This window comes from Danio aesculapii, chromosome 23, assembly GCF_903798145.1.
Source record: "Danio aesculapii chromosome 23, fDanAes4.1, whole genome shotgun sequence".
Lineage (NCBI taxonomy): Eukaryota > Metazoa > Chordata > Actinopteri > Cypriniformes > Danionidae > Danio > Danio aesculapii.
Window position 1 is genome coordinate 37930390 of NC_079457.1, and position 144179 is coordinate 38074568.

A 144179-nucleotide genomic window follows, 5' to 3' on the forward strand; every position below is an offset into this window, starting at 1 on the left:
TTAAATTATAGGGATAATTATTATATTGATACACATAAATATTTCTTCTAAAAAATGATGCACAAGTTATAAGGATTAATTGTTAATTGCATTACCCTTTTCTGGAACTTGTCAGTGATGGAAATCATTAAACTACTTTTTTTCTCCATATGAGAAAACAAAAATGGTTTGGACCATAAGGCAGAGTAAAAGATAACAGAATGCTGATTTTGGGTGAACCATCCCTTTTATTAATAGAGAAAAATGCAAATCTATTGGCAGGAGAGACTGATAGACGGCTGCATGCAGCACATTGCACAGGATATGACTAGGTAATGAGCAACAGGGGAAATATGACTTCAGACATGACATTTTGAGATTGCGTACGTGTGTGTGGCATGCATATTTAATACTGTAATCCAAATCACACTTCATTAAAACTCAATATTCAGACTAAACAGGTACAGAAAAATACCAAAACACTGAAATTGCATAGCAACGGTGCTGGTAAATATCAGCGCTCTCATTTCTCACTACTGCAGGCAGCCTGATGTGAAAGTGGCCATATCATATCTATGCTTACGATAACCTAGCAGTCCAACGGGATATGCAAGGAGGCGTATTATCATGCTCTAATGCGCAGAGAGCGTATTTGTATGGCACGTGAGTGTAATGTTTCTCACTGCGGCAAGGGTTTGATGTTGATGTCTGTGGGCGTTACAAATGTAACCCTAGGGGAACGATCTGCACATGATCAAAATGCATCATGGAGATGAAGCGATAGCAGTAGAGATAGAGAGAGATTGATAATAGCCATAAACAGATTTGGAGAGGCTTACATAAAATAAAATGTGCTCTAACATAGCCCCAGGTAAACACACACACACACTTGCAACTACATTATTTAATTACTCAGTAAAGTGAGGCAGGTGGCCAGATTCAAGCTCCTAATTGAAGCATTAGTGAAGGTTGCTTGTTACCATCATAATGATTTGGTGAGATCAAGAGAGTGTGAACAGGTCATAAAAAGGGTCCATAAATAAGCTTGTGTGTAATTGAGTCTCATAGCCTGCATTTGAAAGCTAATGATTTGATTACTGTTTTTTTGTCCTCTGGTGGTTTTGAAGTAGGAATGTAATATTTACATTGGATGTTTCTCAATTCCAAGAATGCAAAGAATGGACTTGCGTTCTTGTGAAGACCAGTCTTGCCAGGTCACCTTGAAAGAACGAACTCAGGAGACCATGAGAACACAGCTCGTCCTGTGAGAAATGAGATGCTGCTTTCTTCCTGATGGTCACATGACCCTCAAGCATTTTTAACCAAAAATTATTTAAACATTAGCATTCATACAACGATTTATTGTTTTTTTTTTCCTTTTCAATATATATAGAATGCACAAAAACCTTACAAATATACTTTGGACAATATAAATAAAACATTTTAGTACGAAATTCAGCAAATAAACACCTTTAATGTGTTTATGCATTTATTAAGATTTTCATGTTAACGTTTACTTTCACCTTGTCATTTAGGGAAACTCCTAAATAAGTTCTATCTCTTTAACTATAACTTTAATAATAAATCTATATAAAATGCTGCGCTTCCCACCTCCTTTATTCAGTCGCAATGACTTCTGGGACTTCTAGAGCAACTTTAGTGCTGAAGTCTGCATCGGTGCATCCTCGATATCAAGAACACATGCGGGAACTTTCACGTGTCTTTCATTTTTGCGGTCTTAAGTTTTGAAACTAAACTTTGATGGTTGATTATGACGTTACTTGAGAGCGCAAAAACCACTGAAGGATGCATATCGAGAAACAGCGAATCACTAAAAGGTCACATGCATAGCAAAAAATCTGAGTGTAAAGCCCTGAATTAACAAATCTTTTGGTAAATGACAAGTCGGTCCCAAACTGTCAAACATAAAAACCGTGATACACAAAGGAAATCAAGGAACAGACTGAGGTGATGTAGTTTCAGCCAAAATAAGGAAACAGCTTTCCAAAACAAACTTTACAGAAGCATTCACCTCAAGCCAGACTCGCACTAAATTTAAGTTCGTATAAAATTGTAGCATGAACAATTTCCATCTCAATCTGGAAGATCTCTGTTGTCAACGTTTGACAGACAGTGGGCTCTATTTTAACGATGTAGGAGCAAAGTCTAAAGCGCATTGAACAAAAGTATTAAGGCCATGTCCGAATCCACTTTTGCTATTTTAAGGACAGAAAAATATGCTTTGTACTGTGGCACATGGTCTAACAGCATTGTGCCTATTCTCTTAAAGATTTATGGGTGTGTTTTGAGCATAATGCGCATTAAAACAATCAGAGTCTCATCTCCCATTTCTCTTAATAGTCAGTTGTGTCATGCCATGACACATTTCCTATTTATAAAGGCTGACTTTGTTAGTGGAAAAACTAAATGCTTTACTAGTGAGAAAACAGTTAAACAGACCATCTGCACAAGGATAAGGAATGAGCCTCCTTCATTCGGCCTCTTTACTTTTACTCATTTACTTTTGTGGATAGGGAAACGGTTCTAAATTCAGTTCTAATTTCCAGCAAACTAATAAATGAACAATAATAACGAAGTGTGGTCCAAAACACACATCCTATTCTGATGTCCCATATGGTGATGCATGCGTTGCCAAATCCCGACAGGTGGACAAATCTAAAATTGTTTTAATTAAAGCAAATATAAAAATGCATATAAAAAGTAATACTCATAATAATAATAATAATAATAATAATAATAATAATAATAATAATAATAATAATAATACAATGCAAATAGTCATGAATAAACTGAAAAAAGCCCCCCGAGGTGAAGGCAGGCACGTAGTGGTTTTTATATTTATGTAGAAAAAAATAATTTATGTAACATTTTAATCCTTTATTTTTATTTTGTTTATATAAAAAAAACACGTGTGTTGTTGTACATCCTGTGTTTATTAAGCAATGTGTAAGCATTTGGACCAGCTTTCAGTTGGTCAATGACTCAATCTATTTTAGTTCCTCAAAGTCTACAAAGTGATACAAATTGATTTGCTATTTAAACAATGAAATTAGGATGAAAACAATGAAAACAAGAAAATTAGGGCTGCACTGGTCTGAAAATAGCAAGAAATCATGCCAAACAAGTCTTGTGCCTTATTGGGCTGGGTGTATAATTGGGCCCAATGATTAAAGGACAATCAAGACATGGATACGCAAGAAAACCCATACAGAGTTTAATGTCGTGACACATTAAATAACAGCGTCTGAAATAATATCTCGCAGTAAACAAACAATCAGTTATGTAAATTTTGCTCACAACATGCCTTAATACAAATACCTGAAAAATAATCTGCTTTGACATTTCCTCACACTGTTTTGAAGTAGTCACGCTAATTGAGTGATCAGATTCGCTCCTATTAGTTCATTATTTGGAGCTTGTCATAGTTGAAGTCTCAATGCAGGAAAGTGTGTGAACTCTTTTCTGCCTGAACTTGAGAGAAAATTTCACAATGACCATTAATCAGCTATCAGTGACCATGTCAAACCAACAATCAAAGCCCACAGATTGTAGCCCAAATTTGTCTCATATGACCAAACTGTGGTAGGAATGTCAGTGTGGTCAGGACTTTGCAAATTCCATTGGTTTAATAGGTGAGTTTTAAAATATACACCCAAAAATTCTGAGAGGCATTATATTTCATATTCCAACTCAATGATAAAAATAGCTTATTCAGCTATTTAAACATGCTTAAGTATACCAATAGACATACGAGCAGTTCCATGCAAATGTCAACCTTGCTATGAAAAAAGTCAAGTTTGCACCAAAATAGCGAAACCAATTCTACATTTTTGGTGTAAGCAAGTATTTTAAAAATAATCTAAAATTTCTGTCCTCGTGAATACAAAAATCATGTAAAAAAAAATCAAGTAAAATCAATTATGTTTGATCTACAATGATTCAACACTTATCCTTTTTGATTAGCATTCTTTCTTTTGGGTTGTGCAGTTTAATTCACAGAATTTCTACAAAGTATGTTGCATACTGTAAACTTACAGACTTTTTTTAAATTGATTTTTTTTCTGATGTCATAACTCTGTGGTTAGTTGTTTAGGAAAATATAAACAGATGTTTAAATATAATGTTAACATAATTTCTATGTGAATTTATGTTTTGAGTTTTAACTGCAAACATCACATCCATGATGCTGGAATTGCTCATATACAACATTGTGAGGAGAAAGCATGTAAATCATAAATCATCTCTATACTAAAGCTCACAATGTTCCGATTCAACCCACTGCAAATGTTCTGCTAGTAATCAGAAACAGTCAAGAGCTTTATCTCATTTCAGAGGCATCATCGAAAGCCATCTATGTGAAGGATACAACAAATATGCTGAATTCCAATTTGCATACTCTCTCATTTTCCTTCCGCTTAGTCCCTGCTTTTTAAGGGGACAAGTGTCTGTAATCGGCGGTTAATTCCACTGTGCTACTCAAGATCAACACACACTTTCAGAAATAAAAGGTACAAGAGCTTTCATTGAGGCGGTACCTTTTTCAAGAAGTATACATTTGTACTTTGGAATCTTAAAGATACATACAGTATTAGTTCCAATGTGGACCATTTTGGGAAAAAAAAAAAAATATTACCCCAAAATTGATCGTTCTCATGCCTTTATTTCTGAGAGTGCAAAAAACAACGTTCAATTATTTGTGGACTTTGAAGGATACAGCCTCTGAAGTTAGATACATGTAAGAAAAGGAGGAGGAAAGTTAGCGAGGGATAAACAAAGTAAGACAAAGATCTTTCCTCAGTGGGTAAGTTTATGTAGGCGTCACAATCTTTGGTACATGGCCTTAGTGCAATAACCATAGCCACATTTAGTGTCTCTCAGCTTTGAACATGAGATGCTGACATTTACTCACTGGTACTTTTTATTAAAGTTGTATCAGCGACAGAAGACACATTATGTACTGCCTGCAAACCACCACTCAGGGAGATGTTCTGTTTTGTTTATGAGTGCACTCTCTCATGTTTCAATATGAATGGCTGGAGTGAGAAACTACAGTAGAGAGAGAAATTACCACAAAAAAAAAAAAAAAAAAAAACTGCCTTGTCTTCTGTTATTTCCTAAAGGAAGCCAAATATATCAAAATGACAGCTCTGTTCAACATATGGAATCTAATTTGTGTGGCCAATAAAACCACACACAGAATGATACAATTGCACAATGGCAGTTAATTTATTGACTCCCAGTGTTTATAGCTTAATTTCAGCAAGTTTTATTAGAAATAATACTGGTATTTACCAAATAAAACCATCTTTCAAGTCTCAGATGTATTATTGTACCTCAGCCTAGTGTTTGAATATGTGTACTTCCATTTTATACAGTTTGACGTAAAAAAAAGCAGTATATATAAATTTATAGTATTCATGTTGGCAAAAGCACCTGAATGACTCTTGTGAGATTCTAAACTGTGCATCTACATGAAGCTGAGAGAAGAGCTGTACATATCATGAACATCAAATGCTTGAAATCTGTGAAAATGCTATTCCCGATTTAGATCACACATGCATACTTCCAGCATCCAGAATAACCAAATGTACTATTTTTATGAACAACACAGCGCACTTGTCCTCACTCTCCATTGTAAACAAACATATTCAGCTTACATGTATGCAAGTTTATATCCAGTGATTTCACTATGCAGCAGGAAGCTCTCAACACACTGTTGTGAATGTGCTCGGGACTTTTAATTTTCTACAAATTAGGCTTTTTGTTTAAAAACTATCCATTTACTATTTTAAAATGGCAGCAGATAAATAAAACAACTATGAAGGTCTACCAGAAGTAAGCCACCAATTCACCAAAGTATTAAATGGATGAATTGCAATTGTGCTTGTTTTTGCCAGACCCGTTCACACAACTTTGCAGATGCTCTCCTACATAAAGCCTGGCTTATACTTCTGCGTTGAGCAATCGATGTGACCCATGGCACTTGCCTTTTGCGTAGCTGTGCATTTATTATTCTGCATGCGGTTTGTGTTGTTCTGCAATAACACTTCCGAAACACTAGCTGACTTTAGGTTATGTTATGTTCATCTATATCAAGTTTCTTCATGCGTATTTTTTTTTTTTTTTTTCGGAATGCTAAGTAGCTAAAACTCACTCATTCAGAGGCGGGACCCAGAGGACGTGCAAGAACTTTAATCATAAGGCAAACACAAAACATCTGGAGCTCCTTCACAGGACCAAGCCAGCCAATCACAATGCTTGCGCTACGCATCGTTGCAACATTTCATTATATTTTTTGAGAAGTGTGTGTCAGCATCACCGAAAGCCATGGTGAGGGCTATGCGATCGCGCAAAATCTGAAAGAGTCCAGCAGTGTAGTTTGGTGAAGGTAACACCCTGGTCAGGGGCCTCATGTATCATTCATCAACCAGATTTCACGCTCCCATTTGGATTTTCTAACGATGAAATTAACGTGAAAATGTGCGTTGGTCCACGAATAATATGTGATGCTCAAATGCGCTTAACAAATATTGTGGCAAGGTGGCCTTGGTCAACCCATGATTAATTCATCCTCACAAACAGCATGGTTGGGATAAGGCTCCAAGGTGGCAGGGTGGGCAATGGGTGGCTTTTTGGTGAGTGACGTATTTAAAGATATTATTCCAGCTAAGTTTTTTATTTTATTTTATTAGGCATAATTATTTAACTGCATATCAGGAGGCCGCGGTTATCCATTAAAGACGTGGCCCCCCTCAAGAACCCACAAACTGACCAAGAGCACTGATACAATGATGCCTATTCTCACTCTCGGTCAGTTGTAGAGCGGGCGATTGTGCAGCTGAATTGCCAGTGGCGCTGCCTTGATAAGAGTGGAGGGGTGCTGCTATACCACCCTAACAAAGTGTTCCTCTGATACATCTGTGTCTTCCACAAACACCGATACTACTCCAGACAGTAAAGTGTCACCCACAATTGAGGCAACTCTCTTTTCAAAGGGTGTTAGTTCAGCATCCTGTGTTTTCCAACCTGTTCGGTCCACACTTTGACGGTGCACCGCTGTTCTCCTCTTAACCTGCACCTTTACATCGGACCATTTCTTTTTAATTCACTCACAGTGCGATGTTCAGACCCCACTGCGTTAACTGCGTAAGCTAAACACTTCCTCTCTATTTTCTTTTATTATTAATTTCGGAGGACAAACTTGGAAATAACACAGTTTCTCTCCGGTCAGCTTCCGATAGGAGCACCTCCAATTCACATTCTGTGAAGTTTCTCTTCTTCCTTTCTTGCTTTTTAGTTTGGTTTTGCCAAAATGGAGTCATTACCATGTTTATAAGGGGGGAGGGAGGGGTTTTGCGCTCGTGCATGTGCACTCAGTTTCATGTTAATTCAAATGTACAAAGAGAATATGCATGGGATTCAGCGTACGCAGTGTTTCATCCATCTGATTTTTTTTACTGCATACACACATTTACAGGTTTGTCTGTATGCAATGTTTTAATATTAATTCAATGCACATAAGGTACCCAACGTACATAAGTACATTAATAAGTACGTAATTCAACGTACATAAGGCCCCAGGTCTCCTGACCTGGGCGTTGTCCAAGTGTAGTGGCAGTGGAAGTGTGCAGCATACCGACTGTCCAGCAAAACCACCAGCCTGACCTCATCATAGATTTTATGAAGCACTGCTCCGGAGGGCTCTGAGACATGGGGGCCAATCAAGGCCACAAGTTTTCTCGATGTGTTGCACCAGACGATAGGAGTGCGCTTGACACAGAAGTACATATCAGCCTTAAGTGAGATCAAGCCCCATAAATAATATCTACACACTTCAATAAATAATATCAACTTAACTTCATAAGTAATTTTATTTTACATTAAAATGAAGTCCACTATAAATGAAAATTGTTATTGTTTATTTTGCCTGCGCAGTCTTAAGGTGAACAATTAATCTGTACAATTTAATCAACCAAGAATGAACCAATTGCTTTCACTTTGTTTTCCTCCTGATGGCACAGTTTGATGGCTTATGCTGCTGTCACACTAGAGTTTGAGCATGCGAAAGGGGGTGGGATTAAACCAGATGATTCGACATTTAAAAAAAGCGAGCAATTGATTCATACTTTACATTTCTATCCAGAGAGGTCATGTTTTGATCTTCAGTTGGTCTCATGCAGTCACGTCATGCAATTTCACAGGTCAGAGTTCAACAAGGTTGAACTTCGCAACGCATCTAACTGTGAAACTTGTCGCACAAGCTTGCGTTTGTGGGGGATCACATTCTGGTGCGTAGGAATAGAAGTCTATTGGGCGTAAAGTGCAGTGTGACCACAGCTTTAGGAGAAATATGCTTAGCCATGCCCCTCAAGCATTAGTTTGCTGTGTGTGAAAGATAAGAAGTGCAAAAATAAAACCCTGTCCCATTCATTTGGAAATCATCATACTGAAATAAAAATCTGCAGCAACTTTTAGTTAACACCGACTTTGACTAAAGGCTTGGATATACTTCAAATGAAGTTCTTTATCGCTCTTTGTTTGAGGGAAAAATTATTTTGAAAAGGCTGAGTGACAGTACACTGTTTTTGAACACTCTGAAACCACCACACTGCAGAATGCAGGGCTTTAATTGTGTTGTGCTAGTTGAGTGTACAACTAAACACAACAAAAATGATGGCTGAGGGAGAAGAAAAGTTTCCACAGCACGTCACATTGCTTCATATTTTCCAAGGACAGACACTGAATGGAACAAAGTTTAGAACTTTATCAGATGTGATGCGATGAGGTTATGCTTTTCAACTGGTGTGTGAAACCCTCAGAGTCTTTCCGCGAGTGATAGTAAAGGTGTGGATACATATGTACCTGACTGCTACTCCACCCTTCAGGGTATTCATGTTGCTATCTTGGTGTTGTTGTGGTGGACATTTTTCTCCTGTCTGATTCTGAACTCCATGGATATGAAGCACAGGGATCCAGAACACACCCACCGATTGTGTAGTCGTCACAGACCAATGGCAGCTCAAAGATGTTTAGGACCAAAATAAACTGCCCAAAAATGTTCACTTAGGTGGGCTATTTCGAACTGCTGAAAGAAACTCAAAATTAACAGCCGGATTTGGTTGTTTTTTCAATTTTGTTTGAAGTATACAAGAGCCTTAACATGTTGAAACATGGTTAAGTTATCTTTATCTATAAGTGAAGTTTATTTATAAACTAATTTCGAGAGGATCACATGCTTATGATTGTTCATGGCTGGTCCCTCATTAGTGAACACTTGATTCACCAATCAGATGATTCCAAAATCACCATAAATAACCAGTTTCTTATCTCAGTATCTTCGTCTTGAAGAGACCCCCCTACCCACCCTTACTCTCCCTCCTTTCTAGATGGGCGACATGGCAGCCCAGTGATTAGCACTGTTGCCTCACAGCAAGAATGTCTCTGGTTAAAGTCCCTACTAAACCAGTCGACATATCTGTGCTGAGTTTGCTCATTCTCCTCATGCTCGCGTGGGTTTTCCCCGGGTTCTCCGGTTTCCTCCCACAGTCCAAAAAACATGCAACCTAAATAAATTGAACATACCAAACTGGCATCATAGTCAAGCTCTAGCAAGTCGTATATCTCCTTAGACATCCTATATCTGCCATTTGCCAGAAATAAGTCAGGGGAGTTCTCGAGATCTACCTGAACTCAAACTCTCCTCTCACCCTGCTAATGGCCAGGGCTCAAGGATCTTATAAACTCAGGGCTCTCTCTCCCAGGACAGCATGCTAAACAAGCTTATTACCAATCATCAGCTAAGTGTGAACTCTTGAAAGCTTTACTAATTGATCCAAAACTGCTGTGCAATCAGAAAAGAACAAGCAGGTATAGCAGTGAAAGCAAGTCACTGGCATAAAAATACATAAAAGGACACAGAACAGCCATCAAAATAAAACACAGATATCATTGACTAGGGCCATGTGGCCTTATTCTAGAACCTTGAAGATCTATTTGGTTTATAAACAGAAATCCTTCGGCAAGATATGATGGTGTTAGGTTATGTAATGACCTAAAAAAACAAGATTACATAAGCAAAATCACGAGTAGCAGTGCGATATGCGATATACAGCCATAATCGCACTGCTATGAGTGTGATATTGCATTTATACAACAGTTCGACAATCTAAAATCCTTTAGTATGAGGAACTACCATCTTACTCCATTCATTCAAATCTGCAGCTGACCGCCAGAACAGCAGAATCTGTTGCCAGTTCACCAACGTCACTTTAGAGCTAGTATTTGAATGATTCTCTAGCATAATGTCTAAAGTGATGACAAAATAGGTGATTTTGATCACATTTCAAGATTTTAAGGCTGAATGGCATGAAGTGCCATCAATATACAGAGATTTCTGTAGCAACCAGAATTTCACAAATAAACCCGAAAGAGCCAATGCAAAGCAAGCACAACCAGTTTCTGTGGTATAAATACAGCAATACAAAATACAAAAGAGAGAGATCGACTCAGAATGTCATTCACCTGATTTATAATGATTTGTTTAGCAGTAGTTTGAAGCTTACGTTGCTAAAACGCTGAGTTTTTCTCTCTAAGGACTTACGTGATTTCTGTCACCATCTTGTGGCGGAACGTCAACAGTCACTTTCTTGGTCTGCTCAGAGAGGCTGATGGCGGCCAATGCACTGAATCCGATGTTTCGAAATTATAAATATTTTAAATAGAAATTATCCTTATAAATAAACTGCATAGTTGTAATCTAAACAACTATTTTCAACAACAAAAAAGCCTCAAAAATACATTATGTTGTCCAACAGCGTTAATATTTGTCAAGCTGTAGAGTGTCCTCTGCTTGTCGCAGTATGGGGGCGGAGTAATACACAAGGGTGAAGAGGCTGTATGAGTGCTGTTACTTGCAGAATATCGTGCGGCTATCAGCCAATCAGATTTAAGAACCAGACAGAAATGTTGTATAAAATTTCATAAATAATTCCGGATTTTACTGGGAGCCACTTAGAGAATGGATGAAATGTAAAACAAATATTAAGTTAAAGTAACATTAAAAACACATCATAATTAAATAGGGCTGGTTAAGAGGCCTATTTATAATAAGATTATACCAAGTTCAAGTAGGACATTATTATTTTTTTATATTGGATTTTTTTTATATACAAATGTACCATTTGCACCTTAAAACAAAGCAAAGACACTGATATATTTTAAGATCACTCAGTGGAAGTTTTTTTTTTTCAGATGCAACTCCTCAAACATACATTTTAGACTAGGGCCTAAGCCTTTTTACAGTATAGTGGAAACTCTTTCCAGAAGAGTGGGGGCTGTAATGCAGGACAAACTTATTATCAGTGCGTATGATTTTAAACTAAATATTCAAAGTATTCAGATTTACTTATATACTGTACTGACCATGAAGTGCAGCTTCAGTGGTTCATCTAACCAAATCAGCATGAGCTTGAGATAAACAGCGGAGTCCTAATTCTTATTTAATCTCTTATATCACAGACATCTATATTTTCAAAACATTTCCCCTAGTCCACATGACACTGAAGTAGGAAATAAGATTGGGCAGAGAAATCAGGTAGTCATGGCAACAGAAATGAAAACATCAAATATTGATGAAATGCAACAGAAAATGGGGCTTCCCAGAGTTGGGCATGTCTCACTTTGAGTGTGTGATTGTTTGATTTTGTAGTTAGCGCTTGAATAAATGAAGTACATGTGGGCCGCAACCCACCTACAGCTGTCTATAATGTCCAAAAATAAAAGAATATAGTATTGCTTCATTAATTAGAAATCAAGCTAGGTTCTGTTGTAAACAAAAAAACTTGGCTACAGCTGAGTATAAAGCACCAAACATGAAGATGAAACTGACAGAGCGCAAAGCAACAGTGAGAAACTGAGGCAACCTTGTATGAATAATGTAAGAATTACACCCCAAAACAGGTCCTGTCTACTGAAGCTGCATTCCTGATGAAACTGCAAACACTGAGAGCGTGAAACTTTAAAAGGTTGAAAATCTGCAATGCCAAGCTGAAAGTTGATACATTTGCTATTAAAAAATATCTGTATCAAATTTGTAAATTGTCATTAAAATTCAGAAACGGGCACTGCTGAAAGTTTTACCTACAAAATGAGAAGTTCATTAAAAAAAAAAAGTTAATTGTTTCCTTCATTGTTTTTATTTTGCACATAGAGATCAACTCATAAAATTATTATGTTATTATTATAATTATACATTTTCCTCATATATTTTAATGAAAACATCAAATTAAAATGTTAAATAACTCTGCATAGAATTGGCCACAGCTTTGTTCACTGAGGGTTTTAAACTAAAATTAAAAGATAGCATTGCAAAATAGGAGAATAAAAACTTTAGTTTGATAGGGAGGCACACTTCTGATCTGAGAAATGGACATGGGAACAATCTAGTGCCTAATTGAAACCTATTAAGAATATTCTCATTATAATTTATATCTTTATTTATATCAATCTCTCTCGCTCTCTTTTTCAAGGAACATTGTTTCAGATTAGGCCTACATAAATTGCAGTCACAAATGAATTACAACCCATGATGATATGGTATACGCATATCTATACTATATCTTTTTACATCATTCTACATGCATTGTGTAGTTTAATTTATTTTTAAAAAGTAAGATTCCAAAATACTATTTGATTTGTATAATAGTATTTGAAACATATTTGATAAGTTTATGCAAGGTCTGGGTGCTGTTTTAGGGATGCTTTTTTAATGATTATTTATTATTTTACAATATTATATTTTAAGTTACAGTGAGCTAAACCCAACCTCGAAATAACAAAGCTTACAGAGACATGTGCTATAACTTAAACATAAACATATGGTCCATTAGTAGTAGGCTTGTATTAAACTGTCTATGTTACGTGTTGTAGATTATTCACGTTGAAAAGTGAGAATAGGGGCAGTTTTGATTTGCTTCCATTTTACACTCATTATTGTGCCGAGATACTAAAGATTTATGTAATAATTATTATGTAAAATTTGTGTAGACTCACCTGTTATGCAGCAATCACGAAGTGAGACAATATCTGCTGAATAGTTTTTCCCCTTCCTTTAATGTTTGTATGAATGCATCATTCGTTTTGAGTCGTGTTCGGCTTTAATCACTAGCTCCAGAGAATATTTAAAGCGGTATGAAAAGACGAATTATTTTGAACAAATACAGGTTAGAATGAACCGAGTTCATTTCCAGTCCTCGAACCAGTTTCTCGTTGTCAAAACGAATTTTCTGTAAAGGCTAATACTTGGGAAACACGTTTGAACTTGGCGTGGACCAGTTCAAGCGCTGCTTTCATTGACAGGAATTTTCCAAGTTAATTTTTTTCTGTTTGTCAAGGAATCACAACACGTGATAAGAGAGGGATTGATAGTAAAACTGATTTTATGAAAATTTGTAATTATAAGTGAAATCTAAACTGACGCTGCATTTCCATGCTTTTCAAAGCTTTGAATCAGTTGAATTAATTGCTTGGCAAAACGATTCATTGCTTCAAAGAGTTCGAAACACCTGCTGGCATGCAGCAAACACTATGCAAAACATGCATAAAAAAGGTTGTGCAAACCAATTGCAAAGGGTTTTATTGAAAGTGTAATCTATCAAATGGTTAATCATTTAATGAAATGGTTAATCATAAAAACAGGTTGTGCAAACCAATTGCAAAGGGTTTTATTGAAAGTGTAATCTATCAAATGGTTAATCATCACAGTGTCTGCATTAAAAATGCTTTTATAAATTCTCATTTAAATAATGAGGGGCAAGCAGTCCAGTTAGAGACTACTATTTTTTTTTGTAAGTATACAAATGTCTCATAAAATAAGAAAATAAAAAGATGAGAGATTACTACAGTATCAGATAGCAGGAAAAATAAATTGTGTATGCTCTCTTTAAACTTGTATGATTCAACTCAAATATCACTGTTTTGATATTTAAAAAATTTTTTTAGCAATAAGTGAAAAAGAAATGCTGACAATATTCTTTAAGAAGCACAAATCTTTTCTTTAACAAGCACAAATCAACCTGTGAAATGAAGCCCTATGGCAGACGTGCATGCTGTGCAGCGATTGAGGTGCCATTCCCTATGAATTCATCTCATTTTCACATTTTTAGATGAGAAATACAATTGCAAGACAATGCATGTTAACTCCTTTGTCATACATTTTTCAAAGCAATAGGCAAATATACAGTTCTCATACCACTAAAACAAAACCAATTATAGATTTTCAAATTTACTGAACCCAGCTTGTGAACCTTCAAAGTGCAGAGTGGAAAGAGAATGTGAATCAATGAGTTTGAGATTGATTTGTTGTTTGGACAGCTTGTTATCTCTGATATATTAAAAAAAAGTGAATTCCTATGTTGTTTTGGATATTTAGCAGGAGACCATGAGCCCATCTGCACTTCTTTTGAAACTTGAAATCTTGGGTTATGTAAAAGGACAACACAACAACACACAAGCAAATCAACAAGCTTAACAGCTTCAAACGAAAAAAAAGAAAAGAAAAAAACAGCCCTGACCTCAATATGATTGAGATATTTTGGTCAGACCTCAAGAGAGCCACCAGAAATCCCAATAATATTTCTCATCTGAAAAGTTTTGTTAAAAAAAAAAGAAATGGTGCAAACATGAAGACTGCTCTGCAGGTTTGATCCCCAAATGAAAACATTTGGTGGAGGCTATTCTCACCAAAGGTGGGTCAAACTGTTCTTAAATCCACTCTACAAAGAGAAAGTTTCAGATTGTGAGTAAAGAAATAATAAAATTTGTTGTTTGATTTTTATAGGGGGTGGGGGATTACACCCAGGATATGTACATCGTATGAAGTTAAACTCGCTGCTTGCCTGTTATGACCCATATATACTGTAAGAACCAATGTATGCATAAATCCAAGTGTCATATACTTTTTTCCTGCATCTTAAATGCTTGATAAACTCAGTGTCTTACAGCCATAGAAGTGCCTTTTAATAACTGCTCTTTAATAAGTATGCAGAGAAGAAAAACGATTTCCCACGAAGGCTGTGTAAACGTTCATAGCCCTAGCTGGCATTTGATTTCAGTCCACTAGAATATGGTCCCACCAGTCAATAAATATGCAAGTAGATGTTCAGCCAGTCAATGCAGCAAGTAAACAAACAATCACAATATCAAGGTAATGTTCACAGGAATAAGCTTTAAGTGTACAATATCTTCATAGTTCACTGACACTTTCAATATATATATGTATATATATTTCTTTAATTTGGTGTTTAATAGTCTTTTTTTTCACATTCAGTGGTCTGTGATGTAAACCCATGACAGTGCTGGCTCTTTGTTGTCTGTCTCGTCGAGAAGAATCCATATGTAGTAAAGCAAGATACAGAGCGGTGCAGAAAACATTCAAGAAATATTGGAGGTAATGCTGACGGACGTCTTCAACACTGCAAAGCCTCGAAAGTGATTAACTTCATCTTATGCACATATATAATAGAACACGACTGTTATGCGATACATTTTCTTTACAAGTATTTTTGTTTTTAAGCTTGAATCTGTGCTACCAAACATACATGAATATAAAATATTTCTGCTTATTGTACAGTCAAACCAAGAAAAATATCAACTTTTTTTTTTTTTAAACAACAATCAGGCTTAAAAAGTCTCTGTAGTTTACTGTATATAGTCATATAGTAGTTCATACACTCTATAGTGTATACAGTAGTCCAACACTTGGCAATACCACAAAATGAATCAATACACTTAATCCATAGGTTCATATGTACTGTATGTTTAAGGCCATGAAATCCTAAAGTCTTAAATTTCAAGAGAAACATTGATTGTTGTAAAGAAACACATACAAAGCTTCTGTACAAGGCTGCGACACTGAACGGCAAAGTGTATTCGTTTTGGAATAAGAACAAAACTGTAGACAAGAACATCCAAATCCAATTAAGACACTGTAAAGTGAGCCCCTTTGTCCCTAAAAGGACGTGTCATTTAACTTGACTCCGCCCTCACTCCTAGCCCAACCCCTTCCCCCGCCCACTTGGCGGAGGTATCTGTGGTGCTAGAGTGTTGTGATCTGAGTCAACTCAGAACTTGAGCTTCCGGTCCCTGGATTGGGTTGCGGCTCTGGGCTGACCAGGGGCAGCTCCACGCCTAGTCATGCGGGATTACTGTTCCCGTCTGTAGTCTTGCAGTTGAAGGCCACCTCGCGTGTGATATGGTGCATTCGACCTGACTGCTGTGCATCGATGCCAAAACGAGAGGGGTGGCAGAACTCACGGAAGCATCGCTTGAAGTTTTCATCAAGGAATGCATACAGGACGGGGTTCAAACTGCTGTTGACGTAGCCCAAAGCGATGCAGAAATGCATGAACACCACCGTCTGCACGCTAGCCAAGTTGAAGCCCAGCGACTGTGCCAAGGCCATGATCTGGATGGGTGTCCAGCACACGACGAAAGCTGCGACTACCACTAGCACCATACGCGTGATGCGGCGGAGGTTGCGATCTTTTTCCTTGGATCCTGATAGGATGCGGACACTGCGGAGGCGCTTCACCATGAGGCTGTAGCACACACTGATGATCGCCACAGGGATTAGGAAGGAGAGCAGGAAAACACACGTCCCGAACACTGGGTCCCAGTAACTGCGGGGATCTGGGAGAACCAAGATGCACTCGATGCCTGTGGGGAGGGAAAAATCTAAGTTAAAATGCAATTTTTGAATTGAAATGTCAGTTGAATTAAGGGACTGAGAAAGGTAAAGAATGAGTTTGAAGGTAAGGATATCGATCATAAAATTTGTGCATACAAAGTGTTTCTAAATTTACACTACCCAACACCATTATGCAGCTTGGAAGCCAGGATAAAATGAAAAACTGCGTTTCCCTATCAACGACATAACTCGTGGCTGAACTATCATAGTACGATGCATCGTTTGGGAAACGCAGAACACAGCCAGAAATTATGCTTCTAACTACAGCTCTAGAGGTGTAGTTGCAAGCATACAAGTTTGCGATGCAGTTTGCGAATGTTTGTTGGAACGATGGATTTGGGAAACACCAAATCTACAAACTATGTTTGTAACGATGCAACTTGCGACCTTAGTTGGCTAACGATGGTTTTCGGAAACCCTCCAGGTGCTTCGGTTTCCCCCACAAGTCCAAAGACATGCGCTATAGATGAATTGGGTAAGCTAAACTGTTCGTTGTGTACGTGTGTATGTCCTGGTCCTCCAGGTTGTGGGTTGAGCTTTGGGCTAGCGACTCACCTCGTAAAAAGTAGATGTTTTGAAACACCAACATGGTGCGGCTAATTATCAACTTTGATATAAACGGGGTAAGTAAATAAGCATTCCTTTAAGTTTCAGATAGACATATACATAGACAGACAAACAGACAGATTTATTAAACTAATATGCTAATACCTTCCAGAGTTTGCTTCAATATTATTGAGTTTTTATAGGCTCAACATGCCCTTTTCAGAAAATGTTGTTTTTCGCAGTTAATCATTTTCTCCCTGCCACTCCTCTTGACATTTTTGACAGTCTACATCTGAGAGCATTAAAAGCCTCTCCGTTCCTGAGACATGTGAATCTGGACTTCCTGCATGCTACATCAACTCTCACATGAAACGGCTGTCAATCGCAAGTGTCAAGAGGTGTCTTCTTGCCTGTAAAGCTGCCATTAGTCTTCGAGATGTTACCTGGAGTCAGGTCTTACAGAGGCAGAATTTTGACAATCACCTTGTCCAAATAATTCTGGCCCTGACTTGTCCACTTAGACAGGAATAAAACACAAGTCTGACATGTGAAATGCCCAACCAAAATACACACAGCGTAGAGTGTTTTGATTAAAGTTCTGTTTACTTAAGGGTGAATCTAAAATAGACCCGTCCATAATAACAGAGTGAAGTGGAAGGAGAAAAAAAACCTTTACAAGACTGTTTCCAGGAATTGTTGTACAGACATCTGAAATCTTAAAAGGTTCCCTTAAGTGCCTCGAAACTTAAGGAAACTCTTATTCCCTGTGTCGCTGTAATTTCAACTCAAACAGGAGAAAAGGCAGGACATATCAAGCAGCTCTTGTCTTTGTTTTTTCTTTTCTTTTTCTGTTATTTCAAAATAGCCTATATCATCTGTTTGGCCACAACCATTCAGATTGAAATGATTAAGGTGAGGAAGTAATTAAAGGAAAATGAAAAAGTTTTGTATAGTTCTTTGTCAAACTGCGAACCTTATTACACTATTATGCTTTTAGCCTTGACTACCATTTATGAGGAACAATAGCTTGGATTTTCAAAGATTCCAAGGACAAACAGATGAACGAATACTTGAGAACAACAGTCACACAATTCTAACGAATACAATACCTTTAAATGCATAGCTTTCCGTACACGTCCAGCTTTTCAGATTTTGCCATCTCTTATGTTAATAAACATTTGTTATGTCACATTAAAACACACGCACACCAAGTACAAGTGCTCAAGTGCAATGGTTATAATTAACCCAAAGACACTGAAGGCATTTAAAGTGTTATATTTATATTGTGTTAAATGGACCATTTTACTTGTTTTAACAAGTAGTTTACAAAATGTTTATATAACTGTTCTATCACAACATTTGTTGCAGAACATATACAGTTGAAGTCCCCTGAATTATTAGCCCCCCCTGTTTATTTTTTTCCTCAATTTCTGTTTAACAGAAAGATTTTTTTAACACATTTCTAAACATAATAGTTTTAATATCTCATCTCAAATAATTGATTTATTTTATCTTTGTCATGATGACAGTAAATATTATTTGACTATATATTTTTCAAGACACTTCTATACAGCTTAAAGTGACATTTAAAGGCTTAACTAGGTTAATTAGGTTAACTAGGCAGGGTAGGGTAATTAGGCAAGTTATTGTATAATGATGGTTTGTTCTGTTGACTATCGAAACAAAATATAACTGTCGTGTTCGGGTCAAATCTGACTGATTTACAACTTAAATCACTCATAAATATTGTGTTTTACATCTAATTGCCTCAAGGCCTTATGGTACCCTCCACATTATGCACTTGAACATAAAAGTGATGATCACCTCTTTCATTGATTTTTTTTTGTGTTTTAATCAACCTTGTTATACCTGTGGTGTTCCCGGTCAAAAGTGACCGCCATAGGAAATGAATGGGTATCCAGGCTATACTCATCCATCAGACAGAAAACATCCCCATACACACTACCCCAACTCACTCACTCACACACACATTCCAGACTGAACAATGTCTTTTGCAGGTACACATCTATTTTCCCCGCTTATCTACAGTACCAATCCTTTTCTCAGTTTAGTGGCTAATTCATACAAGTTCTTTCTTTCTTTCTTTCTTTCTTTCTTTCTTTCTTTCTTTCTTTCTTTCTTTCTTTCTTTCTTTCTTTCTTTCTCTCTTTTTCTTTCTTTCTTTCTTTCTTTCTTTCTTTCTTTCTTCAGGCTAATTTTTAATTCTTCATGCTTAATTCTTCAAGCAGGAGCACTTTTAGCTTAGCTTGGCATCAATTATTGTATTGGATTAGACCATTAGCATCTCACTCAAAAATGACCAAGTATAACGAGTGCTAGTTCTGTGTCCAATGTCACCATCTATACCCTCAGTCACTAGCCAACACTCCCATTTTTCCCAGGAGTCCCGTATATCAGACCTCGTTTTGTTCTGTCCTCAACATTTTGGGACAGTACATAACACCCCCAGAACGCCATTGGTGTGAGGTCCGTGTAATGCGTCCGATCACTGAATAATGAGTAATAATTGAATAATTGAATTTATCTGCTCTCCACACAGTCGTCTATCTTGCTAGCAAAACAACATTCTTGTGTGAGTTATAGGGCCAGATGGAATCTGCGGACATTCTTTGCTATTTCTGCGGAGAATTTAAGTAAAAATCTGCGGATTTCTGCGGAATGATTTTAGGAGTATCATAACTAAAACCTTATATGTGAAAGAACAATGTATATCTTTTTAACTTTTATTTAATGTTTAAAATGCAAATCCAATTAGATTCACTTTATTTGGTAAACAAAGCAAGTCTCTCATATAATATATCTACTAAAAGACAGAAAATATTACTGTACAAACTGCATTGTACATAAATCATATTCATATTAATCAATAATATTACATTAATCAATTTAAAAACTGAATAAATAAAGATTTACACACATGTTCTCAAGTAAATAAACAGAATTAATGATGGGCTAAAAATCTGCAGAAAATCTGCGCTATTCTGCACCCGCAGATTCTGTATGGGCTTAGATGAGCAGATTTCCATCACACAACTATACACATGCTGAATCCTGACTAGAAATTCTGTCTTGAGAACAGCTCCTTCCATACATAACCTTATTTTTCTTTCCCTATGAAAATCAATCATATTCCTGGATCCTTTCTAAAATATCTCAGAATGGCTCTGTATTCTTTTCATCCTAATTCAGTCATTTAAATCCCACCAGCAGGATTTTGACAAGCACAAATCTCAACGCGTCTTCAAAGACCGGAAGAAACTGAAAAAAAAAAAAAAAAAACAGACTTGCAATCACTTATCATCAGTAAAAATACATGCAAACAAAACAATTTGTGGTGTTTGCGCATTTAAATAGTTTCACCAATAAATAATACATCATTCGACCAACCTGAGTGCTTTTTTATGGGGATTTGCAAATCACTGTTGCAGGTTGGCTTGTTTACTTGAAGGCTATTTTAAGAGGGAAAGACTGTGCTGAGAAGTTAAACACAGACTTAACAGCTCCACTGCTGGACATTTGTTTACAGACATTCACCCACCCCTGAATCTCCATCTTTTTCTCTTGCTCTGCTTCTGTCAGTCTTTTCTTGCAGTGTCAAAGGCAGTATGCAACTTGAATAAAGTGATGAATAAATAAATATGTTGCAGTCTGGCAGTAGGGAACTGAGTGTTATGAAAGAAAGCTGTCTGAGATGCTGCTGGGAGGATTGCTGATCGTCAGAACTGTTCTGCGGGTCCAGAGACTTCGAGTTATGGCAAACAGTGTAGGGAGTAACGCATTATAAAAGTAATGTAATTACAATAGCATATTCCTTTTTTTTGCTGTAACGCAGTAGCATAACACATTATTTATATTTTTTATTTAGTAATTTATTACATGTTGCAATCTCCATAACGCAAGTTACAATAACTAAAATGTACTAGAATGTTTTTTTTTAAAGAATGTACTAACACCACTAGACATTTACTCTGCATGTGCCAGAGGAAAAAGAAAAAGGTTCCTATTTACTGTTGCTGTGTTTTGATGTATCACCAGATTTTAGAAAGCTTTATGAATTATATACAGTTGAAGTCAGAATTATTAGCCCCCCTGAATTATTAGCCCACCTGTCCCCCCCCCCCCCCCCCCCCCAATTTCTGTTTAACAGAGAAAATATTTTTTTAACCTATTTCTAAACATAATAGTTTTAATTACTCATTTCTAATAACTGATTTATTTTATATTTGCCATGATGACAGTAAATAATATTTGACTAGATATTTTTCAAGATACCAGTATCCAGCTTAAAGTGACATTTAAAGGCTTAACTAGGTTAATAAGGTTAACTAGGCAGGCTGGGCTAATTAGACAAGTTATAGTTTAACGATGTTTTTTTCTGTAGACTATTGAAGAAAAAGGGGCTTAAAGGGGCTAATAATTTTGACCTTAAAATAGATTTAATAAAATTAAAAACTGCTTTTATTCTAGTCGAAATAAAACAAATAAGACTTTCTAAAGGATGAAAAAATATATCATCAGACATACTGTGAAAATGTCCTTGCTCTGTTACACAACATTTGGGAAATATTTAAAAAGGAAAAAAAAATTCTAAGGGGGGGCTATTAACTCTGACTTCAACTGTATATATGTACAGTATTATAGATTAAGCTATGCCTGTGATATTTAAGGCATAGTTTTCCACTTTTTGTCTTTTTTGTCATTTAATATATTCATGTAACAGAATATGCTTGTGTTTGTTCAATAAGTACACACAAGACGTGCTAATTATACAAAGCTTCTAGCGCTCAGTGAATTGGGGGGTTGTTTTTTAGAGAGAGAAGAGTGTTCCTAGGGCATACCTGTCAACATTGGGATGTGAAAATAAGGGATATGCTATAAAAAAATAAGGGACATGCCACCATAATATTGGATACCCCCCCCCCCCCCCTCATTTAAAAAATCCCCAAATTACTAAATCTGTTCATTTGGAGCTGTTTCATTGTAAATAAACCGTTAAAGGGTCAGTAATATGTTTTATTATTATTATTTACAAAAGAAAAATTAAATGGTATACATTAGCAGCAAATGCATTAGCAAACAGTTCAGCTTATTAAAATTAAAAGCTATTACAATGAATAACTTACACATTCTGATTAAAGAGCAATGAATGAATCTCTTATTTATTTAGATTTGTTTCTTTTCATTACATTAAATAACAGGTGTCACTTTAAAAATGCACAGGTCTAACGTTATAATGAAAGCTTGATTTCCTAACTTTTTATGCTCATTTAGGATGAAATTAGTTGTGTTTGAAAAACCTACCAAGATCGACATCTTTAGATATTAATATTATTAATTATGTGTATATGTCTGGTTTAAACATGCACCCAAAACCCAGACTTTCACTCCACTTCAAATCGCGTGTATAGGATCCGTTTGGGAAACAGCATCTATTCATTACTATGGACCGCGTCAGCTGACAGTCTTGCACCACTATATGACTGTTTTGAGGATTGCCTATGAAGGGGAGACTTGTAATGAAAAGGAAAGGGAATCCCGCCATAAACAAAGTGAAAGCACAGACCAGACTCACATTTAAGAGCAAGGGGCGGCCCCTGGTGGTTCGACGGTATGGGTTGCTTATAGGGAGGCTCTGTTCTTTAATGTTTATTTGCCACCCTTCAGAGAAAGACTGTAAAATACGGGAGAATCCCGGTAAAAACGGGAAGGTTGACAGGTATGTCCTAGGGTAGTTTGTCAAGCCCACTCACCTGTGTAATGCACACAGTGTTTTTTTGTGTGCCGATTTAAAAACATGTCTGGTGCAAATGTACATGGAAAGCATGAGGTGTGTTGATTTCTTCACCATTTTCAATGAGATTTGCACTAGCGCCTCCATGGCATCTGTCTTGAGTGACCATCAACCACTTTCTCAGAGGATGACACTGACAAACCCTTGCTGCAGTTCTGATATAAGTATTACTTATGAAGAAAATTAAAAAGCACGGCAGTGTTTGGGTGCTTGTTTTTGTTTGAGGTATTTAGTCTGGCGTTATTACTGAAATGTGTATGTTCCAAAAAGTATCAAGCTGATTGGTTAATTCAGGTCACATAACTCATGGTCCAGTTGTGGAATTCTGAAAAGTTGATGTTTTCAACTAGGTGCACATTGCTCCCTCTTTGCGTATACAAGCAGTGTCTCCATTGTGAATAACAAACTTGCATGTACCAAATATGTGATATGTGAAGGGCCCTTAATGAAATATTACACCGATAGAAATATAAAGTCTTCTTCTTCAATATTACTTCTGTAAAACTACTACATTTTTAATTTACTTGAGTTACTCACTGAAGAATGTTTATTTTGGGAAAAAGTCTTAATGAATCATCTGAATCAGTGAGTTGTTTATTTGGAGTCTAACTCGGAACAGATCATCTAAACAGTGTGTTTTTTTTTTAAGAGTCTAACTCTGAACAGATCATCTGAATCAGTGAGTTGTTTATTAAGAGTCTAACTCTGAACAGATCATCTGAATCAGTGAGTTGTTTATTAAGAGTCTAACTCTGAACAGATCATCTGAATCAGTGAGTTGTTTATTAAGAGTCTAACTCTGAACAGATCATCTGAATCAGTGAGTTGTTTATTAAGAGTCTAACTCTGAACAGATCATCTGAATCAGTGAGTTGTTTATTAAGAGTCTAACTCTGAACAGATCATCTGAATCAGTGAATTGTTTATTTGGAGTCTAACTCTGAACAGATCATCTAAATCAGTGAGTTGTTTATTAAGAGTCTAACTCTGAACAGATCATCTGAATCAGTGAGTTGTTTATTAAGAGTCTAACTCTGAACAGATCATTTGAATCAGTGAGTTGTTTATTAAGAGTCTAACTCTGAACAGATCATCTGAATGAGTGAGTTGTCTATTTGGAGTCTAACTCTGAACAGATCATCTGAATCAGTGAGTTGTTTATTTGGAGTCTACTCTGAACAGATCATCTGAATCAATAAGTTGCTTATTAAGAGTCTAACTCTGAACAGATCATCTGAATCAGTGAGTTGTTTATTTGGAGTCTAACTTTGAACAGATCATCTGAATCTGTGAGTTCTTTATTTGGAGTCTAAATCTGAACAGATCATCTGAATCAGTGAGTTGTTTATTTGGAGTCTAATTATGAACAGATCATCTGAATCAGTGAGTTGTTTATTTGGAGTCTAACTCTGAACCAATCATCTGAATCAGTGAGCTTGTTATTTGGAGTCTAACTCTGAACAGATAATCTGAATCAGTGAGTTGTTTATTTGGAGTCTAACTTTGAACAGATCATCTGAATCAGTGAGTTGTTTATTTGGAGTCTAACTCTGAACAGATCATCTGAATCAATGAGTATTTTATTTGGAGTCTAACTCTGAACAGATCATCTGAATCAGTAAGTTGTGTATTTGGAGTCTAACTCTGAACAGATCGTCTGAATCAGTGAGTTGTTTATTAAGAGTCTAACTCTGAACAGATCATCTGAATCAGTGAGTAGTTTATTTGGAGTCTAATTCTGAACAGATCATCTGAATCAGTGAGTTGTTTATTTGGAGTCTAACTCTGAACAGATCATCTGAATCAGTGAGTAGTTTATTTGGAGTCTAATTCTGAACACATCATCTGAATCAGTGAGTTGTTTATTTGGAGTCTAACTCTGAACAGATCATTTGAGTCATTGAGTTGTTACGTGTGTTTAGCCTGAAGCACAGCTTCAGCCGACAATCAACGAGATTAGCCGAGTCCAGGCGGAGGCGGAGTTGAATATGGAGCCATCAAGCGGGACATTTTGGGGCTGAAAGTTGCTGAATCGTTTGTTGGAGTCTATCTCTGAACAGATCATTTGAAACAATGAGTTGTTTGTTGGAGTCTAACTCTGAACAGATCATTTGAATCAATAAGTTGTTTGTTGGAGTCTAACTCTGAACAGATCATTTGAATCAATGAGTTGTTTGTTGGAGTCTAACTCTGAACAGATCATTTGAATCAATGAGTTGTTTGTTGGAGTCTAACTCTGAACAGATCATTTGAATCAGTAAGCTTTTTTTTTTTGAGTCTAAAAATGAACAGATCACTTGAATCAGCCAGTTGTTTATTTGAGTGTAACTTTGAACAGATCATTTGAATCAATGAGTTGTTTTGCGGGGTCGCATGGTGGCTCAGTGGTAAGCACAGTCACCTCACAGCAAAAAGATCTCTGGTTTGAGTCCGGGCTGGACCAGTTCGCGTTTCTGTGTGGAGTTTGCATTTTCTCCTCGTTTGGCTTGGGTTTCCAACGGTTGCTCCGGTTACTCCCACAAGTCCAAAGACATGCGCTATAGGTGAATTGGTGAACCAAATTGCCCATTGTGTATGAGTGTGAATGTGAACATGTATGGATGTTTCCCAGTACTGGGTTGTGACTTAAAGGACATAACATATGGAAGGGTATAACATGTATAAAACATATGCTGGATAAGTTGGCGGTTCATTCCGCTGTGTTGACCCCAGATAAATAAGAGACAAAGTTGAAGGAAAACTAATGAATAAACGAATGAATGAATGACCTTTTGCACTGACTGAGGGATTTCAAGAGATGCGAGATGTTTATTTGGTGCTATAACTATTAGTAAAAATAAAGAAGTAATGCTGTTCATTCTTTGAAATGAGCTTTTATAAAGAGATTTGTTAATCAAATAACCTAAAGTTAAACCTGTAAAATCTAAAATGTTGTTACCGTATTGTTTTGTTGTCCTGCCTTCCTTTTTTGTTGTAAATTTTATTGATTTTACATTTGTTACATTTGTGTATGTACCGAAAGACCTGAACTTAGTAATTTTATATTATTTACAGTACAGTACATTACTGTACAGTACAGTACATTACAGTACAGTACTGGTACAAACAAAAATGTAGAGCACTCTTTTTTTTATTCTTAACAGGACAAACAAGCTCTAAAGGGTTAAAACTACACACACCTTCGCTGATGGACTCAATTACCTAAATATATCACACCAGACTCATACTAATACTAATATTCAAATGTATTTTTTTCTTTATTTATTAAGAAATCACAACTTTTGCAAAGCAAGAATAGATTAAACAGATCAAAAGTGACAGTAAAAATTCTAAATTACAAAAAAAATGTTTAAAAAAAGATATTACTGATCCCTAATTGTAAAATGCTTTGAAAACCCCATTTATATAAAAAACATAAACAGTAAACTGTTATAATATTTAATAAATTTACTCTTTTTATTATTATTATCATTATTATCATTATCATTATTATTGTTATTATTATTATTATTATTATTATTAATATTTTAAAATCAAATTGAAACAGTTTTGGTGAATGCAGAATTTGCGCAGTACATACTATTCAAAAAGTTTGGTGCATTTAAAATGTTTTTAACTCTACTTTATATAAAGCAACTACTATTACATAAATTACCATCTAATTGGCACAAATATATGAACAGTCTGTGCACAGCATGATGTTTAGGCTTCATTTGCATGTAAATACTGTGTCCTATTTGTAATGTGTTGGTTTAGTGGTAATTACTAGAGATCCGAGAAGGTTTTTTTTTTTTTAATTCAGCTGAATGGGTTTCTCCATTATTCTCCAGGACCTGTTAGGTTCATGAATAATGGATTCTGAAAGAGAAGAGTGTGCTGAGATGTCACTGAGAGAGCGTAGAGATACAGGACTTTATACATACAGACACACACATACACACACGCCTTCACTGATTGACATAATTGCAATATATCACACTAGGTTTATACTTTGGATTATCATCATAGCATTTGCAGACATTTTTAAGTTAATTAAAATGATGAAATCACAGAAATCTCAAACACACATGCAACAAAACTACAAACATTTTCTAACTGAAATTAAAAAAAGGAATATACAAATTTAAAAACTAATTCAGAACATTAATAAAATGCCTCTCAATGATGTAAATTAATACTGTTACATTTATTTACTGTTATTATTATTATTATCATACTTATTAAAATGAAGCACAGTAATTTCTAATAATGTTAAAACAAATCAAATAACAGTGTAACAGTGACTTCAAGTCATACTTTTAATTAATTTAATTAGTTAATAAAAAAAAAGAAAAGAAAAGTCCCTTTTTACCCCTAAATTTCTTGTATTAAATTCAATAAAAATATGACCTGAAGTCACTGGTACAAACAAAAATGTAGAGCACTCTTTTTTTATTCTTAACAGGACAGACAAGCTCTAAAGGGTTAAAACTACACACACCTTCGCTGATGGACACAATTACCTATATCACACCAGACTCATAGTTTTGATTATCATTAGCATTTGCAGACATATTTAAGTTAATTAAAATATTTAAATCTAATAAATAATTTACACATCCTATCATACACCCTTCGCAATAAGGCGCAAGATCTGTTTGGCGCGATTTGTTGCTATTTTCAGACCAGCACAACCCTAATTTTCCTGTTTTGCTCCACGTTGTTAAAATAGCAAATCTATTTATGAAACTTTGTGGACTCATGGGTGTGCCGGTCTATAAAGGAGGTGGGTTAAGGTGCATTGTTGGTGCATTGCTATTTTGAGAAACTGAAATAGACCACACCATTGACCAACTAAAAGCTTGTCTAAAATCCAACGCACAGCGTGTTTTTATGTGCCTATGCAGGTTTAAATTATTAACACACGTATGGTGTACATCAATACACAAATATCTTTAGATATGAGAAAAAAAAAATTTAAGGATTAAAATGTTACAAAATGTACTATATAGACATAAAAACACTGCATCCATGCGTTCTACATGTCCGGGGGGCTTTATTCAGTTTATTCATGACAATTTGCATTTTTATTATCATGTTATTATTAGTAGTAGTATTATTTATTATATTCATATTTATATTTGTTTTAATAAAAACAAGTTTAGATTTGTTCATCTCTCGGGTTCTGGAGACGGATACATCACCATATGTGGCATAAAAATAAGACGTGTGTTTGGATATAACTCTCGTGTGTTTTTTGACCACACTTCGTTATTATTGTTCATTTATTTGTTTGCTGGAAATTAGAACCAAATTTAGAAATAGTTTTGAAACAAATCTTTGTGCTTAACAAACAAAATTAAATATGTAGGCTAATGTCTTCAGTGGAGTGCATTCAACACCTTATCCACAAAAGTAAAGGAGTAAAGTAATGGGGGCCGAATGGGGGAGGCTAATTCTTTATCCTCAAACAGATGGACTGTTAAACAGTTTTCTAGTTAGTGAAGCTTTTATTTTTTCCATGTACAAAGTCCGCCATGTAAATAGCAAATGCACCATGGTGCGACGCAACTGACTCTTAAAGGGAACGTGAGATGAGACTCTGATTGGTTTAATGATTGTTATGCTCAAAACACACTCATAACTCATTAAGAGAATAAGCACAACCCTGTTAGACCATGCGCAAACTGTATTTTTCTTTTTTTCACTTATTTTTATTTGACAAACTAACATAAAATATTTTAAAACAAGAATTTAAAAAAATGACAAACACACATGCAACAAAACTACAAACATTTTCTAACTAAAATAAAAAAAAGTGTACAAATGTTAAAAAAAAACTAATTCAGAACATTAAAAAAATCTCAACGATGCAAATTAATAGTGGGTATTTTTGTTTTCAATGCGTTAATAAATAAAACAAGAGTGTAACAGTGACTTGAGTCATATTTTTAATTAATTTAATGCAAGAAAAAAATAAAAGTCCTTTTTCACTTTTTTTCTGGTATTAAATTCATTTAAAATATGACCTGAAGTCACTGTTACGCTAAAAATGCAGAGCACTCTCTTTTTATTCTTAAGAAGAAAGACGAGCTCTGTGTGGGGTTAAAATCGTTTCGAGCTAATACAATTAATGTGGCAAGGTATTTCCATGCTTCTTTGACTAAAAATAAATCTCATTCAATTAGCAAATGTTATAATTATCAAGAGCTTAAATCCACAGGGAGGAAAGAAGCTCCTCTTCAGTGGATCCTGAAACTGCTGAACATTTAACATTCAAATGATCGGGATGTGCTTTTTAAAGCTTCTTAATGGTGCATAAATTACTGACAAATAAACTGCACATATTCAATCATATTACCATTCTCTTGCAGGTCTCAGGTGTTGCGGGTTGTTATTTGTATATTATCTGATAGTAATACGGCTGTTCTTGACTGAATGTTGCATCGATGTTTAATATTAACTAACTGCTCTGTGAGCTGCTGGAATTATTTACACATTTTCTACAGCGGACTCTTTGACAGGAAACAGCTGTTACAATCTGACCAGTCGGTCAAACATACAGACGTCGCTTCTACTCACCAGGTCAGAATGTATTTGATTAAAAATGCAGCAAAAACAGTATAATTATATTTCTATTGCACTAAACATATTATTTTTCCTTTGGTGGTAAAGATTGATTTTCAGCATCATTACTCCTCTGTTACAAACAATCAGGTAATAAATCATAAATGGTGATTTGCAGCTCTAAAAATATGTATTAATAATTATGTGGATCACAGTTTGCGACAGTTTTTTTTTTTTGTATTGTGATGCAGTTCTTAGAGAAACTAAATATTAATGACGGATGATAAAAAAGTGGGTGTGGCTAGTTTTTTCTACTGCGAACTGAATGCATGTAATAAAGTAGTCATTTCATTCAGAAAGATTGGGAAAAGAGTTTTAGAAGAGTTATTACAGCCTATGAGACACCTCTTCCTTACCGTTGTCAAAACTGACAGGTGGAGGAGCGTAGCTAAGTATGTTAACCACACAAAATTCCTCAAAGTCATGTAATCAGAGAATTTAACATGAAGTGCATTTTCAGATTTAAAATTTTAATTTTATATTAAGAGGGGGATTTTTTTTTTTTTTTTGCTTAATGACATAATTGTTCATAACAAAACTGGCAATGGAATATATGCCAATGTAATATATATATATTTATATATATATATATATATATATATATATATATATATATATATATATATATATATATATATATATATATATATATACATATTTCATTTGAACTTTAATACTGATACCATTTAAAAGACCAGGTTTATTGTAAATAAACGGAATGTACAGTAATTTAGAATTTGAATTCAAATGAATTAAGCATTAACTTGAACTGTAAATTAAAATCTATTTAGAAATTTCCAATATTATAAAATAAGCTAGTTGCAATTAAAATATTGAAATAAGGAAAATATTATTTTATATTATATTTTTATATTAAAAATGTATATTTTATTAATTATATTAAAAATCAACACTTTGCAAAAAACTTGCTAAAATGCAGACAGTAATGATATTTAATAAAATAATGTTAGCATATAATTATATTTATATATATAATATATATATTTTTATTTATATGTGTGTGTGTGTGCGTGTGTGCGTGCGTGCGTGTGTGTGTGTGATTATTTATAATTTATTATATAATTAATAATGCTATTTTTACATATAACATGTATATTATCATATAAATAATCATGTCATAATTTCAATGTGACGACAATGTGTATTTTTTATTTGAATGAATATTTATTATTATTATTATTTATTTATTATATATTTTTTTCAAATAAAATTTAAACTCATTTGAAACATTTGTTGCATTATTTACTGACAAACAACGAAAACAACAATAGTATTTATAATAATAAAAAAACTAATTTGCATAAATAATACATTAATTAATTAATTAATGCATGAATGAATACTAGTTAAAATATTAAATAAAAACTACAAAATTATACTTAATTATTCTAAAAGAACACAGCAGTTGACATATTTGTAATGGTACACAATTTTCTTTCAAATAAATGCTGTTGTTTTGAGCTGACAAAAATGTCCAGCAGCATAACAGTTGTTAACTAGAATAATCTCTGAAGGTTAAAGTCATACTGAAGATTAGAAAAACGATGCTGAAAATTCAGGAAATAGGCCCTTTACTGTAAAATGTAATAATATTCGACAGTAGCATATTAACTGATAATAGTTAATTAGTTAATAGTTAGTAACTAGTAAAGTTATGGTAACTAATAACCTTACGTTTCTGATTTTGATAGTAATGCAAAAATGTGCACCTTTTGTAAAACTGCTTTGAAATATTAATCATTGTGAAAAGCGCTATACAAATAAACTTGAGTTGAATCTTCAGCTATTTCAATTTTTACTATATACAGTACTGTGTCTCGCCATTTAATTAAAATTATGATATGAAACGTTCAGTATTTACTCTTTTTTTTCAGCTAGAATAATGTGTGCTTATGCTTAAAAATCTTAAAAAACTAAAAACTAGATTGCTAAATTGCAAACGGTGAGTAAAACAATAAATAAACTTACTCTCACCGTTGTCCTGCTCCACATCTCCAAGCACCATCGCCGGAACACCAATAGCCGAAGCCAAAACCCACACGCAGATATTGACCACCTTGGCCTTGTGTGGGGTCCGCATGTCTAGAGCCTTCACCGGGTGACAGACGGCCACGTATCGATCCATGCTCATCACCGTCAGGGTGAACACACTGGTGAACATGTTATAGTAGTCGATGGACACCACCACCTTGCACAGGGCATTACCGAACGGCCAGAAGCCCAGAAACACATCGGTGCCCTGAAAGGGAAGCGTAGCCAAAACCAACGCGTCGGCCAGAGCCAGATTGAAGATGTAGATGTTGGTCGCCGTCTTCATTTTGGTATATCTGACAGAGAAAGAGACAATAAAACAAGAGAATGAAAAATACATCAGATAAACACATTTATTCCTGACAAAACCTCAGAAAACAGATGAGCTGTGCTTCCCCTGGGCCATTAAAATGACATTTTTTGCATCAAATCTGCTTTGCTCTCTGATGTTTTGTCTGCAATCTGTTGTTTCATTTTGAAGGCTAGAAACCTGTGATTCCCACTGCGGAAAAGAAGCAGAAACAATTTAAGCAATGTGAGCAAAACACTGCCGTGTCAATAAGTTATTTGTTTGACAGCTGTTTTATGAAGTTTCAGGAAAGGTTGATGATACTTAATGTGCAAATCACATTTTTCATGTTCTGAGGAAAACTGACAGACAATATTATATTATTTCTGGCAAGGTAAATGTAAATTAAATCAGGGCTGTTTTTGCCAACTACACCTAAAGGTGCAATATGTAAGTTTGACACACAGGGGTTGAATTAGGTATTGCACTTCTGGATCAAAACAAACGCAAGTGCAGGTTGCCCAGATTGAAGACAGTAGCGAGTGATTTAAATCGTGTTCTAAATAAAAGCAACAGCACCCGATAGAAGGAATATTTTCCATATTAAAGGGAGTTTTTGTCCTGACCAACACAAATTGATATAAGAAACAGCTTCTATTGGTGAACAACAGAAAACTGACAATGATCATCTCAGGTTCACCTCATGAGCTTTATTTAGTGTTAAATGCTAACAATGTGAGTTTGGATGTCATTTTACATGACATTTATTGCCATACTACTGAAAGCAGCAACAAATAGTTCACCTCAGATCTTGAAATTGAACTTTAGAACTAAACACATATTGGTGATTCAGCATGTACACTTAATAATGTTAAAGAGCGTTAATATGTATTAATTTGATTATAATCCTTACCATTTCGCGGGTGAGTGTATATTCTGTGCTTCTGAATGGCTGTATTTAAATTTCTGTCATGTTTTTCGTCTGGTGCAGCCAGCCAAATTTATTATTACTGCAACTCTCGTCATGTATGCGTGTTGTTTGGACACTCGGTTACAATGTAACCTGCTCACCTAATGTTCACGTTCATAATATTTATATCATTATCTAATTAATTACCTCTTGTGCAACTGAATCTGCGTCTCATTTCAGAGTCTGCTACTGTCCACCAGAGGTCGCATGTCAGTCACAGACTCATGCTTTCAGAAACTTTCTGAATGAATAAATGAATGAAATACGCATTTTTATACCAAGGCAACCTAGGGTGCTGGACCATAATTGGCTAAACTTGCATTGGGCAGCTTAAAATTACCAAAACAAAGACAGCGTTCTTGCACGGAAAACACAAATTTTCAAAGTAGAATATCTGACTTCAGTTTTTCAGATAAACAAGAATGTTCACTTGGCATGTTTTTTAAATATCTGCAAACATATTATGGTATTTTTATGCTAGTAAACATTAATTCATTCTATTTTCTATAATCACAACAGTCTGCAGAAAATTTTTGATTGACATTCTCCCTTTGTACATGTCATCGGAGGGGGAAAGTCCCACCCATTAGTAATGATCCCTCCCTCATTAGCATAAACAGCCCTAAGTTAGAAGTAGGTGTCCACCATTAGAGTACCTGCTGAAGATAATAGCAAAGATGCAAACTAAATGTATGCGCAAAATCAGAATATAGCATAACAGACGTACGGATAAAGCAGTGTTTCCATCCAATGAGTGAAAGAGAACAAAATAATCACTTCCTGATTAACTGGTGCCAAATTTCAACAGTAAAAATGGAATTTGCTGTGGTAGGAGAAGCTGCGGGAATCTTTTCTTTATTTAATAAATTACTTGCACCCTTAGAAGATAATACAGACATGCAATGAATGCATGGTGGCGATTCAATTTTGAGACGCGGAGCACAGATGCTCTGGACAATTCTTGAGGCAATTAATAATATAATAGCACTAATACAGAAATGGTTATGCGTTTTAGAATGACCGAAACAACATTTCAGATGTTTTACAATGTGCTCAACCTGCTGGTTTGTCCATTCACACACATTTTTATCATCACATGATCTCATGTAAAAGTGTTTCCATCATAGTTTATGCACATTTATTTCTTATGGAATAAAAAGTTTATCCCACTTAGTTATGTGCATATGTTTTTCATGGCAATTTTCAAAATTTATGCGCATCATGGCATTTTCATCAACCGATTTCTTATGCACATACCCAAAATGCGTGTAAAATAGGTGCATGGAAACACAGCTACTCTCAGCAACTAAATGTTGAGTTTTAAGGTGCGTAAACGAACATTGTAATCTTCATAGACTGCCTTCTTCTGAGCAACTTTTTTGACATGTTTAAAGAGATAACCCTGTCCTGTTTTGAATCTGTTATAGGTGACATAGGTGTTTGTAGCTCCGCCTTCTTTTGAAAAGAGGCCTGGGAACACAAACTCATTTGAATTTAATGTGGCATCTTTTGGATTTGAATCAAATCAGTTTTTAAGAGTTATTAAAAATGATCTGTGGGGTATTTTGAGCTAAAACTTCACATACACACTCCAGGCACATCAGAGACGTATTTTACATCTTATAAGATTCCCCTTTAATGAATAATTAATAAAATTATATAGTTCAACATTATCTTACATTCTGGTTCGCAACAAACTTAAAACACTTATACAGTTAATTTACAGATAACTACAAAGATCAAAGTCTTATTTCTTTAAGTGTTGCTGAAAAAAAATATGTATTTATTTATTTACTTATTTATCTATATTTTCATTTAAACTGAATAGTCATATCTTGCAAAATAACTAAATTATGCAAAAATATTTTGTAGAAATAAGATTATTAGGTATTAGAAAATCATTATGTTTAAAATGTTTTGGAAAAAATCTTCTCTACATTAAACAGTACTCTCAAAAAACTGTAATTGTGTAATTAACTGTAATCATACTTTAAATTGAAATATTTTGAGCCACTTTTTTCCAATTTGAAGTAATCCTTAAAATCACCATTGAGTCTAATCCATTGTTTTGTTCCTCTGTAATCAAATTGACATTTAACAATAATGACAGTTAAATGTCATATTCAGACTGGTTGAAGATCTCCTTCATATAATTTGTTAAGCTGTGACTTACAGACTCCTGTTTTTCTGTTTTAATAGCTTTATATGACCAGTGTTTAGCTATATCACACACAAATTAAATTTATAGTCCACCCAAAAATTAACATTTACTCACTATTTACTCACCCTGAAGTGGTTATAAACCTTTCTCAATTTTTTTTAGCAGCTGAACACAAAAGAAGATAATTTGAAAAAAAAAAAACTGAAAACCTGTAACCATTGACTTCCACAGTAAAAAAAAAAATACTCTTGAAGTCAATGGTCACAGGTTTCCAACATTTGAGAAAAACTTACTTTGCATAAGAAAACAAAAACAACAGAAAAATAAATAAACAAAAACAAAACTCAAACAGATTTGAGACAAGTGAAGGGTGAGTCAACCATGACAGAATTTTCAGTTTTAGGTGAACTATCCCTTTTAAAAATACATTGTTGAAAATCATGGTGCAGCTACTGTGTATATGTACTTGCTGCATTGCAGATGCCAATATTTTAACCATTTATAAAAGATGAATCACTGCCTGAACATCTGAGCTAGTATTAGACGTGGATTTGAACATCATGATCATGATTTTCAATGGTTTTACAGCACATTCTGAGTGTATGTTAGTGCCATTTGTTGTTTGCTTTTGGCATCTGTGTTTAGAGCCAGAATCGGTGATGTCAGACTTAACAAGCAGATAATATTTACATAATAAGAACATTATACTTATAAAGCAGTCTCTTTCTCAACTGTAAATGTAAATGCAATTTACACAGCAAGTAACCCTGCACAAGACCAAAAAATACAGTCAATAACAATAATAAAACAAAGTCAATCTGCAAGTGCTATATTATTCTTTAATGAAAATGTGTTTATTGTCAGCTCATTAGTAACTTGTTTCTGAAGCCTGTGAACATGATTAAGGTTTAGAGCCATTATAAAATCAAAAAGACTGTATTGGTTTTTTTTAGAAATATGTATATATGCAATGTGAACACTGTGATCTGCCATGAGCAGCTCATGACAACAGTGTTTACAGTGTCCATGATTGACAGTTACAGCATTTAAAAATGCAACATATGCCAAACATTTTCTTATAGCAAGAATGCCAGAATTTCACCTTAAATTAGGGCTGGGTAATATTGCAAATTGTGTTAAAGAGACTCTTAAACTTGATAAATAAAACATTACAAAATTTGTGCAAGTCTGAATAACAATAATAATACAGTAAACCTCAAACTCTGTAAACATAACTAATTATGATAATCAAATCTGAGCTTTCAAGTAAAGAAACTAACACTCATAATTCAAATACATACTTCAACATTACAAATTGTGAAGTTGTATGACTACATTACACCTATGCAAAAAAATCTTTCAGATAGGGTGCTAGTGGCTGGGATGCAAAAGAAAAGAAACCAAAAAGCCACTCTGACAACAACCTTACATCCTTTTTATTTACAATCTCCTCACTGCTGCTAGTCACTGCACTCATTTTCACATTTGTTGTTATTCTGACCTGAAGTGACAATGACGCAACCCTAAACTCACACTTGAAAAGTGCCAGCATGTGATTTCCTTCACCATTTTCAGTGTGCTTTGCAATGCGCGTAGTTGTACATTCATACTTCTGCGTGCTGTTTCTGTTGTTCTGCAACAACACTTCCAAAACGCTAGTTGGCAGTGAGGTGTTTATGTTTCTCTGTGTCAAGTTTCTTCGCTGGTGTTTTGTTTTTTCTGAATGCTTCCTTAATGCATAAGTGGTTCAAACTCGCTCATTTTGAGGCAGGAACCGGCGGACGTGCAACAACTTTCCATCCGAAGCTCCTTCACGGGACTCCACACCTGTAAACAATCGCTCCATTGGGCTCGTGCGGCTCTCAGACCCGTCCACACTTGTCAGCGCTACCAAGCCGACCAATCACAGAGCTTGCACTACATGTCGTTGCGACATGTAGTTACATTTTTTGAGAGGTGCGCGTCAGCGTCGCAGACGGCCATATCGCATATGCGTGCGCTTGCACGAGTAAGTATAAATCAGCCTTTACTAGTACCAGGTTGGAGCTCCTTTTGCCTTCAGAATTGCCTTAATCCTTCATGACATAGGTTCAACAAGGTGCTGGAAATATCCTCAGATTTTGGTCCATAATGACATGATAGCATCACGCAGTAGCTAAAGATTTGTTGGCTGCACATCCATGATGCGAATCTCCCATTGGACCACATCCCAAAGGTGTTGTATTGGATTGATTTCTGGTGACTGTGGAGGCCATTTGAGTACAGTGAATTCATTTTCACGTTTAAGATGATTCTCGCTTTATGACATGGCGCAATATGCTGCTGGAAGTAGCCAACAGAAAATGGGTACACTTTGGTCATAAAGGGATGGACATGATTAGCAACAATACTCAGGTAGGCTGTGCCAAGTGTGCCAAGGAAATATCCCACACACAATTACACCACCACCAGCGTATTGATACAAGGGAGGATGGATCCATGCTTTCATGTTGTTGACACTAAATACTGATCCTACCATCCAAATGTCGCAGCAGAAATGGAAACTCATTAGACCAGTCAATGTTTTCCAATCTACTATTGTCCAATTTTGGTGAGCCTGTGCGAATTGTAGCTTCAGTTTCTTGTTCTTAGCTGACAAGAGAGGCACCAGGTGTGGTCTTCTGCTTCTTTAGCCCATCTGCCTCAAGGTTGGACGTGTTGAGCATTCAGAGATGTTCTTCTGCATACCTCGGTTGTAACAAGTGGTTATTTGAGTTACTGTTGCCTTTCTATCAGCTCAAACCAGTCTGGCCATTCTCCTCATTCTCCGCTCACTAGATATTTTCTCTTTTTCACACTATTCTCTGTAAACCCTAGAGATGGTTGTGCGTGAAAATCCCAGTAGATCAGCAGTTTCTGAAATACTTCTGAAATATCGTCTGGCACCAACAAACATTCCACGTTCAAAGTCACTTAAATCACCTTTCTTTCCCCATTCTGAAGCTTGATTTGAATTGTCAACATACCTAAATGCATTAAATTACTGCCATGTGATTGGCTGATTAGAAATTTGCATTGATGAGCAGTTGGACAAGTATACCTACTGTAATAAAGTGTATACTTAAATGCATACTTTAACATTACTTCATAAAATGAGCCTAAAGTTTACTTTTACATTAACAAATAAAACTATCAAATATTGCTGAGGAATATGTGCAAAGTAAAGTAAAGCAAAATCACAGCAGTTCCGTTAAACTTTCTTTGTTATGCAACAGCGAGAGCCAGACAAAGAAGGGTATAGTGAAAAAGAAATGAAACAGAAACACATCCTCCTCCAGTCCTGAGTCACACAGGTGTAAAGCCATTTTAATCATCCAACACCAAAAACACAACCATGGAGAAAAATAATCACCATGTTGAACCTCCCAGGAAGTGAAACATAAGATCTGAATTGTATTCTCATTCAGACACGTTTTCACATTTCCTCAGTACAAACACCGACAGCTGCTTCTGTCAAATGACACCAGTGTGATTGTTGTTTCATTGGACTTCATGAGCATAATTATAAGTCAGTATGAGTTTTGTCAGTGTGTGTAAGAGCTCCAGCAAGAAAATTTGCATTCTTATGAGCCCCTGTGGGTTTACAGTGTCACGCTGAACCGGGAAATGAAAACAACACCCTGTTTCCACTGATATATCGCAGTTAATAAGCAGTGAACACACTTCTTCGTTATAAGTTAACAGGAATTATATTATAACTGCCTCATCACTAAGTATGCCTTAACTGGTGTAATCACAACAATGCACTGCTTAAATTACAGTTCACCATGTTAATGAATCTCAGGACAAAGTTCGGTATCTTGCAAACTAAACAAACAAATAAAGAAGCATATATCACTGAATATGTTAATTAAGTAATACTGAGCATTAAGAATTATTCAGAAATGATTTGAGCTAGGTTTACAATGAGGCCATCTGATATTAATAAAAGCTTGCTCTCAGAAATTGAGTTAAAAATCACCAGACACAAACTATATAAAAAATATAAAAAGCATCATAAATAAAAGCATTATAAATAAACGCATCAACAAACACACACACACACACACACACACACACACACACACACACACGCACGCACGCACGCACGCACACACGCACACACACACGCACACACACACACACACACACACGCACACACACACATGCACACACACACATGCACACACAAGCAGTAACTTCCATAGATATTTTAAAAACTTTTTTAGATATTTAATATCTGTACAAGTTGAATTTGTGTCATATGGCTTTCAGAAAAGTTTATGTAATGGCATTAAAGGATCTTGGACTGACATGATTGAGATGTATTCGCCTACGCTTCAGTTCTGCTTCTTCCATTTTCTCACAAATCCGTCTGTAAGAAAATGAAATGTGTGTTTTTATTACTCAGTGTGTGTCTGCACCGTCATGTCAAATATTAAGTATTTTGACAAATCTGTTTAAACCTAAGCGAATCTACCTCAGCGGAGCCTGTGTGACTTTAATAAACTCACTGCAGGTGGAATATGAAAAGAGGACCTCGATGAAGATTGACTTTTGCCATTGCTTGATTTCATAAATATCTGATGGTGTTGACAAGAGGGACACAGCTCTGAAATCTAATAAAGACTTACATTTCTGAAATTACATCAGGGTTTAATTTGGGCCGGGGCTGTCTGGGGTTGACCGCAGATGCCACAGACTCCAGGGTTTGACATTTACACTTCATTAACGCGAGACAAGTAACCTGATATAAACACCAAAATAACTAGGCTAAATCTCAACTATTATTCTAATTGTATTACATTAAGAGTAAGTGGGAAATAATAGACAGCTATTATATATAATGCATAAACTGACGGTATAAGGTTACAATGCTGAGATAAGGCTTGCGCATCCTTTTAAGTAGAACCAGGCAACACCATAAAACTTGGCATACTGTGATAAATATTCAAACTGGAAAGTTTTTAAATTTAAAATACTGTTAGTTATGCAACATCTGACAATATTTTTACCATTTTCACCATTGCTGTTGAATGCTTCAGAATAAAAAAGCTCTTTACTCTTCATATTTTGTATATTCTCTTATGAAACTCTACCGACCCAGATTGGTAGGTATTGATGGTACATATTGATACGTACCCCTATATACATTTCTGGAGATCACGAAGTACGTCACATAAGGTACATTTTATGCAGTTTTTCTTTTCGCGAATCCACCAGAGGCCGATGTGTATGCTTTTCCAGATCTCAAATTTGTCCCACGAGTGTCATTCGTGCCTGCAGTTCTCGCGTAAAATCCACCAGATATCACTGTTGACTGACTGACCGACCAATCAATCCCGCACCCACCACCTTCCCTAAACCCCACCGATAGTGAATATAAAAGAAACAAAAGCCGGCAGTGGCATCATACTGCCCCGTAGCGTTCGTTTTAAAGATGAAATGCTGTTATACGTAGCTTTTGCTACATAATTCGCCCTTTCCCGAAATTTATACGGGAGTACATTTTCACGATGAGCCTGTGTTGGAATTTATTCACTATTTACTTTTCCTCAACCTTTATATATTTTTTTCTTTCTGTAAAACCCCAAATAAAGTATTTTGGAGAATGTTAGAAACCAGTAACCACTGACATCAAAGTCAAAGGTTATAGGCTTCCAAAATGTTTTCTAAATATCTTCATTTTTGCTCAACAGAAGAAAGACACAGGTTTTGAACAAGTGGAGGGTATGTTAATGATGACCGAATTTTCAGTTTTGGGTGAACTATGCCACACGAACTGGAAGTCGATTTTATTTAAGTGGATTAACTTGCACAGATGAATTGTTTAGCTAAATAATAACAATGTGCGATCGCAAAATAAACTTAACTGATAAACAAAAACATAAACAAAATGATTTTTTTTCAGTGTGCTACATCTATAAATCTATCTATTAGGGGTGTAACCTATAGGGATGTAGATATATGTATTCGCCACCCAAACCATTACGGTATGCAACACAGGCTCATTCTGAAAACATAGTCCAATATGCATCCCAAGAGACAGCAAATTATGTAGCCATAGGTACGTATGGCTGCATTTAATTTTTTAAACAACCGCTACGGGGCGGTATGACGCCATTCCTTTTCGCGCTTACCAGCTGACCGTTTACCTCCTTATGGACGACTTTCCCGCTGTAACCAGTTTGTCCCGTTAGCTTGCTATGTATGTCGGTGGACTTCAGACGCAGAGAGGAGTTGACCATGACGACAGGGTTCGAGAAAGCAGGTAAGACAAAAACAGAATCCAAAAAATAAAATAAACAAGTAAATAACAGGTTGAGAATGTGGAAAAATCTGAAAACGTGGTAAAAATCAAATGAGGGATTTTCTTTTTCTGGTTTGCTTTTGAAAATTGTTGGTTGGGTTTAGGGAAGTGGATGGGCCGTTCAATCAATACAATTGGTTGGGTTCAGGGAAGGAGGAGGGTGGGTCAGTCGATTGGTCAGTCGGTCAGTCAGTCAGTCAGTCAGTCATCCAGTCAGTCAACAGCAGCCTTTGGATTTATGCAAGAACAACAGGAGCGAATGGCACTCCTGAAAGAAATTTGCGATCTCAAAAAGTGTACACAGTGGCCTCTCGCGGAATACGTAGACGTATTTTGCGGCCTCCAGAAATGTATATAGAGGTAAGTTTTCAGAATGAGCCTGGGTTCGTGTGTCACAATTCGGTTTATGCACTTTCACAGTGGACACAGTCAGTAGTCACTGGAGTTAGGCAGGAAAGACCAGCAGTGCAACAACTGAACGTGTCTTTGCTTCTGAAAAACGCAAAAAGTGGTTCTGCCTTGTTGCTATTCTCATGCCTGTTTCGTACACAAATCCTTTCAAAACTTGCCCCACCCTCAAGTTTTTTGATTGTTCCACTGCTGTTGAACTGACATTACTGAGCACTGCAGCGGGTGAAAGTTGAAAGTTGTTTGTTTTAGCTTGACATGCCGTCTAAAACAATGCGGTGCTCATTATGTTTGAGGTACTGCAGAAGATCTATCTATCTATCTATCTATCTATCTATCTATCTATCTATCTATCTATCTATCTATCTATCTATCTATCTATCTTTCTATCTATCTATCTATCTATCTATCTATCTATCTATCTATCTATCTATCTATCTATCTATCTATCTATCTATCTATCTATCTCCTAATATCATTAAATAATAATGTAATATTCTAATGACTATATTGGACTTATTGTATATTGTCCTTGAAAAGCTTGGTGAATAAAGTTGTGCTCATGTTGCGCCTCGTGTGTTTGTCAACTGCTGTGCTGATCTGGGTTGCCTTTTCCAATGGGTTGCCAAGTCAAACTGAAAAAATAGAGAGATTAAACCGTTCACAGCAGGCCTAGTTGTAGCAAGAAAATCTAAAGTTGGACGAGCATAAGAAAATCTCACTGGACGGCGAGCGTTTGCTTTGAAATGCGAAGACTGAAGGCTGAGATTCAGCCTCTGTTAGTCTGGGATGGAAGGAGGAAGGGGCTCGTGAGAATTGTGGTTGATCTTGCACTGACAGCATTTCAACTCCTTGAAAACCAGACTGGGATCAGACAGCAGTGAAACTAGACCCAGGGCCTGAGAGTGCAGAAGCGAGAGATCAATGAAGTGGAGGGATGGTGGGAGAGAAAGAGAGAGAGAGAGTAATCAAGGTTGAGACATCAGGGAGGGAGAACAGCGTTCAGATCTACAGAGATGGTGATGAGGCTGCAGTGCAAACCAGTGGGAATATATTCATACCCGACCGCTTCTCTTTCCGCCTCTATAATCACATCTCATTTACACAGTCTTGGCCTCAATGTCTACAGACAGTTTTGGGTTTGGGCCAGACTCGGCCCATTAACTAAGGCTAAAACAGGAAGTATAAGACAAAATAAAAGAGTTCTCTGGTTTGTTTTTCCAATTTAATTTGGATTGTAATTGAGTGCTGTTGTATTAGTGTACTTAAAATCCACTTTAGACAATGCCTAATCTGTTAAAGCTAAATGAACATGTAGATGGATTATATTGACTTATAAAATGCAGATTGGTCATTGCAGAGTTTGCTGAAGTGCAGACTGGCTTCACTAACCCCAATTTACTTACTGTACATGTATCTAATAGACTATAAAATATGCAAGCACTTTTATTACATTTTGTAGATGCATGGACATGTATGTATGTATGTATGTATCTGTCTGTCTGTCTGTCTGTCTGTCTGTCTGTCTGTCTGTCTATCTATCTATCTAATCTATTTGTCTATCTGTCTATCCCTCTATCCATCCATCCCTCCATCCATCCATCCATCCATCTAAATAATAATGTAATATTCTAATGACTATTTTATATATATATATTTTTCAATTTGTCCTTGAAAAGCTTTTAAAAGGAAGGTGAATAAAGTTGTGCTTCTGTTGTGCTTTGTGTGTTTGTCAACTGCTGAGCTGATCTGCATCGCGCCTTTTCTTTTCCATTCAAGAGTTTTGTTTGGTAAATTCTGATTACAAATTTGCATATAAGATTGAATATTCTATTTGCATATTATTAGAGTTCATATGCTGATATTTATAAGCTGGTAAACTGCCAAAAACAAAAATTATTTGCATAACAGTACAACAAATACTTTGGTCCCACTTCATATTACAGTTTTTCTCCATTGGTTTAGCGCATTTCTTGAAACAGGAATTATATTCTCAAAACAACATGGACAAACCTCCAAACCACTTGGCAATTGTTCACAACAGACTTTATTTTCTCATTCATTTAATCAAATTGCAAATGTCTAAGTACATTTTGCAAATGATTAAGTACAGGTAGCCGACATTTAGCACGATTTCCAAGTAAATAGATCAAGTTGATCTAAACTGATTCTCAGTTCAATGGTTGTTCGCTCCAAAATATGCCAGCATCATTTCATTGTATAAGTCATCACATGCACAATTGTCTGTTCAATTGTCAAAATTAGTCAAGAACATAATATCATGAATACCATATATGAATCAGTGGAACATTTGATACATTTATTACAGCAATTGACAGTCAGGTGAAACTAGAACCTGACTAACAAAGGAAGAATTTCACACATCTCAGATAACCAATCAAGCACTGTAGGCTGGATATAATTTTCATTGTTTTTTGTTTGTGTGTTTACATTACAGTATGTTTTTTTTTATTCTGATGTATGGAAATTACTTTATGTGTGTGATTGATAATGGTTAAAATTTCCTTGGCAATATGAGTGCAGTGTGTGATGTCAAAACTTGGAGGCTACTCTTAAACTAAAATCTTTTTTTATAAATTTTATAAATCTTATACATTTATTTTATTTAGTTTTAAACACAATTGCATTCTGTCAAAAGACAAAAAACAGTAGAGTAACCATTTTCAAAAACTGGGCTAAGACTGAAAGGTGGACATGAGGGATATTTCAATGGTCCTCTGTGATAATGACAAAACAACTAAACATTTTGACTTGCTGTGCTTACGCAATGCCAAAAGGACAATGGATTTTGGGTGCACTGACTGTTTAAATGAGAAGGAAATTTAGTTTTGACACACGGGTGAACAGTTTCGGGAAATATATGAGCTTTTGCAAGTAAGCTATAGTGTTGTGCTAAACTTAAGACAATCTTACAAAACAATCTTATAGTGTTAAAAATGTAATTCCCGTTTCAAGAAATGAGCCAAACCAAGTGAGAAAAAAGTGGCTTTAACTATGTATCTGCATCAAAAAATAAATACAATCTACTTTCTGTGCTCCTAATGTATTGCAGAACACTTGAAGTGGAATACAGGTAGGTTAGGGACAGGTTTGGTGGTATGGGTAGGTTTAAGGGTTGGTTAAGGTGTAAGAGATGGTCAACAGTGTAATTAAAGATGTAATTGCAGAAATGAATTACAGATGTAATTACATGCATGCATTTAATCAATCATAAATACAATGTAAAACATATTTACACAATATATACATTGTAACAAATGATTAATTTCAGTGTAAGTACATATTAGTTAAAGCCAATTAATATAAATTGGGATGACTTTTAATTGTATTTTAATTCACTATACTATTTATCAATATTTCCATTTGTATTGTGTTAAATACATGCTATGTTGGTGTTAAACTTTTAAGTTATCATATTTAAGTAATCTGTAAACAATTGAAATGATAGTACTGACATTATTCCCTTAGTTTGAGATCATTTCTAATTTTGGTTCATGAAGTAGTCTCTCTATATATTATGAATCCATGGAAAAAAAGTGAATAATCACTTGATCTCTGGTATAAATATTATATGACCTGCCAAGTTAGATGATATATTCACGCTAATTGTGCAATTTTTTTCATGTCACTGAAGTCACAGGGGAAGGGTTGAGGCTGATGAAATTTAATTTCATTTCTGCAGAGTAATTTCTCAAATGTTAATAAAGCAGAAGAGTGAGTGTGGGAGAGGAAAGAGTGTTTCTGTAGACTCTCACTCCAACACCTCATCTGACAAAGACATTCACCAGCTTTACAGAAGACCCCCTGAGCGATGACTGTTCACAGAGGGGAAATGAAATAGGATTTCAGAAACTAAGAATATGTGGAGAGTTACATAAAATTGTGTGCTCATATACAGGAGAGGCCAAAAGTGATGTCTATTTGCACAGTATTTGCTTTCAATGGCCATACAAGTTTAATTAAGCCATCAAAATGAGTCTGAAAATTACATAATACGAAGAGAAATGTCAGGGCTTGATGAGGAAGAGGTGAGGACTGAAACACAGAATGGAGTATGGGCTTTACTGAGAATATTATACTCAAAAATATTTACTAAAACTACGCTTAGGAAAAACTTTAACTAATAAACAAAACTAGCAACACAGGCTCACTGGAAATATGTTTCAGCTAATACATTTTGTGAAATGACAAAAAAACATACATTTGATAGCAGTTTCTCTGTAAAATTAATGTTATGGGGCAGTATGAGGCCAACAATTTTTTTTTTTTTTTCACACTAATGACATTTACTGGACATATTATTGACAATTAAAGCATTTATTTCATGCAGTACTTTGCACAACACCAAATAATTACCACAAACTTAATGGTGTCTATGATATGTAATGAAATGCATTTGCCTCAACTATCTACTGTATCTGCATATGGATAACTGTTGTACTGTTGTACTTGTGATGGGTTTAGGTCAGTGCCTTGGTTGGGTTTAGGTCAATGGTACGCTATTTGACAAGCCCCACCTTCTCGCTGATGTGTAGAATAAGGACATGTATATGAAAAGTTCAATTAAACATCCTCTAAAGCAGTGTTTCCCAACCACAATTCTGGAAGACCATAAACTTTACACATTTCCATGTTTCCTTAACCAAAAACACCTGATTCAGATCATCCGCTCATTAGCAGAGACTGAAAGACCTGTAATGGGTGTGACAGGGAAAGGACACATCCAAAGCATGCAGTGTTGGTGGTCCTCCAGGGACGTGGTTGAGAAACACTGCTCTAAAGCCACAGTCCCACTAGAATTTGAACATTAGAAATTCTTTTTTATGGCAGTTTGAAAAGGGGTGGGATAAAACAAAATGATTAGACATTAGCCCCTTTCACACAGTAATACCGATAAATATCCGGAAAATTTTTGTAATGACTTTACCAGTAAATTCAAAAAAGTGCTGTTCACAGACGCTAGGACGTTCTGGAAATTTTCAGGAAAAGTCTATTCACATATCCATTCCAAAATACCGGTAAAGTCTGACATCAATAAACAGAAATGACCTCTAAATGGCTGTGCTTGTATTTCTAAACATAGATGGGGTTGTGCTTTTAATGATGGCTTCACTTTTATTTAAAGCTTTAGCCTTCATGCAGCTGCTTTTGTCCTAGAGACACCCAAAGGCAGAAGCCTGAACCGCAGCTAAATGTTTACACATTTGATTACATTACAAAATCAGTGGATGAATAAGTATTGTGAACAACTTCGACGAAAACATATGGAGGAACACTTTCGCAAGTCGAGATAATAATATGTGTATGTGCTAGCACTCACTGGAGCACTCGTCATGTGCACACTGAATCAGAGCTTGAAGGTAAACAAATAGCGATTTATCAAAAATTTTTTACACAGTTGGCATTAGGAAGGAACATAGAAACATTATCTGACTAACATCTAGCAGCTAAATGTGTCTGGAAAAACATTCAAAGACTTTTATTTTCATAAACAGAGCGGATGTGAATGCCTCTGAATGTTCTGATTGGCTGGAGTAGACGCCTTACGTCACAGCACTCTAAATGTGAACCCGCTCTTTCCAGCAATTTTCCTTCTGTGTTCACACAGAGCAGCGTTCTGGCAAATTACCGCTAATGTTACAACTTCTCTTTCCGGAAAATTGCTGGAACTAATTTATCAGTATTTTCAAAAAGAGCTTGTTCACACATGATCCCTTTCCAGAAAATTGCCGGTAAGTATCCGGAAAGGTCTGTATGTGTGAAGGCGGCTATTAATGAGGCAAGCTATTTATTTGCTCCATATTTTACATTTCTGTAAAAAGGATGTTTAATCTTCTATCAGTCTTACATAATTACATGATGCAATTTTATACGTCAGAGTTCACCAAACTTTGCACAAGTTTGTGTTCCCATCTGGCACATTCACATGTATCAATAGCTGTTTCCATCAACCTATTTTTATGTGCATTTTGGAATATCGTTATATAATTTTATAATATATATTTTTTTATAAAAAAAAACCTTGGATGGAAATGCCAAGATGCACATACATTTTGAATATGCACATAAAAAAAAATATGCGCACAACTAAGTAGGATAAACTTTTTGTCCGATAAGAAAAATGTGCATAAACTACGATGGAAATGCATTTACCGATTAAATTCAACCATGTGCATCAAAAAAGTCATGTGATTTTGCTTTAACAGATCATGTGATAACAAAAAAGGCAGAAAGTGACAGATATGTTTGGGTGGACAATGAGGTCTGAACAATTTTAATGCTTTAGATTTTTTTAGATACAAGACAGAAGTGACTACCATCCTTAGTGGAAAACCTCAGGGTGGAGTGGACATGATTCTAAAAGGATAATGAAAAACTTTTTAACTAGCAGCGTTCCCAAAGAGCAGTCTCCTGCCTCCGAAAGCAAGATGACATGACTGTGCACATTGCGTTTTGTTTACGTGTTCTAAGATGCAAGGAAGTTACTATATACAAAAAAGACATTCTCCAAACGCAGCAACTTCCATTTTTCTTTCGATATTTGGCGGCAGTTTATCAAGAAGTGATGATTTTGTCCTCTTGGACTCGTTAGATGGAAACGGTGCTTTATATGCAAATGTTTTATGCAATATTCCAGTTTTGCGCATACATTTAACTCACATCTTTGGATGGAAACATGGCTAATGGAAGGTCCAGTCCAATTCTATTTTTGGCATTTACCTTCAGGAAATCACTGAAGGCAATTATATCATGTTATCATAACGATGTAATGTGGCAATATGATTGTAACTGTACTGTGGATTTACACCGTGGCCATATTCATCTATGTAAACACACAAAAACAACATTAATGTTATAGCCAACACTGTAAAAGCTCATAGAAAAGAAGCTCATAGAAAAGTCTAGTGGCTGGGATTTTTATTTTAAATGCATGACTGTAAAACACAAACTCTGTTATGAATGTATTAAAACATATGCTTGTCTGTTGTTAAAGTTTATAATAATGACAAAAAAAAAATACTGTGCATCTCCTTACTTCCGTGTGCAGCCATTCTGCCATTGTAAATGGTGTATTCTGCGAAAATTTCTTACCCCTTGGTTTCGAGTGTGGTCCTGAAAAAATTCTGTTTGAAGGGGTATCTAGCCCTTCCCCTTAGCTCTACGCCTTCAAGCTAAAGCAAATTGAGACGGGCTAAGGGTTGAACTGGGATTGGGCCTAATGCTATGAAAATTGCATAAGGCCACCATTTCAGTAACACATTTTAGATTCAGAAAAATATTGACAGTTCCCTCTAGTTGATTTGTTATCTGAAACGTGCAACCCAGAGAAGCATATTTTACGCTTTGCAAAAACGTAGGCTGATGAACAGATTAGTATTGAGCCCAGGCTGAGTAAAAGTATCACAGCAAGAAATTCATGGAGTGGAAGCTACAAAACACAAAAGAATATGTGTTTGTGTAACCTTAATGTCGACAAATGTTTACTCTAACAAATCTGTGCAAACTGTGGTTACTGCAGTTTTATATAAATATAAAGAAAAGCCCACAAACCATTTGCTGGCCGTGTGTGTCATTAATCATAACCATGTCTGTCATGTGTAAATATGACATAAATGCCATGCTGAGGTCTGAATGATGCAGTTACTGGTGTGGAACCTTGCATATGGGAGCAATAACACATTTTATGGTCGCTCCTCCTCAGCAGGCAAAAGACAGCTTGATTCATGAATGATGGATGACTTGTTTGAATTGTCAACATCCAATACATTTTTAATAACAAAACAAAAACTTTATCGACACTAAAACCCTTTTACACAACTTTAGATTGAAAAATCAAACATTGTGCCAAAGAGAAAAGATTTGTTCATGAAAACTCAGTCGTTCTGTGTGAACTCTAGAAATAAAAATTGTCTTCTGTTGAAGAACTACTTCAGAATTAAATTAGTTCATCTTGTGTACCATAACAATGACTGCTCTATCCATGACCCTAACTGATCAACTGTCTGAAATGCATTATTAGTCTTTTAAGATGTTGTGCAATGGTTTTATGAGATAAATTTACAAGGACAGCTTTAGAAAATTATATCAACTGAATGTGCTGTCGTGAATTTTTATTACTACACACACTGAGAGAAATATTGTCACTTATTGAGTCAGATTCAGCTTCAAGGAAATAAAATAGAACACATTGAAATAATTGAATACAAAGACACATATAAATCAATGTATACACTTATAAGTTTTGTCATTTGTAGGGAGACAGAAAAAACAAGGTTGTTAAACTTTATCCTTGGCATGTGAAAACATGAAGCCAGCTTGATTGCTTGTATAATGAAGTACAAAGTGAGTAAAATATAGGGAAATTCAACATTAAATCTATAACTGTCAAACAAGATTTCATTATACACTCTTTTTCTGCTGCTTGAATAAACTACTTATTTAAAATGAGTGAAACAAAACAATTATTGAGATTTCATTGGGACAACTCAATTTTTTATGTTCAATCCACATAAATTTAAGTGTTTAGTTAACATAATCGATTTGTATTGGGACAACATGAATGAATTCTGTGGATCCCTGCATTTTTTACAGTGCATGTTTTTAAAGAAGCTTTTACCAAGGCTGCAATTTACTTTATGTGTTTATATAAACAAAATATTTTCAAATATTTTTGCAATAATTGTTATTTTTTGAACTTTTTTTCTATTTTAATGTGATGTATAATCCTATTTATTCCTATGATTTGGCATAGTTGACCCAAAAATGAAAAATCGGCCATCATTTACTCACCCTTCACTTGTTTAAAACCTATTTGAGTATCTCTCTTCTGTTGAACACAGAATTAGATGATTTGAAGAATGCCCTTAGCTGGTACCTATCATCTTCTATAGTATTTTGTTTTTCTACTATGGAAGTCAATGGGTGGCAAAAACAAACGTTCTTCAAAATATCTTAACTTATGTTCAACTGAATAAAAAATTCATAAGGTTTAAAACCACATGAGGGAGAGTAAATGATGAGTTAATTTTCACATTAGGAAGAACTATCCCTTTAATAATCAGCATCATTTTCCAGTCTGGGTGTCATGGTGGCACAGTGGGTAGCACGATCACCTCGCAGCAAGAAGGTCGCTGGCTCAACCCCCGGCTGGGTCAGTTGGCATTTCTGTGTGGAGTTTGCATGTTCTCCCCATGTTGGCGTGGGTTTCTTCCTTGTGCTCCAGTTTCTCCCACAAGTACAAAGACAAGTGCTATAGGTGAATTGGGTAAGCTAAATTGTCCATAATGTATGTGTGTAAATAGGAGTGTATGGGTGTTTCCCAGTGATGGGTTGTGGCTGGAAAGGCATCCGCTGCATAAAACATAGGCAGGATAAGTTGGCGATTCATTCTGCTGTAGCAACCCCAGGTTAATAAAGGGACTAAGCCGAAAAGAAAATGAATGAATGAATTTTTCCAGTCTTTCACGTCACATCATCCTTCAGAAATTATTCTAATATTCTGATTTAGAAACATTTCTTATCATCTATGGGGTGAAAAGTGCAGTCTTCCATAACATATTTTATATTCAGAAAAATGTAGACAGCACCCTCTAGTGGATTTGTGATCTGAAATGCAAACAAAATGTACCCGAAGAAACAAATGTCAAGCTTTGCAAAAATTTAGGCTGATCCACGTATTTGTATTAAGTCCAGGCTGAGTGTAGTATCATGGCAAGAAATTCATGGAGTGGAAGCTACAAAACTTACATCATCCTCATGCATATTATGGAAACTGTCATTCAGTCTTTTCATAAATCATTAATGAATAGAAAGTAAGTTGCTGTAAATTCTACTTTGAGATAATTAAATTAAATACACAATTTACACAATTACACAATAATCTTTCCTATCAAATAAATGAAAGCATTATTCAACAGGAAAGTAGTCTAATTTGAAGGCTACTTTCAAAACACGAAACCTTTAAAACTAATCTTAAACTAATCCAAAATAAATGCTATAGTTTAAACCATTGACTTGGGTAATGGAGCAGTAACCATGTGTCTAAATCAGGCGACATGAGGGCCAGTCCTCCATTAATCATCTCAATACAGGCTAAATGACTGAGAAGAGAGTCGGGATTCACAAAATGACTAGCAGCTCAGATAATGCTTTGCCAAAATTAAGCAAAACAAAGTGCTTGACTGGAACCATTTGCATGATGACAATCATTATAACATGGGAAGACAGAAATACTAAATTTAGTCCTCTTAACTTTCAGTTGGTTGTAATGTGAGGGGGAAAAATCATAGTTGATGTAAACAAGTAAATTTAAGCAAAACATTAGCCAAATGGATGCTCTGGCAGTGAGATGAACAAATGTGAGCACTAAAAGCTAACATTCACTCCCAGTGTACTTTTAGTAAATGAGTTATGGCAAATGTCATTCATAAATTAATATTTTTAGACATAATTTTAAAACATTTTATACTATGGAATGAAACTATTATCAAATGCTTGATTCTGATTGGCTAGTGAGCATTCCAAGGTGAGCAATTATTTTTAGATAAATGCACAGCTAAAGTAGTTCCAGGCAGCTCTTGACTGCATTACAGTTCCATATCACAGTGCTGAATGATTTCAGCTATTTCACAGCCTTCACTATGAATAATATATGTTAATTAACAGTTTTCGGTATTTTGTGATTTCGCTTATATACGGTTGTAGATCGCATTATGGGAGCTTGATATCTACTCTGTCGACTTTTGGTGTTGAACATTCAACTCTACAGTTAAACAGTAACTTTTATTGACATTTAAGTAGTTTGAAATAATATTTAAAAATTATATAAAAATAATATCCACTGTAGAGATATATACTAGCAGTTTATAAAACAAATGTTTTGTACCATAATATACAACACCAACCCAGACAATGTCACTTATGTGTCAATAAGTCAATATGTCAACTATTAAAAATGTTAAAGGTGCTGTAAGTTTTTGACTGTTCTAAAACATAAAAATACCATAATATTCATTCATTCATTCAATTTATTTTCAGCGTAGTCCCTTTATTAATCCGAGGTCGCCACAGTGGAATGAACCGCCAACTTATCCAGTACATGTTTTACGCAGCGGATGCCCTTCCAGCTGCAACCCATCTCTGGGAAACATCCATACACACTCATTCACACTCACACACTACGGACAATTTAGCCAACCCAATTCACCAGTACCGCATGTCTTTGGACTGTGGGGGAAACCGGAGCACCCAGAGGAAACCCACGCGAACGCAGGGAGAACATGCAAATTCCACACAGAAACGCCAACTGACCCAGCCAAGGCTCGAACCTGCGACCTTCTTGCTGTGAGGCGACAGCACTACCTACTGCGCTCAATACTTTAATATGTTTGCAAATGTTAAAGAAACATGCTAAGTGAACATTCTTGTTTATCTGAAAAACAATGCTGAAGTCAGATATTCTGCTTTGAAAATTTGTGTCACGTGAGTAACGATCATCTATTTTTGTTTTTTTCATCTAACATGCCCACTGCCTCTTTAGCCAATTATATTACAGCACCCCGCGTTGCCTTGGTAGAAAACATTTGTATTTCATTCTTTCATACTCTCAAAGCATGTGTCTGTGACTGAAATGCAACCTCCAGTGGACAGTAACAGCCTCCGAAATGAGACGTTCCACAAGAGGTGGTTATTAATTAACAAATAATATAAATATTACAAAGGTAAACATTAAGTGTGCTGGGTACATTGTAACCATGTTCTAACATCATGCTACGTGACGAGATACGCAGTGCAATGCAATTGGGCTGTTTGCACCAAACGAAACAAGATTACAGCATCTCAAAAGCATAATATAGTGCACTCACTCCACTTCCACAAATGGTAAGGTTTACAATCTAATTAATACATACACAACCTCTTTAACATTATTAAATGTACCTGCTGTATGAGTGGAATGTGTTGGTTTGCACATTGCCAAAGTTCAATTTTGAATTATTTATTTTATTTTCAAGATCTGAGGTGAACTATCTGCTGCTGCTTTCAGTAATAAGGCAATAATATTCATGTAAAATGGCATTCAAACTTACATTATTAGCATTTACTGTAACACTGAATAAAGCACATGAGGTGTACCTGAGGTGATCATTGTCACAGTTTTCTGTTGATCAGATGCAAGAAATAGAAGCCGTTTCTAATATATAAATTTCAGGTGTTGGTTAGGACAAAAACTCCTTTTAATATGGAAAAGTCTTTAGGCTCGACAGTCAGGTTCGCTCCTGTTGTCATCAATCTGACAACCTGCGCTTGCCTGTGTTTTGAACCAGGCGTGCAATACCTAGTTCAACCACTGGGTGCAAACTTGCAAACTGCACCTTTAATGAAAGTCAATTTCGAACTTTTCATGCTTAAAAGTTGTTGGAAGTATAAATGAAGGTCCCATAATGCAATTCAAAAGCATAAATAAAAGGTATAAAAATGTATCATTTAAAATTAAAAAATAAACACATGAATCCCAAAATATGGAAAACTGCTAAAACTGTTTTACAGTGTACAGCTGTCAAAGATCTAATCAAAACAAAACATAAGGTTTTGCATGATAAGCGTAAGAAATTATTCCTACACACAGGAGCAGCTTGAAGACAAAAAAACAGACAAATGTCTTAAAATACAACATCTGAACCTGTCTTTATGTGTCATAATCATAGTATATTCATAGTATAACATGACCATGGGTTTAGGGATTACATTTAAGCTGCTACGCTGATCCTAGTAAAGCACAATTATGTATCAAAAGGCTAGCAGCTCCAGACATTTGCTGATACATATTTCATGCTGGGCCCAGATGCACATGAAAGTGAAGTGTTTCTTTTTCTTTTTTTCTTCTTTTTTTTAAACTAAAGGTGACATGTTACGTTTTATGCTGATATTCACAACTCAAAACACAATTCTGACGTTTTAACTCCAAAAGTGTTAGGAAATCAGAATCTGATGGAATAACCATATGTGCGTGGAATAACCAAATTGCATACTTATGCACTATTCACGTAAATAGCGTAAGTAGTGCATTTATTTATTTTTATTGTAAAAATAATAAGTGAACTTTAAATACCCACATGATGCACTTATTTAGCCTTTAAAAATAAGTGTGGAATGTTGGACACTTCACACATTCAACAGCCTCAGCTTTGCTCACTTAGCAGAAAGGGCGGAGCTATCGGGCTCTGACGTTGGCTTACTTTATTTAAGTTAGATTGTGAACATAGGGAACTCCAGCAACACTTGTAATAGAAAAAAAAATATTTAAAAAACAATGTGAAAAAAAAAGCCTTTTAGTGAAAAACAGTTGCCATTTATTTACGTTCCCCTTTGTATTACAAGTGTTTCTGGAGTTCCCTACTTTTACTATTTTTGTATTATGTATGGAGTGACCAGACCTTCCCAAATAGCTTCTACATGAGTGATTATACCACCTCCTGATGGTGAATGTGGTTGTTCTTGCAGGTACTATTTGGTAGTTTCGACAGTATCAGGCTGCAGACTTGAACACGTAAGCTCAGACATGCAGTTTCAGACACATGCACTTAATAGAGAAGATCTAATGACTTCAGTGTGAGGGGTGGGGTTAGGTGTGTGTTTTAAAAGCATTGCATGCACTCTCACCAGTCTGCTTTCAGACCTTTCTTGGTAGTTTGGTCATTTTTTGGTTCTCCTCTATATATGCTGTTGAGTGTGAAATTGCATAATTACATAGTGTATAGTGTGCCATTTGGGATGCAGTGCATGATTTTCAGTCATAACACATTTTTGATTTTAAAAAATGCTCTAAATCCCAATGTTTTCATTCTAAATTTTACCTTTACATGCATGATCAATGAATGACTCAAAAACCCGAAGACTCAAAATATGAACTAATCATGTGTCCTTCCAGCTTAGACTGTGTGCATTGGTTAAGCTTATATTGGATTGCCCTGTGTCACGTAACGAACGACTCAAGAGGGTAGCTGAGCTAATCATAGACAAAAGACTCAGGTAAACAATGAATGATTATTTTCTATTTATTATAGAATTCTACTTAACTAGCTAACTGTAGATGAGTTTGGAAGCAACTCCTAACATTTTAATGATTTAATTTCTCCATTTTCACCTGGGGATACTCTTCCCGAGGCCCTCAGACTATGCAGAGTCACTGATTCGATCCAAGACCAGCGACGAGATGATCCCAAGGGTTCCATATCCTGGACCAGGCCGTATCCTGAGCAGCTACTGCAGTGGTCATGGAGGAGTGGAGAGCATGAGACTGATTTCTGTGACGCTTCAGGGACAGATGAGTCTTCGCTGAGGCCAGCTTCCAGCCTCCACCGCTGAGACTGCAGCTCTGCACAAGACGTTTGGCCAACGGAGAAATTAAAATGGTCGTGCCCCACTGAGTCTGGTTTCTCTCAAGGTTTTTTTCCTCACTTTCGCCAATTGGTAAAGTTTTTTTTCCCTCTACGCTGTCGCCTCTAGCTTGCATGGTTTGGGATTGGTAGAGCTGCGCATCGTTGGATTTGCTCTTCAGTGTTTGGACTCTCAGTAGTGATTATTAAACCACACTGAACTGAGCTCAACTGAACTGAACTTAAACACTACAAACTGAACTACACTGTTCCTACTTACTGTGACCTTTTATGTGAAGCTGCTTTGACACAATCTACATTGTAAAAGCACTATACAAATAAAGGTGAATTGAATTGATATTTTGGCAAATTTAACAAAATGAATGAAATGACTGGGGAAAAAAAAGATTTGTTTATTGAACAATGAACGAGACTCTAAGGTTCAAATCAGTAAAATGATCCGAAATTTCCATTACTATATCAAACATTAAAAGGATAAAACATACAGTATTGACAATTTACTCAAACTCATTATAATTTATGACCAAGCGACCATCTGATCCTAAACACAATTGTCTATCAAAACCTACTAGTGGCTCCAGACATTTGCTGTGTCATTATGCACATTTCATGTCATGCTGGGTGAAGCCCATCGCCGCTCGTGTTAAGCTTCAGCTTTGATTGACTATAATCAAACACTAAATTTCTCATGTCTCTGTCTCTGCCAGCGGTTCAGATAATGCCCAGCAGGCCCTGAGAGGATTACCATGCATGGTAAAGGACAAGAGAACAGCGAGACAACAAACAACTCAATTAAAACTGTGTGGGCAAAAATCAAACAAGCATAAAAAACAAACTCTTCTGCTTTCAAAGAGCAATCAGTGTTATTGAAAATGCAGCACAAAACCATTTGTGGTAAAAATATGACACATGATTCTAAAACCACGTCACAAACCACAAACTATGAATTATTCAGAAGCTTTGTGCCAGTCAAATTAAATGACATACATTTAAATTAACTAAACTGTTTATTACATTTAAATGGCATTAACCAAATTAATATTTAATTATATGTTTACTAAACTTGATAGTCAGTTTAGACACAGACCCATCAGCAACAATGTGATACTGAAAAGTTGTAGTCTAAACTTGATTTAAATAAATAATATACCATATTTACTTGACCAATTTCTCCATATAAATAACTGTAAAGATAATTAGCAATAGATCTAATTGATTTCAGTTCAATCAGTCATTTTCTTTATCGCTGTTACATATACATGCAAAATGATCTGGATGAATTATAGTAAATTATATCTTCTATTACAGCAAATATCATTATCATTATCATTAGAGGCATAAATCCCCCTATCTACGCTATATAAATCAGTTGTTAATTAATAGTGTCCCATATATTGTGATTCATGGGAAATTTCCATGTATGTATGCTTTCGAATTGGATTATAAGGACTTAAAATTTTGAACAGTTTAACAAAGTGACTTTGGGGCTTGACTGTACTGTGTATTTGTTTGACTGGTCAGTTGCATTTCAAGGTGATGAGCCAGTACTTTTGTTCTGTTATTATATCTATCTTTTTCTATGTACATTGTTTCTTATATTGTTTGTATTATTTAAATAATGAAGTAAAATTTCTAATATCAAAAGTATTAATACAGGTATGGTAAATAAATATGAGACTGAGATTTTATTAAAAACATCTTAATATTGTTGTTTAACTGCTTATATTTAGATTTTCTGCTTATTTGGGTTAGGAAAATGAGGAAGAAAAATTGATAACAGATTTTTTAATGTTAACTTCAACTATTAACCCTATGTACAATCACACATGATCAGATGATAAATTCAGATATAGTCTGAATTTATCAAGTCTTACACAAATTTATTAAGTCTTACACAATTTATAAGTGTTTTCAAACAAATAGCATGTTGTTTTAGGTTTCAGCCATTTTAATACAAATACAGTTAAAATCAGAATTATTAAACCCCTTTTGAATTTTTTTTTATATTTCTCAAAATATTTTGAAAATATGAAATTTTCACAGTATATCTGATAATATTTTTTATTCTGGAAAAAAAGTCTTATTTAAATTTTAAATTATTTTAAGGTCAAATTTATTAGCTCATTTAAGCTATAAGCTATATATATATATATGTTACGGAAGCAGACGGACAAACAAGGGGAGTGAGTATAAACAATGTTTATTCCAACAGTAGAGTATTGATGAATATTGATGGAGCGATGAACGGAGTTTAGTGGAACTGATGATCCTCTTTGTCAGGTGGGATGACAAACACTGAAGGATGACCGAATGCACACACCAGAGGACTTGCGGGGAAGACAGACTGACGAGACACACAACGCTGACAGGACACCGGGAACACTGGACAGACTAGAAGGAAACAGAATAAAGTTAAGTATAATTGCTGAGATCGTAGGGGAGTGAAACCTAGGAAGTGGTTCACTCAGAGTCCGCTTCGTAGGAACGAGACCGGACCCTGAGTGAAGTGAGGTGTGTGCTTATATAGTGAATGGGAGTGATTGGGTGCAGCTGTGCGTGGTTAATACTCAGGTGAAGGTGCTCGGTGCGTGATGTTGGTGGAAGAGCCTGGCCAATCCGTGACATTACCCCCCTCCCCAGGGCCCGCTCCTGAGGGCCTGAACCTCCGACGTCGTGGTGGTCTACCTCGTCCTCGAGGTGCTGGAAATTCTGGGTGATTGGAGTGGAACTCTTCCATAAGTGCGGGATCTAGTATATCGGATCTGGAGACCCATGACCTCTCTTCTGGACCGTATCCTTCCCAGTCGACGAGGTATTCAAGTTGACCACCACGACGCCGGGACCGTAGGATGTCCTTGACTTGGTAGATGGCCCCTTCTTCTAACATCAGGGGGGGAGGAGGTTCCTCTTCATGGCCAGGCTCTGTGGAGGGAATCAGAGGATCGTGAAAGGGTTTTAGAAGGGACACGTGGAATGTGGGGTGGATTCTGTACTGTGGTGGTAACTGTAATTTGTATGTGACGGGGTTGACCTGTTCCAGAATGGTGAAGGGACCAACAAATCTGGGACTTAATTTTCGGGAGGGCAGTCGCAACCGGATATCTCTGGTGGAGAGCCAGACCTTTTGTCCTGGAGTATAGATGGGGCCTGGAATCCTCCTCTTATCCGATACCTCCTTGGTTCTGCGTACTGCCCTCTGGAGATGGTGATGAGCATCGTCCCAGACTCTCTCGCTCTCCCGAACCAGTAATCCACTGCGGGGACATCAGATGGTGCGCCATCCCAGGGGAAGAGTGGAGGTTGGAACCCTAGGATGCACTGGAATGGCGTGAGTCCGGTGGTAGGTTGCCGCAGGGAATTCTGGGCGTATTCCGCCCAGCCCAGAAACTGGCTCCAGGAGTTTTGGTGACCGTGACAGAAGGTCCGGAGGAACCGCCCCACTTCCTGAATTTTCCTCTCTGTCTGGCCGTTGGTTTGGGGGGTGATAGCCAGACGAGAGGCTTACGGTCACACCTAGGAGTCTGAAGAATGCTCTCCATAGTCTGGAGATAAATTGGGGTCCTCGATCCGAGACTATATCTTCTGGTAACCCAAAATTTCGAAAGACGTGGTTGAACAGGTTTTCGGCGGTCTCTAGGGCTGTGGGTATACCTTTCAAAGGAATCAAACGACAGAATTTAGAGAATCGATCTATGATGACTAGAATGCAGGTGTTACCTTCAGACAATGGGAGGTCTGTCATGAAGTCAACTCCTAGGTGTGACCAGGGGCGGTTTGGGATGGGCAAGGGATGGAGTTTACCAGCAGGTAGATGGCGAGGACTCTTTGCCATAGCGCATTCTCTGCAGCCCTGGACGTATCTTCTCACATCCCTCGCCATGTTCGGCCACCAAAAGCGTTGGGATAGCAGCGAGAGGGTGTTGTTGGCCCCAGGATGTCCTGTGCCCAGAGATGTATGGCTGGAATGAATGAGATCTACCCGTTGGTTTTCAGGGATGAAGCGTCGATTGGGGGGACAGCCCGGCGGAGTTCTGGATTCTGGAGTGGCGATTACTGTAGGAGCGGACCATTGGATGGGACAGATAGTGATCTGATCGGGAAGGATCTTGGCCGGTGTCTCAATAATTTCATGCTGGTCGTGAATTCTGGAAAGTGCGTCTGCTCGGATATTCTTTGAACCTGGTCGATATGAGATAGAGAACTGAAATCTGGAGAAGAACAATGACCAACGGGCCTGACGAGGACAGAGTCTTTTAGCATCTTTTAGGTATTGGAGATTTTTATGATCTGTGATCACCTGGAACGAATGTTTGGCCCCCTCCAACCAGTGTCGCCACTCCTCCAGGGCGAGCTTGATGGCCAGAAGTTCTCGATTCCCAATGTCATAGTTCCTTTCCGCCGGGCTGAGCTTCCGGGAGAAATAGGCACATGGATGGAGTAATGAAGGAGTACCGTGGTACTGGGACAGGATGGCTCCCACTCCGGTGGTCGATGCATCCACTTCGACCACAAACGGCAAGTCAGGATCAGGATGAGTCAGCAGTGGGGCTTGAGTGAAGGATTCTTTTAGGTTTTGGAAGGCTGCGGCGGCTTCGGGAGGCCAGGATAGTGCTTTGGGTTTATTTTTCAACAGGTTGGTGAGCGGAGCGGTGATGAGACTGTAATTCTGGATGAAACGTCGGTAGAAATTAGCAAATCCTAGGAAACGTTGGAGTTCCTTTATGGTTTTTGGTTCGGGCCAGGAGATGACGGAAGTGACCTTCCCCTCGTCCATACGAACCCCTCTTTGATCGATGATGTACCCCAAGAACTGAACAGATGGTGAATGGAAGGAGCATTTTTCAGCCTTGAGGTACAGGCGGTGTTTCCTGAGGGTTTTCAGGACCTCCGCAACGTGGTGGCGATGTTCGGCCTCACTCCGGGAGTAAATCAGGATATCATCTATGTATACAATGACGAAGAGATGGAGGAACTCCCGGAGGACTTCGTGGATGAAGTTTGGAATACGGAGGGGGCGTTAACCAGACCATAGGGCATGACCAGGTACTCGTAGTGTCCAGTAGGGGTCACAAACCCAGTCTTCCACTCGTCCCCCTCACGTATTCTCACCAGGTTATAGGCGCTGCGGAGGTCCAACTTGGTGAAAATTTTGGCGGATCTGAGTTGTTCCAGGGCCGCAGGGACGAGAGGAAGGGGATACCGGAACTTGACTGTCCCTTGATTTAGGGTTCTGTAATCGATACATGGCCGCAGCCCTCCATCCTTCTTAGCCACGAAGAAGAAACTTGAGGCAGCAGGTGACGTGGATGGACGGATATACCCCTGACTCAGAGCCTCATGGATGTACTCCTCCATTGCCTTGGTCTCCGGAAGGGACAACGGGTAGATCCTACCTCTGGGCATAGGAGCATCTGGAAGCAGGTCTATGGCGCAGTCCCATGGCCGATGTGGAGGTAGCTGGGAAGCTCTCTTGGGGCAAAACACATCCTCGTATGAGGAGTAGATCTTCGGGATCTGAATGGATATTTTCTCGACTGGACTTTCGACAGACGTGACGTAGACGGTAAGGGGTCTTCGAATTTGTAAGGGTAGATCAGGAAAACAGCTGGATCGGCATTCTTCTCCCCATCTCTTAATTTCTCCTGTGCCCCAAGAGAGGATGGGATCGTGCTTCACCAGCCACGGGCGCCCTAAGATGATATCCATCGATGCACCCTCCAGAACCAGAAATTGAATCTCCTCTTTGTGGAGCAGTCCTACTTGGAGATTGACGGGTTCACATTTTCGATGGATACGTGCCTGACAATGGATATCTTTGGTTATGGGCTGAATCTGATAGACGTGCGTCGAGGCTTCTGTGTTAAGCTGGAGTCTGCGACAGAGGGCGTGCGAGATGAAATTTCCTGCTGACCCGGAGTCGATGAGGGCTGTGACTGAAACTGAGACAGAAGGGGTAGTTAACTGGACATTAGTGGTGAGAGGATGCATCTTTTCAATAGGAGAACTGAACAAACTCACCACAGAGCGTGCTGGACGAATGGGACGGTCCAGCCTGACATGTCCTTTGGCGCCACAGTACATGCACAGACCCCGGGTCAGTCTCCTCTGTCGCTCGGTGATCGTGAGTCTACCAGATTCGATGATCATGGGTTCTGGTTCTGGAGGGACGGCTGGCTCTGGCGAACGGAGGAGTGCTTGGGATATTGGTGGAGGATCATGCTGGTAGACCCTCAGACGATCGGAACAGCGCAGAGAGTGTTGGATGAACTTCTCCAATCCCATCGTATCGTCGAGGGCGGCCAGCTGTAACCGGAGGCTGGGCTCTAGTCCGAACCGGTAGGTTGTGAGGAGAGATCGCTCATTCCAGCCGCTAGCAGCAGCCAGAGTTCGGAACCTGAGAGCATAATCCTGAGTGGACATGGCTCCCTGTTTGAGATGGTATAGCTGTTCTCCAGCTGCTACTTCAGCATCCGCGCGACCAAAAACCTCCTTGAAGTACTTTGTGAATGACTGAATGGAATTTGTTACCGGCCCAGACTGTTGCCAGATGGTTTCAGCCCACCGAAGAGCCGACCCAGAGAGGAGGGAGATGATGAAAGCGATTTTGGACCGATCTGTAGGGTATAACTCGGGTTGCATAGTGAATACCAGAGAACATTGCAGGAGAAATCCATTGCACTCCTCCGCCCCGCCAGAGTAGGGCGCTGGTCGAGCCATGGGACTGGATGAGTGGATGGACGGTGAAGAAGTGCTCGGTGCTGGTGGTGCTTCGGGAAGTGGAGCAGATGGTAGTAGCACTCTCTTCAATGAATCCACCAACTCCTGAAGGGGATCGTGAGTGCTCATGCTGTTGGTAGTTTCAGGTCCGGTCTTCTGTTACGGAAGCAGACGGACAAACAAGGGGAGTGAGTATAAACAATGTTTATTCCAACAGTAGAGTATTGATGAATATTGATGGAGCGATGAACGGAGTTTAGTGGAACTGATGATCCTCTTTGTCAGGTGGGATGACAAACACTGAAGGATGACCGAATGCACACACCAGAGGACTTGCGGGGAAGACAGACTGACGAGACACACAACGCTGACAGGACACCGGGAACACTGGACAGACTAGAAGGAAACAGAATAAAGTTAAGTATAATTGCTGAGATCGTAGGGGAGTGAAACCTAGGAAGTGGTTCACTCAGAGTCCGCTTCGTAGGAACGAGACCGGACCCTGAGTGAAGTGAGGTGTGTGCTTATATAGTGAATGGGAGTGATTGGGTGCAGCTGTGCGTGGTTAATACTCAGGTGAAGGTGCTCGGTGCGTGATGTTGGTGGAAGAGCCTGGCCAATCCGTGACAATATATATATATATATATATATATATATATATATATATATATATATATATATATATATATATATATATATATATATATATATATTCATTCATTTATTTATTTATTTATTTTTGATAGTCTACAGATTAAATCATAGTTATACAATAACTTACTCCCTAGTTAACCTAATTAACCTAGGTAACCCTTTAAATGTCACTTTAAGCTGCATAGAAGTGTCTTGAAAAATGTATAGTCAAATATTATTTACTGTCATCATGGCAAAGATAAAATAAATCAGTTTTTGGAAATAAGTTCTTAAAATGATTATGTTTAGAAATGTGTTGAAAAAATCTTCTCTCCGTTAAACAGAAATTGTGGAAAAAAAAATAAACAAGGGGGCTAATAATTTAGGGGGTTTAATAATTCTGACTTCAACTGTACGTAGTATCAAATTACAAAATGTCTGTTTATAAAATACATTCTGATGTCTATGGAAACAGCAGAAATAATTGTTTTTGAAGATGTGCTATATTTACATTAGGTACACACTGTTTAGGTTAGTAGGATGTTAGAATCTATTCTTCTCCTAGTTAAAAAGCCACTTACTTTCATGCATTTTGGGAGAAGTTGAACAATTAACATGTTGTAAATCCAGTAACTCTAATCTCTCTACTACCATGGTGGCTAATATTTCCACTAACCATCTTCCATCACAGGTCATTTAATACTATCATTATTAAGCTGTTTAAACAATGAAATACATGTTATTATAGAGTATGAGAATCTGAAATTTAAGGCTGTGTTCCACTCCACTTTTAAAAACACAATTGCAAATTTTCTTCCATTGTTCCCTGGGGAATCCTTGGCACCATTGTAAAGTGCGTTCCACTTCATCTAGGGAAGTTTACAAGCACATACCCTCAATTCAGGGGCGTAGTTAGACCCCATTTACTGGGGCACGTGCCCCAGTAAAAAAATGTCAGTACCCCAGTAAATGCTTTGAGATGTGATTTACATAATTATTATTAACTCTTTTTTTTTTCTGTGCAGCTTTATGTCTAGCAACGCCCCTGCCTCAATCCTTTGATTTTCACAGATTCATGTGTCAATTCCAGCACCTATATGTCACAGAAGGCAATTCAAATATGACATCACAACAGTGTAGACTCCAAGTGCTCAAGGGTTTTAGGTATTTAAAGTATAACAAGGTATTTAGGTATTTAGCGTATAACGGCTTTAACACACACCTTTTAAAAAGGTCACAAAAACATTACATGTTTATTTAGGCTACAGGTAAAAGTGCTAATAAGATTGCCAGAGTATTCCCATCCCCCATATAATACATTTAAGCAATTGTATAACATTCAACATTCTTCTGAAGCAAAAACATCTTCTTTCAGTAAACAAAAAACATAAATCTTTCAGATCCTCATTTGCAGCCCTTTCATGAAAGAAGCACATGGCTCCTGAGATCCACTCACATTAACAGTTTAGATTTCATAACAATTACCCAGAGACTGTACACAAGCCGTCAACCTCTGGCATCTTTATTACAGGCACAACGACTTCAAAAAACAAACAGCCTGGAAAGGGAAGTGAATTGAATTAGCTCCTGCCTGTACATAATTAATGACTTACACATCTAAACAGAACAAGTGCATGGCTTCACAATTTTACATGTCTCTATCATTTGGCAAGAAGCTGCTGCGAATTGCAACTTTCTGCCTGCCAAGCGCATTAAAGTGTTTGTGTTCGACTGCTTCTGCATTTTTGCCAAACATTCGGCACTATCAACTCACACACCTGTATGCTAGTGTTTACACACGTCCCGAGTCCTGTCTGTTCACAGGAACAAAGTCTAGGGCAACAGTAGTAAGGCAAGACACTGCTGGTGAATACATAGAAGACTTATCACTGTACTTCCCTATATGATTGACAACATAAAATCGGCAAACAATTTTGTTCTACAAGTTTTCTAAAATGTTACATTTGCATATGCAAATGAGATATTATTTGTATAAATATGCACTTATTTGCATACATTTCGAGTGCAAAATATGAATATTGGATGAAGTCTGGTTTAAAAAGATTGTTTTTTTTTTTACATTTTAGAGCTAAAGGTTTCTATGGAAGGGATTTGGGAAATCTGAAAAAATATGAAAAAATTTTTCTATAATCTATAAAATTGTTGATAAAATCACTAAATGGCCTAGGACCTCAATACATTACAGATATGCTCACTCAATACAAATCTATCAGATCCCTCAGATCTATTAGGATTAAGTAAATGAGAAATTCCAAGAGTTCGGTCAAAGCAGGGTGAATCAACCTTCAGCTACTACGCCACCTGCTGCTGGAATCAGCTTCCTGAATGATCAGATGTGCTCCAACATCAGACACATTCAAATATAGACTTAAACACCTGTTTAGCTGTGCCTAGGGCTGGGCAATGAAATCGGTATCAATATTTATTTACCGAACACCATTATCACTATCGATTAAAAAAGATTCGATATGTAGTTTGGGTATGAAGCACTATAGTTTTATTAAAATGTGGCTGCTGAGCGCGCACCTTGAAAGCAATGGCGGGTGTAAGTTTATTATTTGCAATGGAGGCGTGCACGTGCACGACACGCATGACACGCACATGAGTGCGATGTGCACATGGTGTGGAAGTAACGCGCACATAACACACATGCATTTTCCAGGCGCACCTAGTTAAACATTTGAACTTTTTCAAATGCCCTGAGCGTACCGTGATTCATTAAGTACAACTAACCAATCTGCTTCACACTTTTTTATAGAATATACACATTGCAGTAATAACAGCAGTCTAATTACCTCAGACAAACACAGCACACCCAAACACTGCCGTGCTTTTTACTTTTCTCCATAAACTTGCATCGGAACTGCAGCATTTGTCATCATCTGAGAAAATGGTCACCTAGTTACGAGAGACGCTATAGAAAGTGGTGAAGAAAAGCACACGCTTGCGCTTGTCACCTCAGGTCAGAATAACAACACGAGCGAAAATGAGTGCCGTATGGCAGCAGTGAGGATATTGTAAATAAAAAAAGATGTCGCCAGAGTGGCTTTTTGGTTTCTTTTCTTGTGCATCCCAGCCACTAGCACCCCATCTGAAAGATTTTTTAGCATAGTGGGTAATACAATCATTCAACTTCACAATTTGTAATGTTCAGCATGTATTTGAATAATGATGGTTGGTTACTTTACTTGAAAGCTGAGGTTTGATTATCATAATTTGTTTTGTTTACAGAGTTTGAGGTTTACTGTATCATTATTGACACCTTGAAGATGTTGATCTACCTTAAAGTTTGCTTTGATTGTTCAGCGTTCACACTTTACTGTTTCACACACTTTGTAACATTTTATTTATCAAGTTTAAGAGTCTCTTTAACACTCATGTTTATTTTATTATAGAGAGATGAGATATTTTGTTTAAATGTTTTTTGTTTTTTACTATTAAGAGTATATGGCCTAGTAATGTTGGTAAATTAAAATAAAGTGGTTAAATAAAAAAAATCCTAATATTCCTAAATGTATTGTATATGTAAAAAAAAATCTATAATTATTGATATTGAATGATATGAAACATGATATCGTGATCATTTTTTGCAATATCGCCCAGCCCTAGCTGTGCCTTTACCAAATGAGCGATGTGTTACATCCGGCAGATCACACTATTATGTCTTACCTGTTGAAACACATTTTAATTTATTTTTATCTGTTTTAATCATTTTGAATTCTTTTAATTCTTTTTATATTCCTGTTTCTTTTATTATTGTTTATGTAAAGCACTTTGAATTACCATTGTGTGTGAAATGTGATATATTCATAAACTTGCCTTGCCTATATAATTGACGATGGCTGTATCCCTCAGAAAAATCAGAATATAGATATGAACTGTTAATGGTTTAGTGTATGTCAGTGCTGCTGGAGTAAAGATTTGTGGCTTACTGGAGAAAAAAAAACTCAATTTGAAAAAAGCGGCTTTCAAAATATGTATTGCAATCAAAACCTACGAACTGATAAAGTGTTACTGAAACACTTGATGAAAATCCAAAAAGCCCCAAATTTCAAAAGTGACAGATGTATGAAAAGCAGTTTGTGTCATGCCTTCAGGCACAGTTCCGCATTCATGTATGAGAGAAAAATTACTAATGGAGAAAACTAACTGTAGCCATCTTCAATCGCCAAGACAGAAATAGCTTGAGAGATGCTGTATAGAGATCCATCATCTGGACCCTCATCAGAACTGGAAACACATGAAGGACTCAGGATTTTATATGCTTGTGATACAGTGAGGCTCTGCGGGCACCCTGGACTGAAAATATTTCACACTGGACATTGTTGTTGTAATCAAAACAGAATTGGTTTTCGAAAGGAACCAGCTCAGTGCCAGAGCCTTTATGTGCAGATGACAATAAACTGGATGAAGGGGTATAAATTAAAGCACTTGTAATTGCACAGTTGTGTAATAAAAAATTCTCCTCTGAATTTTTTACTTTATGAAACTGGATTTAGAATTAGCTGAGATTAATGTGCTTTGACAGTCACTCTGGACAATGTGCATTAATTTGCCGCATTTTCTGTAAACACTGAGTCACATTCAGTAATGTGTTTGGATCTTATGCAGTCAAAGGAAACGTCCTTAGACTGTTTTCATGAGCTTCACAACAGTTTGAAAATTTTTTATTGCTGGTTTAACATGGATGTCGCTTAGTTACTTATCTAAATGTATCTAAATAATTTCATATTCATCATTTATAATAAAAATATGTTTTAAATCCGGTGTGTATGTATAACTACTGTACATTTAATTCAGTTATTAAACTGCATGAATCACACATTAATACAGCCAACATACAATGACAAATTTTAAAATGACAAAATACAATCTAATCTAATAGTTTTCATCACATTCATTACATTTAAAATTCTGTCATTAAACACTCAATGTTATCAGTTTTATTGCTTATGTACTAGAGCACCTTGGGCTTTTTCGGTGAATGCTTTGAGCACTAACTGTCCTATGACTATTCTGAAAGAAAATGTGACAATATGCTACTGTTGCTCTGGTAACGAAAACAACCTCCATTGCTCAAGCTCATATTTGTTCAAATTGTGTTCACATAAGCAGACATTTTTGTTTCTAACATTCAATTTAATAACATCAAGTCAAAGTGGACAAGCTTTCAAATGTACTCTAACGTTTACATAATACTCTTGTCTCCTACAGTCAACTCACATTCTCAAAACAGAGGGGTTTTCAAATGTATAGAGGTCTTTTATATAGATAATATAGCATGCATTAAACTCGCATCCTGGTACCACACTAATATTTCTGACTGTTATTGCTCATAAGATGATTTCTGTTTCTGGTTTTGAAAGTGTCATGAGTGTATTACATGCCTTAGCTTTAAGATTTTTATTTTTTTTTAACTACCGTAAATAGCTAGTGTTATTTTATGATTGGTCGGGGCAGCACTTCTCAAACTACATTTGATTCATGAACAAAAAGATTAGTCATCTTTACCTATAATCTGTTTTGGTGTGAAAAAAAGGACATTTGTCATGAAATAGCCCCATGCATCTGACGCATTGGTTTTGGTTTAATATTAGCAATTATCATAGATTATAATAACATTAATAAGTAAGCAGGCTTCCCATTCATTCATGAAAACCAGATTCAAGCATCTTTTGTTTTATACCGAGCATCTCTCAAATTCACAGCCCATGCATATGAAGCATCATTAAAGACCTCTTGCTGTACTTAACATTTTAACCCTCTGATTGCATTTGGGTCGATTTTGACCAAGAGGAGGTACAAGTCATGTATGCTTTTACAAAAGGAAAATAAAAATGTTTTGCCCTCCTGTCATTTATTTCCTGTCAGACAGCCTCATTCTTGCTTCTTTTTACATCTCTGTTGCTTATAAACCAATGTGATACTGATACATAATCCTCATTCACTTTCCGTCAGCTTAGTACCTTTTTTATCAGGGATCACCACAGCAGAATGAACCGTCAACTATTCCAGCATATTATTTATGCAACTGATGATCTTCCAGCCACAACCCAGCACTGGGAAACACCCATACGCTCACACAGCCACACACACTCATACACTATGGCCAATTTAGTTCACCCAATTCACCTATAGTGCATGTCTTTGAGCTGTGGAGGAAACTGGAGCACCTAGAGGAAACCTACGGGAACATGGTAGAGCATGCAAACTTTACACAGAAATGCCACTGGCTGAAACGGGACTCGAACCAGCAATCTTCTTGCTGCGAGGCAAAAGTGCTACCACTGAGCCACCGTGCCACCTCTAATTCTCATTCTTTATCATTAGATTTTTCTTTCCTCTGGTAATACATGGTTTTCCAACATATCACTTAGATCCCAATCTATATTTATCTGTCTATTTTCAAAAGTCTTTCTAGAAAACAAATAGCACCTTTTTTTAAGGTAAATTAAAATGCATCATGACACACTTTACATTATTATTGAGTGTTTCTAAAAATATCAGATTGCAATCTAATGTGTGTTCTGGTCATATAATATTGCTGAAATGTGATAAAGCAGTTTATATATATACAATCACTGCACTTTATATGCATCTTCAAAGTAAAAAAAAAAATCTAATATCACTGTGGAGAGACTCCTTTTGAATTTTTGGAATTACTTGTGAACTGCTAAAATGTTATCCATTAACTCTAATAAACCAAATTTTTTAAGTATTTGATGACAGCGACGCATTGGTGCAGTAGGTAGTGCTGTCACCTCACAGCAAGAAGGTCGCTGGTTCGACCCCCGGCTGGGTCAGTTGGCATTTCTGTGTGTAGTTTGTGTGTTTGCGTTCACGTAGGTTTCTTCCAGGTGCTCTGGTTTTCCCCACAAGTCCAAAGACATGTGGTAGAGGTGAATTGGGTGAGCTAAATTGTCCGTAGTGTATGTGTGTAATTGAATGTGAATAGATGTTTCCCAGTGATGGGTTGCAGCTGGAAGGGCATCCGCTGCGTAAAAACGTGCTGGATAAATTGGTGGTTCATTCCGCTGTGGCGACCCCAGATTAATAAAGGGACTAAGCTGAAAAGTAAATGAATGAATGAATATTTGATGACTGAAATGTGTGCAGAATGGTCCTACATCATTGACCCGTGACTGTATACATTTTAATTTTAGGACATGTCCACACTAGTATGTTTTCATATAAAAACACATATTTGTTGACCTTTCATCCACACTGAAATGACATTTTTTGACAACAAAAATGGTGGATGGCGTTGTACATTTCTTGTTTTGGATGTTCTCTATGTTGAAAGCATTTTTAAAGATTAATGCTAGTACATGCTCTAGATTGCTTTTCTTCAAAGGGACATGCAATGTTTATACTCAGAGCTGTTGTTTTGGCACGTCTTACAGTCTATATTCTCACTTGCAATTGCAAGTTTATACTCCTGTTTTACTCACATCAACAACTCCATCTCACTGTCAGTACATTTAAATTTTTCCTCAACATATTGCCATATTTCAAAGAGCTGGAAAGTAAATGAATGTTTTACATCTTAAAGCAGATGCAATACAGAACTAAAGGGTTTTCTGTCATTTTAGTGTGGATGACAAACTTCTGGGAAATGATTGAAAACAATAGTATGGACACAAATTGTTTCGAGATGAAAACACAATTAAAAAAATTATCGGAATTAGTGTAGACATATAGTCCAAGTTATTTCAAGCAAAACATCATGGGCATAGGAAGATATCCAGCAGATAGTCCCACTGAAGCATGTGATAACGTCAGAAAGCCATGACAGGTCATGAAATGTAATCTGAGTGACATATCAGCAGCGAATGATCTTCCTCAGAGTCACAACAGTGCTCACAGAAGTGAAGATTGCTGAAAGCAGCTAATGCTAAGACAATCACACAAATCAAATGAAGAGAAATTGTTGTTTATTCTCTTATTTTAGACAGAGAGATTTCTGAGAGGGTACAAAACATTTACAAAAGGTTCCAGACATTCATTTGAAGTTCTACAGCAGGTGGCACCAACATCCGATTTAGAGGTGCTGCAGATTTAATAAGAATAATATTACAATATAAATTCAGTTGGCGATAATCACCTTGTGGCCAGTGTGCCATTACGCTTCAGACATCCTGAATTCGAGTCTCAGCTCAAAACTATTCTGATACTGTTCTATGACCATAAAGGTTAAAAATATGCCAAAAGCAAATCTTTAAAGAGACAGTACACCCCCCCCCACCCCCCTAGTGCCTCAAAAAGCAATCATTAAGTCGCAGTGGAGCCCTGCTACAAATTCATCTCAAGATTGACCTCAGCAATATGTACACTTTTGGTTGTTTGCTAATAGTATGCCATTTATCAGTTATTTAAATATCCTTATACCAATGAATGAAGAATGAAATATAATTTATGGATAAATTGTACATTTTATGCATGCATGTCAGCACTTTTGTTGCTTGCATGCATTTGCACTGTAGTTTCTAACACCTGGAGGGCCAGTGTCCTGCAGAGTTTATCTCCAACCCTAATCAATCACACATGAACAAGCTAAATTGGAGGCAAATTGGAGCTAAAATCTGCAGGGACACTGGGGCTGTGTCCAAAATCACCTATTACTCAGGTACTACATTTGAATTTGAATTTATTACTTGACCATTAGAAAAGTATGTTCTATTTAGTATGAAAGTAACTTATGGGATAGCATAGCATCCATCAGATTCACACTCCAGAAGCTCACAGGAAGTAGTAGGTCGTCTGGGTATTTCTCGCACACTGTTTTTTGAAATCCATGAATTCGGACATACTACTCAGTTCAAATGCTGCTTTTAGCGTACTATATAGTATGGAAGTACTATATAGCATGGCTCTCCAGGACCAAGACTGGTGACCCTTGCTCTACGGCTTTGTTTGCTCTCAACAGTAGAAAAGACATGCTTTCCTCTCCATTTGCAGCAGACACTTCCTTACAAACCCTCCATGTCTCTAAAACAACATTGTGCAATTCTGAGTGTGCTTTCAGCACTTGAGTGGGTTAAATAAACCACCTGTAGTACTTAAACTCCATTTTACAAGAACTCAATTAGAAAAAAACTGATGCATGCTTGTGAATACACCAGAAATCATATAGCACTGCTTGCTTTTGAACAATTTGCACAATATTGTACATTATTATGTACAAACCCCCTGTTTATTTTTCCCCCCAATTTCTGTTTAACGGAGAGAAGATTTGTTTCAACACATTCCTAACCATAATAGTTTTAATAACTCATTTCTAATAACTGATTGATTTTATCTTTGCCATGATGACAGTAAATATTAGTTTACGAGATATTTTTCCAGACACTTCTATACAGCTTAAAGTGACATTTAAAGGCTTAACTAGGTTAATTAGGTTAACTTGGCAGGTTAGGGTAATTAGGCAAGTCATTGTATAATGATGGTTTGGTCTGTAGACTATCAAAAGAAAAATCTAAGAGGCTAATTAGATGCTAAATAATTTTTAAAAATTAAAAACTGCTTTTATTCTAGCAAAAATAAAACAAATAAGACTTTCTCCAGAAGAAAACAATATTATCAGACGTACTGTGAAAATTTCCTTGCTCTGTTAAACATAATTTGGGAAATATTTAAAAAAGAAAAGAAAATCAAAAGGGGGGTAATCATTCTGATTTCAAATGTAGCCTGACATCAAGCACATATTGCTAAAACCACATAGTGAGCCTAATGTTTCATATCTTTCAATAAAAATGAAAGGTGGCAGTTATACAGTTTCAGTTTGTTTCGTTACAAATGTGCATACAGTGAAGATGACGGTCATACAAACATTTACATGATGCCTTAACATTTTTGGTGTTTGTTATGTTTAAGTTGTTAATGTAAAAATTGCTTTATCTCGTGTTTTCATTTTATTGTTAAGATTGACTGTATAAAAGTACACAGCCGTTACATTTGAAGATTGACCTGACATGTCCTCGAAAGTTCGTTATAAACTTACGAAGTTTGAACTTACAAGACAAGGATGCAAGTTTGAACTTTATGTTGGCTACTTGATATTAAGAAAAAGCCCCAATCAGAATTTCGGCAGCCATGAATTTTCAGATATCTCCGTTTTCCCCTATCCAAAGACATGCAGAAGGAGTATTTTAAAATAAAAAGGGCATCTTCAGCCTGTTCAAAACGCTCCGTTTTCAGTGCTCGAAAACTCTGGGGTAGTGTGGACGGAAGGCGTAACTGTACCAAAACGTATACGTTTTAAAACTGAAATGTATTAGTGTAAACGGAGCCTAAGGTCATTATGACTAGACTGAGGTCAGAATCTTTGTATTTTGTATTTATTAATTAAATTAACACCAGAGGGCTAACAAGACTAAAGAAGACTAGTTAAGTTTCAAGGCCAAGCTCATGACACTCTTAGTTACGCAACAAGCCCTTTCATTCCCATCTGTTAAGAGTCATGCTGTTGTCATCTTCCTTCATGTGATTTGCCAGTTTGTCCATAAAGTCTGTTCAGTCTAGTTTTAGAAGGATGATTAAGCAACTTGCCTTTTTTGGCAAAATGACTTTCCAGCGCTGGGTCATTAAGTCAAATAGTTTCCACTAGAATGAATATTACTGCTAAAACTTCCAAAGTCATTATAGATTCTTCTAAATGTTTATCATCAAGCGGCCGCCTTCGTTTCTGACGATCCGTGGAACATGACGAAGGCCAAGACCCAAATAACTGCATGCCTTCAAACAGTCAGATCTCAAAGGATATTGTATTATTCAAGAGCTATGATTGAAATATTTAGGCTGAATACTTTGTGTTTGATCTGAGATAGTATTACGTGCCACAAGCAATTCCGACGTTCCTTTTTAGCAATGCGGCTTTGATCACGGCTAATGAATGTTTGTGTGGAGGAGCTCACGATTCAAATGTAACAGTTGGCTTACTCATAGAGGCCTTTTATTTATTTATTTATTTATTTTTTGCAATACACCAGGAAGCATAATTAAGTCAGTTACATGTAACCTTGTATTAAAAGGCACTTAGGGAAAGACCGTTTAGATAAAAGCATCAGCGCAATGACAAAGTGACCGCAGATAGAGAAGAAAAACTCTTTTATATCTTAATTAAGAGGTAGGAAATCTCTCTTAACCTGTGCCTTTAATTAAGACAAAGACAATAAGGTGCGTGAAGACAGAGAAAGGGGTCAGCCATAAAAGGTTTAATTAAATAAAATGCCATTTGTACAGCACTTTGTTTGCACAAAGACTATCTTGGGGTGTTCTGAAGCATGCAAAAGTTTTTTTTTTCTACACTATGAATAAATTAATTACATACAGACCTTCAGCATGGAGGTTGAAAGGTCTCTTATCAGCACTTCAAACACTATAATCTGTCTATAATACATTGTGCTGTGCATCTCGGCTAGCTTTATTATATATCGAGGGTGTATTTAGCGGTCAAAGAAATTTCTGTTCAATGGTGAATCACCCAGGTGCATTTGGAGTAATGTGAGGTCTTGCTTGTTGTTTATAGATCTTCAAGTGTAGCACTGATATACCCAAGAGGGCCAGGCATACGTGCATCAATGTGTTTTTTTCAGAAAGTGATGACCTCAGTGGATGCAGAGTGTTTAGGCTCTATAGTATCAGCAAAGTGCATGGCAGAGATCACTCAAGCAGAAGAAGATATCAGCTGCTGTGCGCTCTGCTTGAACATCTTATGCTGGATTATAATGGACATCCTGTCATTACTTACTCTAACATTTTAAATCTGCATGAAAATTTAAAGAATGTCTTTTACATTCATTTCTTATTTAGATTTAGTTAGTAAAAGTTTAAAGTCAAAATGATCTGCAGACGTTCAAACCAAGCGTCAGAATGAGGAAAGAAAGGAGCTATACATGATTTAAGGTGATTTTTTTTTCACCTCAGAATTTCATTACCTGTTGATCTACTAGAATTTTCATACATAGCCATGTCTGAAAATGATCTGAAAATGTGAATATACCCAGTGAGTGTTTTGGGTTGATTTTGTTTGTTTTTTGAGTCGATCCCTGTACTAATAATTTAAAACACAATAACTAAAGTCTAAAAGTATTAATTGAATCATTTAAACATTTTACGCATACATTCATTCATTTTCCTTCAGCTTAGTCCCTTGTTTATCAGGGGTCACCACAGCGGAATGAACCAATAACTATTCTGGCATATGTTTTACGCACTGGATGCCCTACCAGCCGCAACCGAGTACTGGGAAATGCCCATACACACTAATTCACACACACTCATACACTACGGCCAGTTTTTTTTACCCAATTCAAACCTATAGCGCATGTCTTTGGAAAGTAGGGGAATCCTAAACACCTAGAGGAAACCCTAGCAAATATGGGGAGAACATGCAAACCCCATACAGAAATGCCAACTGGCCCAGCTTGGACTCGAACCAGAACCATCTTGCTGTGAGGCGATAGTGCCAACCATTGACCCACCATACCACCTTAAACATTTCAATAAATATCTATTTAAATAAATCATGCAAAAGGATTTATTAACAGTTGGATGACTTACTAATGTTTACTAATAATTATGGGTATTTGTGGCATTATTTATTTATTTATTTATTATTATTATGGCTTAAATGCACATTTTGATTGTTGTGCTTGAAATGGCTGCAGCTGTTGTTTCCAAGAGAATGCACTGAAGAGAGCAGAAAGTGCATGGTTTAAGTTAGAGGATTTTTCCCCAACATATTTTGGAGGAACACATCATCGAATATATTTTTTGGCAAATATTTTATTTTTATTTCTTCTAGATAAATATCTAGAGTGAGTCCTGTGACTCACCTTTGTTCCCGCAGACCGTGTGCAATCCAACACAAGCTCATTGTGGATACGTACCTCATCTACATTTCTGGAGATTGCTCAAAAGCAATTTTGCAGAAGATGCTCAAAAGGAATTTGTGGTAATCAAAAAGCGTACATAGCGGCCTCTGGTGAATTTGCAAAAAAGGAGAGCAAACGTACCTAAGCTCACATATTTCACTGTCCCTGGAAATATAGACCTGGGTACGTATCTACAATGACCCTGGAATTGTCAGTAAATCATCTGCAGAAATATCCATTTGCATTTGTGCTGTTTTGGAATTACACTCATGAGCAAATTTGTCTTGTTTGGTGAATTTGCTACTATGTTAATATATAAAAGTAAATACAAAACAACTAATTTGCTTATCAAATTCACAACAAAGACACCAAACCCATAGCCAATGATTTAACTTTAAATAACAAATACAGAGCAAAGTAGATTGGGTTTTGGAAGCCAAATCTAGAAGTACCTTGTTGATGCAAAAAGTCAAAGGTTGCCTGAGTCACAATTTCTGCTGTAACAGTAAGACTGTAGGGTCAGAATTTGATATAAACAACATGAAAGCCTGTCTCCATCCTGCTTTGTATCATCAATTCTGGTTGCTGGTGGTGTACTTTTGTGGGGATATTTTCATAGCACTTTTGTGCCTCTTATTTCCAGTTGAACACGGTCACAGCCCACAGCCTACACAGTCGAGTATTGTGGCTGACCATATCAATGTCTTCATGAGCTCATCTTGTGAGGGATTCTTCCAGCAGGATAACACAATGTCACATCATAAAAAATAAATAAATGAAAAATTGAGTTTTAATAAAAAAATAACATCAATGCAGCCTAAATCATGGAATATATTATGTTGTCTACATTGCTGTTCATCTCATCTTTGCTAAAGAGAAAATTCCTTTTCTGCATGAATACACACCATAATGAAGCGAGTAAATTTACTAAAGGATATCTATAAAATAGATTTCTCTGTGCAATTTTACACACGAATGTTCCTTTTCGATGTTATCAATTTTACACAGACGGCACAAGTACCCACTGTATTTCTTAAAAGACCTCACTCCATGAAGATCATTTAAGCGTCATTACTATATTTTCTCTTTCATTCTTACTGCTCTATCCTCTGTGAATATGGTTTCATACTATTTTCATGCCAGGCCTCGAGTTAAAATGCGTTAAAACAAATGGACTTATTGGATATTCTGTCTAATCCAACTGACAGAAATGTACTGATGTAATGGTGCTGATGGCCTCTCAAGTAAAGCTTTGAAAGTAGACCATGAACTGATGAAACTGGAATTAAACATGTTGAATAACTTCATATTGAAAAGGCAGATCTCCATTGAAAGTGACCTTAAAATATATGACATTACCCTGATGACTGATCATAGCTCATGTGATTCTTTAGAAATCTGTGCTATAGTTTTATGTTTTAGTTATGAAAGCAGGCCACACATGTAATGTGAACACAATCCAGAAAGGCATGTCAAAAAGAGAGCCATTCTGAGCTTTGCAAAAAAGCCATTTTTAGGCTTCCTCCTGACAGCTACTATCTATATTCCTAAGCAAACAGTAAAAAGACATTTTCTTTTTTTGCCCTTTGTATGCTGCTGATTATACATGAAATGCACATGTATAAGTTATAATCAGTCACACGCTATGATCCCTAATGTGCCTGAAACCGTCTAGTGATTTTGCAAGCCCTGCTAATTTGCTGGTAACAATTTCATTGCGTTAACTTTAATAAGGGTAAGAGGCTAATAGCATAAATCTGCATATACACTCATATATAATGAGCCAATAAAGTTAGACACCCTGAGTCACTGGCACATTGACCGTGCACCTATAATCAAGTAAAATCACAGATGTCTAGAGTTGGATAATATACATGCTAAAATCAACCCAGGCTCATTCTTCAAATGTTCCACTATATACGTTTCTGGAGAGCACTAAATGCGTCCCAGGAGGTATGTTTTTTTTTTTTAAGTTTTTGTTTTCGCAAAACCTTCAGAGGCCACTGTGTATGCTTTTCATATCTCAAATTTCTCTGTAAGTGCCATTTGCGCCTGCTGTTCTCGACTAACTGACCGATCGAGTAACCCACCCTCCTCCTTCCCTAAACCCAACCAATAGTGTTTTCAAAAGCACCGACTGACTCGCCCACACAGTTCCCTAAAATCAAGCTACAGGTTTAAAAAGCAATCCAAAAAAAGAAAAGCCCTCGCCTGATTTTTACCACGTTTTCAGAAATTACCACATTCTTACCCTGTTATTTACTTCTTTATTTTATTTTTTGGCTCTTGCTTTTGTCTTACCCGCTTTCTGGAACTGTTCTTTACCAGACACGAACCCCGTCATCATGGCAAAACCCATTAATAGTTGAATAATCGGGATGGGATGAATGGATGGATGGATGGATGGGGTGGGATGGAATGGGATGGATGGATGGATGGATGAACAAATACATGGATAGATAGTTGGTGCAAATAGATTGATACATATCTGGATAGAAAGATGGATGAAGGGACAAATATAAATGCACAGACAGACATACTGCAGATGCAAATAGGGACAAATAAGCTTTTAATGGATGAATGCATAGAAAGATGAATGGGTGGATGGAAAGGTAGATGTTTTATAGATGCATTAATGGATTAATCTGTTGTATGGACTGATAAATGGGGATAAAACTGTGATGGATCAATGGTCAGGAACACTAACTAATGGATGATGGATGAACATCGGATAGATGGAAGAACAGATAGATAAAGGGGTTGATATACAATCAAGCCCTCACCTGATATTACCACGTTTTTAGATCGTACCATGTTCTTACTCTGTTATTTACTTGTTTATTTTATTTTTTGCCTTTTGTTTTTGTCTTATCGCTTTCTGGAACCGTTCTTTGCCAGACTCTAACCCTGTCGTTATGATCAACTCCTCTCTGTGTCTCAAATCCACCGACATACATGGCGAGCTCACTGAACAAATTCGTAACAGTGGGTAAGCCGTCCATAAGGAGGTACATGAAAATTAAAATAAATCAAATAAATCAATAACAATTTACTAATAACAAGCCAATGACACATGAAAACTAAGTGTAATTTAGGCTTTAAAGATAAGCAGCATTAAATACTGTAAAATACATATTACAAACTGTACATGTTGGCTCGAAATAAACTGATTTAACAATTTTCTAATATTTTTATACAGAAAGAGCAACATAAAAGAGCAGAACTCTATGCTCGGGATAACTTGACATCAGCCACAAAGCATTACTTGAGCCAAGAAGCATTTACGCTGAATTTAGGGCATGGCAGAGCAGCGCTAACACTGTTACGCAGAATCATATTCATTCCTGCTTGTAATGTACTGTGTTCAGTCCAGTGAGGGAGGATGAATTCATTACAGCTCCTATATCAATCTGACAGGCCTCAGCTGAGTCAACTGGAAGAGAACTCTCTCCAAATGCCCATAAACACCTTTACCTCAAAGCTCAAGCAGGGAGTTCATAGAATGATAGACAGAGCAGACAGGCAGATGGATAGATGGACAAAGAAGCAGACAGATGGACACACGTTTGATGCGCTGATAAACAAATGGATGGATAGACAGATGCATGGAAAGATGGAACGATGAAACAGAAAGACAGATTTATGTTCATGCACAAATACACAGTGATCTAAGGATTTATGGATGAATGGGGGATACTGTGTGTGCTGTATGTATAGATAAACGGATGCAAATAGATTAAAAGATGTATGGTTATATGAATGAATGAATGTAAGTGCACAAACAGATAAGACAAATTATCGATTGATGGATGGATGGGATGGGATGGATAGATGAATGGATAAATGGACAGACAAACAGATGGACACACAGACAGAAAGGCAGACAGATAGACAGATACACACAGAGTGGCAAAAAACCCATTAATGGATGAGATGGGATGGCATGGCATGGCATGGCATGGCATGGCATGGCATGGCATGGCATGGCATGGCATGGATGGATGGATAAATGGATGGATGGATGGATGGATGAATGGATGGATGGAAGGATGGATAGACGGATAGACAGACGAACGGATAGACCTACAGACAGAAAGGCAGACAGATAGACTGATACATTACAGAGTGGCAAAAACCCATCAATGGATGGGATGGGATGGGATGGGATGGGATGGGATTGGATGGATGGATAGATAGATGCATGGATGGACAAATACACTGATAGTTAATTGGTGCAAATAGATTAATACATATCTGGGTAAAATATAAGTGCACAGACACACATACCATGGATGGATGGACAGATAGGCTGCAGATTACCATAGGGACAAATAACCTTTTAATGGATGAATGGATGGGAAGATGAATGGGTAGGTGGAAAGGTAGATTTATAGATGCATTAATGGATCAATCTGTTGTATGGACTGATAAATGGGGAAAAAACTGCGATGGATCAATAGACAGGAACAAAAACTAACGGATGATGAATGAACATTGGATAGATGGAAGAACAGATAGATAAAGGGGTTGATATACAATCAAGCAGGTAGATGATCAGCCAAAGAAATTGGTGGATGGATGGATGGATGGGTCATGTAATGGTGGGTTACTACAAGGCAGTATAGTTCAGTGCAACACGGTACGTTACACAATTATTTCTGTTTCCACTGTCAGACATGCCAGACAATGGTACCAAAATAGCGATCTGTAGCATACCACTTTTTGTGAAACTTGTAAGGGTATAGCACAACAGTACAGTCCCAAAAAGGTGGAGAAAGACTGCAAAATACTAACTTGTTTACGAAGAATCTTGTCCTACAAGTAAATCGACAATACAGAAAGCACCATTTTTAAATACACAGCTGAAACATGACACTGAAGTAATACAATGAGTATGTTTGCATGGACCATCTTATTGCAATTATAATGAAATTTTGGCAATATTAAGATAAACTTTACCTAATGTAAATGCAATAATTGGACCTAAATAATGTGATTAAGCTCATAATCGCAGTAAGCATAATTATATTAATGTAGGTGGTGTATGACTTTTTTATTTTACAGTTGAAGTCAGAATTATTGGCCGCCCTTTGATTTTTTCTTTTAAATATTTCCCAAATTAAGTTTAACAGAGCAAGGAAATTTTCACAGTATGTCTGATAATAATTTTTCTTCTGGAGAAAGTCTTATTTGTTTTATTTCGGCTAGAATAAAAGCAATTCTTTTATGAGCCATTTAAGGTCTAAAATTATTAGCCCCTTTAAGCAAATTTTTTCGACTGTCTACAGAACAAACCATCATTATACAATAACTTGCCTAATTACCCTAAACTGCCTAGTCAACCTAATTAAGCCTAGTTAACCTAGTTACGCCTTTAAAAGTCACTTTAAGCTGTATAGAAGTGTCTGGAAAAATATCTAGTAAAATATTATTTACTGTCATCATGGCAAAGATAAAAGAAATCAGTTATAGGAAATGAGTTATTAAAACTATTATGTTTAGAAATGTGTTGAAAAAAAATTCTCACAATTAAACAGAAATTGGGGACAAAAATAAACAGGAGGGGCTAATAATTATGGGGGCTAATAATTCTAACTTTAACTGTAAGTACTCAGGCATGTAAACACCTTAAATGCATTATTTCCATTCTGCACAAAGGGCACATGTGTCCGTGAGGGTACAGCCATCTGTAAATGCGCTTTCGTAGCAATTATCTGCTCCGGTGGTCAGGTGCACAAAAAGAAAACTAATATGGACTCAATCTGTGACCAACAAGTTCACTCAGATATTTGAACGATATTTGTGACATACTGAAATTTTCAATCCACAAATAAACAAAACGCGCTTTCATTGTCTGCTTCCTTTTCCACAAACAGAATGTAGAACAGTGCGCAGACCAACTCAGCTGAAGAGGCATGTCTATGTCACCAAAAAAAAAGCACAGAATACAACCAAACGGATGCGTTTTGCATTAGATGGAAATAAATTAAAACTGCTGCCAGTAACATATACTCTCATCACTTATGCTGTGAAGAGTGACATGTAAAAAAAAAAATAACAACCACAATGCTTAAACAAAAATGCAACTCAGGCACATTATTGAAACGCACCCCTATATACATTTCTGTACATCTCAGGAGGTAGCTTTTTTTGTTGTTGCAGTTTTTAGTGTCTCGAATACATCAGAGGCCGCTGTGCTTTTTTCAGATCTCAAATTTCTTTCACAAGTGCCATTTGCGCCTGCTGTTCTCTGTGGACTGACTGATTGGACTGACCGACCAACCGATCGATCGATCAATCTCCCCCCGCAGCCCCTTCCCTAAACCTAACCGATAGTGTTTTAAACCGGCAGTGCTTTCAGACCTGAACCCTGTCGTTACAGTTAACTCCTCTGTGTCTCAAGTCCACCAACGTACATGGTGAGCTACTGGGCAAATTGGTAACAGCAGAAAAGCTGCCCAGACAGATGTCGGCAGCATCATACCGCCCCTTAGCATTTATTTTAAAGACGAAATGCAGCCATATGTAGCTCTGGCTACATAATTCACGATCTCCAGAAACGTATACAGGTGTACAAGTTCACAATGAGCTTGTGTTCAAATAATACGAATAGCTAAAATATAAACAGGATTGAGAGCTTTTCTCATAAACATTATATTGCGATTAAGCCCTTACTCTTATGATAGGAAATAATCACATTATTTGTTCATCCATTCATTCATTTTCTTTTCGGCTTAGTCCCTTTATTAATGCGGGGTCGCCACAGCGTAATGAACCGCCAACTTATCCAGCATATGTTTTATGCAGCAGATGCCCTTCCAGCCGCAACCCATCTCTGGGAAACATCCACACACACTTATTCACACACATACACTACGGACAATTTAGCCTACCCAATTCATCTGTACCGCATGACCTACTGCGCCACTGCGTCGCCCCCACATTATTTGTGCACATGTAAACATAGTCAATGACAGCATGCAGTAATGAACCACAATAAGCTCAAACTCAAACATTGGGTCCTATCATACACCCAGCGCAATAAGGCACAAGACATGTTTGGCGTGATTTGTTGCTATTTTCAGACCAACGCAAACCTAATTTTCCAGCTTTGCACCATGTTGTTAGCAAATCCATTTGCAAATAGCAAATAGCAAATCCATTTGCGCAGCTTTGTGGACTCATGTGTGTGCCGGTCTAGAAAGGAGGCGCATTGTTGGCACGTTGCTATTTTGAGGAACTAAAATAGACTGCACAATTGACCAGCTGAAAACAGGTCTAAAGTCCAGCGCAGAGCGTGTTAGTTGTGCACCTTAAATGTGAACACATTGCTTAATACACATAGGATGTACAGCAATACACAAATATATTTACATATGAAAAAGAATTATTGGATTACAATATTACAAAACATATTAAACTACTCCCTCCATGCATTTATTCACGACAGTTTGCTTTTGTATAATGTTATCATCATTAGTAGTATTATTTATTATATGCATATTTATATTTGTTTTAATAAAAACAAGTTTAGATTCATCAACCTGTCGGGTTTTGGAGACGTTTGCATCACCATATAAGGCAAAAGAATAGGACGTTCAATTCAATTCAATTCACCTTTATTTGTATAGCGCTTATACAATGTAGATTGTGTCAAAGCAGCTTCACATAAAAGGTCACAGTAAATAGGAACAGTGTAATTCAGTTTGTAGTGTTTAAGTTCAGTTCAGTTGAGCTCAGTTCAGTGTGGTTTAATAATTACTACTGAGAGTCCAAACACTAAAGAGCAAATCCAACGATGCGCACCTCTACAGATCCCGAACCATGCAAGCCAGTGGCGACAGCGGAGAGGGAAAAAAAACTTCACTAAAGGCGGAAGTGAAGAAAAAAAACCTTGAGAGAAACCAGACTCAGTTGGGCACGACCATTTTAATTTCGTTTTTTTATACGTGTGTTTCGTTTTTAAATACGTGTGTTTGGATATAACTCAGTTTTTTTAACCAAATTTCGCTATTATTGTTCATTTATTCGTTTGCTGGAATTTAGAACTGAATTTAGAAACAGTTAAAAAAAAAAAAAGCTTAAATGCGCTTAACAAATGAAAATAAATATTTAGGCTAATGGATGTCTTCAGTGCAGTGTGTACATCACCGTTACCTTATATACTAAAGTAAATGAGTAAATTAAAGAGCAAAAGTAAAGTAAAGAGAAAGTAAAGAGGCCAAATGGAGGAGGCTCGTTCTTTATCCTCGCTGCAGATGATTTAACTCGCTAGTGAAGTGTTCAGTTTTTCCACTTACAAATACTGCCATGTAAATAGCAATTGCACCATGGCATGATGGAAATGACTCTTAAAGGGAATGGGAGATGTGACTCTGATTGGTTTAATGCATGTTATGCTTAAAACACACCCACAACTCATTAAGAGAATAAGCACAACCCTGTAAGACCATGTGCCGATATTTTTCCATCCCTAAAATAGCAAAAGTGGATTTGAGACATGCCCTTAATGCTATTGCGCCATGCGCATCAGACTTTGTGCCTATATCGTTAAAATAGAGCCCACTGAGATTGCTGACTTTGCAAACATGTGTCTAGAGTTCCAGATATGCTTTATGTCCTCTATTGTTGATGGTTTTTTTCGTATGAGAATGTAGTTGATTGCTACTTTCACACACCATTCCTATGCATTAAGAGTACTGTTGGGAGTTGAAATACACAAGCCTGATCAGGGTTACCTGTACTGAACAACTTATTGCAGCATTGAATGAACCCTGTCATTATTTAAATTACGATGTTGATGTGTGATTGGTGTGTTTTAGATATATAATTTTTGTTTTGGATAAATAATTTTGTATAAAATATATATAAATTATGTTTTTGTATGTCCTATTTTAACATGAAAGTTGTTTCTGTATGGTCATCTTTGCCAGAACTCTCTGGAAGAAGAATATCGTTAATCTCAATAGGATCTCAATCTCAATATTTTTCTTCATTGAAAAATAAAGGAAATAATAATAAAAAATGTACCATATTATTTTATACTGAACTGTACAACTCAGGGGCAATGAGCTATAATTTTTTTATCTCTTACACCTGGCATTCCTGAAATAACCAGCCATCCAGTTATTTCCTCAACAGTCAAAACCAGTCAAACATGTTACAATTCTGACACCAGCCCACATTATTAGACAACTTAGACATGAACAGATGAAATTCATAGAACCCGCTCAAGTGTTGAAGACTTTCTGGGAGCGACTGCGTTTAGAAAGTGGATCTACTCAGCATTACGACCCAAACTGATTAGAATGATGCATGTACGGTTGCATCCTGCCAGTGGATCGATGCTTCTGATTGGCTGAGATTGGAATAAACTCTAGTCTAGCAGGAATAGTCTTCGTTTAAAGAGGAAAGAAACAGCACTGCAGAATTAAACCACTTACAACAACATTCCTACACACAAATTGATTCGCACCACAGAACATGCAAGAGAGAGAGAGAGACAAAACAATACAATGTGTGAGTGAACGAAAAAAACACGCAACAACCTTCACAGCTGAAATCATCAGCGGCACTCATCCAAGCTAATGCAATGATGCGCAGGACTCCTAATCATACACTTCCCTTCAGTGAGGGAGGGACGGTAAACACATTTGTGGCCCCCACGCACGCTGGCAGATGGAGAAAGTGGGTGAGCTGGGTCTGAGTGGGTGATGGCCTAAAGACTCAACACAGAGCAGGAAACTGAGGCTGCCCAATGACGAGTCTCTGGTTCATCACTATGCAGCATGTGTGGTACAACATCATTACTGGACAACCAGACACTACCAGATGGACACTTCAGGCCACGGCTGTATCCTAAATCAAATCGATGCTCTGTTGTTTCAGTAGCCACTGACTTTCATTTTATAGACAAAAAATAAAGCAAAAAATATTTAAGTTGCATAGAAGAAGGTCATATTAGATTGGAATGACATGAGAATAAGCCCAGGAGGCACAGGATGTCAACATGACTTCAGACGACAATATAAATAAAACAAACACACACAAGAAATACACGTACGCCAGACATGAAGTTGGCGTGGACCAACGCACATTTTCACATTAATTTCATCGTTAGTAAATCCAAACGTGAGCGTGAAATCTGGCGTACGCAAAGTTTTTGTACGTGCGCAGCGTTGATACTTGAGGCCCCAATGAATAAATGTCAGTATTTGACGTCAGTATGATATTGGTTTTAGATGTTTGACGCTCGATGTTGGATTTTGGTCACTTTTGGTCACACAACCTAAAATCAACTAAATATTAACATTATTTGACATTGTTATTGAACATCAAAATAACATTGTCCTTAGACGCTGCCAACTTAAATCTAAGCTAATATTAATGTCTTATGATGTTGTGTGTCTGCTGGGAGGGAATAATGACCAAAATTATCTTTTTTTTTTTTGCCATGAATAAACAGGACAGGTCTATATTCAACATGTTCATAGCATACTGTTCCTTTGGTGCCTACAATATCATACAGTCCTTTGTTCTTTAGATGGTTATATAGTAAAAGAGTACAAAAATAACATCTCAAGAACAGTTTTGGAGGAAAAAAGTAAATTTTGGAGCAACTGATTGTCTCAAACATAATTCCCATTAGAACAAATGAATGAGAAAACTCTTTAGCTGAACAATTCACTCTATCAACTACTGGCTTATTACCTGTCTATTATTAAGGTATTAAAGAGATATTAAAGAGAGTTCACCCAAAAATAATTCATCAACTCACACGCCCCTGTTCCTTAGGAGTTTGATTTTTTTTTTCGGTTAAGCAGAAAAGATAAACTGAAGAATGTTGGAAACCTGTACCCATCAATTTCCAAAAAACAAACACTATAGATGTCAATGCTTACAGGTTTCCAACATTCTTCAAAATATCTTCTTTTGCATTCAACATTACAAAAAAAACTTGTTTTGAAGAAGGGTGAGTAAATTATGAGAGAATTATTTAGCTAATAGTTTTAGTAAATTGTTTGTCAATAGCATGCATTGTACATTAAAATATAGTTTTACTGTAAATATCTGTTTAGTTTATGATTCTATGTGCATGTTAATGCACTGTACATGCTGTTGGTGGTTATCACAGCATATTAACTCTAATCACAGTATCTTACATCTCAAGAAAAGTTTGGGGAAAAAAGTTACATTTGGAGCAGCTGATTATTTCAAACAAGTTTCCCTTTAGATCACATGAATAAGAAAACTCTGTAACGCTTTAGTTGAACAATTCACACTATTAACTACTGGCTTCTAACCTGTCTATTATTACGATATTAAAGAGATATTAAAGAGAGCTCACCCAAAAAAATGTAAATTCTGTCATCATAATCTCACACATCAGTTAGATTTTTTTTCTTTCTGTTGAGCAGAAAAGATATACTGAAGAATGTTGGAAACCTGTGCCCATTGGCTTCTGAAAAACAAACACTATGGATGCCAATGCTTACAGGTTTCCAACATTCTTCAAAATATCTTCTTTTGTGTTCAACATTACAAAAAACTTGTTTTGAATATGAGTGAGTGAAATATGGCAGAATTATTTAGTTAATAGTCTTAGTGAGTGGTTTGTTAATAGCATAAATTGTACATAAATCGTGTTTCTGTAAATTATATTTCTGTTCAGTTTATGATTCTATGTAATGTATATACTGTTGGTGGTTATCTCAGTATATTAACTCTAATCAAAGTATCTTACATCTCAAGAACAGTTTGGACTTCAAATAAAAGTCAAGTTTGGAGCACCTGATTTTTTCAAACAAATTTACCATAAGATCAAATGAATGAGCAAATTCTGTAACGCTTTAATTGAACAATTCACACTATCAACTACTGGCTTATTACCTGCCTATTAAGAAGATATCAAAGAGTTCAATTCTGTTCTGCTCAGTTCTGTTCAGTTTATGATTCTACATTTAAGTGTTGATATGCATAAGTGTATATGCTGTTGGTGGTTAACTCAGTATACTAACTCAAAATGCAGAATCTTACATTACAGAGCTTAGCATATACTTATACTCATCCCTCACAAATATCTCATTTAAATTATTTTTTTTCTATAGGAAGCTTTACAATATTATACTTGTACATATACATTAGATTAATCACTGAAGCCAAAACTAGAGCTAATCTAACAAAATAACATATGATAACAATCCAAAAATGTTAAGCCCAAATTTACATGTTAGGGAAAAATATTAAATTCAAAAATTTAAAACAACAAAAATCAAGAGAAAATTTGTTGAAGTTTATATTATCATTTTTATTTGCAATATTTTGCATGAATTAAAATGTATTATCTTTCTATTTCTAAAGATGTTCTGTGACTAAAATATTATGTCAATTAATATATCCATTTATTAAATCTGTTTTGTTCAAATCCCCAAAATATATTACCTATATTCAGTGAAAAACAAATAAAAATGTTAATTTTCAACATGGTGTGTACTTATTTATCCTGACCACTGTATATTAGCAAGTATTACTACATATATCTGCTATACTGAATATTGAGTAGGAAAACAAAATATAAATATATATATATATATATATATATATATATATATATATATATATATATATATATATATATATATATATATATATATATATATATATATATATATATATATATATATATTGGCTCACGGAAAACAAGTTGTTATCCACAAGCAGATGGATATTTACAAAGATACAGCACAGTATTTTAGGGGGATAAACAATAATTGACTAATCATGTGGATATCTTTGTAGACAAAACATTTTTAAAAATCTTTCCTGTTATTTAATTGTGAATTAAAATGTACCAATGTTGTCCTGCCAAGATGATAAATACAACATCAAAGTATTTTTTCAATTTTTCTGTATGTTTTATTCTTCAATAAATGAAACAACTAAAAAAAAGAGACACAAGATCCCAGCAGCTGAGTTTATTTGAAACAAGAAAGAGTGAATGTTTATGATGTAATTAAATAATTCTGCACAAAATAATAATTAAAACTGATATATTTCCCTTTCCTTCTGCTTGTTTGTTTGTTTGTTTGTTTGTTTGTTTGTCTTTATTAATCCCCAAAGGGAAATTCACGTCACAGCATAGCTTCCCATATTAAAAATAGATAATATAAGTAAAAAAAAAAAAAAAAAAAAAAAAAAAAAAAAAAATTATATATATATATATATATATATATATATATATATATATATATATATATATATAAACAATAATAAAATTACATTCATACTGCACACCTTAGGTCCAAAAACAACGAGCAAACACTTGTCCATATCTAGTAACTATTACAATTCAGCACAATTCATTCTAGTATGACTTTGGTTATACAATCTGATCACTGTTGGTAAAAATGACTTCCTGTATCTTTCTCTGTAACACTGGGGTTGAATTAATCTTGCACTAAAAGAACTTGCACATGCTTGGACTGTCTCAAAAAAGGGATGATTATCATGGTTCATCATACTGTTTTGTCCAGCATTCGATCATCTGCAATCTCTTCAATAGTGGGTAGTGCACACCCCACAACAGAACCTGCCCTTTTTATAAGCTTATTTAATTAGGTTTTTTTTTTTTTTGTGGTGCCTGTTTAGGGGTTCCCACAGCGCAATGAACCACCTTGATACATTTCATTAGCTCATTAATTGTAATTATATGAAGAAAAATATACACCAAGAACATAGCTCTGACTTCAGTAATCTGGATGAGCCTGTGCTTTCAGTTTTAACCCATTTGTTATCAGGTCATAACAAACCGCTCAATGTTGTAACTCAGAATCAAGTATTTCCAGAGATTCATGTAATAAATACTTTTACCCACCCATTATTCCCACCTCACTTTGTAACTATTAGCTATATGTTTCACTACTCTAATGTTTCACAACCATTTCCGGGTTCCCCAAATAACCTTCACTGAATAGTTGATAAAAAAGATCATGTGAAAATTATTATAAATATTGTTGAAACCTTTTCACTTCTGTGCAATAGAAGAATTCCATGGAGGTTAAAGGTTCTTCATATAACCATCAATGCCAACAAAGAACTCTTATTTTTGATCTTCAATCTGTTAGCTCACTTGAATTTGTTTAATTCCATTAAACATGACCGTATGGTACCTTGGAAGGCTGACTGAAGCAGATTTCTTACAAGGTGTCTTCATTCAAAAACACAGCCTGTTAATGCACATGACTTTCTGGGCAATAAAATAGCAAAGCAGCTTCCTTCACTTCTGGATGCAGCCCAGACGTCTGAAACCAAATTAAATTAAATTGGCTACATAGGTGACTTCAGCATGAAATCCAAATGACTGTGAATAGATATATCCGTAGATAAATCAGTGTTTTAATAGCTTACAGTATGTTGGCTCATATATAATTATTGGACTTTTCATACTGATATGATATTAGTTTACATATTATCAAGATGAAACCATCAAAAATAATCACCCTAGTCTCTATGTTATTGCATTTACAATAGACCAAATTGCTACAAATAAAAATTTAAAAGCTTCATAGTAATTCTAGATAGTCCATAAAATGAAAATATGGAGTAAACAAGAACTGTCTTGCAGAAAGAAAAATTAAGTACTACGATTAGCCACGATGTAGATTTTTGGCCCTCCTGTTGAAGCTTCCTCTTGAACTGTGAAAATCCAGGACCAAAAGCAAATACATTTTGTAGTGCAACATGGGAATGGAAAGAAAAATGGGGTGAGGGATGAGGGGGTGGAAAGATGAGGTAATTGAGAGAAAGCATGTAAACAAACATAGAGAGTGAGGATGGAGGGTGAAAATTAATTTCACATCTAGGTCCACCGAGCTGTCGATAGTGATCAAAGCCTGCTGGGTGAGATGGTGCATTGGGGGGGTTTCAGATATAGTACAGTGGAGGTTGGATGTTGTCTGACTTCTCTCAATTGCTCCAAAAGAAAAGGATTGTTCGCCAAAACTTTTATTTATACACCCTCATGTGAAAGGAAAATATTAAAACTGTTAAAACAGTCTTTGACAATCCATGTATAGACATTTGTTTTAGTATAATTGTTTTTTTTTTTGTTTTTTTTTTATTTAGTCATATAGGTTTAGATAGAATTTTAATTATAGGTGAACTGTCCCTTTAAAACTTCATAAAGAGATAGTTCATCCAAAAATTGAAATAATATCATCATTCACTCACCCTTTACTTGTTTCAAACCTCTTTGAGTTTCTTTATTCTGTTGAACACAAGAGAAGATATCTTGAAAAAAGCTGGAAACCTGTAACCTTTGACATCTATTATAATACTGTATGTCTTTGCTACTATAGAAGTCAGTGGTTACAGGTTTTTAGATTTCTTCAAAATATATATATATTTCAAAAATAAAATATATATATATATATATATATATATATATATATATATATATATATATATATATATATATATATGATTAAACGTTTTTGGGTGAACTATCACTTTAACCTTTTATCTGGTGAGGAACAATATATATAGTACTGTAACTTCACTGACATTGATGACTTTTTTGGTATCATTTTATATTGATGGTCAGAATGCACATGTAGTTGACTAGAAGTTGCGTTGCAAGTACATGCCAACTAATTCCCAATAGAGTATTAGTAGACTGTTTACTTAATATCTGCAGACAATGATCAACCAACAGACTGAGAAACTTTGCAAGTACATGTCAGCAACTTACACTACCCTAACAATAATCCCAACCTAACAGTCTACATATACTCTAATGATAATTAGTTGGGATGTAGTTCCAATATAACTTAAATTCTTTGGCACTAAACATACCTGCTGGTTATTAATTGATATTGTTATTAACTATGGTACACCTCTCAGTAAGGGTAGAAAAAATATCATTAGTTTAACTTTTTTGTTAGTTGCACTGTAAACAGACAGGTTTGATGGCATGAAAAACCATGATAACATAAAAGTATGATAACAAGCAATACTGCCAACCCATGCTCATTATGGATACGTACCCCTATATACATATACAGTTTTATTGCAGTTTTTGTTATCGTAAACTCACCAGAGGTCGATGTGTATGCTTTTTCAGATCTCAAATTTCTTTCGCTAGCCATCTATTCTCGCGTAAATCCACCAGATGCTACTGTCGCCTGACTGACCAACCGATCAACCACCCACCCCTTCCCTAAACCCAACCGACAGTGTTTGAAAAAGCAATCCAAAAAAAGAAAAGCCCTTGTAGCTGCCAGATTTGTACTATGTTTTCAGATCTTACCATGTTCTTACCCTGTTATTTACTTGTTTATTTTATTTTTTGCCTTTATTTTTTGTTTTTGTTTTACCTGCTTTCTGAAACCGTTCTTCGCCAGACTCAAACCACGTCATCATGGTCAACTCCTCTCTGCATCTCAAGTCTGCCAGCATACATGGCGAGCTACTGGGCAAACTGGTATCAACGGAAAAGCCGTCCACACAGAGGTAAGCAATCAGCTGGTAGCACGAAATGAAACAGAAGCTGATGGTGGTGTAATACCACCCCATAGTGTTTTAAAGATGGAATGAAGCCATACGTAACTTTGGCTACTTAATTTTCTGTGTTGCATACTTCTACTACTACTACTACTAATAATAATAATAGCTAATAATAACTAATAACAGCTTTATTTTAAAGAAAGAAAGAAAGAAAGAAAGAAAGAAAGAAAGAAAGAAAGAAAGAAAGAAAGAAAGAAAGAAAGAAAGAAAGAAAGAAAGAAAGAAAGAAAGAAAGAAAGAAAGAAAGTTAAAAAAAATTACTTCAAATGGCTCCTTAAATTGTTGTTAAATTGAACATTTTTCAGGATCTTTGTTTTTTTAAAGCGCAGAGATTTTGGATCTCAAATAAACAATTTGTAGTGTACTATTACAAAACTCCACAGACTATACTGTATAGGTTTATAGATAGATAGATAGATAGATAGATAGATAGATAGATAGATAGATAGATAGATAGATAGATAGATAGATAGATAGATAGATAGATAGATAGATAGATAAATAGATAGATAGATAGATAGATGATATAAATTCTCCTAGCTTGATCTGCAAGCTTACCTGATGATGACATACATGACCAAGCAGTTTCCCACCAGTCCCACCACGCAGACAATCATGTAGACCACAGCTATAGTGATCTTAAAGCCTTTGGGGAAGAAGCTGTCACTTCCATTGAAGGTGCTGAAGTTGTTCTGGAACAGGGACTCGTTGTACAGATGGAAGTGTCTGGGGTCAGTAAAGCCGATGGAATCATTTGGGAACTCCATGAGTATAGCTACAAAAAACAACAAGAGCAAGCCAGAAATGCTGAGTGAAGCATATTCTCCATGCTGTCTAAGTCACATGAAAACAAGCATGGGGAGACTGTTCTCCTCTGTTCTCGATTCTGCTTACTTAATCAGTATAATAATAACTCACCCAGACTTGAAGAAACTATGCAGAAGTGCAAAAGATTTAAAAAACCACTTCAAAATTCTCAATTTCTCTTTATTTCATTGGAGATACATTGGTTTGAGTGAAATATTATTGTTTGTTTTATCCTGGAAAAGACTGAAAAAAAAATCTAATATCAAATAAAATATTTTTTTGGATTAATTAACGTTTATTTGTCATGATCGATTTTTTACTAAAAAATATAATAAAATAGAAATAAATATTTTCCCAGAAATGGATTGCGGCTGGAAGCGCATCCGCTGCGTAAAAACGTGCTGGATAAGTTGGTGGTTCATTTTGCTGTGGTGACCCCGGATTAATGAAGGGACTAAGCCAAAAAGAAAATGAATGAATGATGAATAGAAATAAATATCACAAATCTGAAGAAAGTTAGACTTTTCAAGTGGTCCCTAAATTGTGTGAGTATTTATTCGAACATAAACAAGGTTAAATTTCTGAATTAAAATAAAATCCTACATTTTAATGTTAAAAATTTTTCTTCTCTCAATTGATAATCAAGTTTGCTTCCTAACCTTAATCTTTAACTGTAATAATAATACTTGAATAGTTGTCTAATAAACCTGTCATTGTATATTATAAATATTGTTGGCTCTTTGACATTTTGCTTTTGTTCCCCTTTTCTAATCAGTTTGGAAAACAGCACCAACTATTAATAAATGGATTTGTAAAAAATGCAGTTTTAAAAGCTCATTTATGTTAAAAAACTTCAAATCAAAGTAAGCCTAGTTCAACCAATAACAGGCAGCCATTTTGTGGTCATGTGACATGACAACAATACACTATTACAACTTTTATGAAAATAATAATTGTGACCATATTAAACAAAATGCACTGTTAGTTTAAATGAAGTTATCCCATAAATAAACTTCTTCAAATTCACGACTCTTTTTCACAACGAAAGCATGATTTGAAAGAACACGTTTACTTACTGAAAACAAACATGAACACAAATATGACTTTTGTATTCCTCGTTTTTATTTCGGTTAACATTATTCGTCATTGACCCACGTTGATTTCGCTACAGTTGATGAGGTGGAGGTGATACGCGAGGCGCATAGCAAACCGTCTACTGTACTGTCAACAGTTTGCGCATGAAATGCATCACACAGTTTGGCTTCACAGAAAAACAACCTGTCCATGCGAAATTCCCGGTAACCTCCACACCGGACTGGACAAAAGTATGCAACCGTTTGTATCACATCGCTTCAGGAGGGTTGAAACATACATACCGCTATTTGAAGAAATCCCGGCTGGTCGCTTATTCGTCCGGCACTGAGGGATTCTTCGGTCCGCTATTCTTTCTGTTTCGAGCAGCCTGTTTCCAACAGCACACAGATATTCACATTACTGTGTATCTCAGGCAAAAGAGAAACATGTTTTTTTTTTTTTTTTGGTAACTGAGAGAGCGCAGTGGGAGGGGGAGGTGCGTAGAAGCACTTGCTTGTTGTTTGCGAATCTTCAGCAGCGACTTACATCTCCACTAGGTTTCCTTCAGTCTCTCTCTCTCTCTCTCTCTCTCTCTCTCTCTCTCTCTCCCCCTCTCTCTCTCCCGCTCTCCTGGCACGCGCTATAACCCGAACGCTGATTACGCAGGGTGGCGCGCGCATGCAGGTGTCAGTGGCACGCGCGCGCACTCGTCGGAACAGGTGTCTAGCGGAGAGCCAATGTAACTATGTTTTACTGTAACGTGACAATTAAACATGTGTAAAACCTACATATTAATTTTGGTCTAAGATGATTATATTTTATATTCTCAACATTGTATATTATACTCAAAATATGTTTAAATGCTGTTAAACAGCTAATCAACTAATCAATTGATAGAAAAAAATACCTGAAAATGTATTATTTGTATTACTATTTAGCAATGCAGAAATTACATTTGAGTAAATTGCTATAAATGTTAGTTAAAATGACAAAAATACAGTACAAAATTACCAATCAGTTATTATCAGTAAATATATATATTCATGTATGTATATATATATATATATATATATATATATATATATATATATATATATATATATATATATATATATGTTGAAAGACATGTGGTATTGGTGAGTTGAGTAAGCTAAAATTATCCGTAGTGTAAGTGTGTGAATGAGTGTGTATGGGTGTTTCCCAGTGATGGGTTGCAGCTGGAAGGGCATCCGCTGCGTAAAACATATGCTGGATAAGTTGGCGGTTCATTCCGCTGTGACGACCCCAGATTAATAAAGAGACTAAGCTGAAAAGTAATATATATATATATATATATATATATATATATATATATATATATATATATATATATATATATATATATAAATGTGTGTGTGTGTGTGTGTGTGTGTGTGTGTGTGTGTGTGTGTGTGTGTGTGTGTGTGTGTGTGTGTTTACTGTATTCATAGTACTTCGTTTACTGTATTTTTTTTTTGTAAAATTATCACAAGTAATATTGTCAGACACAAAACCCTCTAAGTGCCATGTGACATTTTCTTCTAAAATTTGCATTTTTCTCAGGCTCTTATGTCTGGATTCAGTAATTTCACCGTTATGGCAAAGAAAATGTTATTTTCATTTATTTAAAAATGAAATAACTGAACATAAACATAAAAGGCAGAGAAAAATGCTCATTGTAGAAGAAAATTATAGATGACACCTAAAGGGTTTTGCATCTTGAATATGTTTTACTCCTGTTTTTTTTTGTACCACTTGTTTGCATATCAGCACAGTAACAACTTAATTTTTAATGCACAATACATTTAAGGTCTGTCACAAGCACCCTGTAATTCTGACAATCACAGCTGCCGTTTTCTTCTAACCATAAATTTGATTTTGAGTTTAGAAGAAGTGAAAAACTGTAGGAAATGCAAAAGATGAGTAAAATGAGGAACATGAACCAGTTGCTGCATGTATATGTATGTATTATCCAAAATCTTAAATGATGTGTCAATGTTATGCATCATGTTTCACTTTTACAAGGCACACACATGAAAGTACATGTGCCTCTGAGTCTGAGCTCAAGCTCATATATGCAAGCCTCCTTTGTCAGAACTGCAACAGATTTCAACTGCACGGTGCAACAGATTCCTTGGATAAGTCATTAATGTTGTCTGAATTATTTGCAGGATGCGTCTACGTTCTGCATGCAGATTTGTTTCCTCAGCCGTGTGACAGAATTTTAAAGTGCACAAATGCTTTCTCAGCTGAATGTCAGTGTGTGCTGCTTTTAAATGTTTCACCGCTCAGACTTGAATGTGAGTAGAAATGGGAGCGTTGGCTACAGGGGGAGCTCATGTTCAGGTATCAACGCACCGGCCATAAATCACAGTGTTGTTACTTTGACAGATTGTCGCATTTATCAGTCACATAAGCCCTGGTTAATTCTTGTTTGTATACATATATAAATACATGCCTATAGGAAGTATGTGTTGTAAGCTAGGAGTACTTGGTGCATTAATGTGGACTCATTAACATTTCGCTCCATTAATTTTTTGCACTTCCAAGCAGTTTCTTGCACTTTGGGCTGAGTTGAGTTAAAGGAATATGCAAAGTGTTACATATTAATAGAGAAGCATGGTTAGGAGAGCAGTTAAATGTCACGATTTGGCTTTATTCCTGCAGTGCTGCTGGAAACCTGTTTATTCTATGAGTGTCAGGCTGGCCACTGTCCTTGGTTCTGAAACCAAGAAAAGAGAAACAGACAAGCTCTGAATTCTTCACACAACATCAGGCAAAAAGATGAGTGGATAAACACAGAACTGCAGACCACACTATAGGGCAGATCAGGGCAAACTGTTACACAGGACTAAGAAAATACCAAAGGATTTGAGGGAAATATTTATTCTAGCAGTGGATTTGTATGCTTCTTTAGCTTGATAATTGTCTACTTTTTGTAACATTTTGCATTAAGGTTCTATTAGTTAATTAATGGGGTTATGTTAAACATTTAGAATAGATGTTTGCTATATATGTTGATATTGAAACCATTGTATTTTATTTTAATTGTGAAGTAAATAGGTTTCATATCACCCCAAAGGTTTGTTTGCGAAAACAACCTGCCAGATTTACATTAGACTAATTGTTAGTTATACTTTTCAGTAAATAATTGCACATCACGTTATTAGATTCCACAAAGAAAGCAGTTTCTAGCAAGAAGCAGGTTCAAAGCTGATGAATCAAGGGACAAGAGATGCAATCATTCAGTCTTTAATTAATTTTCTATTCGGCTGAGTCCCTTTATTAATATGGGGTCACCACAGCGGAATGAGCCGCCAACTTATCCAGCATATGTTTTATGCAGCAGATGCCCATCCAGCCACAACCAAGCTCTGGAAACACCCATAAACTCTTGCATTCACACTCACACACTACGGCCAATTTAGTTTATTCAATTCACCAATACTGCATGTTGTTAGACTGTGGGGGAAACGAGCACCCATGTGAACATGAGCAGAACATGTAAACTCCACACAGAAATGCCAACTGATCCAGTTGGTGCTCGAACCTTGCCGAGGCAATCGTGCTACTCACTGTGCCACCGTGTTGCAGTGTTTTTTTACTGGTGATCCAAAACATGTACAAAACAATACAAATCTACCAATTACAGTAGATGAACACAACAACGTTATTACTGTGCTATGAATACTGAAGACTTCTACAATCAAGCAAGATGGAAGTAGGCACATTTGGATGACAGAAGCATTAGAAAATCTGCAACACTCATATACATTGTTTACCTTTGTCATTGACAATAGTTAATTCCAAAAATAGCACATTAGAATGTTGCAGCTGACCAATGAGTTTCAAGTATTCCAGAGAGCCATGTAAAACCATAATGCTAAATGCATTAGTTAGCAATAACCAACAATGAAAAAACAGGTTCTTGAAAAATGAGTGCCTGTGGCAAAAATTTTCCAACAAAATTACATTTTGTTATTTCCTCTGCATTTCACAGGAATTTTAATATCAGATGTCTAATGAGAGACACAAAAAAGCATCTTAGGATTTTCTCAGAAAAAGACGAAATGTGACTGTGTATTCCAATTGTTATGAAATCAAATGCCTTGGTTTAAATGGTGCTAAAATGTAAATGTTTTATGGCAAATGGAAATAAAATCCACCTATACAGTATTAAAATGCCATTTTGTATTGTTTTTACCTGGGTTTGGACTCTTCTATTGAACAATTTTTCAAGAAACTTGTAATAGAGTGTTTTATGTTAGTTCAAAGATATACCCGAATAACTACTGTCCAAGTTTACTACATTTAAAAAGGCATACGTTTGAAAATATATGATGCTAACATTAAAATATTAGTTGCATTGCACTATGGTAAATTGTTTATTATCTGATAATAATAATAATAATAATAATAATAATAATAATAATAATAATAATAATAATTTCTTACATTTATGTAGCGCTTTTCTAGAAACGCAAAGCGTTTTACACATTGAGGGAAATCTCCCTATCCACCACCAGTGTGCAGCATCCACCTGGATGAGGCGACGACATTTTGCACCAGACCGCACACCACAAAGCTAATTAGTGGAGAGGAGACAGAGTGATGAAGCCAATTATGATATAGGGATGGTTAGGAGGCGTGATCAACAGAGGCAAATTTGGCCAGGATGCCAGAGTTAAACCCCTACTCAGGGTTAAACCCCTTTGAAGGACTGGGATTTTTAAAGATCACAGAGAGTTCAGTTTAACGTCTCATCCAAAAGACGGTGCTCATTGAGCAGTATGAAGTCCCCTTCACTATACTGGGGCATTAGGACCCATACAGGCTGCAGGTTGAGTGCCCCCTGCTGGTCTCACTAACACCATTTCCGGCAGCAACCTAGGTTCCCTATGTGGTCTCCCATCCAGGTACTGACCAGCCCTTCTTAGCTTTAGTTCTTTACCATCATGTACCTAAAACTAGCGGCATCAGAGGATCTAAAGGAAGCAAAGCCTACATCATATTTAGAAAATGAAAATGTAATTTAATGTCTCATAATGTGCATTTCTAATTTGTCATTTCACTAAATGACTGACATCATCATAAAATATTACTGAAAAGAGCCACAGTTGCTCTTCCCCTAATGTGCTGTTGAATTGTACTAAGTTGAACCTGAGGAGACAGAGGCAAAAGCTAGGAGATCAAAGCTGGAGATGGTTGCTGCTTCCATTGATTAAAAAAGGTCAATCACTTTGAGTATTTCAATTTCAGCAGTTTATACAGTATTAAACAGTTATCATATAAATGTAAATTATGTGACATTGGTTCAAACTGCTGTTGTTGATAAGGTACCAGTTATCTAATGGAGAATAGAAAAAAAAATCTATGTTATCCATATATTGAGGTAGTTTGTACACTGCAACGTATCCAAGCCATTACTCAAACAGCAGCTACAAATTAAACATGAAGAAAGCCTTTATGTCTAAAGTGGAAAAAGGCAACAGCTTTTTTGTTTTTTTACATTAATTATTCTGCTTGTTTTAAGAAGAAAAAAAAAACTCATTCAAAGTTTTGACATTGTTTTTGAAAACAAGACTATATTTTTAACTTGTCTAAAAAAAGCTTTGTGATTTACACATTTTTAGATATTTGGACATAAGTTAAGAAACCTATTTTTAAACAAACATTGAAAACAGCAGCAGGATGGATTTTTGTTTTTTGGTTGGGTGAAAATGATGGTTACGTGTCTTTGACAATGAATATGTACCCCAAATTAAACCCCAAAAAGCCTTTAAAATTTTTTGGATTCTTTTTGCTATCATTTTTATTGCTGTGGTGTGAATTATTTAAATTTTTTTAAATGATATTTGCTAAAATAATCATACTTGATGTTTTACCAAAAAACAAACAAACAAAAAAACTATGTGCATATGTGGTGTGACAACTAGTTTTTTCTCTCTTATCTTTTATACAGTTCACCCCAAAAAACTGAAAATTTACACACTTTTTACTCCAGATCTTGATGCAAGCGAGGCTCATTCTTAAAATGTACCCCAATATATATATTTCTGGAGCGCGCCAAATACTTCCCAGGAGCTAAGTTTTTTTGCAGTTTTTGTTTTTTTAGAAAATCCACCAGATGCCATTGTTCTCGCGAGTGCCATTCGTGCCTGCTGTTCTCGTGTAAAATCCACCAGAGACTGCTGTCACCTGACTGACCGATTGACCCACCCTCCTCCTTCCCTAAACCCAACCAAAAGTGTTTTCAAAAGCACAGATTGACCCATATACACACTTCCCTAAATCCAACTGGCAGTTCACAAAAGCAACCCGAAAAAAGAAAAACCCTTGCCTAATTTTACCACGTTTTTTTTTTTTTTAGATTTTACCACATTCTAACTACGTTATTTACTTGTTTATTTTATTTTTTGCCTTCTGTTTTCTGTTACCAATCTTCGCTGGACTTGAACCCCATCAATGTGGTCAACTCGTCTCAATGTCTCAAGTCTGCCAACAGCGGGAAACCAGCCCATAAGGAGGTAAGTGGTCAGTTGGTATAGCGTTCGTTTTAAAGAAGAAATGCCGCCATACGTACTTCTGGCTACATAATTCGTGATCTCCAGAAGTGTATATACTGTAGGGCTTCATTTTCAGAATGATGCTTTGTTGCGTTTATGACTTTCTTTATTCTGTTGAACACCAAAGAAGATGTTTTAAAGAAAGCTGAAAACCTGTAACCATTAACATGCATAGGAAAAACAAAAGCTATGAAAGTCAATAGTTAGAGAGTTCCAGCTTTTTTAATATTTTTTTTTTCTGTTCAACAACCCAAGCAAGCAACCCAAACTGTATTCCAGCAGTGATACTACACACATTATTTGAATCTCAGCTGATTAGACCTGTTAGATGTGAAATATGCTTTTACAAGCAAGGAAATTAGCAGCATGTTCTGCTTGGATTCATATCGTCTTATATATAGCGAATCTGTTTGCATTAGAAATGTCACTCTGAGAAGAATAATGTGAAAATGTTGCGGCATACAAATGCTAATGAAATCCTCGCCTCGCGGTGTTGTAAAAAGCTGGCAGGATCAGACGGATGCTGATGTAATCTCTGATGTCATGTACTATTACATATCAGCTTTTCCCTCTCTTATGTACACATCTGAATCATGCCCAGTAAATGCAGTAAAGATTCAGGTAATAGGTTTCAGATAAGCTCTGTGTACTTTTTCAGCTTTTACAACATCCTAATCAATAAATTAATTTATATCCAGCTGACTTAGGGTTCATTGTTATTCAGCAACCACATTTCCTATTATTATTATTATCATTATTATTATTATTATTGTTGTTGCTGTTACTATTGTTATTATTATTATTATTATTATTATTATTATTATTATTATTATTATTAATTCTATATTTTTTACATGGGCAGTGTGGGGTGAACAAAAGGTGATGGAGCTGAAATGAAAGCTGTGGGGGAAGGATGACTGATAACCGTAATGGCTGCAGGCGACATGCTGACAACAGAAAATGACCAATAATGGATGAGAAGAAACAGGTTAAGTGCTATAACATAGTGTTAAAACAGGGTGCAAAGACACTGAAAAATGGAGGAAGAAGGAAAAACAACTAAGGGTTGCCGAGAGAGTAATGGGGCACAGATCCAATGCCTCATTCAAACGACTCAAAGGCTTTGAAATTGCAGAAGGAAAAGCGTTTTCAGAGATGTGTCATTGCATTCTTGGTTACCGCTATTATAAAGACGCAAGTGTGCTCTGGGGAGTTTGGAGGAGGAATTGTTTGCTCTTTTTCTTCAGCAAGACTTAAAGTCAACATGAAACATGATGTGATGATACATGTGATGTGTTAAGTGAAAGAGCGCTATTGATGTGATTGTGAGAAAATAAAAAGATTTTTTTTTAAGTGTTTACCTCACACAGAAAGAAATAGGATGCACACACTTTAAAAGTCTGGCTAATAGCGGTAAGCTGGTAATTATTTTTGACATATAGTATGAAAATAAATTAATTATATATATATATATATATATATATATATATATATATATATATATATATATATATATATATATATATATATATATATATATATATATATATATATATATGTGTACACTCACCTGCCACTTTATTAGGTACACCTTCCAACTGCTTGTTAACACAAATTTCTAATCAGCCAATCACATGGCAGAAACTCAATTATTTTAGGCATGTAGACATTGTCAAGACGATCTGCTGCAGTTCAAACACACCAGAATGGAGAAGAAAGGTGTTTTAATGACTTTGAACGTGGTTAGTCAGATGGGCTAGTATTTCAGAAACTGCTGATCTACTGGGATTTTCACGCACAACCATCTCTAGGATTTACAGAGAATGGTCCGTAAAAATAAAAAATATATAGTGAGTGGCAGTTCTGTATGCACAAATGCCTTGTTGATGCCAGAGGTCAGAGGAGAATGGCCAGACTGATAGCTGATAGAAAGGCAACAGTAACTCAAAAAAACACTCATTACATAGTAGGTATGCAGAAAAACATCTCTGAATGCGCAACATGTCAAACCTTGCGGCGGATTGGTTACAGCAGCAGAAGACCACACTGAGTGCCACTCCTGTCAGCTAAAACAGGAAACTGAGGCTAAAATTCACACAGGCTCGCAAAAACTGGACAATAGAAGATTGGAAAAACGTTGCTTGATCTGATGAGTCTAAATTTCTGCTGCAACATTCGGTTGGTAGGATCATAATTTGGCATTAACATGGATCCATCCTGTCTTGTATCAACAGTTTAGGCTGGTGGTGATGATGTAATGGTGTGAGGGATATTATCTTGACACACTTTGGGCCCATTAGTACCAATTGAGCATTGTGTCAACGCCACAGCCTACCTGAGTATTGTTGTTGACCATGTCCATCCCGTTAAAACCACAGTGTACCTATCTTCTGATGGCTACCTCCAGCAGGATAACGTGCCATGTCATAAATCATCTCAGACTGGTTTCTTGAACATGACAATGAGTTCATTGTACTCAAATGGCCTCCACAGTTGCCAGATCTCAATCCAAAAGAGCACCTTTGGGATGTGGTGGAATGGGAGATTTACATCATTGATGTGCAGCCGACAAGTCTGCAGCAACTGTGTGATGCTATCCTGTCAATCTAGACCAAAATCTCTAAGGAATGTTTCCAGTATCTTGTTGAATCTATTCCACGAAGGATTAAGGCAGTTCTGAAGACAAAAAAGGGGTCCACCCGGTACCTATTAAAGTGGCCGGTGAGTTATGATAATATAGAATATACATTACTTTTATTGGTTTTTATTCTTTAAATAAAACTAAATACAATGACAACTATTTCCATGGCAATATGTAACATGTATTTAATTTCAATTAACAAAAAAGTATTGATTTTAACATTTACAATATATTCATATCCAAATATACATGCAATAAGAATTCAAAAAGTAGGTAAGAAGCAATAACATTTTAATAATAAACCCACATAGCCTACAAAGAACTGAAAAAACTTAGAGATCTGAGCACAAATGAAGCAATCAGGGAGAACCAGAACATGTGAGTTCTAATTAACAACCAATGGGACTAATAAAGGAACTAATGAGTAGACACAGTAACACATTTTTGTGCAAAACAGAAACAAAACCAAGCAGGAATGACATAAATCCTATTTTTCAAGTTACTTTACAAAACATTTTCTCAGTGAATATACAGCAGGGCAGGACACAAATCTTCTGGTTTCCATTTCAAAATGCTCTGAATAATAATAATACAAGGATGTGGTGTTATTACATTTTAATGAAAGTGTACAAAGAATAATGTGTACCTATCAATTGTTCATAATAACAGTTGGCACACGCATTAGCACAAGTAAAATGGCATTAAAGAGTCTTAGACCACTATTCCCCAAATCCTTAATTACAATAATGTGGTTTATAAGTGAAGGATGTGCTCAGGAATAAATATGTGGGTGTTAGGGTCAGCATTTTCATGTTATTAGTGGGAATAAGAGGTGGGATGGTGTTGTGGACAGCCTATGGAGACAAAACATATGTGATAACTAGTGAAATGATGACTCTGGAATAGAGATACAGCATTATCTCTTCCAACCTTAGAGGTTCCTTGAAATGCATAGCTTTGTTTAATGTGTGACATAATGCAATGGGCATATCAAATAGCTCCTCCCCTTTTAAAAATAGCCAATAGCATATCACAGCTCTGCCATACAGAATCACTGAGCTTAAGCGTATAGACTCATGGCAACCACTATCTATAATAGCCATGCTGAGTGAGTCAGTTGTTTCTCAGAATTAAAAGGATTACAATAAATGTGGAAGAGTTCAGATCAACGCCGTACCACATGCTGCTGGTTATTATTTTGTTTGATTTGAAAATTGTTCAGGCAAAGGCATGGAGTGAATGCTCAGTCATACATGAGCAAGAGATCAACTTCTGCTGGAGATTTAGTGTTTTGGGAGCCTTCAGACAGAATTATATAAATCAATTATACATAATTTCTGAAGTTAAAAAGGATAGTTTTGAATTCTTTCGAATGTAACAAGTTATGTCATCAGTGTAGTTTTAAATTAGGAAGAATGCAACAGTCACTATGGATCAGGGGTGTAGTCTAGGCTATACGCACGTATACTCAGTATGCTTACTTTTTTTCCACGAGCTATTTGGGTATTACGACTTATGAGGATCAATAATTGCGTACACCCGCAGTATGCTCACCTGTTTTGCTTATTATAAGGATCTCGCTTTAAAATTAACAAATTTGTTTTTTTCTTTTTAAATGGATAGTTGAAAAATGAAAATTGTCATTATTAACTCAAACTTTACTTGTTCCACACCGGTTTGTCTTTTTTTATTCTGTAGAACACAAAAGAAGAAAGAATATTTTGAAGATGCTGGAAACCTGTAACCATTGACTTACATAGTATTTGCTTTCCTTCAGTGGAAGTCAATAGTTACAGGTAACTTATGGTATATGTATTATATATCATATATATAGTTGAATCAGAATTATTAGCCCTCCTTTGAATTTTTAATTCTTTTTTAAATATTTTCCAAATGATGTTTAACAGAGAAAGGAAAATTTCACAGTATGTCTGATAATATTTTTTCTTCTGGAGAAAGTCTTCTTTTATTTCGGCTAATTTTTAATTTTTTAAACACCATTTTAAGGTCAATATTATTAGTCCATTTAAGCAATTTTTTGCTCGATAGTTTACAGAACAAACCATTGTTATACAATAATTTGCCTAATTACCCTAACCTGCCTAGTTAACCTAATTAACTTAGTTAAGCCTTTAAATGTCACTTTAAGCTGTATAGAAGTGTCTTGAAAAATATCTAGTCAAATATTATTTACTGTCATCATGGCAAAGATAAAATAAATCAGTTATTACAAATGAGTTATTAAAACTGTTATGTTTAGAAATGTGCTGAAAAAAATCTTCTCTTCGTTAAACAGAAATTCGGGAAAAAAATAAACGGGGGCTAATAATTCTGACTTCAACTGTATTGCTAATGAATCAAAGAAGCATTGACTTTTGTTGTTTCGTTGCATACTTTTAAAATCTGGGTTGGGTGGGTAATAGTACACCAACTTTTTTTTTAGGACTACACAACTGCTTTGGATGCTGTAGAGAAATTAAGCCCCATCTTCAAGAAAAGGAGCCAATTATTGATCTTTACAAACGGACAACGCTCTGAGGCTCTGTCCAGACGTGTGTTCTTTACATTTCGTCAGATTCATTGTTATATATTTACATAAATCTTGAATTCTCTACATCTAAATGAACCAACAAAACCTGAAAACAAGTATCAGTTTTGTAACCAGCATAAGGTACAGTTTTTCCCAACTGAACTCATTCATTCATTCTCTTTTCAGCTTAGTCCCTTTATTAACCAGCGGTCGCCACAGCGGAATAAACCGCCAACTTATTCAGCATATGTTTTACGCAACTGATGCCCTTCCAGCCACAGGAAATCCACATGAACACGGGGAGAACATGCAAACTCCACACAGAAAGCCAACTGACCCAGCCGAGGCTTGAACTAGCAACCTTCTTGCTGTGAGGCGATCGTGTTCAGATGCAGATCTAAACTTATTCCATTATTTTCCATAAGACATATTTGTATTTTGCAAATCGAGTAAGTGGCTTTTTTGAGTGTAAGCTTGGCAAACTATTTTAAAGAGATTGATGTTTCCCTATTCAAAGATGGCCACTGAATGAAATGACTTGCCTTAATGTGACTTTGGCAATACCCCCCAAAACTATACATAATGATGATGCAGAAAGGAAAATCTGTGATTATGTATCTGTCAATAACGGAATCTAAATCCCCATTGCCAAACAGTGTTTTGGAAATTGTCTTGCCGAGCTATGCAACAGCATCATCCCCCAGCACTGTAGACAATGAACGACTTGCAAATGACCTGAATGAGTTTTACTGCCGGTTTGAGAAAACCCCCCACACCCACTCTGAACTGCTTTTCACGCCACCATTAACACCTCCACCACCCCCCGCCTCCCTCATACCTGCCCTACAGGTCAGTGAAGAGGAGGTGCGCCAGGTCTTCCGGAAACAGAAGAGGAAAAAAGCACCAGGCCCAGATTTTATAACACTAGCCTGTTTAAAATCCTGTGCTGACCAACTGGCCCCCATCTTCACCCTGATCTTCAACAGATCACTAGAGCTGTGTGAAGGGCCCTCCTGCCTTAAACGCTCCACCATCATCCCCATCCCAAAGAAACCCAAACTTACAGGACTAAATGACTACAGACCGGTGGCACTAACATCTGTGGTCATGAAGTCTTTTGAAAAACTGGTGCTGGCCCACCTGAAGGACATCACTGAACCCTCACTGGACTCTCTTCAGTTTGCCTACAGAGCAAACAGGTCTGTGGATGATGCAGTAAATATGGGACTGCATTATGCTCTGCAACACCTAGACAGACCAGGGACCTATGTGAGGATCTTGTTTGTTGACTTCAGCTCGGCGTTTAACACTATCATCCCAAAACTTCTCCTGCCCAAATTAACTCAGCTCTCTGTGCCCACCTCTGTCTGTCAGTGGATCAACAGCTTCCTAACGGACAGGCAGCAGCTGGTGAAACTGGGAAAATTCTCATCTAGCATCCGCACAATCAGCACTGGCGCCCCCCAGGGGTGTGTCCTCTCTCCACTGCTCTTCTCCCTGTACACGAATGACTGCACATCAAAAGACTCCTCTGTGAAGCTCTTGAAGTTTGCAGACGACACCACAATTATCGGCCTCATTCAGGACGGTGACGAGTCTGCTTACAGACAGGAGGTTAAGGAGTTGGCTGTCTGGTGTAGCCACAACAACCTGGAGCTCAACACGCTCAAAACAGTGGAGATGATAGTGGACTTCAGGAGAAACCCCCCTGCTCTCCCCCCACTGAGCATCATGGACAGCATTGTGGCAGCAGGGGAGTCATTCAGGTTCCTGGGCACCACCATCTCTCAGGACCTGAAGTGGGACACTCACATTGACTCCATTGTCAAAAAAGCTCAACAGAAGCTGTACTTTCTTCGTCAGCTGAGGAAGTTTAACCTCCCAAAGGAGCTGCTGAAACAGTTCTACACCTCCATCATTGAATCAGTCATCTGCACATCAATAACTGTCTGGTTTAGCTCAGTTACTAAATACGACCTCCAAAGACTACGTCGAATAGTCGAAAGTAATGTAATCACTGGTACAACCCTTCCTACTCCCCAAGAACTGTACTTATCCAGAGCGAGCAGAAGGGCTGCCAAAATCACTCTGGACCCCTTACACCCAGCACACTGCCTCTTCGAACTTTTACCTTCTGGTCGACGCTACAGAGCACTGCGCACCAGAACAGCCCGACACAGAAACAGTTTCTTCCCTCAGGCAATCCATCTCATGAACACTTGATAATAATAATTGTGGAACCAACATCACTACTTGCCATACACTTTTATACACATATACACTTATTTAACAACACACTTTACATGCCAATTTGCACATAACAGCTGCACATATAACGTTGTATATAGTAATAAACATGTACATACACTTGTCAATCTGTATATTTGCATTCACTACTTACTTCTATTTTTTTAAATATATTTATTATCTGTTTTTTGTCCAGTCTCTGTAATCCTGTTGCACTGTAGAAGCTCTGTCACGAAAACAAATTCCTCGTATGTGTGAACATACCTGGCAATAAAGCTCTTTCTGATTCTGATTATCTCTATGCATATGCTACATCATCAGCTACAGTGTTTACCCAAGTGACCCAATGCAGCAATACTGTATAAATTGGTCTTCAAGATTAACATATTGATATTAACACCCAAACATTCATTTTGATTTCAGACATTAAAGATGCTTCATCTAAACCTTCAAGCAACCTATTCTTTCTATTTTAATAACAATACATTTGTTGAAATCTCATAACAGCAGCTAAACAATCTCTTTAGTCTATTCAGATCTATGAACTGATACAGTTTCAGGATTCACTTCATGGATGACTGTCTAATTAACAAAGCCTTTCGATCTCTTTTATCTCATTTATCCAGCAAGCGCTGACAGATTATGCTACTGATAGGAGAATAATTGCAGCCTCAGACGCGGAAATCATAATATATGCTTATTTTTCTTTCACATGCAGATGAAAATGCTGCTTATCTTTCATTATGCTGTTTATTCCTCAAGAGCACTGACAAGACACAAAAGGAGAAAACTATTTTTTTAGATGCTCTGGTCAATTTAATTTGTTGATTTCAATTAGCATCTGTTTTTCTAAATGATGTTTGAAAAGCTTCTGAATTGTGCTGCACTAAATCCCATTTCTGACTAAGATCAATAAATACAACAACTAAAAATTTAATCGTGACTTATAACTTTACATATTGCAATTCTGAGATTACATCATACAATTTCAAGGTCACATCTGAGTTTAAGGGGTCATAATCTGAAAGATCAACTTTTGCTTGAGATTTTGATATGTGTAAGCGGTTTATCAAACTAAAGGAATACCCTGTTTCAGTTTCAGACCTGAAATCTTGTTATGGAAATAAAAGCTTTTATTGACACCAGACAGAGAAAACAACAGATCCTGAAATGTTATTTCTATGATGTCATAGGTATGTACAACACAACCTCCACTGAAGAATATCAATACCTGATTCTGTAGCTCTGCCCATTGATTTGCACTTGACTTGGTCAGATCGGGCTACAGAGGAGCAATAATCATGCTGTTAAATGATTGCTAAATAATGAGCAAAGACTGGGTGTGTATAAACACACGAAAAAGTTACATGCACATACACGCATCAAAATGTTATCCAATTATAGCCATGTGAACTTACTTACAAGCCATCAGTGCGGACCACCCATAAAATTTGCACATTTTTTGTAAAAGCCAAAAAAATTAATAAAACACAGGAGAAAAGAGCTTATTACTTAAATATTTTGAAGTTTTGAAAGTAAAAATCATTCAAACATCATAAGTTGAATAGAATAAACTAATAAAAAAGGTTGGCTCATTCTGAAAACATAGCCCTATATACATTTTTGGATTTATTGGATTGAATTGATTTATTTATTCTGGATATTATGTAGCCAGAGGAACATATGGCTGCATTTTGTATTTAAAACGAACGATATGAGGCGGTATGTCGCCGTACCTTTTCGTGCTTACCAGCTGACCGCTTACCTACATAAGGACGTCTTTCCCACTGTTACCAGTTTGTCCAGTAGCTCGATATTTACTTCAGCGGACTTGAGATGCAGAGAGAAATTGACCACGACCATGGGGTTTGAGTCCGGTGAAGAATGGTTCCAAAAAAAACAGGTTAAACAAAAGCAAAAGCCAAAAAATAAAATAAGTAAATAACAGAGTGAGAATGTGGCAAAATCTGAAAATATGGTAAAAATTAAGGCTGCCGCGAGGGCTTTTCTTTTTCTGGATTGCTTTTTAAAACACTATCGGTTGGGTTTAGGGAAGGGGGTGGTTGGAGGAAATTGGTCAGTCGGTTAGTCGATCATTCAGTCAGTCAACAGCAGCCTATGGTGCATTTACATGAGAAGAGCAAGTGCAAATGGCACTCGAGAGAAAAATTTAAGTTCTCAACAGCATCCACAGCGGTATCTGGCCGATTCACGAAAACAAACACTGCAAAAAAAATGTAGCTTCTGGGACGTATTTGGTGCTCTCCAGAAATGCATATAGGGGTACATAATCAGAATGAGCCTGGGTTGTTTAAATCTCCAATAATCATTTGAATTTACATCTTGTAATTTAGAGTTTACACCTCTTAGCTTTGAATTCACATCTGTTTACATCTCACGATTCTCAAATTGTCTCATAATTTTGATATCAGATCCCATCATTTCACATCCTTGCACCTTGCAATTCTAATGCCAGTTGCAGAGAACAAATTGAACAAACTAAGAGTACGTTTTGGGTTGACAACCTAGCAAATCCAACCTGTTAAAGATCAGGTTAAATTGTTTCACAATGCTTAAAATAAACATTCTCTGTCAACTTGTTTTGTCTGTCAACACTACACACAAGTTTTAATAATTACAATTGAATGATATCTCAGAATGATTTCTCAGTTGAAGATTAAGAGATAGCATTATTAAAAAATACAATTACTATATATTATAATTACTATATATATATATATATATATATATATATATATATATATATATATATATATATATATATATATATATATATATAAATAAAACACATTTACAAACTGCTGATGAAGCAAAAGTCTGAGAAGGCAACTTAAAGCAAATAATATTATATGTTGTAAAAGCAGATCAATCAACTAATGTAGGTTCATAAACAGCTCAAAAGACAGTCATTTAAAAAGCTTTATATATTTTAAAACAGATGAATATGTGGATAGTTAAATATTTTTTTTTAATATATGTCTACATCCCTCAGTACATTAGTTTTTACACTTGTAAGACAGAGTTCATCTAGACATAATGAGTTTACTTAATGCAATTCTGAGTTCCTATCTGTTTACATCTCACAATTAAACTTGTAAGACATAACTGCAAAGTTGTGCAAAACATAAAAAAGCAGTTGTTCAATTCAATTCATGTTTATTTCTATAGCGCTTTCACAATGTAGATTTTGTCAAAGCAGCTTAACATAGTTCTAATAAATTGAAACTGTCTCAGTCCAGTTTTCAGAGTTGAAGTTCAACTTAGTTCAGTTCAATGTGGTTTAAATTTCACTGCTGAAAGTCCAAACACTGATGCACAGCTCCACAAGTCTCAAACCAAGCAAGTCAGTGGCGAGGAAAAAACATCACCAGTTGACGAAAGTAAAAGGGAAAAAAACTTGAGAGAAACCCCAGCAGGCACACAAAATCATAAGATGTTCAATGTCTAGCCAGGGTCTAAGGACAGCGTTATTTTGATGTCCAATAATGATGACAAATTACGATGATATTTGGTTGATTTTAGGTTGTCTTGAAAGGTGACCAAAATCTAACGTCTGATAGATGTCATAATGGTAACGTCCACACAACGTCAAGGTGTAACATGATTAGACATTGATATTATTTTAGGTTTATTATTATTTAATGTTCACATATTGACCTATTCTTCGCGTGTGAGCGGGCGCAGCCATTTGGATCTTGAGACTTAAGACTTCCGGTCTCATTCACTTCCATTCATTTTTAGATGCTAAAAACAGCTTGTTGTGCTGCTTGATTTTACAAACTGATATTTCCGTATTATATTATTCTGCTTTGTCTGTATAGTTATGCAAGCACTTGTTTGCACACTGTAAAAAATTGCTGTTAAAAAATGGTCAGATTTTACAGTAATATAATGTTTTTCACTAAAACAGTAATATTCTGTTAAACACAGTGCATTCTGGGTAACATTTTGTTTTCGAGAAAGTAACCAACAGCAGAAAACTGTGAGTTTACAGAGTTCAGATTCGATGTTTCAAGTCTGTGTTTGAAACTTTGTGCCCTCGTTCACTATTCCATACACTAGTTCACTAATATAGTTCACCTGACAGAGTTAATGAACCCTAATGAGTGAATTGAGACACCGATGAACACCAGCTGTTGACCCTCCTGTCGCGTTTACATCCTGACCCTTACTTTAGTGTTCCTTTAGTGTTTTAACTGGTCTTATCTTAGCACAAAAATAATTTTTCTCCACCAAATTTTTATTCAACATTCTTTACCTGTGAACAATGTCTCAAAGTAGTGTTTAACCTGAATTTACAGAATTAGACATAATATAACTGCAATGAAAATAAAAATAGGTGCTGAAATGTATTACAAAATGAACAACAGATGACAGAAATCAAAATACTTTGTTTCATTACTAATAGACAGCTCGCTAAAATAACTATCACAGGGTCTGACCAAAGAAATTGAAATTTTAATCCATTTGAATGATTTATCAACCAGCAAAGCACAAACAAAATGCTATCCTTTCCTGTGTTCTGAGTGATCGAATTTTCAGTCCTTCAAGTATACTAATATAGGGAATAGTGAATGAAGGTATATACGGTGAGCATAGACACAGAACTAGCACTAGTTATACTTTGGTCATTTTTGAGCGAGATAATAACAGTCTAAAATAATAAAATAACTGTTACTAAGCTAAGCTAAAAGTGATCCTGCTAGAATCAGAGATTGCCTTAAATTGGCAGAAAGAAAGAAAGAAAGGGAACAAGATTCCTTCTTTGTGCTTCTTTCCAGAAAGAGAGAAATAAGTAAATAAACAAACAGAATAAAATAAGAAAAGAAAGAAAGAAAGAAAGAAAGACACACACAGATGGATTCACATAACAGACACCTAGTCTGTGTGAAGATATAAAACACTGTTTTATCAGGAAGTTGATTCACGTTGGAGGATCCAACACTTTCATGGCAATTCATAACTTATTGGTTTAGTAGCTAATCCATATGAATTTGTACAATCTCATTCATACAGTTTTGTACAGTTTGTTTATCCCCAATGACGATTGGGTTTAGGGGTGGGTTGGGTGCCACGATTCTTTTTAAAAATCATACAATTTTGTATGACTGAACTAATAAATTAGCCACTAAACTGACAAAACGTAAAATAGTTATGATTCCTTGTGAGATCAGGCTGGAGGATCAGCACATAAGCGCGTAAAAGAGATGTCTACCGGCAAAAGACATTGTTCAGTCTGAAATGAGTGAGTGAGTGAGTGAGTGAGTGAGTTGAGGTGGTGTGTGAGGATGTTTTCTGTCTAATGAATGAATATAACCTGTATACCCATTCATTTCCTATGGCGGTCATTTTTGACCGGGAACACCACAGGTGTAACAAGGTTGATTATAACACTAAAAATTCAATGAAAGAGGTGATCATCACTTTTATATGTTCAAGTGCATAGTGTGGAGGATATCATAAGGCCTTGAGGCAATCAGATGTAAAACACAATATTTATGAGTGATTTAAGTAGCAAATCGGTCAGATTTGACCCGAACACGACAGGAAGGTTAATAATCACAATCACTGAAGGAAAGAGAAACCAGAAACACAAACAGTGACATCAGTTAAAACATTAAATAAAATAAAGTAAAATAAAACACCTTCAGTCTCAGCAGAGGATCATTAAACAACTCCACAAACAACAGATACACTTATTACTGCCTTGACTTCCATACCATTCTAATTGAGAACCAGCAGAAATGTAGGTGTTTTTTTGTGTGTGTGTGTGTCACCATAATGTAGTGAGGGGCTGGTTTAGTTGAGCTCTTCACCCTTGAACTCTGTAATACAGAGTTTATATAACACTTTTATTATAGCAATAAAGCTGGAAAGTCAATAGGTAGATAACTCTTTTTGTCTGAAATTAGTTTCAATAAATGTTTTGACAAACATCTGGATGATGGGCCTCATGCAAAAGTTTTTATGCTTAGATGCAGATATTAATTTAGTAATGAGAAGTTGAAACAGGAAATAAGCCTAATTCTTTAACAGAGTTAAGAAATAACATACAAAAACAATTCAGTTAAGATATAGACACACTCAGACCTAATGAATCAGACCTTGTACCTCAACAATGGTAACAATTAAAATGTTTCATGCCGCAATGCATGCTGGCTGTGGCACAGAACAAATATCCCAGCATGCATTGCGGCATAAATCAATTATGTAGTCTAAAGGCCCGTTTCCACTGAGTGGTACGGTACGGTACGGTTCGGTTTGGTTTGGTACGCTTTTATGGCTGTTTCCACTGTCAAAAGCGTACCGAACTGAACCGTACCGTACCACTTTTTCGGCACCCTTTCGAAAGGGTACCAAACATGAGAAAGGGTACCAAAAGGCGGAGCCACACGCGCAGCTGAACGCTATTGGTTTACAGAGATACGTCATTCGCTTACGCAACAAGCCAGAATGAAAACAAAAAAAACGCCATGTTTGAAATACCCAGCGGGAGATTACAGCGGAATTATAAATACATATAATAACGAGCCATGGTCGATCTGGGCTCAAACAAACCTTGTCGTCGTCTTGATGAACAGCCACAAAGGCATGGAGTAGAGCAGATTTACCCTGTGCCTCGTAGTTTTTTACGAGCCAGTCTGAGGCGCGAGCGGTTTCGCTTTCTTGCTAGCGCTCACGCGCGTCTAACATTATATCTGAAATAACAAACTTCTTGAGCTGATGATATTAACTTGTGCTTGATTATTTACGTGCTTTTGAAACCCGATCCTGTCAGACACTGACAAACGCGAGAGTGAAGCGTGAAGAAGCAAAGGAGAAGCCGGAAAAAAAGAAGCACATTATTTTTCAGCAAACATGAACAAAATGCCATGTATAACTAACTTATTATCTTCACCTTGTGGACTAATATGAACCGGGAATGATGGAATTACTGTCTAACAGAGGCTACATGTGCTGCTGAAGATTACAGACACAGATAAGAGGTTTTCACTGACTGTATGCCATATTTTGTGTTGTTTTGAACCTAAATACGGACGAAATGTCTGCTATATGTAGTTCTTCTGTAATTGGTAACATATCGGAGACTGTAAAGGGCTGTATGTGTTTATATATGTTCATTTATTTAGTTATTTAATATAATTACAGACGTTACAGTAGGCTGTTTCGCACTGTCATTGATCTGCAGTTATAATCAACTCATGTTTATTGAAAAGTTAGTAATAAACATTATACAGAATTATTTATGTGTGTAAAGCATCTGTGTTGTGAGAAGTGCTTTTCATATGATATGTGAGCGACCCTTACAGCTTTATTGTAGACATTTCCTCGAGCGAGAATGACGTCGACTGAAACTCTGTCGTACACCACGTCCACCAAAAGGGTACCCTTGTTAGTGGAAATGCAAGCCTGATAAAGGTGACCCGTACCATACCATACCAGTCAGTGGAAACGAGCCATAATGGTCTTACAGTTTTCTTTATTTGCGTTTGATTATACTTTCAGTAGCCTGTTAGTAGCCAGTTTGTGATGTTTGCGAGTTAAACTGTGTATATTATTAGTTGCCACTGTTGTTGAGGTTCATATGCTGATTATTGGTGTCTCTTTGAGTGCAGTTTACACTATAGAGCAAAGTGTTTTTGTCCAAGATATTCTTAAAAACTTTCAGAATTCAATGCCACACACAGGCATGTTGTATTATCTTAAACAATAAATTAAACATTGGATAGGAGCAGTGAATTATACTATATAAAATTAGAACATAATCTGCCTTGTTAAAAACAATATGAACATCACCATGGCTGCGTCCGAAACTGCATACTTCTATACCATACAATACGCTAAAATCAGTAAGCGAGCCGAGTAGTATGTCCGAATTCATAGAACTCGAAAATCAGTATGCGAGAAGTACCCGGATGACTTACTACTTCCGGCGAGATTCTGAAGTGCACATCCCATGCATGCTGCACTATCCCATGATGCCTTGCGTGATTCATGAATGGAAGTAAAGCGACGCAACTGATGCAGGTAGGTCAAAAAGGTTCAAAACCTTTTTACTCTAAATTACTGTTGTATTTTAGTTTAATTACTGGTGTGTGGGACCGGTGCAGTGCTTTGAAACAGTAGAAACGTATGTAATCCACGCCTAATCTCTCGCTTTACACTTTACTAACCCATGAGGGTGTTTAAACCTTTGAACCAAAATTCGGAACAATCACATGTGTATAGGCAAAAATGAGGCTTCGGACGTCACTGATCACGTGATGATAGCATAGCGAATAAAGCTCCTGTACACTGCGAGATGAATCGTTTTTTTGATACATGCTTCGAAGCTTCAGTATACAACGTTACATCACTAATTTTTTTTAATTTGCTTGACATATCAAAAGAGCTTTTTAAACAAAGTTCTTAAAAGTTGCAGCAGCCAAAACAAATTAATGTTCAAAATGTCAGGACTAAGAGCCCAACTAAAGCAAACTCTATTCTCTATGATGGTGACATAAAATGTAAAGCTTTATTTCAAGAAGAACTTTAGTAGATGTTATACACAAATAAATGTTTTAGTAATAAGAGTAGCTGATGATGATGTTTGTAGAGTTGTTTAATCATCCGCTGATAATTTTAATGATTTAATCATTTGTTAAACTTCAGGTTATTTCATTACAAAGCTGTGACTGAAGTTGTAGCTTTTTGTATGTTCTGTTCTTGTTTTTTCCCTTCAGTATTTCTTCATTTGTTCATCGCTAATCCTCAATTATCATTCAATTAGTCATTTAATTAATTCATTTACTTCAGCTTTGCTCCATATTTCTTGAACTCTTAGTAGTGTGGACACTTGGAAGTGTTCAATTAAAACTGAGGTATTTGCCCTGGGGTTTAAAGGGTTAAAGGTGTGGGAGGTAAAAACACAGTGTAAAAATGTATTTTAACAGTAATATAATGTTAATTTAAAATACAGAGGTAGACTGTAAAAAAAACAGTAGATTTCTCGCAACCACAGCTGCCAGTAGGTTACCGTAAAATCAAGAAAAAAAACAGTATTTTACTGTAAAACCTAAAGCAAATTTCTTCTGTGTGTCATTGTTGTGGAGGGGAGTAGAGCCAGTGTTTGAGTCAAACATGAACTGCTAGATTTATTTTGCATGTTTCTTTATTTAAAGACAATGGCTGTTTAGTTGCTGATGCAGTAAGAATCTCTCTCTTAATTCCAGCTTTACATGTATGTGTGCTGCTGTGAAATTGAATACATTTGTGTTAAACTGAACATTTCTAATTAACTAAAATAAGTTATCATCATAAGTATGTTTATAAGCATAAATAGGTCATTACTTCATAAACTCATACAGCAGTTGCTTTCAGTGAACAAAATGAGTTCACTTGAGTATTATGTCAATGTAGTCCGTGTATTTTTACAGCAACATGCCGTAAAATAACAGTACATTGGCGCAACTTCAGCTGCCAGTACTTTTACTGTTAATTTACAGAGCAACAGCAAGATGCTGTTAATTTAACAGTAACTTGCTGGCAACCGTAACAGGACAATTTTTAACAGTGTAGAGCAAGTAGTTTGACTGTTTTATTATTCCTAGTCATTTCTCCCATAGGCAACTGAATCAGAAGTTCTAAAACAATTGCAAAAATGAGCGTGCTTCCCCATTGAAGAATAAGGTCAATAGAGGGTCTTGCCCTAAATGAGCACAATACTGTACATGCATGTCAAGGCAAGCATTCAGCCGTTTTGACACCTGTCTTTCAACTTCATTGTCATACATGAATTTCCCAGCGGTCTAGAGTTTTTTGACTATGCATGTCTATATACGTATATATCCAACAAAAGCCGCTAACAATGTTCAGGGAAGTGTTACATCCTGAGGGAAACCCCACAGACATATAACGCACACATACCATAAAGCCTATTGATCAAAGCCAAGTAGTATGAAGAATGACGTAGAAAAATGAGGAGAATGGATCTGTTTGACACTGATTGAGCAAGACAGAGGGAGTCAGACTGTATTTCCTCGAACTGCCCATTAAAGTCCGCAGTTCAGAGAAAGCCAGCATGGGATCAAATCCATTTAAATTCAATTACACATATCAGACAAAAGAAGTGGAAGTACAGAGAGACTGAAAAGATTGAGAGAGACAAATCATTACAAGTCTATTACCACTGTTTCCTCACAAATTATGTGCTTATTGATTTTTTACCTTCGTTTAAAGTTCTACAGCATCTTTCTTACAGAATGATGTTGTATTGGATATTAGACAAGTAAACAAATGAGCGGTTTCTCAAAATAATTAGTTTTCAGAAAAACATCTAAGTTAGAGTTTTAAAAATAAAGCTTTGAAAGATTAAGGCAATTGGCTAAATAAATAACTTCTAAATAATTATAATTAAACATAAAGTTACATAGATGCTATAGCATAAGAAAATTGTGGCCAGTAAATATGTCGAGTTCAAGTGAAAAATGTATGTGGGCTGATCAGACATTCATCATCATGCAGTACATTTTCAAATGCTATAGTGAGTATTATTGAGAACTGAAATAATTCTTCAAAGCTTTTACTTTACTTTTGTATAAAGTTTGGAGTGTTGTTAGACCTCAGTTGGTGTATATATTTTTCAGGGCTGTTGCTGCCTTTGTGGGCAATCAGAATTGTAAATATGAGTTTCTTAGTTGAAGATTCAAACAGCCTCTGAAATCATATTTACAGAGAAACTTAGACATATTTGTTGATAACTTGAGTTTCAAGGTTAAGACTTTCTTATTTATTCATTATTTAATTTCACACTCCTTTAAGCAGTGCAAAGTTGGATATACAGTAGATGTACACTTACCGACTACTTTATTAGGTACACCTTGTTAGTATCGGGTTGGACCCCCTTTTGATTGCAGAACTGCCTAATCCTTCGTGGCATAGATTCAGAGATATTCCTCAGAGATTTTGGTCTATATTGACATGATAGCATCACACAGTTGCTGCGTATTTGTCGGCTGCACAACAATGATGGCGAATCTTCCGTTCCACCACATCCCAAAGGTGCTCTATTGGATTGAGTTCTGGTGACTGTGGAGGCCATTTGAGTGGAGTGAACTCATAGTCATGTTCAAGGAACCAGTCTGAGATGATTCAAGCTTTATGACATGGTGTGTTATCCTGCTGGAGGTAGCTATAAGAAGATGGTCATAAAGGGATGGATATGGTTAGCAACAATACTCAGATAGACTGTGACATTGAAATGATGCTCAATTGGTACTAATGGGCCCAAAGTGTTCCAAGAAAATATTCCCCACACCCTTACACCACCACCAGCAGCCTGACCCATTGATATAAGGCAGGATGGATTCATGTTTTTATGTTGTTGATACCAATTCCTGACCCTACCATCCAATTATTACAGCAGAAATTAAGACTTATCAGACCAGGCAATGCTTTTTCCAATCTTCTATTATCTAATTTTGGTGAGCCTGTGCAAACTGTAGCCTCAGTTTCCTGTTCTTAGCTGACAGGAATGGCACCCGGTGTGGTCTTCTGCTGCTGTAGCCTATCCGCCTTAAGGTTTGACGTGTTGTGCGTTCAGAGACACTGTTCTGCATACCTTGGTTTTAACGAGTGTTTATTTGAGTTATTGTTGCCTTTCTATCTGCTCGAACCAGTCTGCTCATTCTTCTCTGACCTCTGGCATCAACAAGGCATTTGCGTCCACAGAACTGCTGCTCACTGGATATTTTCTCTTTTTCGCACCATTCTTTGTGAACCCTAGAAATGATTGTGCATGAAAATCCCAGTAGGTCAGTAGTTTCTGAAATACTCAGACCAGCCCGTCTGGCACTAACAACCATGCCATGTTTAAAGGCACTTAAATCACCTTTTTTCCCCATTCTGAGGCTCGGTTTGAACTGCATCAGATTGTCTTGACCATGTCTACATGCCTAAATGTATTGAGTTGCTGCCATGTGATTGACTGATTAAAAACTTGTGTCAACGAGCAGTTGGACAGGTGTGCCTAATAAAGTGGCCGGTGAGTGTACATACTATGGTATAAATGATAAAGCATCATCTATAACTAAAACATTGTTTATGTTGTGATTTTCACTCATTTATTTATTCTGTGTATTTTTAAAGTAATTATGTTACTTTAATTTATGAGTAAAGTAAGGCATTACTTTTCAAAATCAAGTAATAATATTTGAGTTACTTTTAAAAAAAATTAAATGCGAGTTTAGTTTAGTTAATTCTAAAAAATAAATTGCTGAATTAAAATGATCGCAGTCATGTTGAATCCCACATTCAATAAGAGAATGGAGGAACATGCAGAAATGAAAATGGCAGAGCCTTACATTTCTGCAATGGAAATATTCTCTAGATTATTTTGAACACATGGAAGAAAAGGACAAGAGGATTATCTGAATGGACAGTGATTTAACTTTTTTAAGAAGATAAAAGTAAAACATTCCAAAGTAAAAAGTTCCAAACATTACTTTAAACTTTCATTAATCTGTATATATGGCATATATAGTTCTGGGGTGAGGAAGTTCTCCGAAGATAACCTTATCCTACATTTTCATTCATTCATTTTTTTTTCAGCTTAGTCCCTTAATTATTTAGGGGTCCCCCAGCGGAATGATCCATCAACTTATCCAGCAAATGTTTTATGCAGCGGATGCCCTTCCAGCTGCAACGCATCACTGGGAAACAGCCATACACACTCATTCACACACATACACTATGGACAATTTAGCTTACCCAATTTACCAATACCACATGTCTTTGGACTTGTGTGGGAAACCGGAGCACCCAGAGAAAACCCACGCAAACATGAGTAGAATATGCAAAACCCACACAGAAACGGCAACTGACCCAGCCGGGGCTCGAACCAGCGACCTTCTTGCTGTGAGGCGATTGTGCTACTCACAGCGACACCGTGCTGCTCTTTCCTACATTTTCTTAAAGGTAAATGAAATCTATACCGTGTGTTGTTAATTGCAGAGCTACTCTATTTAAAAAAGAAGAAAAAACCCTGCAAGTTCTGAAAGAGATCAAGCCTCAGCCAGCTCAGAAAAAAATAATGCAAAAGTAACTCAAAAGTAACATAACACATTACTTAAAATAAAAAGTAATGCAACTAGTTATTTTGGGGGGTAGTAACCCAATAATGTAATGCATTTCTTTCTAAAGTAACTTTCCCCAACAATGCCAATAATTAGAGGCATGACGCTTTTCCTGATGACTTGGAGCCAATCCGCGAATCACAGCACATTATGTTAGCTGACCAATCGGAGTCTCTTGACAGTGAGCCTTTCAGAGGAACTAGGAAATATGAGTCGTTTTCATGTTAGCTGAGTAGCAGTATTTAATAAAAGATATATGAAAAAATAACAAGATTTTTTTTTTTACAAATTAAGCATGAGCACACATTGCTTTGCATGTTAACACAACCAAGCCTTAAAAATACACCCTGGACCACCCCTTTAAAATAAAAAATAACAAAATAGAATAATAAAAAAATCCCACCAGTACAGAAACCTTCATCTGGAATGTGCAAACACTTGTTGTCTGATACAGAGAGAAAGGACACTATAAATGTCCCAGTGCCTGCAAAAATCAGCATTCAAGAAACGTTGCTTGACAAATCCAATTAGAGCACTGGAACAAACTGTTTTGTACACATATTACTGTAGGTGAAGTAAAAAAATGAAATTAAAAGCATTTCTACATCTCCAAAACAGGGGGTCAGGCAAAAACTGTCTTAAAAAAGTGTCTTATGCCCAGAGGCATTGTGAACGATGTCTCGGATTGTATTAATAATTCAGGATGCATTCGGCTCATTTTCAGAAGTAGAGCATAGTCTGACACCGGTCAGATGGGTTAAGCAGACGCAAGCAAATGTTTCTTTCTTCCATTTCAGCTAATTACAAACACTCCTACGCAAACACACACACACTTTTCTCTTTAAACTAATGACAATCCAGACAAACAAAGCAAGGAGTCTGTCAGCATGTGGCCTTTCGTAAACAAAGCAGGATTGACTCTACACTAACGAGTCCCTCCTCGCCACCACTGCTCAGTTAGCAGCCTCAATTAACACCGATACTGCGTATTTACTCGCACACTCCTCATATAGTTTGCAATTTTTTATTATATAATTAAATCACACATCCCTGTTGAACCGCAGTCACATTGCTTTACACAATTATTCATTCACGTTCTTTAGAGTAGCATTTATTGCACCCTGCTCGTGCAAGGAATGAGGACACAATGAGGTCGACTGAAAAGCAATAACTAATAATTAACTCTCAAATTCTGTAATACGTTATATGAATTTAATTGGATATGAATTGGAGCAGCTAATAAACTGTGTTTCTATGGAGAGAATAAAAACAAATAACAATACTTTAATATTTGTGTGCTTTGTGGTGGAACTTTGCTTTGGTTCAGAGATCTGTTGAAAAGACAAAGTGCCATAAACAGACCATATGTATTGCTAATTTCATTTTTGTTAGATGTACTTTTGGAGTTTTCAAGGATCCTTTATTTCAAAGACACATAAATGGACCTTGAAAAAAAATTTTGTGTGCTGTTATGGTTTTTCTCAATTGCTTTGGCACATTTTGCTAAACTTCCAAGTGATCAAGCAAAAACAAAAGGGTATAACAGTGCAAAATGCAAATCTGGGATTTATGTTACAATTGTAATTTCTCAACCATTAAAAACTGTTTCACATTTGCTTCCTTGCATGCAAAACTGTTGCAAACAATTTATTTGTGTTGAATTTAAACAAACAAATTAAATTGTGCAATGTTCAACTTAATTTGTTTGTTTAAATTCAGCCCAAATAAATTGTTTACAACCTCTTAACGTAAAAAAAAAAATTTGAGTAAATCCAAGGAATCATCTTTGAATAATTTTTTTCAGTGTAATGTGCGGTTAGTATCAAATTCAAGTGAGTCCTAAAAAAGTAATGAATTCTCCAAATTAGTTTGCCAAACAATTGTTCAATATTTCTGTATATTATAATCACCTCTCTTATTCATTTATTTATTTAGGTTTGATAAAAGTCATTTGGGGGACACGGTGGCTCATTGGTTAGCACTGTCGCCTCACAGCAATAAGGTTGCTGGTTCGAGTCACAGCTGGGTCAGTTGGCAGTTCTGTGTAGAGTTTGCATGCTCTCCTTGTGTTGGCGTGGGTTTCCTCCGGGTGCTTCGGTTTCACCCACAGTCCAAAGACATGCGGTACAGGTGAATTGAATAGATTGAATTGTCCGTAGTGTATGTGTGTGACTTTGAGAGTGTGTGGGTATCTCCCAGTACTGGTTTTCAGCTGGAAGGGCATCCGTTGTGAAAACATATGCTGGATAAGTTGGCGGTTCATTCCGCTGTGGTGACCCCTGATGAATAAAGTGACTAAGCCGAAAAAATAAATAAATAAAAGCTGTTAATGAGCATATACAGCAATGCATACATACTGACTATGGTGTGTAATGTGGATTTGTTATAGTATTTCTCTTTTTTGAGGCATTCATAATTTTCAAATCAATGTCAATGCACAGCATGTTTGCTTTTTTCTAAGAAAATCCGAGGAACAGCTCAATGGCCTTTTATTCCCAAGGCCTTCTTTACCCCTGTTATTAAGCTGTGTTTTTGTCGATCAGATGACGCTAAGAAGATGATGCTAAATATTGGTGTAAATGTAGTCTAGTCATTTGGAGAATGGCCACTTTCAACTACTTTAAGGTAGGCAAAAAATGTATTTGTTTAGATTGCTTTTGGGATAAATGCTAATCTGATCCAATGCGTTCAATAGTAAAAAGACCAGCTATTCTCCACCTACTGAGCACTTCTGGTTTCATTCATTCATGTAGAGCATGACAAAATAAAATAGAGGGGTCTCAATGTAAATGTAAAAAAAAGGTTTACAAGTGTAAGTGTACTGCCAGCAGGCACACATCATCATAAGACACTAATATTAGGTTAAATTTAGGTCATGACGTCAAGTGACCAAAATTCATTGTCAAGCCAGCGTCTAAGGACAGTGTTATTTTGATGTCCAACAACAACGTCATATGGTTAATTTTAGGTTGTGTTGGAAAGTGACCAAAATCGAACATTGAGCCAACATCTTAAACCAACGTCATATTGATGTCAAATACTGACATTTATTGGTCAGGTAATGCAACCAAAATCCAATGTCTAATAGACGTCATAGTGGTAATGTCCACACAACATCAAGCTGTAAAATTATTAGACATTGATATTTTGTTGGTTTTAGGCTTGACGTTGGGTTCTGACATCAAGCAGATTGTCACTTCCGAACAAAATGCAATGTCCCAACGACATTGGGGTACAAAGTCAATCTGACATCAAGTTGACGTCCTGTGCCTGCTGGGTTTTTACTGACCACTTGCGCATGTTAACAATGGTTATAAAATAGACAAGACATGTGTATAGTTTTGAATGGGAACAAACATAATGGTCAATACTGCTGCTGCGAAGGAAATCCTGTCTTCTAGTAAAGGAGCCAATAGACTGTTGATTCTCCAGGGGAGGATTTCATTCCAGACACATGTTATTTACGACAGTTTCTGCAGGTTAATTGTTATTAACGCCTTGGGGTCAGTAAAAATGCTGGAATCTAGTGAATACCTGCTTACATGAGATATATATCTACATATAGCTTTAAATCTCTACTTTTTAAGCAATCTAACTGCACTTAAAAATAAATATTCTCAGGGTTTATAATCTGTATAAAAGGTTTTAAATTCATTCTCGCCTTCATCAGTGGTATAAGACACTGCATCATTCAGAGGATGTAAGTTATTGATTCTTACAGCAGTTACATAGTTTGATTGACAGGATGACGTTGGATTGTGTCCTCCAGAAACAGCCATAAAGGAGATTGGGGTTGTAAATTTGTTATCTTCCAGTCCTCATCCACATTATCTTAAGTAAGCTGAAAAAACGCATTTTTTGGTCATGATTTGAACATTTAGAATCCAAAATATTGAGAGTCATTGTTAAATTATTGGTGATTCCAAATACGAAATTGAATCGTAAGCTCGTAATCGTAAGCTTAATGTTTCCCAATTCAAAGAGACTGTAGCTGCACTTGAATGCTTGAGAGAGGTGTTTCAAAGATGGTCACCGAGTGAAAAGAGTTGCCATAAAGACAGTTTTTTAAAACCCCTTTAGGCTATATTTTATATATATATATATACTCTACAGAACAAACCATCATTATACAGTAACTTGCCCAGTTTACCTAATTAACCTAGTTAAGCCTTTAAATGTCACTTTAAGCTGTAAAGTAGTGTCTTGAAAAATATCTAGTAAATATTATTTACTGATAAAAGATAAATTTATTAAAACTATTATGATTAGAAATGTGTTGAAAAAAAAATCTTCTCTCCGTTAAACAGAAATTGGGAAAAAAATAAACAGGGGGGCTAATACTTTAGGGGGGCTAATAATTCTGACTTCAACTGTGTGTATATATATATATATATATATATAACTGTGTGTATATATATATATATATATATATATAGATATATATATATATATATATATATATATATATATATATATATATATATATATATATATATATATATATATATATATACCTTTCATAATCTTATCATGATATTCACAGAGTGTGTCTCAAGAAGACTTTGTTACGGCTTGAAGAATGTAGCAGCATGATAGAGCTGGTGAGAGCCAGAAACAGTGTGATTAGTAGAATGGAGCATTTGGCCAGTAAACAGCAGATGGGCACGTGTAAAATAGTAAAACGAAGACACAAAGGAGGTCTCTTCTTATGGCCTAAATCCAGCCTGCGGGTGAGCAGTGGGTGTACGCATGAGCTTACTCTCTCTCCGTGATCCAGAATCACAAACCCACAGATCTCCAGCACGTCACTCCTGTAGGCAGGTCAGTGCCTGTCCATCTGTCTGACCTACTGGAGAGCAGCTGAGGGGAGAGAGAGCGCAGAGACAGGCAATTACACAGACGCAGAGCTTGATGGACAGCCGTGAAGGTCAGAATGCCAATCTGCAACACAAATGTGCAAAAAAACACACACTCGTTTTTGACGAAGGCTTGACTGTTATCTCAATCTTGGCAACAGAAGTACCTCTAAAGACATGCGGCAGAGCATTGGAGAGCATAATGGCGAGGTGTTTTGACGACATACAGTGCACTCTACTATTCAAAGAGATTTGCTTTTTTTTTTTTAATACACATATTTAGAAAGGTCGATTAAAGCAACGTTTTTAAAAAACATTTCATGCATATATATTCTTTTGTAAAAAGCAAAAAAAAAAAACTTGTATTCATCCAGGAGGCTTTAAATTACTCAACAGTGACCGCAGATACTTTTAATTCATTGAAAAGATTTTTTTTTTTTTTAATTCCAACACAAATTGAAAATTAAATTTTTGAGAAACTGTAAAAATATACTTAAACATAAGTTTGACTGCAGTTTCTAGGTAAAATGAATGCTATAGGCCACTAGATGCCAGCAAATGTTGTTCCTTTTCACACTAATGATATTCACAGGGATATACTTTTGACAAATAAAGAATGACTTTCACAAAACCAAATAAACACCACAAAACACTTTAAAGATGACTATATGGGTGCTTTCACACCGGTAGATCAATTGTTTTGTTCCAAAACAGGGATTAAAATTGTTACAATGTTGCTCTTTATTCTTGTTGTGGTTTGCTTTCACACAGCAAAGCTTCTAAATCAGGGGTGTCCAAACTCGATCCTGGAGGGCCGGTGTCCTGCATATTTTAGTTCCAACCCCAATTAAACACACCTGAACCAGCTAATCAAGCTCTTTCTAGGAGTACTAGAAACTTCTAGGCAGGTGTGTTGAAGGAAGTTGGAGATAAACTATGCAGGACAGCGGCCCTCCAGGACCGAGTTTGGACACCCCTGTTCTAAATGGATCAAAATTATATAAAACAAGTCACGTGTGAGTAAACTTTTCTCATATTGGTCAGAGTTTGGTTTATTTTCCGGAATACTGCTAAGCTATCATAGGTCCTTATTTTAGTTTATGATGATAAGAAATTCTAACAACTCTAATTTTGAATGGTGGCACCCACATAGTCATCAACAAATTTATATCAATATACCGGAGGTAAAAAAATTCTCATACAAAGCCCTATTTCAATTGTCAAGAGTTGTACAAAATATATACAGGAATCAGAGAGTGAAATTCAATACCTTTTAGGACCTTTTTAAGACTCTTTCCATACATTTTAAGACCTTATAACCACTTTTCAACGGGAAACACTGGCGATATTTTAACTTAAAGTATATTTGCTAAATATTAATGTAAGAAACTAATCTAAAACTAAAGCATTATTCATATACTGAATAAAAATCTATTAAATCTAGCTAATTCAACAGGTTGACGCCTATAGAACTGCAGAAATAATGGTGTTGCCTTGGTTACTGCAGTAAACAAAGCCGCATGATGTCAAATCTAGTAGGACTTCATTGATTTCATAAGCTACACAGCATCTTGATATTCGCAGATTTAAACATATATATATTAGATCCGCTTATTGGTAAACAAAGCAAGTCTCTCATATATTATATCTACTAAAAGGCAAAAAATACTACTTTACCAGCTGTATTGTTAACAAATCATATATACATTTTAATATTACTATTATTCTATTACAATAATATTAGGACAATGAATTTAAAAAATGAGTAAATATAAATTTACACACATATACACAAGTAAATACATAGACTCAATGATGGGCTAAAATATGTGGAAATCTGCAGATTTCTGCATGCGCAGATTCCATGTGCACCTACTGAATACATTTTAGACAAAATAGAAAATAATAATTGGATAAAAAAATTCCCCTATAAATATTTTATATACTTGATTATAATGACTCTTAACCCTGTTCAAACTGACACATAAACAAATAGTTAGAATATTCACATTTTTTGTTTATTAATCCTTCTATCAAGATCCATTTTTATACCATGTACATGTTGTTATAAATTTGTTATACATCATATTGATACATCAGGCCTTTTGGTAACTTTTTTTCTCAATACTAAACATTTTATAGTCTTTTTTATTTCACTTTGTGAGAGGTGTAATAGCGGTTTCAATCAAGTGTTCATGCAAAGACAGCCCTTACACCTCTCACATGCATGTGGGAAGTGATTGCATTTTTAAGTTTTTTTGCCCTTTAGGACTCCCATATATATATATACAAAAGCAAGGCATGTCAAATGGAAAATGGAATTGAGAAGAAATTAGGGGTGGGATGAGATGTAATTCCTTGTGACTTAACATGCTTAGTGTATTTATACTTTTACTACTTTATACTATTTCAGTTGTGTTCAGAACTTCGAAATTTTAATGAAGAAAAAATATGGGGGGGTTGTGGGGCGCAAAACTTGAACACGCATACACCTCAGTGAATAGGTGATCTGTACGTCAAGCCCCACCTTCTCATGGACATGTATTTAAAAAGTACAAAGCATACTCTAAGTCAGGGATTCTCAACCGGTGGGCCGCAGCCCACTAGTGGGCCTCAGCGATCCTGCAGGTGGGCTACAAGCTTAAAATTAACTCAATATTATTCTATAATTTTTGGATTTCATTATTAATATGCTACATTAAAATGGTCAAAGTAATGCACTTTTCTCTGATTGATTACTTCAAACTTGGCACAAAAACAGCCTCATGGTCGCTTCTGCAACACATAAGTCTGTTCATTCACAAACTGTGCGTGAAATGAAAGTGAATGTCTCTCTGTATTTTTGTTTAAGCTATTTAATATATCTGCATAGTTGTCCAAATTAATGTCCTGTGAGTGTTTTATAACGGATGCGTAACCATACATGAGGAACTAGCGAGGCTCAATGGTGTTTCTGCCATAGAATGTAAAAAAAACTTGCATATGAGCTTTAGACACGCTCTAGCGGAGCTGTTCACTGTTCCTGTCAGCGATCTTCCAATAAGATCCAGCGGCAAACTCAACCGCCATCAGATCGATTTAGGGTGATTTACCGTATTTTACATTTGTCTGTATAATTTTCAATAGTATTTAATAGTAGACAATACAAATTCGCAAAAATGTAGAGGGGGACAGCCCCCTCTAGTGGATTTGTCATCTGAAATGAGCAATAAGACCTGCCCAGAGTGACATATTTACATTTCACATCAATGTAGTCTGTATTTCCATTAAGTGTATAGGCTGTTTAATTTAGTGTTTGTCCCATTAGCAAATTAAATGCAATGGCTCTTTTCAGTTCTGACTGAAGGCTGAAGGTCTAGTCATTGTTCCAAACAATGTTCAGTGTTCTCTTCTTGATACTTTCTGATCCCTGTAGTTCTCATTGTTGTTCATGACCACTAACATCACAATGGTATTGAAGTGATGAAGCTTAGTCTTCAAGGACACTGTCGAAGAAAACCTCTTCCATACATTTCCAGTGCACCACTTTTTATCTGAATCTGCATCACCAATTTTAGTGATGACGCTGTCCTGGGTAGGTAAACGTTTTCAGTTCTGAAAGCCATTTCATTGTGACTACATCACTACTGATCTAATAAGTACAACTTTGATGAGAATATATGACTTTCAAAAGTAATATCTTAAAAAAACTAACACATTTAAAAATATATTGTTTCACTTGGCTGTTAAAAATACCAATAAACCCCTCCAGATCAATACAGCCATGCAATTTTCACATCACTGACCAGTAAATGGATTATCTGATCTTTTCATCTATAACTGTGGTTTTACTCAAGAAGGCTATCGCTCGGATGAAAGGCAGGATATGTTTATGCGCTTTTGTTGGTGGGTGTAAAAAAATGAATTGATAGAGTTTGAGGAATGGTGTTGTGATTCACAAACGGACATGCTTTTTTGTGATTAATAACTGTGATTTTCCCCAGCAGCGTAATTCCTCTGGCAGTGAGGCGAACAGAGGGCAGATTTGACAATGTGTAAAATTGCTCTTTGAATAATTTTGCAGAAATGTGTCAGAAGTTATCAGTTTCATTCTCTGAACGCTGACTAAAGGGAAATTACACAAAGGTCTAAGACTTTTGAAAGCTGAAAGAAGTGCTCAACATTATCACAGAAACAAAAAAAAACACTTCAGTTTCTGCTGTTCATATTGAAAATGTGCAGCTGTTATTTCACTTGACATTCAGTGTGAGAGATGAATGGTGGCCTATGTACATTTTTCAACTTGTCATGTAGATGAAACATTTGTCTTCTTAAATCTAAAAAGCTGCAGGCACTTAGAAAAATGCCAGTTATTCAAGAAAACAATCTGAAATGGCATTTAAGCAAAACTAAAGGTTTTGATTTAAGTCTTCGATTGACAAGAAAACCATTGTGTAAGGTGTAAAATGGCAAAACATCTGCCATCAAACTTCTCACTTCACCTATTTTCATGTACATCTTAACAAAATTATTATTCTAGAGAACCTTCACTGTTCAAAATTGGTCATACAGTAATTCTCTGGCAATATATTTAAGGGCTAGCAAGAATTTTGCAAGCGCTTTTACAATTGAAACTGTGCTAGTCCAGTTTTCAGAGTTTAAGTTCAGTTTAGTGCAGTTCAGTGTGTTTTAATTTTCACTGCTGAAACACCAAACACAGAAGAGCAAATCCATCGATGTGCAGCTGCACAAGTCCAGAAATATGCAAGCCAGTGGCGACAGAGGCCAGCAAAGCAGGGGAAGAGGGGAGTGAACAACTGTTGTCAGTTGGCCCACAAAATGAGACACAAACCGTGAGAAAAGTTAAAATACAAAGAAATAAACAGTAAGTAACGTAATTCCCTGCTACATTTGATATTCGAAATTACATTTACCACAATTTGCTATGTCATTATAAAGATAATCACGTTTGTATAATCACTATAACTGAGGAGGACTTTTCTTCTCCTCAATCACCGGCTCTGATTGCAGAGACAGTGAACAGCAGGTCTCTTGCCCTGTGTCTTTTAACCTTTCACCCTGTCGATAATCTGGAGATTTTAAACATAGGTGAACACAGCAGCACAGACATAGATGATGTGTCTTAATAGTAACAAACTCAACTGATAAAAGACAAAGTCTGCCATTCTCCAATTCTCGTACAGCTCTCCCGACAAAAATGCTTGTTGAAAGCCATCAGCTTTGCTAAATTGGGCCTGACAGAATCGCGGGAAAAAACATGCAACAAACTCCGTGGATCATGGAAACAAACCCATACAACCTGTACCATGCAGATACGGTCTGCCTTGTTTTCGGAAAGCACGTGCTCTCACGAACAATTAAGAAGCATGGTCTTCTCATAGGATAAGAAAACTCAGCTGTGAATAATAATGAGAAACCAACGTGTCATCACTCCACTAGCAAATTCGCGCTACGTCACTGATTTTAATCCCGCACCAAAAATTATTTTAAACCCGGAAGATGAAATTAGCCGACAACACATACAAATCTTATAACATTTTTAAAATAGTACTTCAGAGTGTCCTGAACTTTTAATACCAAATTTCTCTACAAAATGAAAGTAACATTAATTAAAATGACCTCCTTCTCTAATTTAAAGATATTTTTACAACACTGATATATATTACATGATGTATTTATTTTCACCATCTTCCATCAGTCAAAGCATTTTGATCTACGAACATTATTTTTTTCAAATGAACACTTTTAGACAAAAAAAATAGTAAATTAGTAAAACACTCAGATTTGAAGTGTTCAAAAACAATTTTTTTGAAGACCTCCTCACAAAATGTAATACAAAATGTTGACAGGTCATTAAGAAAGGTGGATGATGACCATATTCTTCAAAGAGGATTTTTGTATAAGGAAATTTGAATTAACTATATTCAGAAAGTAAAATAATCATCATCAAAATTCAGTTAATGAGTGTTAATTAATGTTAATTTGAGTAAAGCGTTTCATGATTGGGTTACTCTGAAGCAGCTTATCGAAATGGAGGGAATAAAATTATTGTTTGCATTTCTTTCACAACTGTGGAATAAATTAGCATTAATTAAAAAAAAGAAAGAAAAGATCCAATGCTGCATTGTACATAATTAGAAAAAAAAAAAAAAAAAACACTCTGGATGGGAATAGACCTAGGAGACCCTCAAAAGAAAACTATAGGACCTATAAAATAGCACAATATGAGTACTTTAAAACAATACATTAGAAAAATCTAATTAAATTTATTTTAAAATGAAATTATTTTACCAAAATAATAACTATTATTTTTCAGAATAACTACAAACACTTTTAAATAAAGTGTTTATTTTACAAACCAACTAGCTTTCATAATTTGACAGATGGAAACATTGAATCAGCACAGTAATTCTGTAGTTTGAGGAAAGGCTAAAAATATGTTTTTTTTTTGGCTAAGAATGGAAGCTATAACAACTGACTAAGTACCAAGTCTTTGTATTATGATCAAGAATCATTTGAGGAACATAACCTGCACTTATTAATTACAATATCCATGAACACACTGCAGCTAAATGTGGTTGGCAGTTCACCTTTTAGTTCAGTAATTTACAGGAAAGACAACTTCAATTTACACCAAAATTAACTAACTTCTGTATGTGAGGTGCAGGTAATCACAAATAGCTTGGCATGTCTTGACTCATTAGTGTTACCAGATCTGCAGAAAATGACAGCAAATAGGAACAAGCCCACAAATAAACACAAACACCTTCTCACAGAAATAAATAAGCCAAGCACCAATAATTTGCACTTGCCTACAATTGAAATCTTCATAAATTGAATCGCTTACTGCCCAATACTGTATGTTTAATAAGTCTTGTTCACAATAAGCAGACTTGGCAACAAATGGAACAGCCTTCTATATTTAAATGTCACTGCTGAAACTCATGATCTGTCTACATGTATGTAGATATTATTAAAATATATAAAAAAAGATGTATTAACAAATCAAATAGAGTAAATTTTGAGTCAACTGAGTTTTAATTTAAACTCGACCAGGATTTAATTAAATACTCTTTATAATAACCTAAAGAAAAATACAGAAGACACTGCACTTCTTATTATAGAATTTCCATATGTAATTACAAGGCCCGGATTGGCTAACCAGGAGGGCCAGTTCGTTTTTTGGCCGCGAGGGCCGGTGTCCCTAGCTGCTTGCACTCTCAGCTGTCGCACTTTTTTCATTTATTTATTTATTTGACCATAGCCTCACTCTTTTTATTCATTATTTTGCCTCTTTTTATATATTTTCTGGCAGCCCTGTGAGCAAAATGCAGCCTGCAGGTTAATGATGACGTAACTATCATTCGACCGCAAACAGCAGCACCTTAGTGAATATAAGAAGTGGAATAATTAATATAATTAATATTAATGCTCAATGAAAATCAAATGATCAGAAATCTTAAAAAGGGGAGACAAAGATTAAGGCTTTGTGGTCCAGTGGTCAGCCTGTTGCATGTCGCCAACCCGAGTTTGAATCTCACCTAATTTATTTATTTATTTATTTATTTATTTATTTATTTATTTATTTATTTATTTATTTATTTATTTATTTATTTATTTTTCATTTTTAGTGTTAAGACATATAATACTGTTTGGGTTACTTATGTAGGTGTAAATATTTTATTTTTATTTTTTGTCTGACCACCATTACAAAGGACTGGATAAAGAAATTTGCACAGAATATATAGATAATGCAGGAAAGGACATTGTGATGTTTTAAAGAATAGGAGATTTTGCTACCCTTTAATGTTCTCGTATTTATGAAAAACATTTGAAGTTCTAAAGCAGCTGTTTCCTTGAAAAAAAGACCTGATAGTGTCATTATAAACTGAATTGGAAATGACCTTATTTTAATATAGTCAGTTGTGAACTGAGGTGGGCCGGTCTAAGGCTTGAAACTCCAAGGCTGAAAAGAAGTCCCACTCTGGCCCTGCTAATTACTCATTGAGACCATAGCACCATTTAAACTTGACGTGGTTTGGGCTTGAAAATGTGAACATGGCTGAAATGTCTACATGTTTTACTGCAGTGACATAGAGAACTGACCTTTGAAGTCTAGCTTATTTCATGACACACCACAATAGACCTGAACACACACCACTGTTAATTAAACAGCCTCTTGAATGTCACCATGCAGCTCTCTGCATCGCAATGAAGGATGTTTTAAGCCCAGAAAATGACTGCTTGTTGTCTGTCTACCTGCACTGCACTGAATATGCTCATTCTTCATCGTCTGAAATGGATTAGAGACTAATGGATCCATTGATTAATGGATTTTGTCATATCAGTGAAGTGGAAAATCAGCAAGCCACCGTTTTTTTGTTCATCAATTTAAAATGTCACACAAAACACAAAATGGCTGCTGGAATATAAGTGGCACTCCAATAAATATGTATGGTAAATTTTATGATAAACTACCGTAGTTCATTAGTCTATGATGTTAATACAGCAATGCTTTGAAGTGCTAAAACCTTATACCTTTGTTGCACAGACAAAAACGCAACCAAAGATATGTGGGGATGAAACTAACTCTATAACGCTAAACCAATGCTCATCACAAACAGCTTATCCACAAGCAGAGAAACTAGTATATAGAACAGAGTTTAGTTCTAGCCCTGCTTCAACAACCTATCTGTAGGTATCAAACATGCCTAAAGCACTCAATTAGTTTGATCAAGTGTGTTTAATTAGGGTTGGAACTAAACCGTGCAGAGCTGCGGCTCTCCAGGAACTAGTTTTGACACATGTGATATAGAAGGTGCTCAACCGCATTTACACAACTACTAAAGACTCATTCTGAAAACGTACCTATAAATACATTTCTGGAGATCGCGAATTATGTAGCCAGAGGAACATATGGCTGCATTTAACCTTTAATACAAACACTACACGGTGGTATGACTTACCAGCTAAACACTTAGCTCCATGTGGACGGCTTTTCAGCTGTTACCAGTTTGTGCAATAGCTCACCACGTACGTTGGAGTATTTGAGACCCATAGCAGAGTTGACCATGAAGATGTGGTTGAGTCTGGCAAAGAATGGTTCAATAAAGCAGGTAAGACAAAAACAAAATCCAAAAACTAAAATAAACAAGTAAATAACAGGGTGAGAATGTGGTAAAATCTGAAAACGTTGTTAAAATCAGACGAGGGCTTTGCCTTTTTTGAATTGCTTTTTTGGTTGAGTTTAGGGAAGTGGGTGGCTGCTGGTCAATTAGTACTTATTAAAACACTGTCAGTTTAGTTTAAGGAGAGGGGAGGATGGGTCAGTCGATCAGTCAGTCAGGCAACAGCGGCCTCGGGTGGATTTACGTGAGAACAGCAGGCGTGAACGGCACTCGCGAGTGAAATTTGAGATCTGAAATGAGATGTGTATGTGTATGCCACAATTGAGATGTGGCATACACATACACATGTACTGTATATAGGGGTGCATAATCAGAATGAGCCTGTGTTGACTAAACAGCATCAAGGTAACATACATGAAACTAACACAATTCAATAAACATTATTTATCAACATTAGGGCTGTTTCTCAATATGCATTCTTGTCTGTACTTGCGGTCTTGTGTCATCATGAAACGTCATCAACTGTCGCCGAAGTACTGTTCCAAATCAAAGTTCACATCTTGCCAAGTACAGATAACATTTCCAGATGTGAACTTGTTCTGCCCCTTTTGCCAAGGATGCATCGAGAGGTGACTTGTGCAAACTTGCAAAGCACAGGTATCCCAGAATGCATTGCAGCATAACCAGTGAAAGCTAATGGCGGAGGAGAAAACCAGCACGGTTTTAAAAATACTCCTTTGTTGTGTCACAAAATAAAGTTTTAAGAGTTTTCAGGCAAGAATGTAGTTGTTTTAAACTCAAATCGGCAATTTATTTATAGAGAGTGCCTCAGCTTATGCGGACTCTGACCCCCAGCCTGTCAGCGGGAGCTTCGTCATCACATCCCCCGCCGAGAGCAGCTTTACATCGGCCAGTCCATCACAAATGTACCGCTGGATCTCATCTCTTCATTGTAGTTAAAACATGATATTTAATACATCTTGTGCACATCTAACGGACAGTTTTTGGTCTTTTAAATATATTATTTGTTCTCAGGTGTATTATTTTGGCAGTGTTATTTTGTTATGTTTTATAATTGTCTTTAAATATGTTACCGTGTTGTTCGCTGTTTGTCTTTGCTTACCAAATTGACTAACGTTATCTTTATTTTCAATTATTCACGTCTTGTACTTTATACTTGTATTTTGTCCATTGTAGTTTATTAAATCTGAAAATAAAATACACGAGTCTGTGTATAATAACCCATTTCACTTCACTTTGTTTACATTTATATTTTCATAAATCAAAAATATTCATTCATAACATTAATTTAATATTAATTATAGGGCCGTGCTTTAAATCATTTTATTGTTAATGTACAGTGAAACCGATGAATCCATGGTGAAGTAAGTGGCGTTACAGTATAAAGTACACTGCCGTTCCATTTGAAGAAGTACCAGACTTGTGTACTCACATTCTATGGAGTTCGTTCTTCCAAGTGTGAACTTGGCAAGTCTGAACTTCCAAGGCCGCAAGTCCAAACTTTGCGTACTTTGTCTTTGTATAACAGCCCAAATGTAACATAAGACTGTAAAGTACATAACCAATGGAAAAAATTAAACCAATGTAATGTCAACAAAACAGATAAAAAGTGAAGTGTATGTATTAAAGGTGCAGTGTGTAAGTTTGACACCCAGTGGGCTAGCAAAAATGCTAGTCCAGGTTGCCAGATTGAGGACAGGAGTGAGTGATTTAAATTATGTTTTAATTTAAAGCAACAGCACCCGACAAAAGCAACATTTTCCATATTAAAACAAGTTTTTGTCCTAACCAACACCTCAAATTGACATATTAGAAACAGCTTCTATTTCTCACCGGTGAACAACAGAAAACTGACAATGATCATCTCAGGTATACCTCATGTGCTTTATTCAGTGTTAAATGCTAACAATGTGAGTTTGAATATCATTTTACAAGACATTTATTGCCATACTACTGAAAGCAGCAACAAACAGTTCACCTCAGATCTTGAAATTGAACTTTGGAACTAAATACATATCAATCATTCAGCATGTACATTTAATAATGTTAAAGAGGTTTAATATGTATTAAATAGATTTTAAATCTTACTATTTCGTTAGTGAGCCCATATTCTGTGCTTCTGAATGGCTGTATTTAAATGTCTGTCGAGTTTCGTCTAGTGCAAACGGCAAAATTGCTCATCTGCGTATCTCATCACGAAGCATGTTGTTAGGACATGCGGTTACAATGTAACCTGCTCACCTAATGCTTACGTTCATGGTATTTATATCATTTGCTAATTAATAACCTCAAGTGGAACTGAATCTGTCTCATTTCGGGGCTGCTATTGTCCACCCGAGGTCGCATTTCGGTCACGGACGCATGCTTTCAGAGCCTTTCTGAACGAATGAATGAATTATGTGGCTTTCCACCAAGACAACCTGGGTGCTGAAATATAATTGGCTAGACTGGCATTAGGCGGGTTAAATGACCAAAACAAAGACAGTGTTCTGGCATGAAAAACACATTTTCAAAGCAGAATGTCTGACTTCAGCATTGTTTTTCAGATAAACAAGAATGTTGACTTGGCATGTTTCTGCAAACATATTATGGTCTTTTTATGTTTTAAAAGAGTCAAAAACTTACATACAGCATCAAACACACTATTAACTATGTTGCGGCTTTGATAAACTGATAAAATAACAACTTTTTTTACAGTGTGACTGAAGCAAGTGACTGAAGACAGATTAGAAACTTTTCAAAAAGTAGTAAGGAGGGTAAAATCCCTAACTTTGAATGACTCCAGCACATCTGTGGACAAAAGGACTCCAATAATCTCTCATACTGCTCTGCTGTAATCTTGCTCCACTCTTCTTCCATCTCTTCACAGTTCGCTGACATTAAAGTATACGCTAGAACATTCTGAACTGTATAGCCTTATTTTTTGATGCCAAGAGTGCATTTTCCAGTGTTGCAATTCAGTGTTTTCAATTTCAAGGAACTGCTTTACCTGATTTCCTGACTGGGTGACACAGCTCATTATATTGCATGGGAATTGCTGGCTGATTGAGTAATGAATACAGTCAAGGAACCACATGTTACAAAAAAATTGCATTCACTCTGTTATGTAGCTGTATTAGAGACCCAACTTCTGTTACCACTTCATTGTGTACCTTTATTAACTTCTTAGGACACTTGCATTTAGTCTTTCCCTCAGCAAAGTTAGTTTAGTCTTCTGACAATTTCTTCCGATAAGAGGTTTGTTCACTGCAGGGCTTTCCGTCTAAATTCTCTTAAACATTGAGACAATGTATGCAGAGAAAGTTCCGTCCCCTGTTCAGTCCTGAACTAATGATCAATTTAAGCTGCAGTGCTGAACCGATTACCAATTGACATTCTTTGCATTATTCTGTGCTCTCATGCTTTTGTCTTCTGTGGTTTATGTTGACATTGTCAATCCCTTAATGACCACATATATCCATTTTATAACTTCCAGCAGGATAGTGCACCATATCACAAAGCTGAAACCATGTCAAACTTTTTCAAAATGAGGCTTGTTGAAATGAGGTGTGATGAAAATGAAGGTCTCTAAAATGTAAAACAAGTGAAGAGTTTATATGCAACAACCTCCAAGTGTCGTCTAAAACTTTCTTCTGAAATAAGAATTTTCCTAAGTGTCCTGTACGTAGGTTCAGTAATTTTACTTTTATGGCAATAATAAATCATTGCCATTTAAAGTGACAAACATGAGCATAAACATAGGAGGTTGAGAAAAAAATGCATATTTTAGAAGATTTTTTTTAAACGGCACTTAGGTCTATCAAATGGTTTTTGCATCTTAACTCTTCAAGTGTACTGTAAACAGCATACAGACAATGATCTCATATATTTCTGTTTTGGTGACATGTTTTTACAGATTTTCTTTGTTGAATTATTATAAATATTCACACTCAAACATGCCACGTTTAACCATACTTAGAATTTTGTGCAAATAGCAGTTTGAACTGCCATATTAGGTACATATGAAAATACAACTGGAAACATGCCTGTATTTTAGTATATGGTAAAGAAAGTGAACAACTTAAAAGGTCTGTTAATAAGTGTCTAGAATAGCTTAATGACATTTAGGAGTCAAGACTAGCCAAATTGGCGCTAAACTGACCTATAAATAAAATTAGATTACATTTTCCAATGTGGGCGATGCAGTGGCGCAGTAGGTAGTGCTGTCGCCGGTTCGAGTCTCGGCCGGGTCGGTTGGCGTTGACGTTTATTTATAAACTAATTTCAAGAGGATCACATGCTTATGATTGTCCACAGCTGGTCCTGCATAGCTAACACATGATTCACTAATCAGACAATTCCAAACTTACTATAAATAACCAGAGTTTCTTATCTCAGTATCTTCATCTTGAAGAATCACCCCTCCCACCCCTACTCCCTCTCCTTTCTAGATGGGCGACACAGTGGCCCAGTGACTAGCACTGTTGCCTCACAGCAAGAATGTCTCTGTTTAAAGTCCTTTCTGAACCAGTAGACATTTCTGTGCGGAGTTTGCTTGTTCTCTCTCTGTGGGTTTCCCTTGGGTCCTCTGGTTTACTCCCACAGTCAAAAAACTCGCAACCTAAGAAAACTGAATAAACCAAATTGGCATGATAGTCAAGCTCTTAGTAAGCAGTTATCTCTCATTAGCCATCCCATGTTATTAGCCAGAAATAAGTAAGGGAAGTTCATCGAGATCTACCTGAGCTTAAACTCCCCTCTCACCCTGCTAACGGGAGGGAGCCCCAGGGCTCTAGGGTCTTATAAGCTCAGGGCTTTCTCCCAGGACAGCATGCCAAACAAGCTTATTACCAATCATCAGCTAAGTGTGAACTGTTGAATTGAAAGTACAGTACAAATATACACATTAGTATTTGCCACAAAGGTTAACATTTCAAAGGTTAAAAGTTTCAGCTTGTTTTCAGGGACATTTTGTTTCCAAAAAGCCAACTAAACCTGATCCACACAAGCATGCACACTCCCACTCGCAGATTATTGAAGAAATACCATCAAATTGTGCTTTACTGCTCTGGTCTGAGTCTGAGACAGACAAGATCTAATTATATGACAAGGGTCTGTGCAGAAATGTGCCTGCAGCAGTAATGTTTCTTCATTTACTCGCTCCACCTTTGTCCTTCCTTCTCTCAACCTCCTTCATGTTTCCTTTATAGTCACTAGATGCTCCTGAACTCTCAGACTGCTTTGACCTTTATTTAAACACTAAACCATTTATCAGGTTTTCAACTGTCCTGACCTCTAAACTAACTGCAAGAGCTTTTTAAAGCTTTTTAAGAATCTAGGGGCAGATTTACTAAATGGTGCAGACTAGCTTCAAAGTGCCATCCCATAAAGCAACAATAAAAATGGAAAAGTTATCCCTTTTATATTGTTCATAAGATATTGTTTTTGCTGAAATGGCAACTGGGATAGTTTAAACTGTGGAGTGTAATTGTTGTAAAAATTTGAGGATACTAAGGATGGAAGGATGAATGAAAAGACATTAATATGGATGTCATGCTCTCGGTCTGCTCACCCTGTTCTTCATTTGTTGTGTTGTGTACAGTATATGCATTTATTGAGCTCATGGTGTTTCTGTTTTGATCAGTCACCATGTGCTGCTGTGGCATTCCTCCCTCCCACCCTCCTAAACCCATTTAACGGCTCATAATTGTTTGATTTCACTAACCTGAATTCAATGTTCTATAATTCTATTTACTTCTTCTTGTGTGTAGTACTGTGTCCTTGTATTGTATGCTAGTTTGACAACACTTTTTGCCATTTCACCATTTCATCCTGCAGTTACAGTTTGTCTCGTCCAGTTTTACAGTATCATGCCATTGTCACTTTTTTTTTCCTTATTTCCTACTGTAGGACCTCACGTTCACTTCTACTCTCTCTGTATATTTTGGCCAATACCCTGGCTTCATATTTTTTACCTTCTGGTAAAGCTCTCTTTTTTCTTGGACTTTTGAAATAAACAGCTGGAACCTGAATTTGTATCAGTGTTATGTTCCTGGCAAAGGATTGACAGACAGATGAATGGATTAACAAGCAATTAATACATACTGGATATATAGATGGATGGATACTATATGGATAAATGAATTGAGGGATACTGTAGTTGGGATTGTATGAGTTAAAGGGTCACGAAACACCAAAACACATTTTTTTGAGCTGTTGACAGACATACCTGTATATGTGTCCCACACTGCTAAAAACACTATTAGGACACATATATTTCACAAAAAAAGTGAAAATTGGTTGTTTTTGCATTATTTTGAGCAGATTTGTTCTTCTGGTTTGAAACGAATTTTTGAAGCTGCGTCACGGAAATTAGATCTTTGTGTGTAATCGAGTGTGGAGAGTGGAGGTCTGTACCGGCGAGTACATCATGATGTCTCTGAGTGTGCAGCATTAATTCATGAGAAAGACTTGGTTCAAACCAATCAGCGCGTTCTATTGTAAATGAGGTGCAACTTCATTAGTATGCATGATAGCTTCCAAGACTGTTTTTACCTGCTACAGTGTTCAGACGGCAGAGAGAAGCCACGTTGTGTTGCCAAAACATTCATTTACTCATTCATTTTCTTTTCAGCTAAGTCCCTTTATTAATCTGGGATCGCCACAGCGGGATGAACCACCAACTTATCCAGCTCAACCTACTGTACTGCGCCAACGCATCACCTTGTTGCCAAAACAAGTGGGAGAAAAATAATTGTTTGGAAAAATCGAGTCGTCAGTGTTGCATTTATGAGTGTGCTGCAACGAAGGTTTTGTTTTTATTTCCCGCTATGAGAGCGCAGCTGGACTCACGTTTGTACTGCAGGGCACGTGACAGAAATACGTTTGTACTGAAGAATTTTTACCCGAGAGCTTTTCGCATCTGGAAATGGTGAAATCCCGATTTGCTGCTTGTCTCCTTTTAAAAAAAGACATGGTTCCAGATGGTGGTGATAGTCCTGTCTCTACAGATTTGGTAAGTTAGCGATCAGTGCTCTTTATTTGTTTATTCAGATGGAAAAGTTAGTTTGTATCGTCAGCAGTACTCTTTCAGTTTTTAAAGATATACCTTAGTCAAAATTATTTAGTTACAAAGTTTACAGTATGTTGATATCACTACAATATTATGGGCTGAAAGATCCGCTGTAAATGCTGCTCTCCGAGTGTAAACATGTAAACACAGCAATCAAACTATTACCGTCGTGTAGGATTTTCGCCGTATTTTGTGACAGGATAGTCTATACACACACGACTTTCTGACGCTACCTACCGAGTGCATCTCAGTAACCGTGAAATGCAAACGTTTTTTTTTTTCTCCCATTCGCTGTGTGGTATCAAACATTCCATTAAAACTACACTCTTCCAGTAGTTCCTTGTTCCTAAATGTTCCTAAATGAAAGTGAAAGTGCCAAACTGCAGTTAAAGTCCACAAAATAATAATTTGGCAAATAATTTGATTACGGATGTCCATGTAAACACTGTCACTGTCTTTCTCCCCTGCGTCTGTGTGTTTGTTTTGCCTCTGTGAAAATCAGCGCGTGTCCAAATGGAAACTCCCATTTTTATGCAAAACCTTCTCTCTTTCCCTCCCCCGACACTCCCACCTAAACAGAGCTGGACACACCCACTTTCCTAACTTTTCCATGCTAGAGGTGTGAAAACACACTGCTGAAACAAGTGGGTTTCGTGGCCCTTTAAAGAGCTATTAATGTACAGTAGACTGTTTGCCAGATGGATAAAAACTGATGAATAATAATGGATGGATAAAAATCCATAAATGTAAGATACAGTTTTGGAAATAAGTATTAAACATGACATGTTTTTTTCTTTTTCTGGAAATAATATTTCTAAAGGAGCTTTTGACATGGTGTTGAACCATATTTTGGTAAAAATCCCCCTCAAAAAAACACACAAACAAAAAAATAAAATAAAACAAAACCAAATGAGTTGTGTGAACTAACAATGGAATGACGCAAGGAGAAAGTACTGAACTACTGA

At 36.3% G+C, this 144179-nt stretch overlaps 1 protein-coding gene across 2 annotated transcripts; it reads right to left on the reverse strand.

The window, feature by feature from the left end:
* Positions 1-14961: 14961 nt before the first annotated feature.
* On the reverse strand, positions 14962-95572 carry oprl1 (opiate receptor-like 1). Of its 2 annotated transcripts, none has more exons than XM_056449222.1 (4): positions 95326-95572; positions 93701-93917; positions 31704-32056; positions 14962-16713 (listed from the first exon to the last, which is right to left on the reverse strand). In XM_056449222.1, the coding sequence occupies exons 2-4, from the start codon at positions 93907-93909 to the stop codon at positions 16190-16192; spliced, it is 1086 nt and encodes a 361-aa protein (XP_056305197.1). In that variant the 5' UTR covers positions 93910-93917; positions 95326-95572; the 3' UTR covers positions 14962-16189. The 2 variants fall into 2 exon arrangements, with proteins under 2 accessions (XP_056305197.1, XP_056305196.1); XM_056449221.1 differs by having other exon boundaries at positions 14963-16713; positions 31698-32056.
* Between the last annotated feature and the right edge of the window lie 48607 nt (positions 95573-144179).

Coding starts and splice junctions, on each gene's coding strand:
- oprl1 (XM_056449221.1), bottom strand. CDS start 93,909: ATGGAGTTCCCAAATGATTCCATCGGCTTTACTGACCCCAGACACTTC. Junction 32,057..93,700: donor GTCATGTATGTCATCATCAG/GTAAGCTTGCAG, acceptor TTTCTCTGTCAG/ATATACCAAAATGAAGACGG. Junction 16,714..31,697: donor GGAGCAGGACAACGGTGAGA/GTAAGTTTATTT, acceptor CCCTCCCCACAG/GCATCGAGTGCATCTTGGTT.